This window comes from Parasteatoda tepidariorum, chromosome 11, assembly GCF_982258835.1.
Source record: "Parasteatoda tepidariorum strain Cologne lab strain chromosome 11, Ptep-v5.0, whole genome shotgun sequence".
In the NCBI taxonomy this organism is placed as follows: Eukaryota; Metazoa; Arthropoda; class Arachnida; order Araneae; family Theridiidae; genus Parasteatoda; species Parasteatoda tepidariorum.
The window spans coordinates 33,230,668-33,347,140 of NC_141765.1; the positions used below are offsets into that span (position 1 = coordinate 33,230,668).

Consider the following 116,473-nt stretch of genomic DNA (forward strand, 5'->3'; position numbering starts at 1 on the left):
AAGAAATATACCAGTTTCGACCTAAGACCAGAAAATAGTTATTCTGGTCTCTTATAACTTATAACATTTAATATCCACTGATCACGAAACTACTTTGGATAAATAACCTTTGACCTAAGACCAGAAAATAGGTATTCTGGTCTCTTATAACTTATAACATTTAATATCCACTGATCACAAAACTACTTTGGATAAATAATGATTTTATACTCGAGTTTAAATGAGTAAAATTGTACTTATTGGCTAGTAAGGAAACAAATGGTAAAACAAGAGAAATAATTCCTTTTCTCAAATTTAAATTAAATCTTAATTTTGAAAACGCATTGAGATTAAAACATAACTTCAATTCCTGATATAAAAAAAATTACCTTATTGTCTACTAGCTGATAGCAAACATTTTTTTTTATCAGAATGTTAGTCTTCGAAAATCTTCTGCAAGCATGGATGGAGGATATTCTTGATTTGTTTACTTCAATAAAAAGAAAATCTTCAAAAAATGCTTACGTAATATTTGAACAACCCCTTACAATCCAGTTTTATTTTTACTTTTCAAATTGTATGCGATTACTCAGGGGAAAGAGTGTTCACCTTACAATGAGGTGAACCGGGTTCAAATCCCAGCGATGGCTGGCCGATACGAATTCCGCATCCGGCTTGCAGCGACCACAGTGCTGACGCTAAATATCCTCAGTGGTAGACGGATTATGGGTAAGAGTCCCCTTGCCGTCAGGCAAACCGTGGGAGGTTCTTGTGATCTTTCTCTCCTTGTCCTAACGCAAATGCTGGTTAGTTCCATCCTAACGCAAATGCTGGTTAGTTCCATCAAAAAGTCCTCCACGAAGGCAAATTTCTCCCTATACTTGATCCAGGAGTCCTCTTGTCTTCTAGATTGGGTTCAAAATTACAAGGCTACGTAGTTGAACATTAGTAGTCGTAAACCCAAAAATTGGGTCGACTGTTCAGAGACGGTTATAAAAAATAAAGTAAAAAACTGTATGAAAGCACAAATTAATGTAATTTAAATATAGTAAATATTTTATTAAACTTTTTAACATGAAATGACAACTTAGGAAATACGTCTATCACCGTGAGTTCTTATGAGTATTCTGCGGATTCATCAAACATATTTAAAAATTAAGGTAAAATAAAAAAAATAAAAAAATAATATATTATTTTGTTGCTAAAACACAAAACCAGAGACAGGCTTTACAATTTTTCAATAACTGAAATTTTTCAAAAATAATAGTGTCTCATATAGCTCCGCTAATGCATGATTTTTTTCCCTATTCGTTGGGTACTATATTATTCATGGTACACTGAGAAAAAAAGAATGATCAAAACTACCAGAGTATAATAAAATTTACCGTGTTTCTAGATCTATGGAAACACTAAAATCTCAATAGTTTTTACCGAAACGCTTTGGTAAGGAGTTTAGTGAAATTAACAATAAAACATGGTTTCATAATTTGAGATAAAATGTGGTAAATGTGGTAAAAATTGGCAGTTGTATCATGATACCATGGAACATGGGGGGGGGAGGGAAATGTTTCATTCGGTTAAATTTAGTTTTCAGCTTTGCATTTTTTACTAAGTGTGTGGTAGTAAAAAAAAAATCCAGAATTTCTGGTAAACCATTGTCATATAAACTAAAAAATTGCCGAATAAATTACTTAAATGCCGTATTTTTTTTTTTTTTTTGAACTACAAGTGTCATTACTAAGGCCCGGATTTTGATGACATTTGCATTTTTTTGCATTTTTTGCATTTTTGGACATTTTTTGTCTTTTAGGGCATTTTTTTAGATTTATAGGGCATTTTTCTTTAAATTTTGGGCGTATTTTGCATTTTAATGCATTTTTTAAAGTTTTCTGTTAATTTCTTCCAATTTTTATTATTTTTTATCAATTTTCATTATTACACTGGCTTTCAAACAATGAAGAAAATCTATAGGATATTAACAGGTGAAGCAAAATCTTTTCAAATTGAAGAAGAATTGTCAGTAAGTGAGACCGTCTTTTTCAAGTACACACCTATAACATCAGTAGACGTTGAAAGAACCTTCTGCAGGAATGAAAATTTACTTTCAGACAAGAGACGCTCGTTTACATTTCAAATTATCAAAAAACATTTAATAATCCAATGCAATTCTGATATTTAGTAATATTATGTTACTAATATTTTGGTGTTATATCCATCAAAGTTTCTATACAAAAGAAAAATATTTTGGTGTCAATATATTTTCCTTTTTTTGTTATTTTAGGATATAAAACATATTTTTCAAACTTTAGTGAACGTAGAACAAGTATTGCATTGCTTTATATTTTTTAAATTAATCATAATAATTTTAAAGAGCAAAAACAATTTTTAATTCAATATTTTTACTTTATTTAAGGCATTTTTTGCGCAATTTTTGCATTTTTAAGGGCATTTTTTGCCCTTTTTAAAGGCATTTTTCGCACTTTTTAAGGGCATTAGTTGAGATTTTTTAGATCATCAAAATCCGGGCTCTAGTCATTACTATACAGTACGGAAATTTTAACAAAATTTTTTTCTGCGTCTATTTATTTTTAACACATATAAGACGTTTAATTTCTTTTACTTATAAAAAGACAGTTAAAAATACACAGGATACTACTTTTTTTTTTCATTTTAAATGAGATTCAACAGCTACAATTTTTAATTATTTCTTATATTACTTTAGCCCCTATTTATCTTACTTTAAAATTCAATGTATCAAGCAAATCAGATAAGAAAAATATTATTTCAAACTCCAGCTTGTTTAATAACAATAAAATATCACAAATATGCGCAAATTATCTTTAGTTTTTTTACCCCACAAATAATCTTTTACCATTATCAAATTACTCTCCAATGTCAAAGTATCTAAAATCACTTACGCTTCTTTTTATAAATAGACAACTTTCGCTTGTCACATTTTTTATCACCATACTTATTGGCATCCGGAATCTTTTCGTACAAACAGGGAAGAAGAGAGAAAAAATTTGACAAATAAATTATTACTCATCTATTGAGCTCTCTATTCTTTGCTGACACTGTTCAAAAACTTTTTCATATTTCTTCCTCATGCAAAAACGAAATAAACAAATGAAATTCATAGTAGACTTTTGGCTGCTAAATACTAGTCTCCCAATTAATATGGTTGTTCAATACAAGCAAAAATATACTGTATTGAAAATATTACTACACAAATCAAGCGTGCAATATATAAGCGGAAAATGCCGTTAGGAGAATATTTGATATATAATACATGTATTCTATTTGCTTTTATTATTTACTAAATACACAAACTATAGATCAGGTATTCTTTATTCTATTTATGTTCAAACGCATAATATATATTTGGTAGCTAAATACAAGTCTCACAAATAATAAGTTTTTTCAATATTCCGTTTATATCGAAAATACAACTGTACAAATCAAGTAGGCAAATATATAAGCGGAAAATGCAATTAGGAGAGAAATTGAAGCATAATTCGCGCAATCTATTTGCTTTTGTCCTTTACAAAATACACAAATTGAAGTTCGCGTATTCTCTTTGCTTAATTTTTATTTATACGCATTCATAGTAGATTTTCGGTTGCTAAATACAATTCTCACAATTAATATGCGTGTTTAATATTCCGTCTTTATAGAAAATGTAACTGTACAAATCAATCGAACAACTATATAAGCGAAAAATGCAGTTAGGAGAGTAACTGAACGGTAACTCGTGCAATTTATTTGCTTTTGTTGTTTACTAAATACACAAACTGAAGTTCACGTACTCTTGAAACTATTTTTTTAAATGCATTAATGTTTTATATCTTAAATCCGTCGTTGAACAGTAGACCCAATTTTGGGTTTACGACTACTAATGTTCAACTCCGTAGCCTTGTAATTTTGAACTAATCCAGAAAACAAAGAAACTCCTGGATCAGTACCCCCAGAGGTATTGATTTGTTATGGGAACATGGAGGATTTTGCAACTCGACAGATTTAACGTGCATCAGTCACCATTTACTACACGGGGAGTCTTCGGCCGGCAGGGATCGAACCCACGAACTCTTGAAATGCATTAATAGTAAATTTTTGATTTCTAAATACAATAGAGCCCTGATTATCCTCGGAATTAGGTGACAAGAGCAGCGTGGATAAGAAAAGTTGCGGCTAATCAGAAAAACTCACAATTTTTTTTTTAAATGTCCTCATACGTTTGTATATATTTTAAACATACAACCGAAAATTTTCCTCTTCGTCTAAATCACTAAAATAACGGCAGGTAAATAAATAATTAGTACATACGTACTTCATTTAAGTGCCATATACATAAAAATTCTTACATCAAAGGGTTCAGTTACACTTTTTCAAAATCAATCACGCGTAATATAATTTTCGATCATGTTGTGGAAATGGCGGATAACCTACTCCGTGGATAATTTACTCGCAGATAATCGGGTCTCAACTGAACATGACTTAAAATTAATATGTTAGTTAAACATCCCACGTGTATCGAAAACATAATAGTTCAAGTCAAATGGGCAATATAAAAACGGAAAATATAATTAGGGCAATAAATGAGCCATTATTCGTGCATTCTATTTGATTTGTTATTTACTAAATACCCGAATTGAAGCTTAAGCTCTTCATCAATTTTTCGATAAAGTGTATTTGTCGTAGATCTCTGCTTAATAAACACCAGACTTATAATTAATGCTAGCTAATTATCCCATTTGAATAAAAATCAAACGGTCGCTATATAAACAGAAAATTTAGTTAAGAGAATAAGTGGAACATAATTCATGTACTAAATAAATAAAAGAAAATACTTTTGAACAAATTATCGCTTCATTTTGTGGTAATTTCTTTTTTCTTATCTACAAATATACATCTTTAAGTATTTAATATGCAGTGATAAACTGATTGAGAAAAACCTCTGATTGTTCCTATACAGAAATAATTTAGACATAACTGTTAATTATGTCTAATTTGATAACCAAGCAATCATGCACAATTTTAGAAGCAATCTGTATTATTGTCTTATTCGTCACTTCTGTAAAAAAGTATTTTCTACCGACAATTGCTTCTCAAAGAAGACGTGATAAATTGGCAAATCAAGTTAGGCATGATAAATAGACTCTAGTCTCTGATTAATGTTAAGTATGTCTAATTTGATAAGCAATTAATCATGTCTGTCATGTAAAAGAAGTAAACAAAAACAAATTTGCCAAAATAACTCAGAAACAAATAGTAGTCGAATTTGAAATATCCATACATTTAAAACTGAAAGATGATATACCCATTCTTGAGCCATCATGCCCAAGAGAGTGTGGGTTCGATCCCCGTCGGCCGAAGACTGCCCGTGTAGTAAAATGGTGACTAATGCTCGTTAAATCTGTCGAGTCACAAAGTCCTCCATGTTCCCATACCAAATCATACCTCTGGGGGTACTGATCAAGGAGTTTCCTTGTCTTCTGGATTGGTTCAAAATTACAAGGCAACGGAGTTGAACGTTAGTAGTCGTAAACCCAAAATTGGGTCGGCTGTTCAACGACGGTTATAAAATAAAATAAAATGCACAGTCTCAAGTATGATGTGATGGGCAAAATGTGCGTGCTAGAGTTCATTGGCTAGATTCAGGATTTGAACCAAGAACCTTCAGGTTCGTAATAATATACTCTAACCACTATAGTTGTACACCCATGCCCATGATGAGTTAGGAAACTTTATATAGTGACCGCCACCACGACACATGTCATACATTACATTCGAGTTTTTAAAGTAAAGCGGAATAAAAAAAAGTGAAATTAAAATTGCAGATTTCCAGACTAAGTATTGGGACCATATTTTCCAAATTTCAACTCTCTGTACCATTGAAATAGGAAAATAATATGTCATGGTGATAATCATAACGCACTGTTAATCATAACGCTATAAATCATAATTAATTTAGTGTTTTTCGTGTAGGAGCAAAGGTTTCACCAGCTCCCTAAAAAGAAATATCAAAATACTGATTATATGCACTAGAACAGTTAATTTATTAAAATTATTTCCAAAATAAATGAAAATTCGTGTCAGGTTCAAAACTGAAAAAATATAACTATCTGAACCATCTAAAATATAAGTATAGTGTTAATTTTTTTTAAATACAGACTAATTATTAATTTTTTGTAGTTTGATTTAAGATTCAGTTTTTGATAATTTTTTATTGAAATCGGTCAATCAAAAGAAACTGTAAATCAATATACTAAACAATGAGATTACATAATTGATCAAAAATAATTAATTTAACAACTTGTTATAGAGAGAAATTGCTACCAATTCAGTAACATTGATAAGATTACTCTTAAAGAAGAGTTTATTACACTTTTCACTGCTGCATTAGCATAACAATTGTTTTGTGGTTGGTAAACTAACATTATTACAATAATAATTATTCATTAAGAACAAGGGAAGTAATATTTAATGCCTTTAGAATTTCAGAGATAAAATCATCTAGTCAGACAGGTCTCAATCGCTTTTTTTATTTATTTTTTATTATTATTATTATTTTTATTTTTTTATATGACGACTAAGCATTAAAAAAGTGGCAAATTCTCTTCCCAATCTGTAAGATAAGCTTTATAAGCAAGCTTAATCTAGAAAACACAACATAAGACAATCCAACGTAGCATGAAATTATACACTACGTCTGGTGCAGCTGCAACCGTGTAAGATTGCGTGGAAGACATGTACATGATTAATGGGACAAGAAATTGTCGCCTGTTACTCTTTAGTTTGATACCATCATTGCTTAACGGTCAATCTCCTTTTAAACTGACCTTCAAGTTTTGTAAGAGGCAGACGAAAAAGCAACAACTGAATAAATGGTATTTACGTTTTTTTTTATACCTCTCTTGAACACGTTATTGAATCTCGTTTACAAATCAACTTTCCAAGCTATCTCTCTGTTTCAGTCATTAAATATATCTTGTTGTCACCATTTAGTTGCAAAATCATACATGGGTACAGAAAGTTAACACTAGTCACAACGTGACTAGTATTACTTGACTTTTCCTACCCATGACTGTTACTGATACAGTGTTAAATTATGCTTTGAGAACAGTTTGACCATATTGTTATCTGACTTACCTAACGTGTTATAACATTAAATATTTTGTTTCATCATTTTGGAAAAGTGAAAAGCATTACTTGATTTTTTTAGCATTGTTTATCTTATGAAACGTTTAGCTATTTCAAAACCTAAAAAGTATTACCCGAACTTTTTTTTATTTTTTTACTTCCGTATGACAGCAATACCTTTCAAGAGCAGGTGAAATATTTAAAAAGCTATAAACATTATTTGACATTCTTCGCGTGTACTGTATATTAGCTGTTTTATTGAACGTTTGACCGTTTCGCAAAGACAAAACGATTGTTTGGCTTTTTTTTTTCTTTGGTATAACAACACTGAATATTTTATTTCATCATTTTGGAAAAGTGAAGAGTATTACTGGATTTTTTTTTAGTATTGTTTGTCTTATGAAACGTTTGACTGTATCATAACCTAAAAAGTATTACTTGATTTTTTTAGCATTATTGATCTTATGAAACGTTTGACTATTTCAAAACCTAAAAAGTATTACCAGAGCTTTTTTTTACTTCCATATGACAGCAATACCTTTCATGAGCAGCTCAAGTACTTCCAAAGCTATAAGCATTACTCGACCTTTGTGTGTTCTTATATTAGCTGTTTCAATGAACGTTTGGCCTTTTTGCAGAAGCAAAAGAATTGTTAGGATTGTTATTTATTTATTTTTTTTTTTGGGGGGGGGGGTATAACAACATTAAATATTTTGTTTCATCATTTTGGAAGAGTGAAAAATATTACTTGATTTTTTTTAACATTGTTTGTTTTATGAAACGTTTGGCTATTTCAAAACCTGAAAAGTATTACCAGAACTTTTTTTTCCTTACTTCCGTATGACAGCAATACCTTTCATTAGCAGCTCAAATGTTTTCAAAACTTTAAGTATTACTTGACCTTCTTTGCGTGTTCTGTATATTAACTGTTTCGTTGAACGTTTGACCGTTCAAGAAATCGGACCATCAAGAAATCAAGACTGTTTCGGCTTCTCAAAGACGAAAGCATTGCTTGAATTTCTTAGGGTATAACATTGTGAACAGTTCAACAGTTTCGCAAAGTATTACTTGACTTTTTTAAACTATTCTATTCTATTTATATTATGAACCATTTGGATATTTTGACGAGTAAAAGTATTACGAGACTTTAACACTTAATTATCATACATTTAGTACCATTTTTACCTAAAGCTATTTTGACTACTCAATTAAAAAAAATTTTCAATTATAAGTGATGTATGGAAAACAATTTAAAATATAATTATAATTTAAAATTATTTACGGAGGTTTTTATGTAAAAATATTTTTGTAAAAGCTATGATGTAACCATTTTCCAAGAAACAATAAGAAAACAAAATACCGGGCTAGCTCTGAAATTATTTATTTATTTAGTTACTAGCAGAGCACAGAAAACAGTTACAAATTACTAAAAAAGCATATTAACGAAACGAAACTCACATTACACTAAACGGAGAGATTATTTTGGAGATGTTTTCCAATCGGTTGCCGCAGTTCAACTCAAAAGTTTCGCCACAAGATGGCGTGGAGGTAATTCAGTTTTAAAGTTAGTATAGTTCTGTTACAATGATACATTTGAAATTTCTATAATAGAGTCTATTTTTTTACTAAAAGCCTCGTCAGAAATAGAAAATTAAGGAAAAATTTATTTTATATTTTATTAAAAAGTCCCTCCTCCTGCAATTTCTCAGGAGAAACACCAACATTAAAAGAATGAAATACTATTTAATTTAGAAAAAAAAGAAGGGTGATAACTTTTATGCACTATTTATAACAAAAGTTTTAAATACCATAAAAAAATAATATGTATTTATTACGTTGAAATGCCATTTACAAAGCGTAAAAGCTTATGAGAGGAGTGTTAAAGGCATAGAAGCAGAATTTTCATTAGTTCAAAAACATTCACAAAGATCAAGTCATTAATTTTAGATGTACTTATTAGAATAATCGGAATTTTAGCAGTTTATCGATTTATTATATACAATTAAAAATTTACCACAATTTCTTGAAAAAATAACAAAATTACAGATTGTTTAAAGGTGCAATTTAGATAATTTTAAAATAATGCATAGATTAGTTTTCGAAATGTATTAAAGCAAGACTCTATTATATATATATATATATATATTTAAAAATAAAAAAATTTCTGTTAAAATAACGATTTATTCTATAAGAAAAATAATATCATTATTTCAACTGAGCTTATATAATTCTGAAAATAGGATGAAATGTAAATGAAGTAATTTTTTTAAATGTATTCGCAATTACACTTCTCCTCCCCCCTCATTTCAAGTAGACCTAAGTTCTAGGATAGATATTATTTCTATGGATATTATTAACCATTTTTGTGGTAGGCAAAGAGTGAGAGTAATTAAAATAACTCAAATTTTAGAAGTACCATTAAAACGTTTTAAATGCCATAAGTGACTTCTGAAAGTAATTCTTTAAAACTCAAAAAATTAATGCAACACTTAATAACTACTATAATGACTTGTATTGGCTTAATTTAATTTACTTGGGTATAAAATTAAAACGAAGTATTTTTAAAATATTTTAAGGAATTTTTATGCTTTTCCTTATAGAAATTCCCGATCTTTAATTTTTGCATCTTCCAAAAAATTTATTTCGACTGGAGAAATTGAAATACTTTTTTTATATTTTATTAGATTATTTCACCAACTCTTTAACTGCACTTTTTTTTTTCGTCTTTCTTCTAATAATTTTTCTTTCTTTCTGAATACAGCTATTCATATCGTTTTTTAATTATTTCACCTACTCAAAGTTTGATGCTCGTATTCTTAAAACTAGTTTGCACCAAATAAAGTACATCCTATTACCGGACAAAGAGGATTTCCGACATACCAAATTCAAATGCCTAATTGTATCCATAGGACACTTTTTATGGATTGTTTTCCCATTAAAAAGATGTCTAAATTTAGAAAGAAGTGATATTCAGTAGGTATCAGTGGTTCTAGTGAGCATGTAGAAGAACTTCCAATTCCTGAAAGTTTTGACGTAGCCATTTGTGCAGTGTATGATTCGGCAACACTACTGTGCAATAAAACATGAGATTCATAAGCTCAACAGGATACAATAATAAGATCTGTTGATCAATCTAGGCTATTTTTCTTGTAAGTTTTGGCATCCTTTAGTCTAGTCAATTGCAGCTTATTTTTGTAGTGACCCATGAATCAGGTCTCATAAAATCATAATGGATCACACCTGCAATAGAGCACCATACACTCACAGCCTCACGGTCAGCTTTATTTATTTATTTACTGTAAATATTACGCTTTGAAGAATGCTTAGGTAATTCATCCTTGTTCAGCCAACATTTAAGCAAATTAACACTAAAGTCAATACACTTGTTTTATGTAAGCCATACGTAATGTTTCACGTGGTCTGCGATGCTGTAGTTAAACATAAGAACTCACACTTCATAAGAAAGAGTTCCCTTTTCAGTAAACTTAATTTTTTTTTTTTTTTTTTTTTAAATGCTTTTCGACAAAAGAAAAAAAAAATTTAAAATATTTAGCTGTGGTCAAAAAATAATAAGCTGTTAAAGGTGAAATATCCAACCTACAAATTTCATCCTTGATAATTTAATAAAGGTAAAAATTAACAAACACTATCTCACACTATAAAAGATTTTCGTTTTACGTGAGAGTCTTGACTTCAATAGTGAGTATTGAATGCACAGGAATATAGCGCCATCTATTATGATGTATTCTCAACAGATACAGACTTGTACTTTTATTTAATTATTGATTTATCACATTAAGACATTAAACTTTGCAATTAAACATTTACTTATTGCCACATTTATCTCTTGCTAAATAGTTTTCTGTTGATAAATTCAACTTCAATTTTTAATTTCAATTTATATTGAATAAATTTAATATTTAAAAAATTATGATAATTAAAAACTTTTAAATGCTTCATAGCGACTTAAATCATGATTGATAATTGAGGACAACGCGGTTTATTACCGGGATAAAATAATAAATAGAATACATAATAATCAATGAGTTAAAATAAATCTATGCGATTGCTGAAAATTAAGTTTTTTTAAAAAAAAGTTAAAACATTTCTCAACAGATAGCAGCACCAAACATATTTAGAATTTGAAATTTTGTGTTCTGATTTATAGATGGCAGCACTACAAATTACTAAAACAAATCAAGTTGTGCACTAATAAATGTAGGAAAATCATAAAATGAAATTATTATGAATTCAATGAAATTTTGAATAATATTGTTCAGAAACAAAACAGAAAAAAACATAAATCTTCCCATTTATAATAACGAGATAGAAAGAAAATTTGAAATAAAATAAGAACGTGCTAAAATAGTTATAATTAAAATAATTTTTAGATTAAAATAGTTCAATTTTTACAAATGCTTTTCTTTTTTTTAGATTATATTGATGTTATTTTTGCTGTATTTTACATATATATTTGCATTATTAAGTATTTGGAGAACAATATAATAGATAACTTCATTTATTTGAGTATTAAATTATTCGAGTTTCACTTCTTATATTACAATTGCACCTGGCTCCAAAGATATTCAAACTAATTAATCACGTTGCATAATTTTAGAATAAGGTTGGCATAATGTAAATAAACATCTTTGAAATAAGTAATATGGATACTGAAATCATAAATAATTTCTTTACATAACGGTTAAAACAGTTAGAACAATTTGGTTAAAACTGTTATCAAAAGTTCATACACAAACACAAAAGTTCACAGACATATTATGGTCTAAGAAGTTTCAGCTATACTATTGAAGGGAAAGATTTTTTAATTAACTGTTTTGTAGAGTAAAGTAAATTCAGGAGTTATTTTTATTTATTTTATTTTATTTATTTATTTACTTAGTTAATATTATATTTTCAACCTCTTTATGAATTAAAAAAATAAATAAATGTATAAACGGTTAATATTTTGACCAATATTTTGTATATAACATTTTAAAATTGATAAAAGGTATCTTTGCACCTGGGGCGTGAAAAGAGGGAATGAAGAAACCGAAGGCATCCAATCAAAAGGGACATCCAATTAATGACCAAAATACACTAAAACTTTAATTCTTATACAATATTACTAATATAATTTTATAATTTTATTATGAATGTTAATTTTTCAATCAAGTAACTACGCTCTTTAAACAAAATATTTTAAGAAGAATAGAATATAATTTTCTAAAAAATTAAAAAAAAAAATTTTTTGTCATTAAATTTCACTATCTTTTACATTTAAGGAAATGTAATTATATTTTGTTGAAAATAATGAATTGTTACAAAAGAATATTTTTGGCATGACATAAATGAATTAAAAATATAGATTTATATTTTATAACAGTCGTTTTGATGGACTGTGACAGTTGGTGAGATGTATACAAAGTAACTGCAATTTCCCTATGGATTACGGGATAGACAAAAACAATGCATGAAAATTAAGGAATTAAGTTCCACAATCACTATTTATATAATGGTTATTATATAAAACACAAATAGATATAATATGAAGACACTTATCCATTATCCTTATGAGTTTTATGCATAAACGTTGTTAAGGTACTATAATAGCTGTGATAAACTATCACTAAATGAGTAAACTTCTGTTAATTTTACTATTGCAAACCGTAAAACTAACAGACCTGATTATTTTCAGATCACTCAATGTCAGTTGCTGTAAACGCTGTAAACTGACATTTGCAACTTTTTTTTTAAGAATGACAAAATAAACCTGGTGAGCAAACTAATCTCAGTTGAAGGTAATAACAAAATAAAGCCTAGATAATCCTATTCGCGACTTTGTAATTTCCTTTATTAAAATATTTGTAAGTAACTTTTTGGTTCAAAATATCAGTTTTATGAAAAAATGAATGATTTTTTCCCGATTTTTATGCCTGTAAATGAATTGTGCCTCTTTGCACCTGATTTTAATACCGAATCATACTTTATTTCGGTGCTGATTCCTGACTGATTTTGATTCCAAATCGTGCCTAATTTTTATACCCGTAAATGAAGTGTGTAAGATTTCTATACCCATAAATGGATTGTGTCGGATTTCGGTATTCGGTTTAGTTGCGTCTGATATAAACTCTGATAGATGGATTATGTCCGATTTTGCTACCTATAAGTATATCGCGTCTAACTTTGTAATTTATTGTCTATTCCAGTCGACAAGCATACGTAAGAATTTCACCCTCAAGTCAAAGGTTACTTGAATAAACATTTAATTTACATTACTCTCTATAAAACGTAAATTTATTAAGGATCAGTCATTAAATTGAAATTGCCATTTACTTGAAATTTTGCACAAATATTCTCTACAGATAATGAATATTATGAGGAATATATAGACGTAAATATTATCTATATAGACTACACATAAACAGACCAAACTGTCATATGCTATTGCTATATTAAACCCCCCCAAAAATTGTATTTTTAACAGTTATTTTTGTCTAATGCATTAGGACATTAGTTGCAATAGATTCGAAAATTAATATTACGTCTAATGCACAATCTATTCCCAAAGTTTATTTATTTACAAACATTAAAGAAAATAAAACTAAGGATTATCAATTAATACCAAGTTAAAGACTTTTCAATGAGTTTTGACCACTTCCTTCCTCCTAGAATATGAAAAGTTTTTTAAAGTTTTCAGGTATACATGTGTTCGTATATAATACATACAAGTATCAAAATTAAAATCTTCTACAATTGAAGACATACAGGTACTTTAATGGAAAAAATATTGTAAACAACTTCCTGCAGTTTTTATACCTATACAAGATTCTATCGAAGTCATTAAAATGTGACTCACCTGATTCTTCCGGGTTACTAATGATAAATTCACATCATTTCTTATAATATAATGTATCATAAAACAAACCTGGAAAATTACTTTTAAAAATTCTTTCCTTGAAGTTTTTATTTGAAGAAAATTGAAAAATCAGTAAAATTTAATGACGCAATGCAAAAAGCCGAAAAGAAACCAAAATTTAAAATTGTGTATTATTCCAAGAAAAATAAGAAAATTTTACCATAAGTAAGTTACCGATTCATCATATATAGTTTTACTTGAAAACTTTTATTAAAATAAAATTATCTGTGAAAGAATTTTTTAAATACAATCATTAGATAATTTTTAATAAATGAAAATCCTATATATACAGCAGCATATTTGAAAAAAAAAGAGGAACTGCACTTTCACATTAACTTTTTACGAGAGAAGTTTTCACGTTAAATTTTGCAAGAGAAGTGAAAGAGAGTCTCTCACATTAACTTTTGCTTGAAGATTTTAGTATCATATTGATAATTAGTATCATAAAATTGTGTGATATCCCTATAAAAAGAAGTATTTTTTACAATAGGGAAATTACAGATTTTTTAAATTTAGTTTTGCTTGAAAACTTTCATTAAAATAAAATCATCCGTGAAAGAATTTTTTAAATTCAACCATTAGTTAATTTCAATAAAAAAATTAAAAATCTTTATGCGCGGAAGCAAACTTGAAAAACGGAGAATTGCGCGTTCCCGTTAACTTTTTGTTGGCAAGTCTTGCGACAAGTGAAAGAGAGCCTCTCTTATTCGTTTCTGCTTGAAGATTTAAGTATCATATCGAATTATAAATTGAATAATGTTATAGATGTTTTACTTTTCTCATTGCAAATTAACAACGCTAAGGCTTAAGCATTTTACTTTATCAATAGTTTATCTAAATATAAGGAGTAAGTCGTCTAAAACTGGTAGAAAAAGAGGGGATTATCTAGCATAGTCTCTTTTAAACTGAGCATATTGCACGACGGCAAATTCACCTAATTTGTTTCGATATGGCTTAAAAATGGATGCTGATAGTAATGTAAAATTCTTTTGGTTAATTAAAAGGTCAAAGTTCATGTTTCTTACGCCTCTTGGACAAGACAATCTCACCAGCCATTGGCCTCTAATTGAATCAAGAAGGAGCGCCTTTCATTTGACGAGAGAGGGTGAAAGTGCGACTTAGCTCAGAACCCCACAGATAGATGGCAGCACTTCTCATTCGTGAGGCCACTTCCACAATTTAGACACCGATCTGAAAGGGAATGAAACATTTTCCAGATCCCTGGACCCATGGTACAGATGAGCGATCGACCACAGTACTTTCGATTCCACAGATTTTGCAAGCTAGTATTATTGTATGTACTCGGTGGATCTTAGCGACTTCAAAGATCGAAGTCCGGCCTCTCAAGACCGAAGTTCAAGGCTCGAAACACTGAGGTACCAAAGGGCCAAAGAATTTGAAATAATTAAAAAATAACTGAAATAATTAGAGAAAATTAGTAAAATGTATAATAAAAACAAATAATAGTTGAGAATAGGTATTTCATAGTTTCGTTAATCTGATCTCAAGAACTGTCCTATAAACAATATTTGTTATAATGATGAAATAGATCATTCATAAACAATCGAAATATCTATGTAAAATAACTGAAGATATTAAAAAAAAGGAAGTATTAAGGAATCTTGCCGTAAAAACAAAGTAAAGGGATATTAATAAGCATCAGAGTCTTATCGAAAACGTTTATTAACATTAAGTGTATAATAATGCATGAATAATACTAATTAATGAATACTATGTCAATAATATTCCATTTTAATCAGGATAGAATGGAATATGGTTAGTTAGGAAACTTTAAAAATGTAATGCAGAGCTCAAATCAACAAGACTCAATATCGGCTGTAGTACTTCAAACTTAAACGGTACTACGCAATCAGAGTATGTAAATACCAGAAGTAGATAAATTATTAATTAATTGTTTTTATGTAAATATTTTCTTTAAACATAGAGGAAAATGTTAGTTAGGTTCAGAATAGAAAAAGTTAAGTCTGCAATGCCGAGCTCAATGCAATAAGACTCTATATCGACTGTAGTACACCTAACATAAACGGTACTACGCATTCAGAATACGTAAATACCCAAGGTAGGTAGATTATAAATTGATTTATCATATTGATATCGTCCTTAAACATGGAGGAAAATGTTATTTAGGTTTAGAATAGAAAAATTTAGGTCTGGAATGCAGAACTCAATGCAACAAGACTCAATATCGGCTGTAGTGAGCCCGATGTAAACGGTTCTACACAATCGCAATATGTAAATATCCGAAATAGATCGATTATCAATTAATTGTTTTCATATTGTCTTTAAACACAGAGAAAAATGCTAATGAGGTCTAGAGAAGAAAAAAATTGTAAAAAAAATATCAAATTGTTCTGGAAAAGTTTTTTCTAAATTTTAAAACGTTGGAGCTGAGTAATAATAAGTATTTTTAGTTGAAGTTTAACGTTAGTAACATATCTATTTTAAATTCGCTAAAAAAAAATTTACCAAATAATCGAAAACTGGAATAAAGATATAACTTTAAAAATAAACAATAAACAATCCACAAACATTCAATTATTGAAATTGTTTTAATTATTTATCAGTTATTCCGCCGCTTAACAAAACAAAACATATAGTTTATTTATTAAAGCAAGGATCTGATGAATGAATGAAAAAAAAAAATGCGATTGGCTTTCAACTCTGAAGAGAGCACCGTCTTAACTTATCTTATCATTAATCTTCCAAGAAAGATATAAGTTTTACGATTCGACCTATTGGCACGTGTCATCAACAACTGAGACTGTTCAGTCTCTCAGTGGAGTGAATAATATATTAATTTAACCTTGGATTAAATTTAAAAAAATGATTCTTGAACTCAATTTATTTTTATTTATATATCCTTGTGGACACAATCGTTTATTTTGAGCTCTCTTTCAGATGACGTTCCGAGAAAATATTTTGCTTCATATTTTTGTCTTTGAAATAAGATAAAGTTCGAACATAGAATTGATTGCTTATTAGATGCATCACATGTAGGGATGTAGGTTACAGCAATTATGTCTAACTCGATTTCCCACGATACGAACATTTACTGTTGATAATCACGTCACAGATTGTAAAAAAATTAAAAATAAATAAACAAAAAAACTGCAACATTTACATTTTATAAATTAGATATTACAAAATGCACCAGGGAGCTACGTAAATTGCTCTTGTAACATTTTTCTATCTTTGAAATAAGATCTATTTTAAACATAAAACTATTCATTTGTAATTCTGATCATTAGTTTACTGCTCCCAAAAACAAAGCAAAAAAATTATTTCAATCTGCATTTCATTCTCCTCATTTCCGAGTACGGTTCATTTCTCAAATTGTTATATCAATCACTTGGTTGCATTATTATATTTATTATTTATAACCAGATGTATGCATGTACACTTCTGAAAATGACTAACGAAAATAATCATGAAAATTTTTAAAGATTGCTTAAAACTTAAACATACTTTCTGAAAGTTAAGCAACTAACAAATTTTACTATAAAAGTTTTCTTTTAATTTTATTTATTTATTTTTTTATGGGAAGGAATACTACTACGAGAGAATTGATTTATTTCTGACATTAAGTGCAAGAAGATTTTCTTTTTCTAATTGGGATTTTAACATTTTATGTGCCTTCCTAGAAAAATAAATAAATTAATTAATTAATTAAAAAAAGAAGAAAAAAAGACACTGAACAATTTTTGATACATTGTCACGTACTAACACGCAACATATTTTGCTTTGCTGCTAGGAAATATTGTCAAATCCTCTGCTCATACCATATTTTCCATTACAGTGTGGAAAAAAAAGACATCAGCAAACCCACTGAGAGATATATATAAAATTCAAAAGTGCCTTTCTTCTGAAAGAAATAGAAATATATTTTGTTCCGACGGATTTGGTTTTCTGGAAATTATAGTATATATTTTAAACTGCAAATACCAAAATTCAACGAAATCAATTCAATCGAAACATAAAAATTTTAATTTATCTCATCTGATGCATAAAAATTTAGAAACGTGAATTTAATTTGCATTGCTCAGGAAATATTCAATCGATTTTGATCATACTTTTTGGAATTTAAAAATCCTCATGCACAGTTTAAGAATATATATATATATATATATATATATATATATATATATATATATATATATATATATATATATATATATATATATATATATATATATATATATATATATATATATATATATATATATATATATATATATATATATATATATGTCACGGCGAGACCGATATGTTGACTTTCACTGGTGAATGTCGACAAACACCAAATACGTCGGTGAAGGATCGAATATTTCATTACATTCTTGTACATTCGGACCCTCACCGGTGTATGTCGACAATCACAGATATGCTTTGGTGAATGTCCGAAATATTTATTACATTCGATTTGATATGAATTTATTCGTGGATATAATTACATTTATTCGATATTTTAACCCTACACTGATGTTTTTTAAGGTTAAGTGCCACTGCCCGGTATACATTTGCTCGGTATACCCTACACTGATGTTTTTTTAAGGTTAAATGCCACTGCCCGGTATACCCTTCACTGATGTTTTTTTAAGGTTAAGTGCCACTGCCCGGTATACCCTACACTGATGTTTTTTTAAGGTTAAGTGCCACTGCCCGGTATACATTTGCCCGGTATACCCTGCACTGATGTTTTTTCAAGGTTAAGTGCCACTGCCCGGTATACATTTGCCCGGTATATCCTGCAATGATGTTTTTTATGGTTAAGTGCCACTGCCCGGTATACATTTGCCCGGTATACCCTACACTGATGTTTTTTAAAGGTCAAGTGCCATTGCCCGGTATATATTTGCCCGATACTCCAAACACTGATGTTTCTTCTAATCTGTCGTCAGTAAGTATTAAAATATAGAATAAATGTAAATATATCAGATAAATATAATAATATTAACGAATAAATTAATATAAAATTGGATATAACAAATATTTCGGACTTTCACCAAAGCGACTATGTGATTGTTGACATTCACCGGTGAGAGTCAGAAATAAGGGTATTTAGCAAATATTTCGGACATACACCAAGCGACTACGTGAATGTTGACCTTCACCGGTGAATGTCGACATTCTCCAGATTTCGGTGTTTCGGTTCATACATATATATAGCGTTTATTTCATACTTTCTCCGTTTATTTGCAGTTGTAAACAGAATTCGGGTAATTATAAACTCAAGTATGAGGCAATGTTTTACGGTAGGTAAAAGTTTGTAAATCCTTCTCCCTTTTGTACGCACAAAAACTAAGTAATAAGTTAATTGATTTGATTTATCTAAATATCTATCCCATATATTATCATAACATTAATATAAAAAGAGCCCTTTAAACATTTCATGTAATTATATTAAAAGCAAGAATATAAAAAAGCAAAAGAGAACACTGAAATTGTAAGTTTTGCAGGTCCCTTATGATACAGATAACAGATATAATGTAATTTGTAATATTCTTCAATTTTTATTTGTAATTTAATCGCTTAATTATTCTAGAGTTACCGAAACTCGACCATTATCTAGAATACCGTGTAGCAAGAGGAGTAGTAAATACAAATCTACTTTTGGACTACGTAAGTTCGAGTAAATTTTCAAATTACTTTGAACTTCTAAGTTATTACTTATTCGTAATTTGTAAATTCATTTAACGCTTACTATCTTAGTCCATGAAACATTTTAGGCTTTTACTGAATTCAATTTTTAAACATTCTTAGAAATTCAGAAATTTGCACAGTTAATAAGATTTATTGCCCGTTAAATCTAGATGTTCAGATTTTGAAATTAAATACACAATATGTAGATTCAAATCTCTTCATAATTTGATAGAGGTAAAATTTATAAATTAATTTTATTTAAAATAAAATAAATACAAATTTTCGATCAACTTATTTTAACTAGAATATGCTTATACTCAAATTCCCATTATCTTATACTCAGACATCACTAGATTTTGTTGTAGTGAGATTCCCGATCAACTTATTTTGACTAGAATATGCTTATACTCAAACTCCCATTATCTTATACTCAGAAATAAATAGATTTTACTGTAGCGAGATTCTCGATCAACTTATTTTGACTAGAATATGCTTATACTCAAACTCCCATTATCTCATACTCAGAAATAAATAGATTTTACTGTAGCGAGATTCCCGATCAACTTATTTTGACTAGAATATGCTTATACTCAAACTCCCATTATCTTATACTCAGAGATCACTAGATTTTGTTGTAGCGAGATTCCTGTAAACAAGAACTTATCTACGGATTAAAGAAAAACAATGGCTTTACAATAGACTTAATTAAATGCTTTAAATTTTTAGATTTATGATTCGATGTAAGATTATGAGATAGGATCATTATATAATTGATTAGATAATATTAGATATAGATTAGTTTTTTGATTACGTTAGAAATATCATTTAATAGAATAATTAAATTCTCACTTTATTATTAAAATATCAGTGGGGAAAAGTTTTAAATTAGTTGATTCTTCATTAAGTGATAATAAGTTGATAAGTTAAGTTAAATAAGTTGATTCTTCATTCAGTATATCCTCACTGTGTAGAAAGCTTCTGGTAAATCTCGGTGCCATTAGTAACTATAGAATATGTGAATATTTGCAGTTCTTGGTTATAAATATAATTTTCATGTTTAATATTTAATTCAATATTTAATATTGCTTCAGTTACAAATATTTTATAAGCTCTATTTTCTTTAATAAAATATTTAAATTTAGTTTAAGAGGTGTTAATTGAACTTTTTATCTAAAGTTTTTAGCTCAAAATTTCAAATTTAAGAATAAAATATATTAATAGAACTAAAATACCAAATTAAAATGGAGTCAAATTTTATTTAGTGACAGCGCGTATAAAATGCTTTGTATTTAGCAATTTACTTATACTTGAGTTGTTTTAAGGCATGGTGACATTTAATATAAAAATATTCTATTTTTGTGTCTACAACTGAGATTCTTTTAAATGTGAAACTCTTTGAAAGTAAACTTTAGTTTTTGTAGCCTGTAAAATTGTTTTAGAACCTATTTAATTTATTTAGTTTGTTGTAAAAATCTAAATTGCATGATTTTACTGCATCTAAGTATTTACTCACTTCCATGTTTTTATGTAATTTTACTGAATTGTAAATTCTGAAATAAACTATGTATGCATTACTATATCTTGAATCGTAAAATAATTTAATAGCCCAGATGCAAAACCTTAACTGCGGCCTAAAAATAAGATTAAAAATATTTACAAACCAGATTTTTAATTGAATTTAACTAAATAGTATATAAGAAATGTTAAATACATTATCTTTAACTGCTTTTCATTATGACAGTTCCTAAGTTCTGCACCTGGACATTTGCAAATATAATATAAAGAAATAGTATTTTCCGTATAGTAATGTAACAGTGTTAGTTTATTTCAAGCAAATATTAAACTGTCTCGTGTATTTAATTCCCTCTGGATTGTTTTATTAAATGCCAAATGGCTTCTGTAAATGTATAAATTTATGCTTTTGATTAGTGAAATTCTAGTGTGTATTGCTCAATTAGTGTGAATTGCTAAATATTATAATTTCACAATAGCGGGTTTTTGTTCTTAGGGATAGTTGTTGTTGTTGTTGTTAATTTACGTCGCACTAGAGCTGCACAATGGGCTATTGGCGACGGTCTGGGAAGCACCCCGGAGGATGATCCGAAGACATGCCATCACAATTTTGATCCCCTGCGGAGGGGATGGCACCCCCCGCTTCGGTAGCCCGACGACCTGCGCGCGAAGTCGAGCACTTTACGGTAGCACAGTTTAACGAGGACCAATACCGCACACCCTCGGTCCCTACGCAGACTGATCCAAGTGGTCACCCACCCGCACACTGACCGCAGCCAGTGATGCTTGACTTCGGTGATCTGCTGGGAACAGTGTCTTAACGATCAGTCCACTACGGGACTCTTAGGGATAGCTTAAATATTACGTAAGCTTGTTTTAAGAAACTTATTTAAAAAATAGTCTCTAAAAACCTATTTTCATTAACTTTAGAACACTTCTGCAAAAAATAGGTTTAGTCTTATTTCAAATAAACGATCGATGCAAAAAAATTCTCTTATTTCATATTAATCTCTTGTTTACCTTCAGTGATTGAAACTCTTACCTCTTATCCTAGAAATTACGTCCTATTTCTTAACTTTTATATTAAAATTTTGGAGTTTTGCGAAGTGCAAATTTTTTCAGTTCTCAGCAAGGTTTTTTGAAATAAACCTTACTCACTCTTTTTCCTTGTCAGCAAAAATAATAATATCCCAATATAATATAGATGGTATATATAGAGAGAAATAGCTTTTCCATAATGTGATGTAACAATATGTGATATAACAATGCTAGTTTATTTTATGCAAATATTAAATTGTCTCGTGTATTTACTTAAATCTGTATTGTTTTATTAAATTCCAAACGGCTTCTGCAAATGTTTTGAATTAATTTCTACTTTTGAGAAGTAAAATTTTAGTGTGTATTGCTCAGTATTATAATCTAATAATAGCGGGTTTTTATTCTTGGGGATCGCTTAAATATCACGTAAGCTTGTTTTAAGAAATTTGGAACTCCCCCTCCCCTCTGGTCAGCAAAATAGCCCCGTCATGCTTAAGTTAAAAAAAGCCTATAAAAACCTATTTTCATTAACTTAAAATTGGAATACTTCATCAAAAATAGATGTATTCAAATAAACTGTGCAAAATTCTTACTTTATAAAACTAATTTAGTTTGTATTAATCTCGTGTTTACCTTCAGTGGTGAACTCTTACCTCTGATAACCCTAGAAATTTTGTCTTATTTTTTTAGTCTTTTAGAATTTTATATTTTAAGCCGATAGACTTGCTCTTTTTCTCAAATGGCGAAATGTGCATTTTGCCATTAATGTTTACTTAAAAAGAATCTTCGGAAAAAAAATGAAATCATAGAGAGAAATTTTAAAAGTCTCTCTACACTTATATATATTTACAATATATATATTAACATGGAGTCCCTTGATTAAAATAATGCTTTTGGTCCGTAAAATTACACTATGTAGCCAATAAAATGTAACTAATATTATAATTTAATAGGCATAACCATTTCGAAGTTTGTGCAAAACGGGGCATGATATCTTTAGATAGAATTTGTGGTTGCAAAAAATGTACTTTTAATTTTATTTGCAGCAGTACAGAAGAGAAAATTGAATTTAACATTTAAATGATTCAAAAGTATATTAGTTTTATAAAAATGCGCAATTTTAGACCATCATTCATTGTACCTATTTTATAATTACGTAAATCGTGTAATAGTCTGTGAGTACTATACACTCTAGAGTATAATTTCCTCCCTTCACAATTCTTGTGAAGTTCAATATTGCTCGACAATGAAGCGCAAACTAAATATTAAACTATTTCATGCTTTCCAAAATCTGAAAACATCGGGCAGAATATGCAAGTGTTGCATCTTTTGATTTTACAATTTTAATAATCCATCAGTATATAACCAAAACAGCAAACTATTTAAATCTGATTTGCAGGAAAATAACAGTTTTTACGATAAAATCGATCATAAAAATAACTCCAATCGCGAATTTTTTTCAGATTAATACTTGCCTAAAAGATATGACTTTGTCTATCCTAAGGAAATTGTATTTTCATTAAGGGTAGTAAATGCTAATCACAACTTCAAATTTGCAGCCTATTTTAATTTATCAATCCCTCACAATGAAGAGTATGGCAATTGATTTTTCAATAAATCTAGAACCGTCGAAAGCTGGTAGAATTATCCCACCAGGAAACTTCGAGAAACTCGGAAAAAAATTACTTTATAAATAATCATTATAATTGTTAATGATCAACATTATTATTACATAGTAAAACTAAGATTTCATTATTTGCTTAAAATTTAGTAAAATTTGAGGAAAAAAAAACATTAAATAAATTATAGTAATCACAATATAATGTAATAAATCCCAAGATTATATTTTTCACTCTGTTTAATATTTTTGCAAGATATTCATTTACATCAAATGCCACAGTAAAAAATTAGAACAGAAAAATTTTTTATTTCAACAAAAATGTCTAAAGATGCTAAAAATTTACATTACTAAATAACTAACATCATTACTTACATCAAATGTCATAGTAAAAAATTAGAACAGAAACATTTTTCATTTTTACAAAAATGCCTGAAAATGTTAAAAATTTGCATTATTAATTAACTAAATATCTAAGTCACATTAATTCACAGCAGTCCTAAAAATGGCATATTATTTCCTAAAAAGAGCTTTTTCATGTAACAACTATCTTCTAAAAACAACCTTTAAGAAAGTCTTGCAAATTTTATTTACTGTAATTTATGAATCTGATATAATACAGAAAGGAATAAAGCATTTGATTTTTACCACATACTCTTCTGGTGTTTTGAGAAACATAATAAGCATCATCAATTTTGTAAGTTATTTATTTATTTATTATTTATCTATAAGACATCTTAATGATCTATGCATTCCAAAACATCTGCATTTCAGAAATTTACTTTCAGAATTCGAAGCAAAAAATTATCGTTTTCAAACATTTCTGAAACCATGTTCTATAGTTATCTTTTCATCACCTCTGTGTCTTCTTAATGTTTTTTTTCGTCCTGGGGAGTTACATCTTGTGGTTAACAATGGCAAAATACTTCGCAATGATGAGTTTTGATACCCTACAGGGGATTCACAATTGCCAGCAAAATCAATATCATCACTTAATATACTATTCAACCAACGAATCCTGCAGTCACAGTGTATGGAATTTCCTATTCATAAAATGAATATTTTGTTAGATATCATTGCCCAATTAAAAAGTGGAAAGCGCGCGATAGCGTCAGAAAGTACTGTAGCGATAGCAGCCTCACACTGCAGGAGTCATAAATAGAAGGGGAAAAAGTGCACTACAGATTGCCCATTATTAATTAACCAGTTAACATACGAGCATTTAAAGTGAATGTAAAGTAATGCTAAGATGAAAGCATCCAGAATAGAACATTATGCAGTGGGTAAATTTTAAGTGGTATAAGGTGAGCGTAATTCAGATATATATATATACAAATGTTTGCTGTTTTTGGAAACACATTCTATAAGTCTAGAATAAATGACTGTAAAAAACGTTTTAATGAAGAGCTTCATCAGCACCTTCAAAGACCAAGGCAAGCAAATGATGCAATTTCTCGTGCATCTATTACTGCTGTTGATAAAGTGATTAAATGTAATCAAATTTCTCGATCAGTAACAATAACGCAGAACTTTATATTACATGAATAACACGTTGATGCAATCACCTTCTGCAAGTAAAAATTGTACTTCGTGTTGATCGGAAGTGGACATAACCTCTCACTTTAAATACTTACTTGTAGTCTCGTTAATCTATATTTCTTCTGTGATGCATTCCTTTTACCTTAATTTGTAACCTTGATAAGTGGAGCTGTTATGATAACGTTATTTGTGATACTACCGCACTTGTCCACTTTTCATTCAGGTAATCCATATATGTTCCAATAGAAGTCAAATTAATAGTAGTAACATTTTGAAACCAGAGTGATAAAACATCAAAAAATCTATATTTTTACATTTTTATTTCTTAAGAACTATTCGATTAATTTTATTCACATTGTTTTTGTGGGTCTGAAAATTAGTAAACCTGACAATTCAAAAAAATTTTAATTATTACTAAACGGAATAATAAAAAATTTTTAAAAATTATTTTTTAGGTGGAATTATTTTTGAATAAACGAATTTTATAATTAGTTACAAAAAAATTCGAATCACTTATCTCGAGGTATGTTAAAATACGCAAAAAATAACCATTGAGGGGCCCAGATTTTCGACCGCTCTCCTTATTAAATACAGTGAAACCTCCGTTAAGCGGACATTCATGGGACCAAAAAATTTGTCCGCTTATGAGAGTTGTCCGTTTACGGGAAGGGTACTCTAATAACAAAAATTAACACCATAAATTGTTTTTAGAATATTCTCAAAGATGTAGAAATAATTAAATAATATCTACAAAGGATACTGTAAATATCTACAAGAATATTTATTTAAACAATAAGAAAGATAAAAAAAGAATATATAAGGAAGTTTGATATAAATATATAATTCTGGATGCAGCTACAGATAAATAAATATAATTTTCCTATTAGCATAGATACTCAAGTTAGACATATGATACCAAATAGGAGCGTACTGTCCTCAGTCCGTTTCAATTATTAGGTTCACATCCCCTTACACCTACTTATCATTTGATAGGGAACATGGTTAATACCTTCTTGGAAAATAAACCTCCCATTATTCACAGAAAAAAAAGTAATGCATACCTGTAAGTCATGAGGACCTATGGAGATGATTATTCACTATTGATCAGCTATCAAGTGTCTGAAAAATGTTTCATTTATATAAACACCTCAAAGATTATACTTCTGTTCTCTTTTTTTTACCCCAGTTGTGTTAAATACAGTCTTCAAATTGATAAGAAAATTAAAGAAATTTTCAATGGGGAAGAAGAATTTAGAGAAGTCATTTCAACTTGAGGGGTCTCATAACCTGTGTGGTCCAGATGAAAAGATCAAAAGATGCCGATGTCAGAATTATTTCAGGAGTGCAGTACCATTTTCTCTCTTTTCTTTACAAAGATTAGGCAAGGTGACAGGAGAAAGATTGATTTTTCGGTGGTGAAATAGCTTAACAATATTTTTAGTTATGGATAAGGCAAAAAGTTTTATTTACATGCTTTAAAAATGGTGAAAAGTTGCATTTTTTTTAGCTTGCAATTTATTTAGAAAAAGTAGTGTCCAGTTTGTAGAGATAAAAAACAACGTTTCAGGACAAAAATGACTGTCCGCGTCCGGTTACGGGAGTGTCCGTTTTGCGGAGAATGTACGTAATGGTTTATTCATAGAAGATTCCCGGGGAATTAAAAATATGTCCGTATTGAGAGGCGTCCGTTTTGCAGGAGTGTCCATTACAGGAGGTTTCACTGTATATCCAGAGATCATATTCTTCAGATTGTAACTACCCCCTTCCACATTTTGATGGTGAAAAATCCAAATTCTTCGAAAAACTAAAGTTTTATTCAGAGAAACTTCGCTTTTCGTGTTTAATTTTGTAACTTATGTAATAATTTGCACAAACTGATTAGTGTATCAATAATCACCTCTTTGAACTATTCGGATTGGCACTTAATTTGTGAAGATATGATCATTAGAACAAAAGTTATTTATTTATTTATTTTGTCTTAAAGAACGCAATGAATTTTTCAACAATCCAGGGCATCCCTTTCTCTCTCTTGCTCTTGATGTCTTTGGAAAGAAATTTGCAGTGTCTGCTGCATTACTTCTAAACTAAAGTCAGTGGCGCGACAGCCCATAGAGGGCCAGGGCCTACTGTGCCCATCTCAGTTTTCTTAATCTTGGGATCTGAGGTGCAGGAGAAGATGTTCCGATCAGGTGGTCAGCCGAAAGTGGAATCCCCAGTGCTTAGTTCCCAAGCATGTTTGGTACTCATTTATCAACCGACTGAAGGGATGAAAGGCTGAGTCAACCTCGCTCAGTCCGGGGATCGAACCCAGGACCTCTGGCACGGGAGCGCGAAGCGAACCACTCAGCCATCGGACCTCACCATTACTTCTGCTTTAATAAATGATGGAGGTGAAAAGATTCAGTGTTTTTCATCATTCCTGATGTGTTGCCAGTGTCTACATTTTGTTCTAAAAACTCGGGTGTCGATTGGAACTTTTCTGAAACCATTAACAATACAGTCTTTAGAAACGTTTTTCCAGGCAAACGATATTAAGATTAAAGCTTCTAACGCGTTTATTTTTCTTTTTGTATAATTAAGTTGCACAAGACTACAACTCGTCGGTATTTCAGGGAATTTTTTACATTAATGATAAAGTAAAAAAGAACTTAACAAGCTAGAAAGACTCTGAAAGTTTGAAATTCGTATTTGCGGGTGACGTAAAATCCGAGTTCTACTGTAGTTGTTAAAATTTTTATAGTTATTTAAATAGGCTTAAGTAAATATGATTTTAAATAAAAACCTACCTTCAAAATCGACTTTTTTCAACCCCTTTGGAATTACATTCCATTTGACCATTGTTTTAATAAGATTGTATTTTATATTAAAAGTCTTCAAATTCCATAAATGAGTGAAGAAATCTGGCGATAGGCTTTGAATTGAATTCCAACTGTAATAAATAAGCATAAAAGTAAATTATTTAGATATTTAAGCATTCAATACCTGGTATGATCTAAAATCTATCGACATTTTTAGTCTTAGGGCTTTTTTCAAAGTTCTAAAAAATATCAGTGAACTGATTGATCTGTAACTTTTAGGTATGTGAAAATTATGCAATACTCTCTCTTTTCAGTAAAGATCTATTTACTAAGAGGTTTTGAGGACCCTGTCGTAATTATTATTTTCTTATTTAGTTGCGAGAAGGTTTAGAGGACCATTAAACAGCAATGGAAAAAATACATGTTTGAACACTAGATGCCGTAAAAATAGCAGCCAATACATGAATCTCCGTAACTTTTTCTCAGTATTTACAAATATGTTGCTAAAGTACATGGGATTTAGCAAACCTGAAAAACATGAGAAGAAAGGAAAAATATATAAATAATCCTTAATTTTTTTGTCATTTGTTTCTTAATTTTAGTTTAAAAATTATTCTAGCAAATTTAACGAAAAGTCATAAAGAAAGATCACATTAAAATTTGATTAAAATGTATACAAATTAAGGTGTATTTAAATGAAAAAGCAATACTTTGCGTGGACGACAAAAAAAATCAATCACTTGGAAGTCAAGCTTATTAGGTATCGTAAGAAAGAAAAAAAAATGGAATATCGTCAAAACTCAAAAAGTTTTTCAAAAATAAGAAAGCTTTAAAATTTTGAGTTTTATTTTTTTTACTTTTATTTCAAATTTTGCATCAGAAAACAAAGTACACTAAATTTATTTAAATGTAACATATGTTTTCATGTGATGCTTTCTGCTCAAGGTCGTCTCTCATCTTACTAAACTTGGCATATAAGACCCACATCTGCTTATAAGACCAACTCTGCATATAGACCCACATGTGATTGTTCTAAATTTTATAGGAATTTTATGAAATTTTGGATTGATAATCAAGTAAAGAAATTCTATGCTGCTCATTTTAATTTTTAACCTTTTATATGAATCCAAAATATTTTTAATGATAATATTATTATTTAAATTACCAAGCTTAAAAGTTTTTTAACTCCGTATTTAAAAGTCCAACATAGAATTTTTTACAGAACTCTGTTGAACTTACTATGTTGAACTTTTAAATACGAAGTTTAAAAAATTTTGAGCTTAGTAATTTAAATAATAATATTATCATAAAATTTTTTTTTACTTTGTATGAGAGATTAGAAATTAAAATTAGCAATTTCTTTACTTAATTATCAGTCAAAAGTTTCATAAAATTCCTATAAAATTTAGAACAATCACATGCGGGTCTAATACTTACTAAACTAAACCGGGCGCTATTTTCTCTAACTACTTAATTTATTAACAATATTATTAAAAGAGGTTTTTCTAGGATTATCACTGGTATGGGTATCAACCGATTTTAGAATTTATTAAGCAAAATAAAGTTAACTCGATTGCGACTTTTGATTTCCAGGATCAATAGCATTTCCCTTTCCAAACTAAAAAATGTTCTTTTGAGTTATTACTATGCTTTTAAAAATATCCGTAATTACGATTTTGATTGTTGGAAAATTCGAATTAATTCTTGTCACATAATTATCTTTACAATAAAAAATATATTCTTATTCAAATTGATAGAATATCACATGGATCTAATTTTTCATCTTAGCTAACTTATTTTTACACTTATATGAAAAAAACTGTACTCTTAATATTAAATTTATTTTTAGATTTATTGATGATTTAATTATCTTTAATTTTCATGATTATACAATTTTATTAAATAATATTCACCCTGAGGAATTAAACTTGCTTTGCAATCATGATGATAACATTATTTTTAATTTTTTGAATTTGGGTATTAAAAAAGAAAAAAATATCTGTTTTGTTGATTTATACGACAAAAGAAATTATTTCAATTTTAATATAAATAAACTTATTACTTGGAATTCTAAAATCATCCATATTTAAATACCACTTTTAATCAAAAGAATAGAATTAAAATAATATGTAGCAATGTTTATTTATCGAAAAGACGAATTCTTTAAAAATTTGATAAAAAACAATGGATACCAACTAAAGTAATTAAATTCGATGTAAATGCATTGAGTTAATTGTATATTATTAATAATTATTTACTAAAAACTTCTTTTCTAATTTATATTTTTACCATGTGCAAATCCAATTCGGGCAAATTCATTGCTAAAAATCTGGGCGATACGGACAAATCATGTTTCTCCCTCTCCCCATCCCCTCTCTCACTTAAATGTTGATTTTCTAAAATCATTAAAATTTTATAATTGAATATCAACCTTATTAATTATAAATTTCTCTTAATTTTTCAGTATAATATTATTACCTTGAGCACATCCATTTTTTTAGCCAATCCTCGGTAATCAACAAATCAAATGAGTTTCAGAACTGCAGTTAGAACGCGCCAAAAAACAAAATCCCTCTATTTACGCTTTTATCTAATTACGCTTACTTTTTTAATACTTCTATATACGCACTTCTGTTTTCATATTTTGTAATCTGGCAATCTTATTACGAATATATTTTAAATCATTCTTGAAAGATTCCGGTACATGTAAGTTTATTTCAATTAGCTACTTTTTTTTACAGATTTCGGTTTTTTGTTTTATCTATACATTTTATTTTCTGTTTTTCTGCGTGATACATTTTTTACTTAATAGATTCTACTTCGTTTCAATATTTTTGTGTGCTCCACTATTGATTGCTGACACTATTGTATTGATATATTTTGCTTTGGCTATATTGATACAATATTAGAAAGCACTCCTTTTTGTGGCTATAATCGTTTGAGCTAATGAAGAGATTATATCTTTTCATTTTTTTTGTTTTCGAGCTTTTTAATATATATATATATATATATATATATATATATATATATATTATTTTTCTTTAAATTTTTTTTAAATATTTTATTTTAATAATTTCTTTTCTTCTCTTTTCCTTAATGTTTATTATTTTACATGCTATATCTATATTTTTACCTTATTTTATTAGTTCTATATACTTACAGCTTATGCACAGTAAATAAAACTTATTAATTTTCTCAATTTTCTTCGTGTTTTTTTTCTTTTTATCCTTTTGACTTTATTGCGCTATATATCTATGTATAAATACATATATATAAATACACATATATAAATACATACATATATATATATATATATATATATATATATATATATATATATATATATATATATATATATATATATATATATATATATATATATATATATATTCTATACATATTCTAAAAAAATATAATTATTTCAGCTAAGCTTATACAATTCTGAAAATTGGATGATATGTAAATGAAGTAATTTTTTCAAATGCGTTCACAATTACACTCCTCCTCCCCCCTCATTTCAAGCTAGGCAATGGAGACGAAGGGTAGACCTAAGTTCTAGGATAGATATTATTTCTATGAGTATTATTAACCATTTTTGTGTAAGCAAAGAGTTAGAGTAATTAAAATAACTCAAATTTTAGAAGTAGGTACCTTTAAAACATTTTAAATATCATAAGTGACTTACTTATACCGTTCTGAAGGTAATCCTTTTAAACTTAAAAAATTAATGTAACATTTAATAACTACTATAATGACTTGTATTAGCTTAATTTAATTTACTTGGGTGTAAAATTAAAACGAAGTAATGTAATGCCATTTCGGTGCATTTGATGTTTGATATCAAGATTTTATTTTTAATCAATAATGTATTCACCCTCGTTAGCAACAACCTTTCAATGCCAGATATACACCGAAGAGCCATTACATTATGACCACCCTGCTAATAACATGTAGAACCACCTTTAGCCCTGAAAACTGCTAGCACCCGCCGTGGCATTGATTGCACAAGGTGCTGATAGGTAGTCTGAGGTATCTGGTACCAAGCGTTCACCAACTGGTCCTGCAATTCCCTCACATTGCGATGGGGTAGCGTGGCAGCACGAATTTGGTTTTCTAAGTAGGACCACAAATTCTCTATTGGATTAAGGTCAGGTGAATTTGGGGGCCAAGTCACTGGAATGTTCTGAAATGTTCTTGAAAGTCATTGGAATGTTCCTCGACGATTCGACCGTTATGACAAGGTGCATTATTCTGTGGATAAACACCATCCCCCGAAGGAGTATATATATATATATATATATATATATATATATATATATATATATATATATATATATATATACAGTGAAACCCCGATTTTACGTTTTCCGTCGGACTAGCGATAAAAAACGCTCGAAGCGGAATAACGTAAAATCGGGGTTAAGAAAAATCTATGCATATTTTTAAAAATTGACACCTACCAGTTAAATTAATGGAAAAAATGAGTAATCTTTACTTGCTTTTCGTTTCTAGCTACAATCTTGTATACAGCTTGTTCAATACTAACAATTCTTTGCAAATTTGCTTCTTGATTTACATTTGCAAGTAAAAATTGTTTTAGAGTTTTAATGCTTTGTATCGCTTGATCAGCTGTTGGCACCTCTTCTGTTATTTCATCATCAGCACTATCGTCGGAATCAGGCATTAAATCACTTATGAAAGGGATTTCTGAAGCAATGATATCTGTGTCACAGTCGATGTATGCATCATCGACTTCCGGAAGGTCCTCAACTTCAGTACTACCTTCTTCTTCTTCTAAAACAACAGCGCTCTCCCCCTCCGATATTGAAAATCCTGCTTTATTGAATCCAGTGATAATGCACTTTCGGTCGACACTGTCCCAAGCTGAAGATATCAAATTAAGAGCCTCAAGAACATTAATTTTTGCCTTAGAAGCATCCTGAAAGTCACCAGAATCAAGAAACATTAGTGGTTTTCTAACCAGTTGCTTCCGGCAACTCTCTTTAAATGATCGTATAATTCCTAAATCCAGTGGTTGAAGTTTGCTCGTACAGTTAACTGGAAAAAACTCTATTCGCACGTTTTTCGATTTAAGGTTTAAGTGAGCAGTGCATTGGTCTAGGAATAAAATTATGTTGCGCTTTTGAAAATTCATTTTCTTATCCAGTTTTCGAAGAAAATTTTTAAATAATGCTTGCGTCATCCTTGCTTTTTTGTTTGAAGTGTAATCGGTAGGAAAACTTTTGATATTTTTGAAACACCGTGGTTTCTCTGCTCTACCGATCACAAGAGGCGTTAACCTTTGGCTTCCATCGGCATTTGCACAGAGCAAAACAGTAAAGCGCATTTCTGAAAGCTTTCCTCCATGGCAATTTTCACCTTTAATTGTCAATGTCTTGTTTGGCAATAGGTTGAAAATCAATCCCGTTTCGTCCGCATTAAATATGTCTCTTGGATTATAGCCCTTTAATAAATTTGGCAGAGTTTCTTCTTTCCCCTGTTACACAATTGTCATATCCACACTATCGGATTCGCAACAGATAGATTTGAAGCATAAATTGTTCTTTTTTTTTTAATCGATCGATCCAGCCATTTGATGCACTGAAGCCTTGGAGTTTAAGCCTTTCAGCAATTTCAAGCACCTTTTCTCTCAGGATGGATCCATTTATAGGAATCTTTGCTGCTCTGGCTTCCTTGAACCAGTTAATTAAAATGTTTTCTAACTCATCATAGGGAGATGTTTTAAGGGTTTTTCTCTTCTTGGCATATTTTCCGAGTTTTTCAGCGTTTAGTTTTACTGAAGCTTCCGCTTTAAAATCATTTGCAAAGTTGAATAAGCAATATCCAAAGATTTAGCAAGATCAACTTTGGTGCCATGAAATTCTTTAGCTTTTTTGGTGATTTCAGCCTTTTCGACCAGAGAAAAGCCTTTTCGTTTCGACATCTTCTTTCGAGAAAAGAACACGATGACTAAGGTTTCGAAAATGAGAAAAAATGCTATATCGTTCAAACTCAAACAAAACCGACTGAAAATCTCATTTGGCATGCTAGCATGGAAAAATTAGTAAAACCATTTCGAATAGAATAAAAAAACTTTTTTTGATCTGTTTGTAGAAAAACGCATCAAGCGGGATTTTCATAAAAGGAGTAACGCAAAATCCGGTATTTTTTAACATTATCGGTATAGGCAATTTTCACGGATCAGCAGAAAATGACGTAAGAAGCGGGATAACGTACGACACGGACAACGTAAAATCGGGGTTCCACTGTATATATATATATATATATATATATATATATATATATATATATATATATATATATATATATATATATATATATATATATATATATATATATATATATATATATATATATATATATATATATATATATATATATATATATATATATATGCATAAAGAGAAAAATTCAATTAAAGAACATTACTTTTTACTCCAGAAAAAACATAATGAAAGCTTTATTACCTTAAATCGAGAAGCTCCAACCCTGTTTGTTCGGTAAATATTCCTTCTATGCTTGTAAGTGCATTGTGGGATAAATCAAGCTCTTCTAGGTTTGGAAAACTATTAAATACACTGCTATAAATCAGTCGTATTTCATTGTAACTAAAATTTAAGGTTATCAAATTTTCTACTTTTTTAGGAAAGAAGTTATTGTTGATTGAAGATAGCTTCCCATGAGTGAAATGAAATTCCTTTAACTGCTTAAGACAATATAGTCGAGAGGGTTCTGATGAAATTTCTTCTTCCCTGATTGGAATATTGCAAAGAAGACATATTTTGTTTGCGGAAGAACTATTTGTTATTTCAATCCTGTAAATAGAAAAATAGACAAATCTGTTCATTAATTCAAAAATATTATTTGAATAAATTGTCATACAGAGTTTTGTTTCATTATAATTAAAATAAATTTTATTTTATGCATTTCTTATTTGCTTATAATCTATCAGGCAAAAATAGACAGACAAGAAATTAACAAAAAATTAGGCACATTTGTTCGATAAAAACTGATTCGGACAACTTAAAAAATATATTATTTGTTTTCATTCGATTATTATCAACTGTTTATAATTCATGAATTTCAAAATTTAATGTTTGGAAATCTTTTTCCCATAACCTTAATATGGCAACTATTTTGTGGAGAACTTTCCTTGTGAAACAGATGGAGGATGAATTAATTATTAAGAGAGAGATGAAGGATTATGAAAGAGAGGAAGGATTAATGAAACATTTTTAATTGAAACTGGTTCTAATCCTCACCTGTATAAAATCAGCAAAAGTATCCCTATTTACTCATTCTGAGATTACTCTACAAAAAGGTGAAACAATTTACTAAATTTAAATAAACTTAACCCTAAGAAACACTAAGTCGCTTTCATCATGGCATTTATTTTATTTGTAATTTTTGAAAGCTGTTCAAATTTTATAAGTAAAAATATGTTAGGTTATAAATTTTAAGGTAACGATTTTACGTAATTATACTAAAAAAATCTTCTCGCTGAACTCTATATTATACCTATAATGTTACGTGACATAATATTGATGTATACTTTCAGAAAAAAAAAACTTAACGTTGAACCATAGTATCAGTAACTGGGACCATAATACTGAGAGTAAATTTGCTGCTACCTGAATGATGTGTGAAGCATAACCTTGTTTTCGTTCAAGTCTAACCACAGTGTTATGCACTTACTTTAATAAATACGATATTTAGGATCAATTTTGCACCATATTAAGGTAACAGCGAATTTAAACAACATTATGGTTAATATACACCAAAATTTTCAACAGTAAAGCAACAGCAAAGAGAAAACACAAAACTTAGAAAAAGGAACACTGGTCCTACTTTAATGTAGATATTATTAAACTTCGGAAAATTGCATATTTAAATTAATGCACCTTGATATTAAAATACAGTTAAACCTCTTTAAACAACCACCTCTAAACGATGGAAAATTCTGATGTTTATGTAGATGTATGCATGCATGTTTGGATAAACTACTGAAGAGCCATTTCCGAACAATGGCCATCAGTAACTAGCAAGAATTTTATTTCAGGGTGTATCTTCGAAGGGTGTATCTCTATTGATCGTGAATTTACGATAATTTCAATTGATCATTACTGTACTAGTCTAAATAAAGTGGTTCGTTAAAGTGCGGAATCAAGAGTTTTCGCAATTCACCTAGATAATGAGCTAAAAATAACGGTCTCCGAACCGTTAAGGCTTAAAAGTTTGTTTCCCTCATTCTATCAACTAATTTGTTGATTGTATTGACTTGATTCTTTAAATACCGAAATTTTTATAGCTTTATGTTTATTTCCTTAATTGTTATAATATTTTAAACCATATGATTCTTTGAATTATTTTTTTCAAACTGATTGAACATTGATTCCATCAACTAATGCATTGATTGTTTGATTGCAGCATTTTAGATAGCGAAAAATATATAAATTATGTTATGGTAATTTCAGCATACAGACACGTATTTTCACTTTAACGAGTGTTGGATAGGTAATGTACAGATTATCTGGGCAGATAGTAGATTATCTAAGTAATTTGAGTCATGAACCAATTTTTTTCACAAATGAACGACTCACCGTAGTTAATCTTCACACATTAAAGTATTTTCAATTGAATACGTTAATATGTGCAGATTAACAAGACATTTTTAACAATGCATTTTTCACTTTAACGAGCTCACAACGTATTTTCACTTTAACGAGTGTTTGACAAGCAATGTCAAATTTTCTATGTAGTTATTTTCGGCACTTTAACGGATTAACCTAGTTAATCGGCACACTAGCAAGATAATCTGTAGAATAACTCATTTCAACACTTGAACCTTAACTTATATGATATATTCCTCGCCGGCCATCACACTCGAGTCATTTTAAAAGAAACATTTTTAAGTATTCATAGAGAAACATTTGACAATTCCGCTATTGCAAGTCACCTACAACTTTCATGACTGGCCTGTGTTTGTAAATTTACTTAAAGGCTTTTTTTTTCTACGTAAAAATAAGAAAAATACACGAACTGATTGGAGACAAAAGTAGAGGTAAGAGATGGCTATATTGTAAAAGAAGAAGTCACTGAAATGAATGAAAATAAGAATAATTAGAGTAATAATGAAAAGAAAAAAAACGTATTCTAACTGCTGACGTTACAGAAAATTTTCGTGACACTCGGATTTTTGCTCTCAATAATAATGACGATGAACTGCGTCAAGAAATCATATCGTTATGACTATGGAGGAAAAAAGTATGATTTAAAAAGAAAAAAAACTAGGTGTAACGGATTTCTTCTAATGTAAATTGTAAGATAATGTATGGTGAGTAAGTTGATTATATTGTACATTAATGTCGTCTTGTTTATAACTACGCATCATTTTTGCTGATATTGTTGATGATTCATTCAGTTTTATTTTTTGAACAATGAATTTATTGATAACTACAAATAGCGTACGCTTTTTAACATTGATCAGAGTGGTAGCATTACTCACTATATAAATTAAATTTTAATAATTGTTGTTAAAGATCAAATTTTTTATGGTTTAATGTTGACAAATTTTAGTAGAACTTTTAAAGAATTTAAAATAGATTTTAACCTCATAAAACAAATTTTAAAATGATCATGAACATACTGATTTCTATCGAACTATTATTTTTTTTTTATACTTTGAGAAATTTAAAAATTATTTTTATGGAATAGTTGGGTGATTCTCACGAAATATGACAATTCACTGCTCTTGCTCCAAGATCTAATACTATAATATTAAAAGAACTTTTTTTCTTAAAAAATTAATAAATAGCATTGCTGTTAGCATTTTAAAATGACTTTGCACTAGCATTGACTGTTTTGTGTAGTTAAAAAAATTTATTGAACTTCAAAATTTCATGTTTCTGGCATGTCACAAGCAATGTTTCCAGTAATAACTAGCTTCAAAACTTCCCATAAATTTTCAATATCTAATTTTTTTTTATCTCAACCGGTGTAAGCATTTCAAGAATATACGCAGAGGGTATTATTTACAAAACTTTCGTTTAAAATATTTTTTCCGGCAATAATTTTTTTGTCCCAAGAAAATCTATCATTTTCCTGGCTACTTTTACTTTGTGGCTTATAACCAAAATAGATAGAGCCAGCAATTAATATCTTATGTTAATAGATTGATTAGATAGCCTCCTATATGAACATGTCTTGTTGCATGAATAACGAACGAATTTTCTGGTTCAAAATCTATTTCAAAAAATTTTTCAAGGTGAGTAGATTTTTGTGTTATCATTTTTCTGGCTTCTTGAAGTCATTAATAAGATAAGCTACATAGATTTATCTGAGTAATTTTAAAAAATACTGTTGTTTTTTGCAGTATATAAACGTATTAGGCCAAAATATTAAATTAAAGTAAAGTTATATGGTATAAAATGGCGAATTTGTCATTATCCTGGCTGTCATTTTCCTTGCTTATAAATGCCAGGACATTGAAGTGTTACCAGAAATTTTCTTTAACTGCTAATACAGTAAGGAGGGAAAACAAATATTAACCTAATACCAAGTTTATGCATGATTGTAATATGCTTGGATGCAATCAAAGTTATTTATTTATTTAATGATTGGTTATTAAACACAATTTTATACTGTACATATCAGCAACAAAAATTTTTTTATTCTCTCTGCAGTGGATAAAAAGAATTAATTTAAGCAATTTAAGGTCCATCAAACATAAAGGCTTAAGTTGAGTTACTTACAATTAACTTAAAATGACTGTTTCTTAAACATCTAAGCTAATATGTCATTTTCCTGGCTTTCAAGATTTGGTGAATTTCTATTTAATTCTTTTTCTTGAGCAAATGTCAATAAACTACACTGCTGTCTGTAAAATATTAATAAGTGTAACTAAAGAAGTATGCAAAAAAATTTTAGATTATTTTGAAGACTTTAAATTTGAAGAAATTATTTTGTCCGAATTGTCATATTTAAAAAGAATCACCCAGTTGCCAATTATATTTTAAATGAAAAGCTTTAAAAACGTAATGTACGAAAAAAAAGCTCTACCCCCTGAACCACCAAAGCTCTAACTATGGATAGTTGACAGTGAAAAACTAAGCACAGGTTGTGCTAGGGGTTAAAATTCGTCGTAAGATTTCCGGATTACTACTTCTGATTGATTTTAAGCCTTAGCTTGGAAAAACTCGCTATTCAATATTATTTTACTTGTAGTGCTCACAATATTAAGTGTTTTTTTTTTTCAATAGCTAGAGAAATTAGATGTCCAAACAAATAGCTAAATAGCTAGATAACAAATAGCAAAACAAATAGCTAGAGAAATTAGATGACCTCGCAAGCATGCCATGATTTTACCAGAAAAATAACTACCTGTGATATTTCACACAATTATAGCCAAATATGGGATAACACTCAAAACATGGTAAACCTTACACTTTATTTATGTTGTGGTATTAGTTTTCTTAAATTTGTTTTCGGCTCACAACGGGACAGAATTTATAAATTACAGAAAATCTTATAAATGGTAAAACTTCGCGTAAACTTGATAAAAAGTCAAAATAATAAAACTTCCTGGGATATTAAGCCTGTTCACACATCACTTCTTAAGCATAACATTTGCGGAGGGATACACCAGTAATTTCTTCCTGTTTTAGGAAGTTTGTTATTATTTAAATTCAGGCAACCATCCTACAATATATGTATTATACAATATATGAGTGCAATACATGTATTGTTGTTGACGTATGCCTGTTTAGGCAGAGGGGGCGCGATTGTTCTTGTTTTCCAGTAGCGCCATCTATGTGCAAGAATTCGACTTCTGCCACACCATACGTCGCACCCGTTTACAGGGGACCCATTTATACATCCATTCATTCATTCACAGATCGTAATTTTGACCTATATCAGAGAACGATCGATCTCCAATCCAGTACCCCCAGAGGTATTGATTTGTTATGGGAACATGGAAGACTTTTGCGACTAGACATATTTAACGTGCATCAGTCACTTTACTACACGGGGAGTCTTCGGCCGACGGGGTTCGAACCCACGAACTCTCGGACATGGGCCCAACGCCCTACCGACCAGGCTATCCCGGCCCAATACATGTATCATATGTGTATTATTTTTCGTCCCACTCAAATAATGGAAACCTGCGAAGCCCATGCTTTATATTTAACATTAGTAGACTGTTTCAATCAGCTTCGTAATCTGTTGTTCTAACCACATTGCAGTTTACCGTGAGTATTGGTGGCAGTCTAAATACAAATAAATAATTATAAATTATAATTAATTAAAAAATAGTTGCTATGCTGCTCTTCTGAAGGTAAATTCCAAGTATACCACGTTGACATTTTAAAATATCTTCATTTTCTTTAGGACTGTATGTAATCCGGTAGTGAACCAGTTAATTAACAATTCACTGGTTAACGAGAGAACGTAAACAATTGTTTGTACTTTGAGGTACACACAATTGTAATAAAAGCTTTATAGTTTATTCTTTTGCTTTTGCTAAAAAAACGTAGTTGTACAAAATTTTCCAAACAAATATATATGTTATATCTGTTAATTAGTCTTGGTAGTCACAAATATTTTACTCATGAAAATAAGCTTGAAGTGAAATGATTTTAATGACAATTTTTCTTATTTCCGTGTAACTCAGAGTCATTTTCATTTCGCTCACACTTCATTGGTAAATCATTAAAGAGGATGCCATACCACGGGAGAAGCTTTCTGTAGCAAATTCGCTTTTGCCTTCATAATTAATTTGAAGTATAGAAAAAGTGAGTTCAGGCGAACCTAGAGTGTGCCATGAAGTTTCAATTGCTGAAAAGAAATTTTCAAAATATCAATTATTTCCAATTATTTGCTCGAATTTTGATATTTTGAGTTTTTTTTCAGCTATTAAAACTTGTCTTACTCTAGGTTTGCCTGAACTTATCTTTTTTGCATTTTAAATTTTAAATTAGCTATGAAGGTGAAAGAGAATTTGCGACGAAAGGTTTCTCCCGAGGTATAGAGTCCTCTTATAACCTAGCACTATCAGATGTGCAAACTAAATAATTATCTTTTTGCTTCAACTTATAACTAAAGAGAAAAAGTGTAGAAATAGCTGATTTTTCTTGACACTGCCTTGAACTATCAATAAATAGAAATTATACTTACTTAGTTGTGAAGTGATTTCTACAGGGCATCTTCGCTTCACATCCAAAACACGAAGATAAATTTGAATCAATAATTTCCAGTTCTTTTATCCAAGTTAGAGTAAACCAATCAGAGGGGAGATTACTTTTACTTTGAGCCCCTTCTTTCAAACTGTTTTCCAATAAAAAAGAATCACTTATTACAAATTTATCTATTTCCATATTCATGAGCGTAGGATAAATTCTTTCTAAAGTGGTGACATCTTGTAATTTTTGACAACTAATGATGGTATGATAATCTTTATTGTCATTTTCTATATTGATACATCTGCACGGATATATTCGATTTCGTGGTGGGCATATTGAGCCCCCAAACACTCCTATTCCATAGGAAGTTATAAGAAATAAAGCAATCAACATTATTTGATATTAACCTGAAAATAAAATATACCATGACATGAGTAAAAGTAAAGAATCATTTATTTTAAACTTAAAAAGATTCTTTTTAAGGACGCCATACCTCGGGAAAAATGCTTCGTCGCAAATTCTCTTTCACCTCCATAACTAATTTAAAATTTTAAGTATAAAAAAAGTGAGTTCAGACAAATACAGAGTAAGCCATGAAATTCCAAATACTGAGAAGAAAATTTTAAAATATCAAAATGAAAATAAATTATGAGGAAATAACTTAGGATTACGCAATGGAGAAGTTTTCCTCAAAAAATTTGTAAGCATTTTTATATTTTGAATTCATTTTTTCAGCAATTGAAACTTCATGGTTTACTCTAAATTTGCCAAAACTCATTTTTTCTTTCTTTTAAGTATGAAATTAGTATTGGAGATGAAAAGAAAAATTGCGACAAAAAGTTTCTCCCATGATATGGCATCTTCCTAAGAAGAAATCCTTCATTGCAAATTCTCTTTGAATGACATTTGAGTCGCTCAGAAGCCAATGCGGTTAAGTCCAAAACACAAAAATTGAGAAAATTAATGTTTTTTGATACATTAGTTTCTAAAATTCTTGGTTTATTAATTTAATTGGAAAAGTGTATAAAGTCTTTTTTCGAGGTGTAAACTCTGCAAAAAAACAAGATATGTACAGGATGTGTAAATAAAAACGTAAGTATTTATTGAAATAATGACAGCATCTTAAAAATTTTAGGACTTATACCTTTTGGCAGCTAAAAAAGATAAGAAATTTATGCAAAAAATAATAAAATAACATTTATTGTCATAAGTTTTATGTTTAACGTAAAATCTACTTAATCAAAGTGCATAAGAAAGAATTTATATTATAGTCTATTAGTATAAACGAACTTTTGTTTTTCCCAATCATCACTAGATGCAGTGACTAATAGAAAATAAACTGTTGGATTATTTCAAAAATTGTTTTTTACTTCAAAACTAGAGTGGCACTTTTCGTTGTTTCAGGAAATAAAAATTAAATAAATTAAAAAAAAACCAAAAATACCACATTTTAAAAAAATGCTACCAAAAATAACATACCCCTTTTTTTTGGTGAAAAATACTACCGTATTATTAAAAATACTACGTCTGGCAGCCCTGAGTTACTACGAATTTCTTGTTTTTTAGTGTTGCCAACAAATATCGAAAGAAGAAGAAGAATTTAATTTTTATTTCAAAGTTTATGTAAAAAAATATTGATAAAAGGTGGACTTATTCACAATGGCTTCTGAAATTATTATACAATATATTCAGAAGCTATTAAAAAAATAGCTGTCTAACCTAGAAAAAAGTAACCAACGAGCAAATCCTTTAATAACTAAGAAGATTATTATTTATTTCATCAAAATTTCCAAAAATCAGAAAATATCAAAAAATGGACTTAACCGCATTGGCTTCTGAGCGGCTCATTTATAACTTAAAATTTAAAGATAGTGAAGGTGAATTCGGGTAAATCTAGAGTAAAATATGATTTTCCAAATACTGAAAATAATTTTCAAAGTAACAGCATGCGAACAAATTATGGCGGGATTGCTCAGTATTACGCTGTGGGGAAATAATTCTGCCATAATTTGTTTGCATGTTGATACTTTTAAAATTATTTTCAGCGTTTGAAGCTTTATGATTCACTCTAGGTTTGCTGAACTCACTTTTTTCGTACTTCAAATTACACCATATCAATGGACATGAAACAGAATTTGCCATGAAAAATTTTTCCCGTGGTATAGCATCTTCTTTACTTTTATTATACCTAGCGTTGCTTCTAAAGTATGCAACTTAGGTGTATTCTCTATGTCTTTTATTACTCACTTTCTTGTCTGTGAGAGTTGAATATTGCAATCAAAATTTCGACTACTTCCCTCACAGATCAATTTCATATGAAGTGCTCAGTTTCATATGAAGCTCTGTATCAGATGAATTCAAGCGTCTTGACCGCTAAAAGCAAAATTTATTGTTCTTTTATCAAAATTTATTGTCCTTTTATTGTATTTTTATTTTTTAACCTTATATAATTTATCCTTAACCGAAATTCTACTCACTTTTCGAACTTTCAGAATTACAGTACAAGTTTGTTTCATTTTCTAACTACTATAACCAAAATTTTTTACCTTATTATCTACAATTCAAATTTTTATCCTTTTTCGACTAGCTAGAGGGTTCGAATTTTAAATGAAGCTCTGCACCAAATACCAATATAAGTTGCATAAATGCATAAGTACTGTTGCATAAATGCTGTAAGCAATTTAATCATCAATCAAAAGAAATTTCGATCACTTTTGGCAGCGAACAAATTATCAGACACAAAACTAAAATTAAGAAATAATAGAACAAATTTTAAAAAAATTACTAAAGTGCATCATTCTTAAAAAATTAATAGGAGGAAAATATTTTTTTTTTCAGATTTGAAACGAAAAATACAAACCACTCAGACAATAAACTTCTATCACCACCGAATATCCCCCCCCCCCATCTGATTTTTCGAAAATGATGTGTCCTTATGTCAAATGTATAATACTTCTTTTCAATGTATTTCAATTATTATGACAATTATTATGACTTTTTCAATTATTATGACAAATATATAATTATTTTCTCCTTTTCCGTCTATTTGAAAAGCGTAGTCTTTGAAACTTTTATATCGTTATTAATTTAACGAATATTTTAGAAATATATTTTTTTTTCTATAAACTACAATTTTATCGTGTTTTTCACACTTATTTGCTAATAAACAAATCCTTCGGTGAAACATTGTAGTTTGTTAAGTAATAGTTGTAGTTTCTTATTTGGATATTAGCGAAGGGACACTTTTTTTTATCTTTTTATTTCTTTTCCTGCTACTTTTTCTGTAAATGCTTAAAAATAGACCCAATTTAAGACGGAATTCGTTTATTTTTGGAGAAGAAAAAGAGAACAGAAAATTATAAGAAAAATCTTCTGAAAAAAATTTCAAAAGCATATTCTTCAAAATTTTCGAGCTGTTCTTGACCAAAAATAATAGGAAAAGTAATGATAGCATTTTCTTTCCATTTCGAAAAAGAAATCTAATTTAAAAAATTGGTAAGAAGTAATACAATACAATGACACATATCACAGTGAAGCAAGCAAAGAAAAAAAAACAATTATCCGTTAATTAATTAAATTAACGAATGATTCATTAATTCGTTTATCTAATTAAATATCAATAATTGTAAAAATAATAAAAAGCTTTGAAATTACTGACCTTATATAATTCTTATAATGTGTCCCAAAAGACGCTTTGATCTCTTTCAGTTAGCTTAGTTTTGCTTCGAATGGCTCTTACAAAGAATTCAGTTGACTCTCTTGCTAACATCACTTAGGGAAAAAAAGATATTGAAAATTGATAAAAAGCTCTTCTGCATAAATATTTAGGAAAAAAATCGGCGACTTTTACAAACAGTCCTTTTATTTTTATCAAAAAGCGTACTTTTTTTCTGTTTTTTTGAAAGCTGTCGGATATCTTCAACCATTTTCGTTTTCCTTCAACTACAAAAGGTTCCTGTTTTCTTTATTTGAAGTACCAACTTTATTTTATTTCATATGTATTTTTTGGAGGGGGCGGAAGGGAGAAGTGAAACACACTTTTGACAGGCTGAAGTAAAACAATTTTCTTCAAATTATCTTCAATTAGAAGACGTATTATTAAAAATTTCGCAGAAAATAACTACTATTTTTGCTCTATTCGTGCATAACAATCATCTGTCAACATATTGCAAACGGATAAATATGCAAAAGTAAATAAAATTTCTTGTTTAATTCTAAAAATTGTAAGACATCTCATAACTATGACTCCAGCTAGTTATTCCATCTATTGTTATTTATTATGTAACAATACGATTACATACAAACTGAAGAAATAAATAAGATGACATAGATGAATTTTTTAACACTTCTAATTTTTTTTACACTTTATTTCTGAATCTATTTTAATAAGTGTAATGAAGCAATTTTTTCTGAAAAATTGATTATTTTTGAATATTTATGTTATAACCTTAATTTTCTTTTCTTTTTTCTTTTTTTTTTTTAATGGCGGGCTCTTGGGGTTTGTCCCATTGGCCACAAAAATGCAAGAACTGCTACTCTCTTCTCGTTACCCAGTGGGCACCCGTGGCGAAGCAAGGCGGTGGAGCAGCATCGTCCACGTCACACAACCACAAACCAACCACAAACCACATTCACACAAAGAGGAAAGGACATAGAACACAGAGAGAGAAAAAAACATCCATGCCCTGAGCAGGATTCGAACCTCGGCCAATGGCTCCGGAGTGAGAACCGCTAACCACTCGGCCACCTGGTCGGCTTGTAACCTTAATTATTTGCTCTAATTATACTAGGATCTAACTAACATCTCCTAGAAAAGAGAAGGCCTTCGCATAAATCACTGAATCATTCTTGCAGTCCGAAGGAACGAGCATTTACTGCGCAGTGGGAAAAAATGAGAAAAATATCACAAAGTTTGGCCAACAAAACTACGCATTGGGGAAAAACTAAAAAGATGTCTTCTAAAGACTACTTATTATTGGATCTCTAGTTCATATTAACCTATGTGTAGGCCTTCTCTCTTCTAGGAGGCGTTGGTCAAACGAAAAGCACTTAGCTTATGTTCCAGGGTTCGCTTAATCACACTTTTCGCTCTATCCTAAAAAATAAAAATAAAAATTTTAAAAAATTCCGATTTCTCGGAATTGTATTATCCGTATACAATCCATTCTTGGAAACTTTAAAACTCAGATCGTTGACCAAAAATGATCCCAAAAATAACCAGCATTAAATTTCAAATGGGAATGAGATTTTTTCTGTTATGGTCACCAAAGACGCGTTATACTATGGGATCTTTCCTTTTATGGTGGAAAGAAAGTCTTATCACGACAGATAATTGATTTGATTTGCTCTCATTTTTGAAATTATTTTTAAGGAAAATATAAATAATTAAACTTTTATTCCATTAGTTGACGTAGCAGAAAATACCCCATTACTGAGGAGGAAAATCAATGAAATTCGCTGACATTTAAATGTAAAGTATTATCTTTCAAAAAATCTCAAAGAGAAAATTTCTATAAATCAATATTTTTTCGACTTCACGACGATTAAAATATTAAATTGTCGTTAATATAGCAGCTAGTTTATAGCATCTATCGAAATTATGCATTAAAAAGAGTGATTATACATCTAAACATATTAATTTCTAAACGTCTGGCCTATTATGATTTTTCATCAATGAAAAAAAAAATACTTCATTTTTAGTGAATTCATTTTCTATAATTTTTCTAAACTTGTGCTCTTCAAAAATTTAAATAATATGACGTCTTTATAAAAATTTGAAAAAATCTCGGAATCCATTTTCCTAATGGGAAATGTTAAAGTAAAAGGTAGACAGACAATAAGGACAATGTTTTTCTTTATTGCATTTTCTGAAACTTTATAGTACATAAAATAATGTGTTAAATAATTCTCTATAAAATAAAATGATTAAATTACGTTTATCATTTCATTATTTCCATATACGAACTAAAAGTGGCTGTGAATATTTGTTTTTCCCCAAAATAGTTACTTTCAGCGTGAATACGAATGAAAACGTATGAAAATAAAGAGATAAATGCCTTGAGCCTTATCAGTTCACAACGGTTTCTTTTGTTTACTTATTTCCTTAGCCTGAATCCAACTTGGCAGAGCTTTTTATTCTGATTATCAGTAAAAATGTTTACAACTAACTACTCTTTTATTTTCTGGTAGAAATGTGATCAAATTCTATGTTATTTTGTCTTTAATAGCAATCTGGTCTATGTATGAATCTATTTCCTTTTTACTAACTAATAAAAGTAAAAGATCATAAAATTCTCCAATATTTTAAACTCATTTTATTCTAGATTCCATTATGCAATATTTTGTTATGTTTTACTCAAGTCTACAATGAAAACCGGTCGTATCAGATACTAAGTAAGAATTATTACAGATTATCTTATTCGTTAAAGCTTTAAGGATAAAACGACAAGCACCTTAATCACTTATCTAAATGCTGCTACGCATTTTTACCATGGAGGTGTACTACTATTTTTGCACTGTTGATTTGCTGTTATTTCTATTTGCAAGTAAGTTATGAGATTACTCATAATATTAATTATTGAAATAAATAACAGTGCCAGTTTTTGTATATTTTTTTAAGTTATAAATCTAAAACAAATGTAAATAAAATTAATTTAGCATGCATTTTTGATTAACTACAAACAACTTATTAAAAATTGTTTTTATCTTCATTAAAGCAAGAGTTATATATTGCCTTAAAGCTAAATTATAAAAATCATTTGTAAGTAACTTATGATTGCGGCATAAAAATTAATAAATTTATGTCATTTTGCATGCATCGTATTTTTACTCCTCAGTTTTATACATTTTATATGCATTTTTACTTTAGTTTCAGGTAAACAGTTTGTGCAAATTTATTCAGTACCATAATAAAAAAAATTTTACAGTGAATATTCCGTAATGACAAAATATTATTTTATTTTTATCAAATTATTAACTATAGCTCTTAACAACTAATGTTTGCTTAAACATGCCTACTTGTTTCCATTTATAATATTTTAAAGCATTTCAGAATTAAAAAAGTCTCTTTAGGAGTTATTATGTCAAAATGTATTGCATATGCTTATGAACCAATGGTCACAACCTCAAAATTTTCAATATCATGAAATATGGTAGAGAGGCTTATAAAACTGCTGAACTAAATTGTGCTAAATTTCAGATTAAGAAACTAAAAATTTCAGTTGTTATGGATAAAACTGATATGCGTAAACGAGTCAGGAAAAAAATGAATTCATATCCAAACTGGCATATCTTTGCTGCAAAAAAAAATTATTACAAGCCTTTGTGTTAAGTTCAAAAACAAGCAAATGTGCTATAAATATTCTAGAATATTTTAAAAACTTAACTTTAGGAACATTCTAACTTACATCAAAAAACCTCAACGAAAACTTTGCTTATTTTTGAAACTATACTCTGCGTAAATCTATTTGTTTTCATTAAATAGCGTTACACTCAGTTAATAGTAATATACTAAATTACAAATTTTCAGAAGGTTGCACTATAGAATACACCTTCCTGAAAATTTGTTACCTAAAATTGAACCAAACTTTTTTTATGTTCTTCGCTATTGAAATTAAATTGCGCTACTGAAAGTGATAATTTTATTTTTTATGTCTTAAACTGTTTAAAATTTACTTTTTCAAGTTTAAATATCTTTGTACTAAATTGCATATCAATATATTCAATATAGAATGACTCTACTAAATTTAATTTACAGTAACATACAATTAAGTGATATGTTCTCATACATTCTACATGTTCACAAAATGAAAACAAACCACTTCTACATTTTTTTTAAATAGGAAAACTGCTTTATAATGATACTGACACATTTATGCTGTTATACTAAACCTTATTACATATTAAAATATGCTGTATTATTTTTGGTAAATTGCATATACAGGGTATTCATTAGAGACTGCCCTTAATGTATATTTTTCGAATGATTCTAAAAAAATAAGACAAAAAAGCTATGTTTATTATAAAATTAATATTTAAGCTTAATATTAAGAAAAAAAAAGGACGCTGTCAATATCTGACCAATAACAATTAAGGAAAGCGAATGCACGGACAGAACATCAAAACCTGTGTGGTTATAGGTGAAATCTCGAAGGTGTTTCCAATAATCGTTTTTACCCAATCTAACAGATTTTGGAGTTTTGTACACCCGCTTTCCCGAACTGTGATTTGGCGGATTTTAATTTTTGTTTTAATCCTCGTTCCTTGCTTAAATCAGCGACACTTAATGTGTAAATTTGTTCTCTTCATTTTTGATAAAATTCTAAATATATACATTAATTGGTGTCCTTACAAACCACCCTATAATTTATAATAATGAAAAAAATTAAAACAGTTTTCTTAATTTGTAATATTAATTAGAAATTGACTTAAAATATCTGTGAAAATTGTATATATTTTTTCATGAATTTGCTTTATTCACGATAGCATTTCTTCACTTAAATGTTTTTGAAGAAATTAATTTCACATAACAGAATTAATTACTCCTTAACATTCTCGTGTTAATATGCGTAAACTTAAGTAAGAAATTAAAATAAAGCAGAGGAAATTAGTATAAGTAATGAGTGACTAAAAAATTAAAAGTATTTTTTTTATCATTCAGAACAGAAAACGCTTACTATTTTGATTGAATTATCAAATACTTTAAAATTATTTAATTTTTAATTGAGTGATTCATTTTAGAAGGTGATTCATGAGCCTGCATTTATCTAGATTTATCATGATCGATTCAGATCCAGATATCAACACAGTGCGATAACGATTCTTCCAACCAGGTAAATTTTTTGTATTTTCTTCAATGTATATATGATGTTTTGTAATGACCGCCCTTATTATGTTTGGGACAAAATTTGAACAAAAAAGTGAGCACATTAGGGGTCACAATTTAATATTAAAGTGAAAGAAAAAAGAAAGCGAAATAGTTATCAAACTTTGAAGAATCATTATCAAACTCAAAAATTCTCAAATTTAAATCTTATGTCTTAACCACAGATTTATCCAAGTTAAAAAATAAAAAAAATTTAAAAAATTTTTTAAAAAAATTATAAACGTATATAGATTTTTTTTTTCTTTTTTTTTCACCCAGAGTAATCTGTGAGTACCTTCGAGTCGTTCTAAGAAACGAGCGAAATACTGTATTAGATTATTTGTGCAATCCGTTCATATAACGTTACGAATCACCTTTCAAAACTAAAGATTTTAAACCCTTACTTATTCTAATTGAACTCGATAATGATTCTTCAGTTACCCTCAAGTTTTGTCAGAAACATAAGGAAGGTAAATACATGAATACTCATATTAAACAATATTAACCTGAGTATTCGCAATCCATGCAAAATAAAACTTGTAAATTAAACTTGTAAATAAACTCATAAATAAAACTTGCATATTGAAAATGCTGTTTTTACTTAAAAATAAGTAGCTTAGAAGAAAGTAAACTCATAAATGAGGTATTTTTTTTTTTAAATTTCCTTAATTATTTTGAAAATTATTTTTAAATATTGCATAAATATATGATAAATTTTAGTTTTTAGCATTTTTTGCACATTGTAAGATATTTTTTATAGTGTTAAACACAATAAAAACATTTACATATATAAAAATATTCACGTAGTGCTTGAGACTTTGGTCATGAAACGAAAATTTCTTGACTAAAGTAATAAGATATAAATGATAAAATTATCTAAAAGGTAACTCGAATCGAGTTTCTTGTCCTTCTTACGATTTTTCACTGTATTTAAAAATTCCGACCAACGAAGGTAAAACAAATTATATTTTTATATACAAAATCACTTTGTTAATGTATACAAACTGAAAAAAAAAAATTATATCAAATATTGTCTAATATATTGGGAACAGGTTCTTAAAAGGATATAAAAAGAAAATATTCATTTGTGCATAACAAGGTTTTTTTTTTATTGAAATAAAAAGAAAACCCATGCTGTGGCTTTGTGGCTAATTTTATATCGGTGCAATGGAATTTTTCCTTCTTCTTCTTTCCTTTTTTTTTTTTTTTTTTTTTTTTTTTTTTAAGTACATATTGTGCCATGTTATAGTGCTTTTATTTCCCAACAACCGATGATGTAAAAAAAAAAATTCTAAAACAATGTTCAAATTGGAACAAAACAGGGTAAAATATGTCCCACGCAGCATGAACCCTTTCTTTCTCAATGTAATTCCATACGAATTTAGGAGATCCAAATTCTCATACGTCGTGCAAAGCCATGACACATCTGCATACATTATAGTTTATAGTTACAGATTCATTATAGAGACCTTATAATTATCGATACATTATAGAGTTTTGATGCCGTAAGATTTTAGAAACTAAATATTGGTCGTTATTGGAAAGTTATAGTTAGAAAAATTCTTATTTATGTCTTACTTTTTATGATTTCATAAATTAAAAGAATATTTAAATTGTATTAATCTATAACTTCTATATTAAAGGACCCCTTACTTTTTATGTGGAATGGGGTACTAGCCGATTTGGTTGAAAATTTAATATGTTGTAGTTGAAATTCTTCTGGTCAAAAGCCCTCAGCAGTGGCGTATCTAGGGTATGGCAAGTATGGCGAATGCCATGGGCGCATTATTTCGAAAAGGCGCAAAATCAATCAACATCGACGATTATTTTTTATTGAAAATTTCAAATTTTTTTTTCAAGTTATGGCAGAATTTAAAAAAAAAAGCATACAACATTTAACCTTTCCTCGTGGGCTCGAAAAGAAGACATCGAGGTCTTTTGAGGAACTCTTTTTTGAAACTGGGGGAGTGAAGTATGAAAGGGAACCGCTAATAATAAGAACAAAGTAGGTAACGAGCGTTAAACAATTTTAGTCTCCCACTGTTTTAATTTTTTTCATAACTTCGTTTGAAAACTCATAGACCACCTCAGTTAGGGATAATAGGAGGGCCAAGGTTTCCAGCTCTTTTGCATAACTCGAAAAGCACGAGAAATCTCCTTCGGTTGTTATATTATATTCAACATTAAAAAAAATGGGGGAAATAAGAAGAAAAAAACATTCCACATACCAACTCTTTTTGAACGACTTGACGTCTGTGTGATAACAATTCATACACGTTTCTGCATTCATTCACTAGACACTTTTTCTTTCATTATACTTTCAAGTTAAGCAACAGAGGATTCGCAATAAATAAAAAATTTCAATGTCCATGAATACATTCACGATAAATACTAAAATAAATCAGTAATAAAAAGTAGCTTTTTCTTTTCTACTATTATATTTACGACGATTTCGGCAAAAGCCAAATTTTAATTATATCGTAATTTAAAGAATAATGCAGAGTTTTTAATAATTATAACTCTTACTCTCTTTACTAACTTTCTGATACACTCCAATAAAAATATTTTTAATATCAGATAATTTCCTAAGCAATTAACAATTAATATCCATCAAAATCCTTTGACAAAAAGACTTTTAACCCAGGTGTCTGTCCAGACATTTTGTGAAAGATCCGTTTTTCGTGAAATTGTGAAAAAATTACTCACATTCTTTCAACCAGGGTTCGCTTTTATGAATTTGTGCAAATAGGGTCCGTTATTGCAAAAAATAACTTTTTCAAGGAGTTTTTAAATTGTAAAGACATACAAGATTATGCTCAACAGTGTAAAATTATAATTAAAAAAAAATTAAATTAAAAAAAAGTAAACGGCAATTGCTGCTTCTAAATTAGAGATGCAACACACAAATATTTAGTATTTAGCCTATACTGCTGAACGCAGAATATTCATTTCGGACGAATAATGGGAGAATCGTCTGCCGAAGACAAAACTTAATTCGTTTACATCCATCTTTCTTGTTTTCTGCCCTGGAAAGGGTTTATTCGATTAATTAAATAATAATGAAGATAAACAAATTTGTGAAGGGTCCGATTAAAAGAAAAATCATTTCGTGAAGGGTCCGTTCTTAAGTTAAAATATTTTGTGAAGATATTTTGTGAAAATATTTTGTGTCGTTTTTATGAAAAGATATTTTGTGAAGGGTCCGTTAACGGACCCAAATTTCTTCTAAACAGACCCCCGTAACCCCATAGTTAATTTTATAACGGTCGTTGAACAGCCGACCCAATTCCGCAACCTTGTAGTTTTGAACCCAATCCAGAAGACAAGGGAACTTCTGTATCGAGTAATGGGAGAAATTTGCCTTCGTGGAGGGCTTTTTGGTGGAGCTAACCCGCATTAGCGTTACATGGAGAGGAAGACCACGAGAACCACCCGCGGTTAGCCTAACGGCAACGGGACTCTAACCCATGATCCGTCTACAATTGATGATATTTCACATCAGCACTGAGGTTGGTGCAAGCCGGATGCGGAATTCGTATCAACTGGGATTCGAACCCGGTTTGCCTCATTGGAAGGCGAACGCTCGCGGCTCCCATATTTAAATTAAAAGGAATTTAATTTTTTCCCCTCTAAAGTGTAGCTTCTCATTGCTTCACAATATGTCAAAGCTGTACTATAAAAAATTTAAGCTATCGCTGATAAAATGAAAAGACAAAATGTAAACTCATTATTCATTATAGTAAAAATTGCAGGGAATTTAATTTTTTTTCTTTTTTTTAGTGCATTATGAATTTCATTTTTTCTACTAAAAACGAAGAATAAAGCACAAACTTAATGTAAAATTTATTGAGTAAAACGAAAATAAAAATATTTTTTCCATGTATAAACGATGATAAAATAAACAGTTTAATAATGTTCATTCAAAAGGGTTATTCACGTGGAAGAGTTATAAATATTTAAGTTCCGAATCTTATAAACAAACAAGACTTTATTGAAACTGTAACTCACAGTCAAACTATAATATTGCATAAATGAAAAAAAAAAAAAACACTAAACTAGCCACAAAAAATCATGGTTATATATTAAAATAAAATAATTAACTAAATAACATAATTTAGATTACAAAAGTATAGATTATGTACTAGCATTAAGAATGTATATTGTAGAATTGTGTTGAATGTGTATTGTAGTACTATGTATGATGTTATAGCTCTTGAGTAGCAAATATATTGATATAAGTCACTGCCTTTTTCCTCGGCAATACATAACGTATTTATTTAAAATCGTGTCCTTTTTTATTGTTGTTGTAGTTCATTTACGTCGCACTAGAGCTGCACAATGGGCTATTGGTGACGGTCTGGGAAACATCCCGGAGGATGATCCGAAGACATGCCATCACAATTTTGATCCTCTGCGGAAGGGATGGCACCCCCGCTTCGGTAGCCCGACGACCTGCGCGCGAAGTCGAGCACTTTACGGTAGCACAGTTTAACGAGGACCAATACCGCACACCCTCGGTCCCTACGCAGACTGATCCAAGTGGTCACCCACCCGCACACTGACCGTAGCCAGTGATGCTTGACTTCGGTGATCTGCTGGGAACCGTGTCTTAACGATCAGTCCACTGCGGAACGTGTCCTTTTTTATAATAAGAACAGAAAACAAATCCTAAAAATAATATTTATTGATTTCGTTAATTTAAACTAGTTTACTTAGACATTCATTTAAATTTAAAATAATTTACTCGGAAAAAATGCTTTTCTACTTTGGTTATTTATGTATTTGAAAATACTATCTGTGAAATTAAATTATAGTGATATAAGCTGAATCTTTAAATTTAAAATATTTATCTATATGAAAAAAAATTAGTAGTACAACAGGCTAAAAAAATGAAAGGCGAACGAAAGAAACTTAAGAAGTTCTAAAGTTGGTGAGAAATGTAAAGAAATTATTCTCCCCTTATCTTAAGGAAAGTGAGACCTCCAGTTAAAAGAACAATTTTCCGGGGAGGAAATGGATAGAACCCCTTCAGGCAGAAAAACCAGATGGCCAGATGGTGATGACCAGAGGGATGACTTGAGAGATGTGAAAACCATGGGGTGTCCCAGTCCAGCTTAGACTAATTATTCAGTAGTGAAATGCTTGTAAATCTTCAATTTTATCAGGGGTTAAAATCTCTTTGAAAAACGTTTTCGGAATCTGCTGAGTAGATTTCAAATAGAACCCCTTCTATAAATTAGCGTAAATCCTTCCACAACAGGAGATTTTTGCCACCCATGGTGGGAATCACCTCCACTAAAGTGTGAAATACTGAAAATAGGAGGTTCCTCTGCCTCGCTCAACAAATAATTTAAACCAATGAAACGATTTAATAATGAATACACCCCACTATTTTGAAAAATAAAGGACGGGCGTTATAAGTAGCTGGCGCCCATACAAAAAATTCTGCTCGTTTTAGTTAATGTTTCAAAATTTAAGACAAGAAAATCAAATATTTGAAGTCTTTAGATTTTTATAATCTATTTTGATGCAGCTTCTGGGCTTTTATAGTTGATTCATTGATTTAAGTGAACAACGTGTACTACAAGGATTTTCTTTGATTGTAAGTAATCATTTCCTAAATATTTAAACCAATGCATTATACTTTCCCCTGTATCTTTTATTTTATTTCAGATTACAATTTTTTTCCTTTAAAAAAAATATTAAATAATTACTTTTTTTAAAATTTTATAAGTCTTTTACAATACATATCACTTACATTATATTTATATCACTACATATTATATTTCTTGAAAAAAACTGTTATACTGTTTTTAAAACAATGCAGTATTTTTCCTCGTAAAATTACCTTTTCTACAATATAGTATTTTTCCTTGTTAAATTACCTTTTTTTTTAAAATGATGTAAAGAATGTAAACCTTACAATTTAATTTTTTTACAATTATAAATAAAATAATAAATATTTACGAAAAGTTATTTTTTAACAAACGACCTTTATAATACTGGGAATTTTTTTTTTTTTAATTCTATTGAAAAGCTCTCGAGTTACTTTTCATATTGCGGCTACCCCCAATACTTAGGGGTACAGAAATCCGAATCAGTAGAAAAAATGGCATGTTCATTCAGAAAAAGTACGTTTTAGTATCTGATTTCGTAACTTGAATTATTGTCCCTGCATTTATTAATTAGCATATTTTAAGTCACCTCCTTGAACCATTGACATGAGAAGAACGTGAAGATCTGATTATTATATCAAAAGTTATCAGGGTAGTCCGTTTATTTATTTTATTTTTTTGCGCACTGAACGTCTAAAAATTTATAATTCAAATATGTTTAATTTTTTTTTCCGCTTTTTCTCCAATTTGTTCCATTCTGATGCGAAGAGAATTTTTCATAATTTGATTTTTTTTGGTCTATTTCTTAACTTTTTGCCTTTTTTTTCCCCAATTATTTCTAGATATTCTTAAACTAAGACGACAACTTCCCCTAATTTATTTCTCATTAAGGAATGTATTATTGTCGCTATTTTGTCTTGAGTTCTGTATTTAATTATATTTATATTTTTTCTTATTATCGGTTGTTATATAATGTTTGTACAACTTAATTATATTAAGAGCATCGGTTTTTTGTAAATAAAAAACTAACCAAATTATAAAATTTAAATTTGATTGTAGCTATTTTATTTGTAATTGTCATAACAAATCGCAATTATTTACACTGTGATTTTAATGAATTTATTATATCGCGATGATTTTATTGTTTTGGTATTAGCAAAGCATGATTATGTTTAAAAACAATCAATTTCATTCAGTTTAAATTTTGGAAATAATGGGTAATAATCCGGTTATGTTACAGTTCTTCTTTAACCCAGAGACATTTGTTGCGTATGAGTATTTTTGTTACCCAATAATATTTGTTGCTTAATCAAACAAATTGTTAGAATTTTTATTGACAGTTGAAGAAACGCAAGAGAATCTTCTTTAAATATGATAAAGGAGACTTTTTAATTCCTAACTAATGCTAATTTCGAACACACGTGAATGCATTACAATTAAAAAGAGATAATTTTATTGTTATAGTTAATTTTTATTTATTTATTAATCTATTAAAAAAATGCAATGCAATCTTTTTGGAAAATTTTATAACCGTTGTTGAACAGCCGATCGAATTGTTTGAATTTGCGACTGCTAATGTTCAACTCCGCAGCCTTGTAATTTTGAACCCAATTCAGAAGACAAGGGAACTCCTGTATCGAGCATTTTGGAGAAATTTGCCTTCGCGGAGGAATTTTTTTATTGAACTAATCCGCATTTGCGTTACATGGAGAGGAGGATCACAAAAGTTTCCTGCGCTTAGTCTGTGACGGTAAGGGTAACCAATGATCCGTCAAGGAGGATATTTTACGTCAGCACTATGGTAGGTGTAAGCCGGATACGGAAATCGTGTCGAGCAATTATTGCAGGGAATCGAACCCGGCTCACCTCGTTGGAAGGCGAATGCTCTATCCCCTGAGCCACTACGGCTCTTTTTGCAATATTGCCAAAAGGCTTAAATACTTCAAACAATGCTTTTATTTAAGAGATTATAAATATTTTAGGAAGGGCGCAAGTGCGAGATTGGCCATAGGCGCTTCTTTCCATAGATACGCCTCTGCTCATGGGCCCATTGCAAGAACAAAAAACATTTTTAAAAACGGAGTGTTAAACTTCCACGTCACGTAGGTTTTAAGAGTCATTTCTGTACGTATTCAAGCAAAAGATCAATCTTCACAACTCAGTATTTCAAAATTTGCTCCTTTTTTAACAGCGATCCCATAAAAACTTTCGATTTGGAGAATTTCAACTGCAACGTATCAAAATTTCAGCCAAATTGACTTTACCCGATTCCCACATAAATTATTCATAGTCACCACACCATCATCTAGCTGCTGGTAATTGATTTAGTTCTTATCACACTGGACTCCTTACCTCGCTCCCCAATCGTGCGGGAACTTATTCGGTTCTAAAACAGCTAAGAACATTTGAGTGAATTTCGCACCATTAAACACGATCGGAGAAAGTATAAGTTTGACCAGTCACCTAGCCCTTATCACGAGGATTCGAGCCCCGAGCAAGTTTTGTATAATGGTATGTAAGACCTAGGGTCCCGCAGTGGACTGATCGTTAAGACACGGTTCCCATCAGATCACCGAAGTCAAGCATCACTGGTTGCGGTCAGTGTGGGGGTGGGTGACCACTTGGATCAGTCTGCGTAGGGGCCGAGGGTGTGCGGTATTGGTCCTCGTTAAACTGTTCTACCGTAAAGTGCTCGACTTCGCGTGTAGGTTGTCGGGCTACTGAAGCGGGATGCCATCCCCTCTGCAGAGAATCAAAATTGTGATAGCATGTCTTCAGATCATCCTCAGGGATGTTTCCCAAACCGTCGCCAACAGCCCATTGTACAGCTGTAGTGCGACGTAAATGAACTACAACAACGACTCAGGATCATTCTCGTTGCAAGCGATTCTCCCTCACACGTGAGTGTTCAGACTGTTCGTGCATTGATTGGGAATATTCTTTGTCTGTTTTGTACTTTTAAAGTATTATTTAGTTTTCACAATTGAATTATTCTTTTTGTAACATTTTCATAAGCATACAAGTTGGCAATGGAGATCATTCAGTTGAAAAATACTCAGATTTAGTTCTCTATTCTTTCTAACTAATGGATATCCTGATAAATGAAAGTTGCATATTCTATGTTTTCAATAAAATAAAGCGAAAGCTAACCAAGTTCTTAAGGTACATTCTCATATACACGACGACGTGTTTGGTGTGCAATAATTGGCATGAGTGAAAATGTACCTTTATCCACTTGTTAGATATCTGTATTTTTCAACTAATTGATGGCATTAATAAAATAATAAACAGATGATTTTTTTTTAACCAATCATGAGCAAGGATTCAAGCATTTTGGAGAAAATTGTATTGCGTCACTATTTACCTAAATCAAATTAGTGTGCCAAATTTTCGTAATTTTTGTTTTCCACTTTGCTGCTTTCCAAAAACTGTATTAAAAAAACGAGCCACTTCGTCATGCCTTCTATTTTTCGTGCTGTTGGTCCTATCTCTAGAGTAAAAAATGAGGTAGTATTTCTTCTTTTTTTAATGCATCAATTGGAATACTTTAAGTTTCCGAATTCAATATGTTAAAATAATTTGCACCTATTTAGTTGTGTGTAGTTTAAACTTTAATGTTTTAGAATTTCATATAATCTTATTCGTCTAATATAATTTCCCCCTCAAAATTTCATTTGCAATTGGCGCGACAGATTTAAATACGGAAATATCACCCTACTAGTTTTACTTTTCAAGTTAGTTACTTTCTGTTTTGTTTTTTTCTTTTTTTTAGTCCCTCGCCAGTTGCTGCTCAGATATTGCTAAGACTTGGCGATTATTCTGCTGCAGATCATGATTTGAAAATCTTCCTCGTGAATGATGTGGAATTGGCTGAGAAATTTCTCAAAATGTTTGAGTCTGGGGTTTCATTAGAGTTATCAAATGGCTAATCCTAATATCAAATTTTGGTTATGATTAGTGAGAAGAATCTCTTAATTACGTTATGCTTCATTTATAATTAAAGGTTATGATTTTACTTAATTTATGAAAATAGACTCTTATCATATCAATGAATAGTCATTATCTGTAAGTGCTCAATTTTTGAGGTTAAGGTTCAAAACTTTCATAACCAACAGACGGGGGTAGCGAAAGAGGCAAGTCACCATAGCTATTCTTGGAGAGCAATGCACATCTAGATGCCTGTTTCACACATCAGATTCAAGTTTCAATCCTGTAAAATTTTACCTATAGTGAAAATACTCGTAAAACTTTTAAAGTTAATCTCTTCAAAATTCAATCTCAAAGTAATTCAGGGGTTGAACAAAATAATGGAAACACTTCTATACTAATGCATTTTTTGTAACTTAGTACTTAGAGAATCATTTTGTAAATTTGAAAATGTCAAACAAGTTTCTTTTACACCAATTTCATTTTGTACTATTAAAGGAGATTTATTAGAAATGACACCAGTATTGTTATGGATCATCTCACATAAAAAGTAGCTTTTCTTCGCTTGTTTTCTTTCCTTATTCAATCATATCTCTGTGTATGAATGTTGTGAGGTGTTATTATTTTTGATTAAATTTTGTCTTGTGATACATAATAATATATGAAGAAAACCCCTTATCATTTTTAACTTTCTTATAAAAAATACAAAAACTACTTGCCTGAAGCTTTTTAAATTTTTGGGATATTAAAATCTGATTTTTTTCATTAGTTGTTCTATACAAAATTATAAGAAAACATTAAATATGTTCTCTGCATAAGCATTATAAAAGAACTACTTTAATTGTATAATGCACTGTTTTTAAATAATTTTTTTACTACTAACCTCATCACAAAAAGGCGAGGATGGTTTGATAAGGAAACTTAAAATGAATCAAAATTATTTGCTATATCTGGCAAAGCTTATACCATCGGGTACTCTTGATACTGCAGATTGTCAAGGAAATCTTAGAAACAGTTTTACATCATTCAGCCCCTCCAATGTAATAAAAAATATCCCATATACAATGCGACGACGAACTGATTTTTGATTGAAGTTTCCTTGTGCAAACTTGGATATTAAACGAATTTTTCCTTCCAGTTGATGAGTCAACCTTGCCAAGTAATGAGGCTTTACTGTTGGTGTACGTTCGGTTTATGAAGGAAGGAAAAATTATTCAGGGGATGCTTTTTGCAACAAGCTTAATTGTAGATACCAAAGGCGAATCTATTTTTAACACTGTCAAAGATTATTTTAAAAAGAAACACATTCCTCTTGCAAATATTATGTCTGTTGCCACTGATGGAGTTCCTGCAATGGTGAGTCTACATTGTGGGTTTATTCAACACATCCTGGAAGAGAGAAAGCCTCAGTATGGATCAATTTAGCTCTCTGACGTATGGAGCATAAACTGTGCAGTGGAGGTTAATAAGAAATATTTCACTATGTTCGGGTTACTAAACTGCGCAATAGGGAGAAATACACGATATGTCATTGCGTTTGAACTACTAATAGATCAAATTTCTTGTTTATGGTAACCTATGCTGAGAAGGTTGAGAATCTATGATTGAGATGACCTTTCTACTTGTCTAGTAAAGGACTCTTTTTCGTGGTATTAATAAAAATGCAATATTGTCATGAGTTAGGGCATACTGTTAAACGGTGAAAACAAAAAATAGTGCATAAAAATGTATTTCATTCATAATTTTTTTTTTTTTTTTAAATCTTAAATCTAATTAACCAGAAAATTGGAGGTGGAAATAATGTTTTAATATTTTGTTGGTTAAATGTTCAAGTAATAATTCTAAAGTGTTGACAATTATAATATAATCTCTATTTTGAAAATTCACCTGTGTGGTTGGAAAAAGGAGAAAATTTACAAGACATGTTAAAAGACATAATAACAATATGTTGTCCGATATTAAAGATAAGAATTTTTTTGTTAATATGGATATTGTTACAAGCCAAAGATTTAAATTATTTGAAGTGAGCTTGTTTTTAATTACTTTGGTTAATCAATCTTTTAGTGCATTTTGAAAACTTATATCTGTAAACTTGAACTACAGTGCAGAACCTCTTATCCGGAAATCAGATAACCGGAATGAAATTCGGAACCGGAAAGTAATTTTCTTCCATTAAAAAAAATTTTTTTTCCCTGCAAGATTTTGAGCCCATTTTGTTATTTAGAGCGTACGGCATATCGAGTTGACGAAAGAACTGATTTAGAGGACGGATCAAAAGTCGTTTGTAGACGAATCTCACATAAGCACAAATAGCTTATAAAAGTTATTAATGTTAATAATAACATATATAAGCCTGTTATAATCTTTATTTCATAATTTCTTTCCTTATTTAAACTTAAGTCTATTATTATTTACAATTTTGTATTATTTCTAAGAACTATTTAAAAAAAATGTTAGTTTCGTTTTATAAAAATTAAAAAAACTGCTTTTTTTTTGCGATTTTAGAAAACCGGAAAAATCAGTTATCCGGAATCGCGATGGTCCCGATCGTTCCGGATAATCGGCTCTCTACTGTATTTATTTCATTTAGTGATATTTTTTCAACTCAATTAAGTACAATTTAATGATCTATTTTGAAAAGATTTGCACTAAAGTCTTCTTTTTTTTTCTTTTCAGATTTGCTTGTTGCGAAATTTGTATTCTTTAAAAACTGCTAAGAAATCCACATTTAAAGTAATAATCATTTTTTTTTAAATATACCAAATTTTTTAATCTATTTTTCATTAAATTTGCTTCAATCAAATTTATTAGGTACTTTGTCATTGATTTTCTATGAAACTTTTTTTTACAGCTGATGTTTAATAGACAGTGTCAAAAAAAAAAATAAACTAAGTTCCAGCTTTGCAACACACTTAATGTCCTTCCAACTTACTTACAAACATTTAAATCATGCTAGAAGTAATAAAACTTGATTCATAAATTCAGTGGAATTTTATTTGTTCTTCTCAAATACAGATTTGTTTTAAATTCTTTATAATGCTAAAAATTGCCTTAAAGTTTTATAAAATTATTTTAAAACTCATTAAAGTGATAATTACCTTTTCATAACAAAGCAGAATCCATTATTATCTTATTATTACTTAAATTTTATACTCAAATTTCCTTTTAAAAAATTAACAGTTTACCTTCCTAATGTGTGATGGTAACATTTTCTATTATGAAAGAACATTGCAATTTAAAAAAAATATTTCAAAATTTAGAGCTTTGTTTTAATGCAAGGCCCATGATAGACCTTTTTTAATAAGTGGTGGGGAAAAAAATTTAATTTTGTTATCTGTTTATTCTACTTTGTTTTCCTTTTACTGCCATAGATAATATTTCGCAGAATAATAAAAATACAGTAACTAACACATTAGAAAGGTAAACTATTAAAAAATATTTTTTATGTGAATGTGAATAGAAAATTGTAATGGTGACTATAATGGACCACATTTTGATGTATAAATTTGCAGGTGGAAAATTAGATTTCCATTAATTCATTTTTTCTTTTTTATCAAATATTGAGTTATTAAATTTTTATCACTATATAGCATAAAAATATCAGTATTTGTAATATTTTAATAAAACAAGTTGGATCCATATTGAACCACACTTCATATTTCTTTTGGACTTCGTTGTGTCAGAGTTAAATTTATAATGTAAGCCTTTTTAATAATGTAAGTTTCAAAATATTATGTTTTAGCAGGTATATGCTCTTAAAAATTAGTTCCTATGCAGAATAAAATAATCATGTTAACTACAATATATTAACTTTCAGCTTGATTTTTGTTTCTGAACTACTCCTTTACTACTATTTTACTTCTGAACTAAATTATTATATTGATTGATTTTTATTAATAATATTTTTGATTAAATTTTGGTATAGTTTATTACAACAGTCTCTCCTTGGCAAAAGAAATGTTTTACATATAATAAATTCTATCAATTTGTAGATTAACAGTGCGAAATTTAACATGTAGGTAGATGTCGACTTTCATAAGTAACTGAAAGCTAGATTTTTCAAAATCTTTTATATTTTCCCAAGTAAGGTTATAAAAAGAAATAACTAATTAGACTTACATAGTTTTTTTATTTCTTTTAATTAGTTTATAAACTGAGAACTTTGATTTTTTTTTTTTTAAAGTTTTAACAAGTTGTATCTTTAAGCATAAAATTAACTATTTAGCATAAACATGATTAATGTAGTGTAACAAAGTGTGAGTGATGCTTGATACCACCTGGAAGAAAACTAATGCACCATAATTGTTATTTTTTTATTAGATAATTTCAAAATTTAATGAAGTATATTAACTCTATAATGTTATGAAGTTGTTCTGATTATTTTTTCTAGTTTTCAGATTTACAAATTAACTATGTGGATGAAAAGAAAAAATCACCAAAACCTGATGAAAATAATCTACTTTTTGGAAAAGTATTTAGTGATCACATGTTAGAAATTGAATGGTCAGAAGAAAATGGCTGGGGTAAACCAATAATAGGACCAATTCATAACTTAAACCTTCATCCTGCTTGTAAAGTTTTTCACTATGCTCAAGAGGTAATTGCATGTCTGTCCTTCATTTAGGTTTCATTCTCTTGTAAACTTGCTCCTGTGTGTTTACAGACAGTGTGTCCCCTGATGAAGTGCTGCTCTGTAGACACACAACTTTATTTAATTTTCTTTTAATTATATTTATATATTTTTTTTGAGTAAATTTATATTATTACTTGTTTATAAGATTTGAATTTGGTTTTAGCTGCCTTGTGCGCTGTTCCAATTTGAATTTGAATTAATGTAGTTATGGTTATTTTGGTTACCTCCTGTTTTATTTATTTCAATTAAGATTTGAATTTATGCTTGCTTCAAGCTAGTTTCAATCTAGGACCATGTTTAGATCTAATCAGGGCTGATTGTGCTCTGGAAAAAATCCGGATTTCCGGAATTTTTGCTAACAGTGATCCGGAAGTTTCCTGAGTTCGAAGGTCCAGACGTTTCAAAAAATCATTGATCACAGAAGTTTCCGAAAATCAAATTTTCATAGGTGGAACTTAAAAACACAGTTTATTTTATTTGTTTGTAAGGGCGAGCTGGAAAGATACTTCATAAGTTTATATTCATGATTAATATTCGTTTTTTATCAGTAAATAGTTATAATCATAAACTCAAGAAAGAGGCATATTTGTAAATTTTAATTACTTCTCCAGATCATCATAGGTATGTGTAAATGATATAGGTATGTGTAAAATTTTAAATATATTTTAAGTAAACTAAGAAATATTGAGAAAAAGGAAAAAAACCTTGTTTAAATTTTTTTCTGATTTTTCAAATTAAACTTCTTTTTTTTTTAACTCAAGAAATTTTCCGGAATTTTGTCTTGGGCTCACAATTACCCCCTGTCTAATGATCTAAAATTTATTGTATTTATTTTTTTAAAATGGTTAAGTAAGCTGAAATCTTAAACGCAAGCATTTGGGCAATTACACGAAAAAGTAAAGGAAAATTTCAATCTTTAGCCGATTTGACATACTTTATGTAATTTTAAGGCTAACTTGATTTTGATTTGCCTTTAATTAGTTCTTCCATTCTCAACTGAAAACTCATGGTTCAATTTTTTCAAGATGTATGTGAAAATTTGGCCTTAATTATTCACTCGATTTTAATGTTAATGTCATCACTTGCATTTTTTCTGCTATGAGCTTTTATCTTTCCCTGAGTTGTATTGTTAGGTTTGAGTATTGTTAACCCATCAACTTAATTCTGGTAGTAACTAAACAACTTAAATAGTAGGTGAACATTTTTGTAGCTTATTTATCATTAATATTTTTATAATTAATGTTTATTAATTTAAGAATCTGCAAAATTTAATAAAATTAAGTTATGAAATGTTTTTTTTCTCTATTAAAACTTATTATTTATCATGTAATGGAAAATTAGATCATTGAAAACTGGTTGCTATTATTGTGGTATAAAAAAAAAGATATGCTGATTTACATTTAATTTTTCTGACTCTCTACATAATAGTTAAGTATCTACACCTCTTGGCTACCTACTGATGTCATTGCAAAAAAAATTGGCTTTGTTTATGTCTTTTTATATTTAAAATGGCTCCATAAATTTAAACTTTTGCTGTCTATAGAATATACTGTCTTCAAATTCTTAATACAAAAAATGTGAAAGTGACTGTAAATTAAAGACCATAAAATGTTGGGGAAAACAATATATGTAAAAATCAAGAAAATTCAAATATTTACTGATGACTGCTTGAAATATGAGAGTGGAAAAAGTAAACATCCTTTACCATCTATGCATTGAAGATCTGACAGTATTGAAGATAGGCTACTAAGTGTTCATGGAATTCATAATCTGGTTACAAATATCTTAATATTTAAGGAAATTATGTTGAAATGTAGATTGAACACAGTATGAAGAATTAGCTTCAACTTTGTTACTTATATCTATAAGTAATACAGATAAAATAAACTCGATGATTATATAAACTTACATGTTATTAATTTCAAAAAGCTGTTTGCTTAAAATCATACTTTGTAATTTATGACAAATTCTAAATCTATTTGAATTTAATGAATTATTCTAAATCTAAGTTTGTAAATTTTGTCAAGTTTATTTATTCGCATAATTTTGTGTTATAGATTCATGTTTCATGTGTATTATTTTTTATTCCAGTTATTTATTCTTTGCAGCTCTTTGAAGGATTGAAAGCATATCGAAGCAAAAATGATAAAATATTACTCTTCAGGCCTGATTTAAATATCAAACGATTGCTTACAACTGCTGAACGGGCTTCTTTCCCCGTAAGTGTCAGGAAATTTCTCTTTTCAGTATTTGTGCTAAGCATATGATTATGCAGTTGATTTTATGAAAGTGTTCATGAAATTCAGTTAATTTTAACTATTTTTTACGAACTTTTTGAACAGTAAATAAAATTTGTTGATACTTCAAAAAGTCCAATTTTATGTTGCTAAACTGCTTGACTGATATAGAAAAAACTCTCATCAAAAAATAAAATTCTGAAGCCCAAGTAATTTTTCTTAAATTTGTTGCTGATAACTTAATGTGAAGTCCATTTCTATAAAACAGCTATTCTGTTAAGTGTCAGGCAAAGTTCTATGTGAATTTTTGGTGCTGTTCAAGCATCAAAAATTTCTCGGACACTTTTAAGATCAAAGAATTACAACCCCTTTAAGCTGCTAATATTCAACAAGCCAAATGGCTTGATGATTTTGACAAAGGTTTGAAAACCTGAAGGGTGCTTAATTGGAAGAAACATGCATCTGATAGATTCTGATGAGGAGGAAACTTTTGGGATGGCCCTGGGCTGTAGGGATGAAATGATAATGTGTGAAACTGTATTATACTTCTGAAAATAATTTAAAATGTAACAGCCATTCAATATATATATATATGTACTATTAAGACTTTGTTGACAGGCTGTTTTACACAAAAACTGTCATTCATGTCACCTGCTATTTCGTTGCAGAATATGAAAGTAAATTAAAACATTCTAAATTATGACTATAGCTTTTGCAATAGTCTATTTCATCCTGGCTTTCATAAATTGAAATGAATATTGCAAGTGCAATGAGGAATTAATTTGTCAACGGCCAATAACGCTTGGACAATATAAGTTAACTCATCATCGTTCAACTATGTGTTAGGGAAAAAATGTGATTTTAATTTACAAAAATATTTTTTTAATTGATTTTCTTAAATTTAAGAATTTTGTACCATCTTGGTTTCTAAAGTGTATCAGTTGTAAATTCAGAGTTACATGTTCCTTATTTTTAGTTTTTGAAAATTTTTGTATTGGTCTCTAAAATATGTTCTGTATTATATTAAAACAGTTGCCCTATGTTAAAACAAACTACTTTTTTTAAGGTTTTTGATGAAAATGAATTTTTGAAATGCCTCAAGAAATTAGTTAGCATTGATAAAACATGGGTACCTCACAAAAAATTATCTTCTTTGTACATTAGGCCTACTTTTATTGGAATTGAAGTAAGTAATAAAAATACGGTACAGAACCTCATATCCGGAAACCAAAAAACCGGAACGAAATTCAATACATTTTCCCGCCATTTTTTTTAAAAACGTTTTTTTTTCCTCATAAGACTTTAGGATTTTTCTTTCTTTTTTAAAAGATGTTTACTTTACCATCATTTCAAGAATAATCATTAGTTCCCTAAACTGTCAAGAGAAGTAAGAGTGTTGTACTAAATATCATCAATCATTCCCTTCCTTACCCCCTACATACAGTTGTTTCTTATCAATCATAGCTCAGTGAAAAAGGGTGACTCATTGAACACCTGTTTTCTTATTTTCTGGCCTTTAAGCAGGGGGAGTCATCATGTCTGTTGATTGCTTAGTTAAGGAGAGTTAAAACAAATAATTTTATTTGTCTTCTTTGATTCTTAGAAATCTCTGAAAGTACTCCCTACAAGGACTGCAGAACTCCTATTATCTCTGTGGCCCTGCTTTTTCTCTTGTTATTTCCTACTTTTTCTTATTTTTTTAAAAATTATCTTTCATTTCTGCTATTCCCCCTTTGAACATAGTGACAGCCAAAGAAAGGGGAATAATGACTCAAGGTCAAGTACAGTATAGGACCCAAAATCCAGCATTCACGGGACCGACGAAATTCCGTATTGCAGATCTCTTCCAGTAGTTCCAATATGGCGCCGTCATATAACGATATTTCAATTATGCTGTTAATTTTAGAAAAATCAATAAATTTAGCAAAGTTTCAGTTGTAGATTCTGATGGGGTGAATTTAATACTGTCCCATCATAGGAAATTTCAATAATTAAAATAATAAATTTCCTTAATTAAAATAATCATCTATATAATATAATCAAGAAGAAATAGTCCGAAGAAGAAATAATTCTAGATGAAATAATCCGAATCCTCCTAAAAAGAAATAATCATACGGCGCGACGTTTCTTTCTTTTACATAACATTTTGTTTTAACAAAAAACACCTTGTTGAAAAAAATAAGCTAACAAGGAACTGCAAAAAAAAGAAACAATTAATGCTACGAAACTAACAATGAATAACTACAAAAAAGAAGCAAACAACTATACTGTAAACTAACGTGATTTCATTTACTTCATTTTCATAATGAAGTAAAAAATGGAGAGGATGGTTTTGTCCTGACACAGACAATGACGAAATAGAAAAAAGAGGCAGAAGATGGAGCCCATCTCCCCACCCCCTTTTTTTTTCTTCCAATTTACCTTTTTTGTTCATTTTATATTAAGCCTGTATACATTTTTATTTCATTATTTTTTTTCTCCTTTTTATCTTATTAAGCTTATGTGTATTTATCGTTTTCTCTTTCTTTTCTTTAATTTTTTTAGTAGGGTTTGACAATTAAATAAAGGGCGTTTTGTAGCGATTCGGAAAACCTGAAAAATCAGTTATCCGGAATAGCTATGGTCCCGATCGTTCCGGATAATAGGTTCTCTACTGTACTTCTTTTATAGTTAGTAAATTAAATACCTTAGTTTAATTTATTGCTTATACTCAATATCCTAAATTGGAATGTAGAAAAATAATAGTCATTTAGTGTATATTATTTAGTATAAGTAGGTATGTTAGAGTGCATATAGTTTATTTCAGAAATTCTTTTCTTTCTTTTTGAAAAGACGTCAACTGTAGAGATATTTTTTGGTCACGTTGGTCATTGTGCTTGAAATTTGCATTTAATTACTTTAATCAGAGAAAGGTTTTTTTTTTTTTTTGCAAAAGGAAATTTTAAAGATTACAGAAAAAGAAATAGTTAAAAAAAATATGAAATTTTAAAATTTATTCTAATTGAAAGATATTTACAACAAATAAGTCTAAGTAAAATATTATGTCTGTTGCTTATTTCTGAGAAATTGATCTATTTCCAGGTAATTAAAATTTAAATATACTAATTTTTAGTAAAATATAGTATTTAAGTAATTAAATCAATTTGTGGTGAGTGTTCTAGAACTCTTAGGTACCATATTGATTTTTTTCTATTTTAACTTTGTTATATTCTTAGCACTCTTTAGTTTTGAAATGTAACCTAGTATCGATGCATCTAGCTCTTAGGGCCATTAAACACTTGGTTCAATCTCATGTGTTTCTTTTTTTTTTTTACTCCACATTACTTCCCTGAAATAAGTCTGGATTTTCAATTCGTTTTATGTAGACTAAGCAAATGTGCTATACTTTTATTTTAATTGTAAATCTTTCTAACATATTATATAAAATTTTATAATTTGTTTAGTGATTTGATAAAAAAAACAACTTATGCTTAACTTCTTTGTTACCTTAGTCCACTTGTGGGCCTTCGCTTCTTAGCCTCTAAAAACACTTGATAAGAAAATTTATAGTTTTACTCTCATTTCCTCACTGAAACATTTGTAAACGTTTAAGCTTTCTGGGGATTCCAATAGATGCAGAAGATTTAAGTTATATGGGTAGAATAAAATAAACAGAAGTGGTTTTCAAAAAATGATGCTAAATCCATGCACACAAAAACACATATTTTTAAATATTATATAATTTAGTTATTCTAAAAATAATTATTTTTCTTTTGACTGAGTAGTTGTGTGATCTGTATGAAGCTTTTAAATTTATATTTACTTAATATTTGAAAATAATACAGTCAAGAATATGTAGGTCCACGTATGTGCCTTGGTACATATGGTGAAATTTATGACTAATATAATTATAGTCAAGTAAAATTTAATAGTATTATAAGTATTTAATTTTATATCAATTTAGATAATATTTTTATGTATATTTTAATTTATTGTTTTATATTAAGGTACATGCATACATTTAATAACTTTGAATTTTTGTGTTTTTTCCATAATTTTGAAATTTTACCCCCAAGAATTAAATATTTTTTTATAATTGATATTAGATTCTTTTCAATAGTTATTTATTGCTTTCTTTGCAGAATTAAAATATTTCTGAAATTGAGATTTAATGCAGCATTGCATTGTACTTTATATTAAACTTGGTATTTTAAATTTTTTTTTTCTACATTAATATTAAATTTATTCATTATTGTATTTAAATAGACCATAATACAGCGATATGTATGTTTATTCCTATTTTAGAATAGAAAAAAAAAAACTAATATTTTAATTTACTACTTGAAATATTTATATTCTTTTACTTAGTTAAAACCTGAGGTCCACAGATGTGTACCTAAAATTATTTGCCCCTGGCAGTATAATTTATATTTTATCTTATGACTTTGGCTGTAAAATATTTTTTGTTATACTCCTTTATACTTTAATAGAGAAGATGTTAAAGCATAATTGATGTTTTGTAATATGACTTTTTGTATTTAATTTTTGTCATTATGAATTATGCATTAGTATCTTTTACTCTAGCCCTCATTAGGAATTGGGTCTTCTAAAAAAGCATTACTTTTTGTCATTACTGGACCTGTTGGTTCATATTATGAAATAGGTGAAGAGAAACCAGTTTCTCTTTTGGCTGATCCAAGTTTTGTTAGAGCTTGGCCTGGAGGTGTTGGCAGTAAAAAAATGGGATGGTATGTAATTTTCCTTTACTATTAAATTTTGTCATCTAATAGTTCCTTTTGCTAAAATTGCTTTTCAGTGACTTTTAATTGGTTATTAAAATTAGCAAAAGCTGTTATATTTTTGCTGTTATAAATAAGGAAATTTGCGAAAATTAAGAAAAAAATAATGCAAGGAATTTAATTTAAATAATCAAAAAATTAGGGGGCTTGAATTAATTTCAGTTCTAAGTTTATTGAAATTCCAGATTTTTTTCCTAAAAAAATTGGTTTTGTAATTATTTTTTTTTTAAATTAATCCAAATCTAATAGCCAGTGTAATATTTTGTAATGCATTATATGTATAAGAACAAGGTGTGAATGAAAAATTAATAATAAATTCTATGTTAACAATTACAAAAGTCAGAGAAATTTTATAAAATTAGTGTGGAAAAGTCAAGAAATTTAAGTGTTTGTTGCCACCCTGGAGATAGTCCTTACAGGGAAATTCTTAAGTAAACAATGCATGATTTGCGCTCAATATGGATACATGAATCTTGTTCCTTCCCTCAAGGAGTGTTTTAATTTATTTGAAGTAAGATGTTTAGAAGGACAAACTTAAATATTATAATCTGAGCTGCAATGGCTCAGGGGATAGAACGTTCGCCTTCTAATGAAGTGAACCACGGATCGATCCCGGCGATGACTGGTCGATATGAATTCCGCATCCGTTTTCCACCGACCTCAGTTCTGACATGGAATATTCTCAGTGGTAGACGGATCATGGGGTTAATCCCATTACCGTCAGGCTAACCGTGGGAGGTTCTCGTGCTCTTCCTCTCCATGTGGAGCAGATTTGGGTTAGTTCCATCATAAAGTCTACCACAAGGGCAAATTTCTCCCAATACTTGATCCAGGAGTTCCCTGTCTTCTGGATTGGGTTCAAAATTACAAGGCTACGTAGTTGGAACATTAGTAGTCGTAAACCCAAAAATTGGGTCAGCTGTTTAATATAAAATATTATAATCTAGACAAGTGTGGTATTGTTTCTTGTATGTATATTTTTAGGTTAAATTGAATGACATTACATTCAAGTTGGTAGGACAAGTAGTTCAGAAGCTGTACAAAAATATGTTGATAGAAAGTATAAAAAAGTATAGAATTTGACTAAGCATACTTATGCATCTTAAATACTTTTTTAGGCAAATGAAACTTTAATTATGTATTTTTATGCTGAATTTATTTAAACAGAAATAAAGTTGATAAGACTAGTTCACTACTTAGTTTTTATGCATAAAAAATACAGTTTTGTACTTAAACATACTTACCCACATATCTGATATTACTACATAGAGGAAAAAAAAATCCTATATACTGTTTTACAGGGAATTGAATAAGACCAAAAATCAAGTCAATAGGACCAATAATATGAAATTTATGAGATTTTCAGATATTAAAATTATAATTCACTTATACTTTTTAATGAATAAATACTCTTATAACTTGAACTATCTATTTACTTTTGGCTCTTTGGACCTAGCTTTAAAATTTATGTGAGAAACAATGCTTCACTTAATGTTGATAGTAATGGGAAGCACATAAAGATGTTAAAGTACAAATGTTCTACTTTTTATTCATAAAACCCATAACTGTTGTGGCTTCTTAACTATTAGTTCTATCGACATGGTTTTGGTGGCATTCAATACTTAAAAAGCATATAGGATCCTATACATCATCTCTTATCTATCTAGCAATGTTAGAAGTGTAGATGGGTATGAGAACAAACCTGTCAAGGAATATGTAGCAAGAGGTTTCCTTCAGGCATTAGGTCATAAGTCTAACAGTAAGATTTGAATACTTGTATGTAATGTATTGCATATCAGGAGTGATTGTATTCTGGGTTTACCCCGGAATTCCGGGTTTTTCGTATCACCCCTCCTGGTCTAGAAACTAGAAGCAGTGCAAGTAATTTTATCTTGAATCTGCGTATCTCAAAACCATTGATTCACGGGCTTCTGCAAAGCAAAACTTATAATCCGACAAAATTTTTACTGTAATCAAAAATTTAAAGTAAGATTAAAGAGTTCTGCAATCTAAAATTTACATTTTGAAACTTTTGCTAAATCATGTTGAATCGTTTTCATACGTGATTCTTCCTCTAGTTGAATTTTTTGTTGTTGGATTTTCACTGTTATTTGAAACTACGTTAGAATCCGCTAATGTTGAGATTCATATTCATGCGATTTTAATATCAAACATCGATTTTCATATTTATCCGATTTAACCCTTTCGCACCAGACAGACATGTGCTGTCCCAGTCTGGAAAAATTTTGATATTATGCCTGGGACAACTTATGTCCCAGATACTGAAAAACATCTAGGACCGAAAATAACGTAACGCTGGGCCTCCAAACTGATTCTAAGGCTGTCTCAATCGTTCTGAGTTCATAAATTTCTCATCTTAATCGTACCCGATCTAATCAAGCGAACGACAACTCTTGAGGTTGCTCAGTTGATAATTCAAATTTTTTATGTCAATTTATTCATTTCGTTCTAACACTTGCCCCTTACATTTTTACACAAAATTTTTCAGATATTTCTCCCATTTTCTTTCCTTCTTCTGATGAAGAGTTGAAAGAGAATTTATATTGACAACAAGTTGAGACACCTCACTTATATTAGTGACTCTTCTGAAACTGAAAACTCCTCATTAGAGATTAGAGGAAAGCAGCGGGAGCTGAGTCTACATTACAGGTTTATTAACAAATACAGTGGTGGCCAAAAGTGTGGACACTTTTGAAAGTTTCATGTTTTTCAACTTTGTGTGCTTGTAGAATATATTAATTTTCACTTAAGTATAAACATTTATATATCAAATTGAAGGTAATTTAATGTAGAATTTAATAATAAATACAGCATTACAATATCTGCATTACAAAAAAAATTATGCAACTAATAGTAAGATCTATCTTAGATTTGCATTTTTTTAAAGTGATACTTACACAATCAATACTTAGTAGGATAACCATTATTTTTTAAGACAGCTTCACAGCGTCTTTTCATCGAGTGAACGAGTGTTTGGAGTTCATCTTTTATAATCACATGGTGCCAAGAATGAATTATAGCTTCACTTAGTTGTCTTTTATTGGATGGACGTTTTTTTCGTACAAGGATTTTAAAACGTCGCCACAAATTTTCAATTGGATTGAGATCAGGGCTGTTTCCTGGCCATGGTAATATATCTATGCCTTTATTTTGAAAGCATGCTTTGCATACTTTTGCTGTGTGGCATGGAGCTGAATCCTGCTGAAAAATAAATGGTGCGTTGTTGGGAAAGAGATGTCCCTGATGGAAGGTATCAATTTTGGTTTCAGGACAGTTCGAGTGCTACTATCAATAGGAAAAGTAAATGGCTAGGCCTTCAAGATAGAAAAATGTCATCAGATGCCATTAGATGTGAAATGAATGCAGCTGGTATTGCAGTAAGTTCAAGAACAATAAGAAGGTTATCAGGATTTGGACTACAAGCTAGAATTCCAAGGAAAATACCATATTTAAATCAAAAGCAACGCAAAAAACGAGTTAAGTTTGCAAAAGAGCACATTAAATGGTCAGAAAATTAATGGAAGTAATCTGGAGTGATGAGAGTAAAATATCGCTCTTTGGAAGTGATGGTAGAAAATACGTGAGACGTAGAGTAGGTGAAGCGCTTCATCCTGATTGCATTGAAGCAACTACTAAAAATCCAACAAATGTCATGATATGGGCATGTATGTCTGTAGATGGTGTGGGCCGAATTCAAGTGATTGATGGCATCCTGAATGCCAAAAAATACGTCGAAACTGCCCTGCTTTCGTAGAGAAAAACTCAGTAAGATAAGTTTCCAGAACAAGAGATAAAAAAAAATATTCCTTAATAACTTCAGTTAAAATTAATGAATTATTAAGGCACATTAAATATTGATAATTGATCATCTGAAAATTTATTTTAAAATAGCAAGCACTTATATTATCATTTACAAGAAAAAAATGGCATTTTTTCTCATTTTTTTAAAACTTTATATATTAATGAGTAGTAATTTTGTTGCAACTTTCAATTCACAACAGAAGAATTATTTAATGAATGTGATAAATTTGTCCCCCTTTTTATTTGTCTACAATTAGATCGAATTAATTTTTAATATATTGTAACGTGGAAGTTTCGAATTCTGCATTTCTGTAATCACTTTTCCACAAGCACTACCATAGTAAATCTGCATTTCATTTTTTTTGCAATTAATTTTCCATTTTCTTTTTTTGGCATATATTGCTGTTGATTTTGTCATGATTTTTTAAAATCACTATTTCATTATGATACGGAAAATTCAAATCACGCTCCAGAATATTCACTATTTAACAAATTTTTTTCAATCAAATTTTCGGCAGTATGAATGGTATATAAACTGATATCTTGTCATCGAGTGTTTGCATGTAAGATATTCAGGGTTTTTCACTTAGTGTCACAATCACCCCTGGTATATACAATAGATTGTATATATAATTCATGAAAAACAGAAAAAATTAAATTTAAAATAATTTGTAGTTTTTTAACTAAAGCTTTACTTATGCATTTACTTCTATGTTATACTTTACTTCTATAAACTAGGATCTAATTTTTGTATTTCTTTTTAAATCTAATAAATTATTTACTATTAGTTAATTGTGTGGATCCAATGATTGTATTTTTCCAACTTTAATTGATACACAACACTGATAATAAATAAAATAGCTTAGTTATATTACCTTATAGGTAATACTTAGTTAAGCTTTTATTTTTCTTAAATTCCTTTGCATTGTAAGTTTCTATACTTTATGTGAAACATAATTTCAATTCAAAGAGAAAATGTTTAAATATTAAAAATCATAAGTTTTTGTGCAAAAAATAAAAAAGATTTAAAAAATTACATAGTTGTTAACATTTTGTATGTGATATGTCCATTACTCACTTGTAAAATATCAAAGTAGTCTAATTGTTCCCAAAAATGCTCAGAGATAATGCTTGCAATTTCAACTAAAACTCTTGTATTCACTTAACTGTGGTAGGGAGATAAATAATTCTGGATCTTAAATTAAACCTGTAAAAATAAATAATATACAGATAATTTTAGTAATATTGAATGCAAGATCCATAATGAATTAAATTGAAAAAATTACTTTCAAAAAGTAATGTATTTAAGTTTAATCAAATACAAAGTATTTTTAGTTACTTTAAAGTTATTGTGTACAGAAAAGTTTCTATTTTAAGCTTAAAAAAAAAAAAAAAATTTTTTTTTAAATCTGAAACAAAAATTTGGTTCTGTGAAACTATTTAACTTAACATCCTGTAATATTGAATGTTAAAATAAGCTTTAAAATGTTTAGACTTGGAATAACTTGCATATATCACTGATTGTTGTTGATTAACTGTAACTTTTGATTTCAATTTTTTATAACTTTAAATTTTCACGACCTATGGTTAAGTTGCAACTATAATAGTTCATTTTTTGGCAGTAATTATGCACCTACTCTATATGTACAAAAAGTTGCCGAAAAACAAAATTTTCAACAAGTTCTTTGGCTGTTTGGTGAAGATCATCAACTGGCTGAAGTTGGAACTATGAATATATTTGTATACTTAATAAACTCAAATGGAGGTTAGTTTTATCATAGTTATTAAAAATATGAATATTCTGAAATGCTATGCATTATTATTATTTAGAATTTGTATTTTAAACATTGTTTAACAATAGATATAAATGCATACCTTCCAACATTTTGTGATCTTAGCATAGTAATTTTACCAACGGTAGAAAACAAAAGCAACTAAACTAAATTAGTCTTATGAAACTTTTACAAAAAATTAAATACAATGACATTTGGCAATCTAATCTTTCATGTTTAAATTTTTGTTAAAATTATTTGTATGTAGCGGTGAGCAAAATTCTTATAATTCTAATTTCAAATATTAATATGTAATATTAATATGTGAGGAAAATAAGCTGAAAATAGTGCTTTTGAACCCCTATGCCAAAAAATTTGCAATAAATTTTTAGCAATTACTTTGGGTATTATACATTATAATTGTTGTAAATTTTGTAAGCTTAGCTGAAATATTTATGGAAATATGGATATTTTTATAAAAAAAAAAACTTTTTTTTGTTATAACTTTAAAAATATTCAATAAAATTAAGCAAAATATTTGGAGAAATTTAAAATTAAATACTAAATTGCTTTAAAATGTGAGAAAAATTTGTTTAAAACTGCACAAGATAGGAGTAATTGAAGTAGTTATTTTATACTGCACAAGTGCAGGAAAATTTTTAATTTGTTTTTTTTCCTTCTTAATTTTGTAGTGAATAATATTTGGAAACTAATAAAAAATCTGATTTGAATATTTTGAAAATTTAAAGCCATTTTCTAAGTTTTCGTACTTTTTTTAAAAAAAAAAAAAAAAAAAAAAAAAGGTCAAAATGATAAGGAGTTTTCCACAAATTTTATTTTGTACTATTTAGCAAGATTTATTAAAAATGACACATGCATTATTGGGGATCATCCCATTTAAGTATGTTTTCTTTCCCCATACAATCATATTTTGGTGTATGAATGTTTATTGTAAAGTATTATAATTCGTTATGTAATCTGAACCTGATCAGCATGCCGCACCTTTATGCTTGATTGATAGCCAATGATGGGAGAGAAAATAAGGAGGAAATAAATTATAATAAGGAGGAAATAAATTTTTCTCCTCTACCTACCCACCTTAATGAATAATGGGAATTTCCCCTTCTTGCTTGAATTGTTCCAATTCAAAATGGGGGAGAGAGCAATTAATATTTTCAAAACTGTCAAATTTTTTTCTACATTTTAAGCAATATTTTTTTTTCTAATATTTTGTTTTTGATTTAATAGATTTTCTTAGTTTTCGTACTTCTTAAAAAAAAAAAGCTAATTTTAAGCAATATTTTTTTTTTCTAATATTTTGTTTTTGATTCATTAGATATCATTTGACTACTAAAATATTATCGCCTGAAAAAATTTTATTTATTTTTTGCTTCTTAGATTCAGATTATTTATTGGATCGTTTTAAGCTTTGTTTACCTTGGGGGTCTATTATACGGAAAAATCTAATATCCGGACTTCCGAAAGTCCCACGGATTCTGAATACGCGACTTTCCATTGTATATCATATAAAATTTTGGTGCTTATGTGACCAGGCATACTCCGTTGGCAACACTCTTTCAATTATTTGTCCTTTGTACTTTATTTCTATTTTTACTTACCATCTTGATGTTTACCTTGTAAATCCCTAAGCTATTTCATGGTTTTCCCTCCTTTTCTTTCAACTTTTATTTTTAAACATATTTAGTTTATAACACTTTGATTTGTGTCTTGAGTATGCAATATCATTTCAGTTTGCCAAAATATATCAAATTTTGGTGTCATTGAACTGTATTGCTTTCTTGCACATAAAACTAATTCCTATCATTTAATTGAAAAATCAAGAACGTTTTAGCATCAATTTGTTTAAGTACTATGGCGGATAAGGGTTTAAATGTATTTTTGCTAAAGCAAAAAACTTGAATAAAGTATAAATGAAAGTACTTAAATGGATGTAGTATAGTTTCAGTTCTATTAACAAGAATCTCCCTCAGTGGTGATTTTAATAGGAGAAAAACTATTAGTCGTTTTTTTCCCCTGTGAATAAGCTAAATTTCACCAATCTTAACGACCTTATTGCTGATAATAGTAGATGGCATATTTATCAAATTTTGTGTCAATGTGGTCCTCCGTATATAGGACAAACTAAATGTACCCTTGAACTTCATCTTTAAGAACATGAAAGATTCATCAAAAATCAGGACATTCACTGATGTTCTATTGCCCTACAATGTTGGAATATAAATCACAGTTTTGAGTTTTCTTTGACTAAAATCATTCAATATTACTCTTCACCTTCGGAATTTGATTTTTGGGATTCATTCTATATTTTGAAAAACTCTAATTTAGTTAATGATTTTTCTAGTATCTCGCCATTTCCCAATATTTGGAAGTCTATTTTAATTTTATCAGTTTCACCCTGGGGTTCTCGCCAAATTCCCTCTGACCTGTTTCTTATCTCCCCCTTTGTTATTTTCCTTGTTGAAACTTATCCCTCTATTCCTTTTGGTTAAACCACTTTACACATGTTTGTCTCTTGACTTCTCTACCTTCAACTGACATCAAAGACAAGGAGGAAAGTTCTTGTTTATAGGACTGAAACGATGGTATGTCCATTTATGTACTTTCATTTGTTCATTATTAATGTTTTTTGCTTTAGTCTATATAGCACAAAGTATACCCTATCCTTTGTTGGAAGTTTTACTGTTTGAAGCATGAGTGTCTAAATTTTTATCTCTTTTAGATCATGAACTTATTACACCTCCATTAGATGGTACGATTTTACCTGGAATAACACGGCAAAGTCTTTTGGATCTGGCCAATAAGTGGGTAAGCATTATTGATATCAAGGGTTCTAGACTGTGCTGATGTGCCAAATCAAAAGAGCTGATAGAAATTAATACAAATGTATTATTTTAGCCATTTTTGCACTAAAACACAAACTCGTTTTCCTGCTGAGAATTTCAAAAAATAGCTCTAATTTTTTTAATTAGATTGTCTTGCTTTTTTTTTTCAATACATGTGGTGTTATGATGCTTAGTTCACCACGTTTCTGCCAATTTGCGGAATTTTGTGAGCTGAAGAACATTGATTCAGGAACTTTTGAGAATCAAATGTTTATATTCCGGAACAATTTTCTCAGAGTTCCTCTAATCTAAAATTTTTAATTTTTTTTAAGTCCTTAAAAATATTTTTGCTGGAAAATTTGACCTGCTTCTTTTCAAAAATTTGTTGGTTAACAAACTTAGTGTAACTTATCTGTATTTTAGAAGTTTCAGTGTGTTTTTAAATCTTTTAAAGGATTAAGAATATAATAAAGGATAAAAGATTCAAGAAATACACTGGAGTACTGCAGTGGATAGTCCAAGTATCGACTCTGTGAAATTGTACATAATTTCAGCTGATGCACTTACTCATTAAATAACCTGGAGAGAAACCAGCTTTTGTTGCTTAAGCCCGGAACTCAGCTGGTTTAATTTCCCTTTTTGCTATCATTTTATTATGAAGACATTTAAGTTCTATTCATGTGTAAATTTTTTCGTTTAGATTTGTTTAAAAATTTGAGATTTGTTTTGTGTAAAATTTAATTTAAAAATAAGTCTTGTTGTGTTCTAATTCATTAAATCAATGTGTTTCTTAATTTTAGGGAGAGTTCAAAGTATCTGAGAGAAACATTACTATGAAAGAAATTATTCTGGCCAAAAGGGAAAACAGGGTAATATTTCTAGTTTTGCTGTTGAAAAAATTGTGTTTAAAAATTAACCTGGTGTCAGTTATCATAGTAACAAAGCTACTTCACAAGCTGTAACTCATCAAATTTAATGAATTTAATTTCAGATAGAGGATGGTAATTTTTAAAAATTTTAATTAAATATTACATAAAATGCTTATAAATTTCTTTACTTTTTAAATCAAAAACTGAATTTTTTTTTAAATAAATTATCAAAAACTAAAATTATAAAGCTTTTAAACATTTTTATTCAAAAGTACCCAATGTGGAGAGATACATTTCAATAAAAGAATACTTACTTTGAAATAGTACTTATTAAAAACTAAACAGTTAAAGATGCCTGTTTAATTTTTTTTTAATTCAAAATGTATGTATGTTTAAAGTTACTTATTATATAAAATAGCAAAATTAATAATGTTACGCAATTAAAGCCTATACCCATTGTTTTTTTTACTCCTACTTTTAATGATTAAATTCTGTGTCTTTAAAATGTATATTGTACATCTTTCATTAACAAATATCCATTAAGCATTATTTACATAGTCATTGTCTAAATACCAACCTTTTCTGATAATCTATTATTTATTGCAAATTTGACATTGGCTAATGATGAATATTGTCATTTGTCAATTAATGACTGGAGCAAAAATAATTGACTGAGAACAAAAAAAAAAATTTTTTTAACCCAAGATTGATTAATTATGGAGCTATGTTAAGAAATTATGAGGTAAAAAAGATATTTTTAAATGCATTTAAAAATCACAATTTTGAAGGGGATACTTATGTATACAATTGTTAAAAAAAATTTGTGAATAAACACTTTTTCCTAAATTTTAAAGCAATGTGCTACCTTTTGTGGAACATACACTTTTGCCCTATATGGAAAATATGTTTAAAAAAAAAAACAATTAATTAATGTATAAAATTTAGCCACTTAGATGTGGTGTATCTGTCTCTCGCCATGAAACTTCGTGTTCAATAGCCCTGATGTGCTCTAATGATCTGCCTTTTTTTTTCTTACTTGTTCACTTATCAGGGATCTGTCCAGACATTTTGTGAAAGGTCCTGTTTTTATAAAATTGTGGAAAAACTACTCATAATTTTTTAACCTAAAATTAACATTAATTCACATTCTTTCACTTTAGCATTAAGTCGCTTTATTTTTTGCATGGAATTATCTTTGATTAAACAAATTTTAGAATCGTGTACTGAAATTTTTCAATTAACTTAAAAAGTTCTAGAGATAATAGCGAAATAAGCTGGAAGTAGAATGAACATTAAGGGATCCAAACTTTGAAACGCTCTTTTGTCCAAACTATTGGGACCATATTTCCTAGATTGCGGCTACCCTTTACTTTTTATGGGGGAGAGATCCGAATCTGTCTGAAAAAAAGGTATGTGCATTCAGAGAAAGTGCATTTTTGTGTGTGAGTTTGTATTTTAAAATATCATCTGCACTTCTTAATTAGCATATTTAGGGTCACCCCTGCAAACCATTAAGATTGAGTCCTAGAAAGTAAAGATCCAATCATTAGAGCAAAAGTTATTCAGGGTGGTCCCTTATTTTTGCTGCACTGTTTAAATATGATGGTTGTAAAAGTAGTAATTCATGAGAATGCTGCATTTGGAATTTATAAATTTAATATTTGATTCCAAAGGGATTTAGCTACAAAATATAAATAAAATAAGATAATAGCAAGATCGATAAATTTACAAAATGAAGGAAATAAATAAAACCCATCATGAACAGCATTGCCTGTTCAGACTGATTTCTGTTCTGCTACATGTTAAGTCAGAGCGCTAATCACTGAAGTCATTGACTTCCGCCCAATCTAGAAGAAAAGAAAAGATGGCAGAGGAGGAAAATTTGTGGGCAGGTGTAGAGGAGGAGAGACAAAAGGAAGGGCATCAGCTAAGAATTTGCAAAAACTTTGCAATTCTTTTAGATTCGTCATGCTTTTTTTTTTTAGATTTTCGATTTACAAATCATTAATTATGAAGATAAACAACTTTGAGAACAGTGTGAAAAAAATATTTTGTGAAAGATCCGTTAATGGACCCAAATTTCATTGAAACAGACCACCTGACTTTTGTTTTTAAATCATAGTTTCTAGCACTGTTTGATTTTATTACTGTAATTATATTTTGCACGTATTTTTTCATCCTTGTTTGCCCCTGTATTGCCACATCTTGTGTCTTTGTACCTTGAATTCAATCTAACTCTATTATACCTTAGATACATAACTATTTATCTTTTTTTAGCTCTTTAAGGAACATTCTGAGAGGGGGCTTAAAGTATCAGTTCTCCATGCAATAGCAAGAGTTTGAATTTTATTATTATTAAAAATATCTAAATGACTTGAAAGGCAAATTTTTAATATTTTGCATTTTTAACAATAAGCATAGGAATCACCAATGCATATTTTGTTTAATAGTAAGTACTGTAATTTTTAGATAGTTCCTTAACAGCTTATAATTTATAATTCTACTAATTTATAACACAACCAATAATAATTGCTTTAATATTGTAGATTTCCTTTAAGGATCAGGGAATTTTTAAATATGCTTTTATATGAATATCTATTAACATAATAAATCTCCTGCATAAAATTTTTGTTTATTCGCTCTAGTTATTAGAAATGTTTGGATCAGGAACAGCTTGTGTTGTTTCTCCAGTAGGTTCGATTTCATATCTAGGCAACACCATTACAATTCCAACTATAGAATCTGCACATTCCTTGCACAGACGATTTTCAAATGAGCTTATAAACATACAGGTTAGTAAAAGTTAAAAACTCATTTTTCATCATATTTTTATTTACTATTAGCCTTTATAGAATCTTTTTTTTTTTTTTTTTTTTTTTTGAAGTCTATAATTAGTTGGAGAAAAAAGGCACATCTGTGGAGAGAAGCGCTTATGGCAAATCTCGCCCTGGCGCCTTTTCTAAAATATTTATATTATCTTTCATTTGTTTTACAATTTGAAATAACAACATTGAAGTATTTAACCCTTTTGGCAATATTGTAAAAAGATTGTGTTGTATTGAAGTAAAGATAGATTAATATATAAATAAAAATGAACTATATCAATAAAATTATCTCTTTTTACTTGAAATGCATACAAGTGTATTCATAATCCTCATTGATTAGAAACAAAAAGTCTGTTTTATCATGTTTATAGATGATTCTATTGCATTTTTTCAACTGTCAATAAAAATTCTGACAAATTGTTTAATCAAGCACAATTATATTTGGTAACAAAAATATGCATGCACAACAAATGTATTTCTGGTTTAAAGAAAAACTAGACCATAATCAAATGATTACCCAATATTTTTTAAATCAAAACTGAAGAAAATGATTTTTTTTTTAAATAATCATGCTTTGCTAACTCTTGACTAAATAGTGACAAAAATACATTCTTTAATGAGAAATAAATTAGAGGAAGTTGACGTTTTATACCTAGTTTTATAGAATACCTAGGATTAATTAATTTGTTAACAGTGAAAAAAAGGCAAAGAGGAAAGAAATAGATCAGAATACATACTATTTAATAAAATGAAATTATGAAAATTACTCTTTGTATCAGAATGGAATAAATTCGAAATAAAGCGAAAATATTAAGCATTAACTATTGCAATCTGATTTTATAATTCAATGATTTTATTTGTTGTGGTTACTGTAATAACAAAGTCTGAACTTTCTTAATTTTCATTATACTAATTATGTTTACAAATAAAAGAATGAAACCCATCCTGATCGTTATCATAGTGTAGATTAGTTTAATTAAGAGGCTCATTATTCTCTTACAAAGTTTCAAATGTATTTTTTGAAGTTTTTTTACTGTAAATATTCACTTTTCTATTTTTAGTATGGAAACATTAAGTCTGAGTGGTCAGTTCCTGTAGATTAGTTTTCTTACATACAGAAGATTTGGTTATAAACTTAGAATCTCATCTTTATTCTGATGTTTACTTAGTTGTTTTTTATTTTTGTATTTTAATATTTTTAAATAAATTTATTTTTGTTGTAATTCTGTGTTTTTAATGTGTGACTTTTTATTTTTCTGGGCAGCATGATAGCATATGTTATCAAATTATTTTTTATGGGGAAAGAATTTTTATATTACTACCTATGTATTTTTCATTACTTTTTAGGTAATTAAACCATTACTTTTTAGGTAATAAACTAAAAATACAACACTCTATTATTAGCCAAAAAGACCATTGAGGTTAAAGGCATCACAATTTCAAGACTAATGGAATGATGGGGCCACATTTATTTCCTAGATAAGCTGGTACCACAATACTGAGAACAGTCTACTACTTCTTTTTCCTACATATTGATGACTCAGTACCTGAACTACTGTACAATCGCAGCTTGAAAATTATGTAGCTAAATGAAACATTGCAACAATTTAACGAGTCCTACTAGTTGAAATTAATAAAATAAACTGAAAGGATGGCTCTAATTTAAAGACAAAAAATAACTATCAAAACAATACCTAAAATTTTTAAAAATTGTTAAAGAAATGTTTGGTATTTTAATTGAAATATATATATATCATAAACTTGTCTTTTCCCAAAACTTAAGCCAAAGCAAAAATATAGAAACATAATTTTCTGCAAATACTACACTTTTTATAATTAAAACTAGAGAATTTTTTCATAATTAAAGAAATCTTATTAAATAATTTTCTGTGTTTTAAAGACAAGTTAAGAGTAATTTACTGAGTTGAGTGATTGACTTCTGAATGAGAAATTTACTGATATAAGAAATTCTTGTTGAAATATAATTTTAGTGGAATTCAATTAAAATAGAGAATGACTTATTGAAGTATCAATGACAAGAAGAAATGTGCCAAAACTTTAATATTCTGGGTCACTTATCTGTCAGCTAAAAGTAAAAGTGCCACTAGTTTCCATCTGAAATCATTAGTTATATATGTTATAAACTTGTGTGTTATAGAGAAAATAAGAATTTTTTTTTCAAAAATTTTCTATATATATTAAGTTTTGTACAGTGCGCGAAATAAAAAGCGGATCCCCCTGAATAACTTTTGATCTAATGGTTTGATTCTCACGTCCTAAAACAATTGCTCAAGGGGGTGACCTCAAATATGCTGATTAATAAAGGCAGATGATATTTTAATATACAATATTAAACACATCAACGTACTTTCTCTGACTAAACATACTTTTTTTTTACAGACTCTGATTTCTAGCTCCAAAGTTTGAATCCCTAAATGTTAATTTTACCTATTGCGTATTTCGCTATATCTGGAGAATTTTTGAAGCGAAATGAAAATTTTTTACACACAATTATAAAATTCGTCTATCCGAAGATAATTCCAAGCAAAAAATAACTTTTAGTAAATATTTATTATTTTATTTAAGAATGGTCGAAAAATAGTTCCTGAAAAATGGAATTTCAAAAAAAATCAGATGCTTAAAATTCAATTTCTCTGGAAATAATCGACTGATTTTTGCTCAAATTTCGTATTTTGCTAAGTAAAATTGCATTCTTTAAAATTATGCAAAAAATTGTATACCTTACAATTTAAAATTTTTCCGACCATTCTTAAATAAAATAATAAATATTTACTAAAAGTTATTTTTTGCATGGAATTATCTTTGGATAAACGAAATTTATGATTGTATTTAAAAAAATTTCAATTCGCTTAATAAATTCTCGAGATATAGCGAAATACGCAAAAAATAAAATTAACATTAAGGGAACACTCATGACAGAACTATTGGTACCATATTTCCCAGATTGCAGCTTCCCCTTATATTTTAGAGGTCAGAAATCTGAATCAGAAAAAAAAAGGTATGTTTATTCTGAGAAAGTACGTTTTTTTGTCCGATTTCGTAACTTAAAATATCGTCTGCACTTATTAACTAGCATATTTGAGGTCACCCTCTCGACACGTTGACGACGACGTCTCGACAAATACTTAGCAAAATACGTCTCGACACGACGCCATTAACACGTTGACTTCCGCGTAAGTTTACAATGAAATCTCCTTCAGGCTACAAGTACCGCTATGCAAAGCATATTCTGCTATGTACTTCCTCCGATATTTTGATAATGCGAGTCTCTGACGGTCACAAGAATAATATCTCACTCCGTTTGTTTCCGTGGTATCATGTCTGTTTATTTGTGTCCGTTGCTTCGCCTCTGTTTCTCATCTCAGCTGATGAGTTTGAATCTTTGCCGATAGGAGTATAACTTAAAATCTTTACTCTAATTCATTGAATTCGCGCGCAGGTCGTCGGGCTACCGAAGCGGGGGTGCCATCCCCTCCGCAGAGGATCAAAAATGTGATGGCATGTCTTCGGATCATCCTCCGGGATGTTTCCCAGACCGTCGCCAATAGCCCATTGTGCAGCTCCAGTGCGACGTAAATTAACAACAACAACTAATTCATTGAAATTTTGAAACGAAAAATGGAAAACTTATTTCGTAGAAAGTCAAATAGTGAACAGAAAGCTTTTACGAGGCTCACAATTATTTTCTTAGTAAATTATTATTGTATTACTTTTATAACAATTCAATAGTTTTATTACTTCCTGTGAAATATCTTTTATACATACGAGTATCCTTCGCAAGTAGTCAAATAAGTGTCATCCCAATACGGGTAACGCAGCCGAATCAAAAACTTTGCTGTCACTCGAATATGAATGACGCGGCATTCAACGTGTTAAGATTGAGTTCTAGAACTTGAAAATTCAAACAGTTTTTGATTTGTTTATGAGTGTTAAACTCCATAACCTTGCAATTTTGAACTCCTGGATTAACTCATCCTAGGACGAACACTAGCCATTGTAGAAGAATTTTCGATCGAACTAGCCCGCATATGCGTTACATGAAGAGGAAAACCTCCCTTGGTTAGCTTGAAGGCACGGGGGTTCTTCCTCATGATCCGTCTGCCAATGAAGATATTTTACATCACTATAGTCGGTGCTAGCCAGGAACAGAATTCGTATCTACCACCTATTGCCGGGAGTCATATTCAGATCACACCATTGAGAGACTATCCTATTTTAACAATATTTTAAGTTATGTGCGGGTATTTTCAAAAAATATGACGAAAGTGTAAAAATTCACGAAAAGTCCACCCTTATATTTATGTTTTCAAAATATTTCCAATAAATATTTCAAGTTATGTAGAGAAATTTTCAGAAAACGTTACGTCCAAATTTTAATAATAAATTAGTTTAAACTTTATCCCTCATTATTAAAAATTCACAAAACGTTCAACTGCCCAACCTTACGTTTACGAACTTGTGCTGGACAAATTATAATTCTTTAAGAAATTTTCTATTCATATTTTAAGTCATACATAGGCATTTTCAGATAATTTTTCATACATATATTTTATTATGAAACTGGTCTCAAATAAGTCCTGTAATGCAAAAAATGATTTTAAAAAATCAGAGCGTATTTACTCATATGTTAAAGCTAAATATGTGTTTGAATTTACTTGTTTTTGGCAAAAAACGAATTGTTTGGAAAAATTTTTATAAATATTTCCAGTTATATATGGGCCTATGCCAGTTACACTAAAGAAATGTTTTAACAATTTTGAAAGTTTAGATATTTTTTAAAATTTATTTCTAATATGGAAAACTGAATTTTCTATTTGATACGTAAGATAGTTTGCATGGTTCTTTAACTCAGTAGCATTTTTTTAGCATTATTTAAACTAGAATGAATAAATTGTGAAAAAAACTCCTTACTTAAAAATTTCTTGTTTCAAATTTTTTCGTGTCTATAAACATATTTGGAGTTTATATTAAATTTTTTAAAAATAACATAATTTTTAATAAAACAATATAAATAATAGTAATAATTCTGGTAAAAATTAATTTTGGTTTTAATCTCAAGTAAGATATAAAATGGGTGACTGTTGTGACTTTTAATAAACTATTTTCATTTAAATTAAAATTTTTCTGCTCAAAATATTTCTTTTTTTTTTACTTAAATACTGCTATTTTACATGAGTGTTATGAAATATACTCGTTGAACCTTTGCTTAGCAAAATTTTGCTTTTTAGGAAATTTAATGTTAGGCAAATCATATTTCCAAATTTATTTTTTTTTCTTCATCAAAATGTAACTTTCGTTGCTTCTTGAATTAGAAGAAAAATATATTTCGAATTAAATATAGCAAAAATGTTAATTAGAATTTTATTGCTGAATTTTATTATTTTTTGTTTTGTTTTTTCTAAATTAATTTCAAGTAGTGTAAATTATTCTCATATTAACTATTGGAACTGAAAATTACAAAAGAAAGCGTCGTGGAATTAAAAAAATTTTTTTATGGCAATTAAATACGAAACTTATTAAGAAAAGGGAAAATATCGCAGTACATTCCTGTGCTTCCTGTACAACTAAGAATAGGGAGAGTGGCAAAAGGGTAATATCAAGACATGGAACCAGTCTTCTTCCCAGATGGCGTATCCAAGCGTTAATTGCTTATTTCTGTGCAGTAGAGATTCTTTGCAGTTCTCAAAGTAAGTGAAAAGCCAAATATTCTTTACGTTAAATATTAACGATTTGGTGTTTTGCCACTGGAATCACAACACTTTGTTCTTGTTGTTATTATGCTAATTTAGTTCTATCAGCTGGAGTTTTAAGATTTACAATTTTACTGGTCACTCATATAATTTTAATTGTGTCAATCATTAAGTTTATCATTGTTTATTATTTTTAATGGAAATTCTCTGTTGTAAATCGTAAAACAAAAAAGAAAAACGGCTGCTCATGTCATACAAACTAAACACATCAGATTTAAACGTGCCACGAAAGCGAATCAAGGAAAATTATTAGATAGCTATTTTGTTATGTTAATCTCCCTGTAAAAATATGAATCCGAGTGTATCAGGTGTGTAGCTTTTTTCAATCTGTAGAGAAAAAAAATCATAGTAATTTTATCTAATGATTAAAAAAAAATTATAATGAACTTAATTTTCAACATGTTATTCCTGAATTAATTGAACAAGAAGTTTCAACATTTTAACATCAACTTTAAAATTGCCATAAGTGTTTTGATGTTTCGTACCTTTTTGTCTTATTTATTTGTCTAATATTAGGTAAATTTTGCAACACTTCCTAATCCTTATAAAACATTTTTTAATGCAAAATTCTATAAGTGAAGCTTGTTCAGAAGAAATTAATATTTTCTTAATAGTAAAATTGCTATTTATTAAAAGCTTAGAGTTGTTAGGAGCAGAAAAATGGCAGGGGTAGGCTACTTTTGGCTCTCAATAGTTTTTAATGCATTTTGACTGGTCCAAACAGCCCAAAACGATTAAACACAACATGAAATTATATGGAAATATCCCCTTCTTGACAGATATATTCTCGACTGCTTTCAAATGTCACGGGGGAGGAAGTTGAAAAATTAATAGTTAAAATCATATTTTACATCAAAGAATTTTTCTGATAGATATTTTTGTTCAGGGGTTTGCCCCTTTATTTAATTATAACTGCTCTGATTTAAATATTGTGGTATATTAAATTATGAGCTATATCTATTCTAAAAACGTGCTTATTATCCAAACTACTTGTAATTTGTATATTATGGCCAAATCAGTTGTGAGTACAGATGCTCATCAGATAATGTGATATTTCTTTATCATTTTCTAATTGATTTGCTCTTTTTCAAATGAAGTTACTTAAAATCTAAGTTACACATAAGTTTTATGAGTTCAAAGAAGAAATTCATTGTGGGCCTCTGCTTAAAGAACACAAAAAGCCTAATTTTCATATTTTGTAAACTTTAGTAAAAAGCCTTATTCAAAATAATAGTTTCTATTTTTGCTATAGAAATATAAATTTTTATTAACATTTTAAATTATTAACTTCTAATTGTTTAGTTAGTTTTCATTTCTGTTGAGAATTTAATGTTTATTGAATTATATTATTATTTATTTTGTAAAATTTTCTAATAATAATGCAGTGTTTTCATCTCAGAAAAAAAATGGGTGAGAATTTCTCACCCTTTCTCAAAAACAGGGTGAGATTTCAAAAAGTCAAGTGAGACTTCAAAAATTAAAAAAAAAAAAAAAAAACACCGAGAGACTTGAAAAAAAAATTATTTCTTTAATCATAATGCATTTTTAATATCTTCTAATTTTTAAAGCATTGAATATTTTTGCAGCATCATCAAATGGAAAATGTTCTACATCTACTTTTTCATCAGCTATTCTCATCAGGTTGCTCAAATGCGTATTTGTTTCGTTTTTATCGTTTCTACCCACATTTGTTTCATTTTCATTTGTCCGTTTCGGAGTAGAAGATATTGGCTTTACAAGGTATTTGTCCATCTTACATTAACGAGCAAAAAATTTGAACATCTTACATGAAGAAACCTTACCTACGGTAAACACGTGGTTGCAGAGAAATGCGTTCTGAAAGAGGTTCCGTGGTTCGGAAGGATGGTGTACTGTTGTTCTTAAAGTTTCTGAACAATACTGGTAAATATGGAAGCTAGATAATGGGGCAGATTTTGAAAATAATAAAAGATCCAGGAAGAAAAGTGAAACGGATTTTATTCTAAATGGCGCAAATGAGAAATTTTTTTCAAAATGCGAGAAATTCGCGAATTTTGAAATAGGTTTATAGAATGCGCGAATTTCTCGCGGTTATCATTTTTTAATGCGAGAATATAAAAAAATATGCGAGATTCTCGCGTTCTCGCGCTGTAGTGAAAACACTGATAATGATACAATGAAGAAATTATGTGTGTTTTGTTTAAAATAAAACTTCAATTACTAAACATTATGTTTTTTGTAAAAAATTATGACCATGCTGTCAGCAACACCCACCTCCTACACAGCAATCTTTTCCCCTTCTTTTGAGTGCTACACAGCCTTACATTTTAATACAAATTTTCTTTTCTTCAGGAAGCTATTTTAAGTTTATTTGTAATAAGTTTTATTTACATAAGTTTTATTAAGTATCTTTTTGAATTTTACCTTTATAATTATATATTTGTTATACATTGTGTGAATATTATCAAATGTTTATTTATAGATTGTTCTTAAACTGATCCACCGGAAAGCTTTTTTTTGTTTAAAATTTTCTCTTCTTTAGGAAACTATCTTAAAATGATGTGTAATAAGCTTTATTAACATCATCTTTTAAAATTTTGCATTTATAATGAATGTAATTTTTATACATTTGGTAAATATTATCTAATGTTTTTCTATAGATCGTTCCTGGAATGATCCACCTGTGGTGAAGTATGAAATCACTAACACGGCAAAAAAACACCATCTGTTAAATAAACGGGTTGTTGAGAATGAAACAAAGCACCAAGCATCAGCATCAAGTTAGTAGTTCTTATTCCAAAATTCTTCATTTCATAATGCCAAAATCCAATAGGCTGCTGTATAGGGTTGGTAAAAAATTGTGAATATTTTTAAAATAACAGATTGTTTAATATTGAATCAGTTTTTTTATTATATTTATTTATTTACCAATCAAAACTCGAATTAGATACATTAATAATTCTTGAAATTATTTAACAGCAATACATTTTATACTTAATTAGAACTTTTGATATTATTGTAAAAAAAATTCCACGGATCTCTGATTTTAAATTTAATTAAAGAATTGTAACATATAATCAATCTAGCATCTTGGAACAGATTTATGCATTAAGTGCATTTCTACTAACTTGCATCACATTAACTGGTTATGAGGCAATGAAAGTTTTTTGTCTATATTTTTTTTTCTTCACTTTTATCAGATCATTCAAGTTTCTTAAATACAACAATGAGGAAAGGCTGATTAACTGCCCCTTCAGAGTGCTAAATGCTTGATTAGTTAAAAGTTAAATATATTGTGTATTTTACCTTGTTATATTGATTCTGCCTTTAAATTTTTTTTTTTTAAATGTCGTTTTTGCCATTTATGGTTTGTTAAAAATTATGTTTATTGTCAGTTTTCTTTTTAAGGCAATAAAATTGAGCTTTCTGACTCAGAATGCAAGAGTTATATCTCTGATATCTCTGAAAAGGAGTTTCCTGTAGCTTGTGAAGATAATGAGACATCAGAGAACTTAGTAAAAAGATCTGAAACTTTACCTTTAAGTGATGAAGAAACTTTGTCATATGTAGTTAGGACTTTACAGAAAATTTTGGATGAAACTGCAGATAAATCTGAAGTAACTAAGATCCATTTCTTACGTTAATTAAATTTGTAACTTGTTTGTTTGCTAACACAACTGTAAAAGACACTGAACTAAAAAAAGATACAACTACTGAAAGATACAAGTAAAACAAATTTTTCAAATGGGAAGGTATTTTTCAAATATACTCTGACTATTGAGTGAAAGCAACTGCATAAAAATTACTTAAATTTTGTCACTAGAAGTTTTATAAACAGAAAGTAGAGTTGTGTGAAACTTTATAGGCTAATTTGTTTAGATTGCATAAAATTACAAGAGGAAACTTCAAATTCATTAACTAAAGATTAATTTATTTAAAAAATATTTGAATTAAAATTATTCCTTCATTATTAAATAAGAAATAAAGTGTTATTCTAAAGACAATAAAAAGTAATATAATAAATAAGCTAGAATTTTTTTTTCAAAGAAAAAAGCTATTTTCAAAATAAAGAAATATTGCAAAAGCATGTGATATAGTAAAAATAAAGTTAAGTTGACAAATAACATTTTTAAGTTTTTACAAAAAAATTAAATAAAAAATTTGAAATGAAAGTGTTCATCAAATTATTATTTTTAAAATAGTGTCTGATCACATAAAAGGAAACTATAAAGCTGAAAACTATATGTTTTTCAATAAAAGAATAAATTGTTATTAAAAAATTTTAAATCTCATTAAAATACCTTCAACTAAAATTTTTATTGAATTATAAAATCATCATTCCTTTTACCTCTTCAGCTGGCAGGCAGCTAAAGCAAGAAGTGCTTTTCCATTTCCAGGCCCTGACACTTCAAGTTTATATGAACTAATAACTCAGCGGCGCGACAGCCCATAGAGGGCCAAGGCCTACTGTGCCTATCTCAGTTTTCTTGACCATGGGTTCTGGGGTGCAGGAGCAGATGTTCCGGTCCGGTGGTCAGCCGAACTCGGAACCCCCAGTGTTTAGTTCCCAAGCATACTTGGTACTCATTTATCGACCCACTGAAGGGATGAAAGGCTGAGTCAACCTTGCCCGGCCTGAGGATCGAACCCAGGACCTGGGAGCGCAAAGCGCTACCACTCAGCCACCGGGCGTCATATGAACTAATAGGAGATGTTATATAAGAGTACAGTATTGAGATCATATCTGAGTGATCTTGGACAGGTAGAGTCAGATAGGCTCATTTCATACATGATATTGAGGGCTGTGAAGGGAGAATCCTTCAATCAAATATATGTGATCACAGTACTGAAGGAGTAAAACAGTGTTGCGCTGTAAATATCCTCTAGTTATTTTAAAAAATATTACTATTTGTCTTATTAATATTTAAACCCTAAATTCTATATTTTCCTTTAAGTAATAAGCACAATCACTAATTCACAACTACAGCAATCGCCAGAAGTTTATTAAATATAAAACTTTTAGAAGCAAACATTTATGAAAAAGGTATTGTTGGTGGTTATTAGTGATGAATAAATTTCCATTCTCATTTTAAAACTGTTATTTACCTTTTTTTTTGAAAAACAAAAGAAAAATTGCTAGCACAATTGCTGGCTTTTTCTTAAAGACCATTTTGTAATACAAAACTTCTAATTTGTATCTGTATCATTTTAAAAATCTTAGTAGCTAATATAATAGTATACCCTCTTAATTTAATCTTGAATATACTACCACTCTTTCTGTAACAACACTTTTCACATCACTGCATTCTGTAACAGCACTTTTAATTCCCTAAGAAAGTTAGGGCCAATATTTGTTCAGTGTTAACTAACTTGATAATTAACTGGCTTTATAGCTAAAGTAAGACACTAATAAATAATTTATTGGAAAACATTATATTTAAAATATATTTTAAAAGGCAAACCCAATTTTTCAGCAAAAGAAAGTTTTCCTTTTTTTTCTTTCTACTTTTAAATTGTTACAAGTTCAATACAATTAATCAAATTGTTACAATTTAATATAGGTGAAATACTTTTTTAGCTCATTTAATGTTAGTTTGTAAAAGTTAAAAAATCTATTCAAACACTGTAAAATATTTCTCACTGAATCTGAATTCTCACAATTCTTTTGAATACTGCTTTGTAAAGGCAAAATTTTAAACAAGTGGGGATTTTTATAAAATTTAAATTTGATTGCTTTTTAAATTAAATCATACCCTTTGGTAATTTTAATAGCTTTTGTATTTAGTGCAGTCTGTATTAGTCTATTTGGCTTGGATACTAATATATTCTCTTTTTCATTTATTAATTTTTAGAAAACAACAAAAGATGTAAACAAGAGGATTGATATTATGAAAGATTTTTGGAATTCAAAGCTTAGTAAAGAAGTTAAGAATAAAATGTTTGAACTTGCTCAAGGTATGATATGAATTATTCCAATTAACTATTTATTTTTATTATTGCAAAAGTTCATGTTAGTTATTGTAAAGTGTGTGTTATTGTTAGTTATGTACCTAGTATTTATTAAAAATCCCACTGACAGCATCATCAAATTACAATAGTACGTAAATTTTACCCATGGAACGTTTTTTTTCTGCTTTGGGGGAATTAAATATAAATGTTTTTTTTTTTTTAAATATTGCACTTGGTATTTTTTACATGCTGTTTTGCTAAATTGCTGACCTGAAATGTATGCACTTTTCAGAGACAATATTTTTCTTTATTGATAGTAAAGTAACAATTGTAAAAAAAATTTTTACCACTAGAATATAAAAACTTTACGATATGTTTTTCAGTCTGTATATGTCTGCAGTTTACTACAATATTTTAATTCTGCTTTTTTTAAAAATATTATAAAAGAATTGAGTTGGTAGTTAAATTAATATAACTGCTTTTAATTATATTATACTTAATTTATTGTAGTTTGTGTATTATCAGATATTCATTATTTTAAAGATTTATGATGTATGCATTGAAATTTATTTATTTATTTTTTAATTTTTTTAAGTGAGTGTTTTTTATATGAAGGCAAAAGTAGCTTTGTTATCAATTTTGTTGTCAGTACGGTTTTCTTAAATGCATAAAAAGCATAATTTTGCTATGTTTTTATGAAACAGTGAAAACAAACTGTTTTTGCATTATAAATATATTGTAAAAAGCATATAAAATACAGCCTGCTGAACAGTCAACTTGCAGCATGTAAAAAACAGCCTGCTTAATAGTCAATTAAAGCTCATTAGAATTGGAATAATGGAACTGTTTCTAAAGAAAATATTGCACATTTAATTTGTTTTTTAATTTTATTGTACTGAAATTATAAAATTATTCATAAACTAAATTGCAATGTTTTTAATTTAATTTAAAAATATCAAAATTTCTGTAAAGTTATTTTAAATAAAACATTTTATTTTTGCTTTATGGAATTTTGAAAATTATTTTAATGAATTTTTAAATAAATGAAATATTTTGAAGAAAAAAAAAAGACATAGAAGCTATCTAAGTAAATTTATAAATTTTTGATAAAATTTAGATCAAAGTTTAATTTGAGAGTACCTAATCTTATAAAACATTTCACACAAATTTAAATTTTTTAATTTATTTTTTAAGAAATGTATAAATCTTTTATTTCTACTATCAATAAATGCTACCACTCTCTGGCCATCTCAAGATGAGCACTGGGTAGGTTAACTGAGCGTGCTCATTCTGTGGAACATTTGCAGGGTGGATCAGCTGCTGAAATTACTTCAAAATTAAAATTCTGTTTCAAGCTGCTATAAAATACTGTTTTTTTCTCAAAATTGCTCCAAGCTGTTCCAAAACTCTGTTATTCGTTGAGTAAAAAGTCCAAAAATAATACCTTAACCTTCAGCATACATGTGTTGTACTGATATTCTTTTTAAAATATCGGAATTGGAAAAAAACATGTGGAAGTGGCCAATAAATATAATTGTAAATTGTGTGATTAGGCAGGTCAAATAAATTGTTAAGGAATAGTTGTTACTCAAATGTGAAGTTCAGAAGTCTTAATAATGTTGTGTGTTACATGTTATTAAGAATGTGTATAAGCCTGTAGAAATGAATTCTAAAGGGATATTATTTTCACAAGAAACCCATTAAGTAAATTTTTTCAGTTATATATTTATTTAAGGAATGCATTGTTGTATATATATTAAATTTTTTTAATTATTTAATAATGCATTTTTTCCCAAGCTCTATCAAATATGATATAAAATGTTAAATTTATGTGCTCAAAAATCTGTCTTTTAATTTTTTAATGTACTGTGTATCATAGAACTTTGATCATTTTTCATGGGACCATTCATTGTGAACTATAGATACAGGAAAGTAACGAATGTGGGTCAACATAAAATAATGATTTGTAGAAGTATGAAAAGTGCTGAAGGAGTAATGGACTTGAAAATTATTAAAATTACAATAAGTTTAAAGGTTTTTAATTAAAGAAATTATGCGCTTACTGTGAAAATACTTGCAATGCAAAAGGGAGTTTAATAGACATTTTTTGTTTGAAAATTATAGAAATTTTGTTTTAAACACACTCTTTTTGTCTCAGCACAAACAAAAAATTCTTAACATTTGCAACAGATTACTGTTCTTTTTATTTAAATTTGTGTAAATATAGAAAGTTTTTAAAATTTTCAATGGTTTTGAGACCTTCTACAGATATAGGCCCTGGTGGTTGTTCTGTATCATCGATCCTATTTTGCACACCATTTTTCAACAGACAACACACAAGTTTAAATTTTTAATTAACTGAGGCATACACATCTAATGCAATGTTTAAGTTTTTTTTCAGCCCAAACTGTTATAAATCCTGTTACAAACTTTTTTTAATTAATTTTTAAATCAGCAAATTTTTAATTACTTAAGAAACTTTGGTATTGTGTACCTACATTAAAGTGTATGGTATTGTGTTTTTTATGTTGTGTGATGTATCTTCAGAAAAGTTTTTGTTGTCTTAATTTGGAAAGGTGTTTAACATGCCTGCTTTAGAGTTGTCATATTTGAAGAAAGTTAAGAAACAGAAAACTACCCATTTAATATCTGTTACATGTTTAAATTAATTTCAATCATAGAATTAGTAATTTTTTGTTGTTGTATTAAATTTTCTTAATTTGTAACAGCTCTTCAAGATTTTAAAATATTTATTTTTACCATTTATTCTTAACACTTGCTTTGTAAATGAGAGAGAATTAATATGAAATTCTTCTTGCAAAACTACTTATACTTCAAAGATCAGATGAGTCAGTCGAATGACCTTTTTTTCCCTTTTCATCTATGCTTTTGCTTAAATCTAAAAGTATATTTTATTTGTTAAACTTCATTACTTCACATCAAAATAAAGACAGGAGGAATAGAAGTAAAGTTGTTTATAAAATATAATTTAAATTGATTAGTCGTAAAAAAATGATTAATTATTTTAAGCAGCTTCATTTTTTTATTTATTGTGGATTAAGTATTTGACTGTCACAAAAATTACCTAAGTTGTTAATTTTTATTATTTATTTATTAATTTGAAGTAAATGTTTTTAAAGCTTTAAACTTATTTTGCTTGTTTATTTCAATTTGTTTAAATAAACTACTTTTTCAGAGCTAGAAAAGGGTAATATTGATGCAGCATTAAAAATACAATGGTCATTAATGATGGAAAATGTGAGAGAGGTAAATTTTTTTTTTCTCTGCAATTTTGTTTACAACCTGCAGTTGCAAAAATATTGTCTTTAAAATTTACCAAAACATTATTGTGATTCATTATGAGAAAGTAGAAATTGAAGTGAAATATTTTTATTAATTTTTTCTATAAGAAAGTGTTCAACATAATTCTTTCTTTCAACACCATTAAATCCTCTGAAAAGTTTTAAATCAAACTTTAACCAGCCATTTTTTAGAAAATTTGTACAACCATTTTGAAATGTACTTTATATTTGCTTGTATTTTATCCTAAGAGCTGTTTGCTTTAAGGTTCTTTAAAAACACAGAAAACCAACTGGATATTTAAAATTTAGCAGTTAATTTTAATTTCATAAATTTTTTAGAATTTAATATATCTTTTAGAGTAGTTAAAACTTGACCAAACAAATATGTTAGACATCATATATTAGTCTGTTAATATTTCATATTTTCTGTTCTTTCTTAACCTGAATTAAATATTTTTATATTATATTACTTTGTAGAGAGTTTATATTTAATTTTTATAAAAAACTTCAGATAAGAAAATTCTAAAAATTGAAAAACTTGGATATTCATTTAATTTTCTAATCCTTTTTTTTTAAATCTTTTTTTTTTTTTTTTTTTTGAGTAGGTGTCGAAAATAATAAAAAATAAACAAAAAAGGCTGTCAAATCTTGTTAATATGAATGAAATCAATAGTAAAAAATATATAATTATGTTTTCAAGGAAAACAGCAGGCCCTTAAAATAGAATTTAGTTATAATTTTTTCATTTGATCAAAAATTTTCTTTAATCCTTTTAAATAAGCACTGAGAGCATATTCAAATCATCAAATTCTATAGAAACATTAATTTTTTTTTATTCTGTATTCATTAAAAAAGATTTTTATATGATACTAGATTTCTTTTCTTAGAGAGTAATTCTTAGAGAGTAATTTTTTAATTATTTTAAACAAAGGGTATTGAAAAGAAGCTGTAAATTGCTGCAGTCTTTAAATTTAATAAAATATCAGAAAATATGTCTTAAGTGCAGTTATTACAAAATTCTATTTATATAAAGCTTATGTAATGTTAATGTTATCATATACGCATAGCCTTCAAATTTACTTTTTTTAAACTAACTTTAATTTGAAAAAAAAAAAGAAAACATATTACAGAACTACTTAGAAAAATTTATTATTTTTTTGTCATATAAAAAATTTTTTTTACCAGTAGGTATGAGTAGTCTCATACATATATCTGATCTGATGTGCATTAAACTTTTGATGTATAGTAAAAGCTTGATATAACAAATGTGGCATGTTTCATGAAGTTTGCCACTATTTCAACAAGTTTCCAAGTCAATTTCAAAATGCTAATATTAAAAATACATAAGTTAAATGTTTATAATGAGCTAAAAATTACTAGCCTTCTGTTATAGCAATTTTTTTAGGGAGAAACATTTGTTGCTGTTCAAATTAAAAATATTTTATGAAAAAAGAGCAAAATAGAAGATATTTTTATTCTTTTGTGTTATCTATACAGAACAGGGATAAACAGACTTCATTTCACCTATATGCTTATCCCTTTATATTTATAAAGCTATGAAAGGGCATCCACTGGCTATATCTTCCTCCTTAGAAATAATTTTTTTTTTATCTTCAAATTTTAAGAATCCTGACCTACACTTCAAAAAATTCGACTTTTGTTGACCACATTCCTAATCTATCCCTTTTTGACAGCTTATTGAAATCAGTATTCAGTGTTATCAATAATGTAAAAGCTATTGTTCTTCATTTAATATATTGCAAAAATGCTCAGTCCATTCAGGCAATTACAGTTTACTCTAGATATGTATTTAAATCCAATTACTAGTTGTTAATATTTTAAATCAAAATAATTGCAATAGGAAAATGTGTCTATTTCATCTTTTGGTCTTCAATTATTGCTGTTTTAACTTTAAATATGTGTATTTGCTCGTGAAAACCTCACTGTAACAGCAATTCTATCTGCTATTGTGAATTGTCTTTATAATAGGCTTTTATTGTTTATTGTTAATATATCTGATGATATTTTATGCCAATTAGATTATAGGCAAATATCAGGATTTTTATATAAATATCCTGATATTTGCAAATTTTGATTTTACTGTCTTATCTGATGTCTTATCTTTTGGCCAAGCATTCTTTTTGAAAAAATTTAACACACATTTTAAATTACATTAATAAAATCTGGTGGTAAGTCCAGATTATTATGTAAACAAAAATTTTATTTACTTTGACTATAGTTTCTGATGGATTTGATGTTTTATACATATATAATTGTTAAATAAAATAATGTGATAATCAGCATGCAATGTTCACATTTTTTTTAAAAAAAAGTTCTAAGCATTTAATTTATGTGCTTGCCTAAAAGATTAGCCATGCATGTCTCCCTCAAAATTTAATAACGATATAATTTTAAAAGAGTAATTTTTTGATGTTGAGTTTCAAAATTTTTGTTCTATCTTGTATGAATTTAAATTTGTATAAGCCCAAATTACTTTCCATTTTAATCGTTTTAGATCTACAGTTCTTCTTCTGCACTATAGTGTTTATATTTTTAAATATGCCAAAAATCTTAAAGGGGATTTGAAAAATAAGTAATGGAACACATCCTAGGAAACTTAATACTCTACTCCTTAAAGATAGCAGATTCCTGTTAGCAAAATTATAACCAAACTTTAAAAACAAATATGTGCAATTAATTTTCTTCTTAATTGCTGAGGAAGAAAATTAGAATTATTCTGAGTATCAAATTACAATATTGTGTTTTCTTGATGCAGGTGTTTGATCAATCTATATCAAAAGCATTGATAGCTCTATTCTGGTTTTGAAGTTCTTTATTTTGCCTATCAATAGATGAATCATTTTGAATGTACTTATTAATAGAGGAATAAAGATATAGAGAATTCATATTTTAAATATATATTTAAAATATGAATTACTTATAGTTAAAAGGGATCCAGTCTTAAGAACCAGTAATTTCAGAAGTCTATCAAAATAGTTGACCTATGTGATCTATGCTTTGGATTCTTAAGCAACATTCAGTATTGTCTCATGGCTCCTCATTCATTTAATATTTTTTGCAGTATACTATTTTTTAGTTACACACACACACACACACATATATATATATGTATTTTTCATGAGTGGGCTACGAATTAGAAACTTTGAAGTAAGTGAGGAAAATATTTTGTTGTTGAATTGTTCCATAACAAGTCTAGGAATCCAAGAATCTTCAAAAAATTTAATGCAAGATGAGGACTAGAGTTTGTTTCAATCAAGCACCTCACAGTTCAAAAGGTGACTCACGACTATAGAAAGAGTGGTACAGCTTCTGTAGATCTAAGATCCAGAGCACCAGAAGGCAAAATATAAACATAGTTAATGTAACTCATACATTAATACACCAAAGTAACTTAATTGTAATTAAGCAAGTAATTATGTATAATATCTTTATTAATTATCTAAGATAAGATGTAAACAAAGAAAAGTTATCTGCAATCAAAGGTTTTGGGAATTTATTTAGTGCAATTAATGAACTCGTTGTTCATCCCACAAATTTTCAAATCATGGGCTAAATTCGATCTAACTACTTCTTTTTTCTTCAATATTAATTTATGAATGATATTTGCACATAAGAAAAGTAACTGTTGAAAAATCAATTTCCTACAAAGGGAGTGAGAACTATCATAGCTTTTTTCAATTAAAACTAGATATTCATACCTTACATGTATTTATAATGCATAGAAATTTTTTCGAATAGCTGCTGATTACTATTAAATCAATGTAAGATTTGAAGTCATGCCAACCTTTTTCTCACTCCGCAGCACCCATTGTGTTATGGTACACGTTTAGAGAACACCTGACTTTTGTGAAATGTAAATTTTTATCTGGTCCTTAAAAATTTGTAAAAAGTAGTGAAAAGTTTTGTTTTGAAGAAAAAAATTAGAGCCCTGATATGAATTTATAAAAAAATACTTACCATTTTTTTTATAGGTGAAAAGTTGGATGGTTGGTGTAAAACATATAATTGAAATGAAAAAAGAAAAAACTGTTCCTGATAAACTTCAAAATATTGATTCTAGTTCATGTTTGTGACATCATTTTGCTTTACGGTGAATAAATTGTGTTTGTCATCAGTTTCTGAATCTTAAATTGTACAGTTATGTTAAGTCAGCCATTTATTTTTAAATAAATTGTTCTTCAATGCCTTTTTGATGTTATTATTTATTTTAAACAATCTTATATGATTTATTTATCTTTTAATATATCTTTTAATATATCTTTTAGAGTAGTTAAAACTTGACCAAACAAATATGTTAGACATCATATATTAGTCTGTTAATATTTCATATTTTCTGTTCTTTCTTAACCTGAATTAAATATTTTTATATTATATTACTTTGTAGAGAGTTTATATTTAATTTTTATAAAAAACTTCAGATAAGAAAATTCTAAAAATTGAAAAACTTGGATATTCATTTAATTTTCTAATCCTTTTTTTTTAAATCTTTTTTTTTTTTTTTTTTTGAGTAGGTGTCGAAAATAATAAAAAATAAACAAAAAAGGCTGTCAAATCTTGTTAATATGAATGAAATCAATAGTAAAAAATATATAATTATGTTTTCAAGGAAAACAGCAGGCCCTTAAAATAGAATTTAGTTATAATTTTTTCATTTGATCAAAAATTTTCTTTAATCCTTTTAAATAAGCACTGAGAGCATATTCAAATCATCAAATTCTATAGAAACATTAATTTTTTTTTATTCTGTATTCATTAAAAAAGATTTTTATATGATACTAGATTTCTTTTCTTAGAGAGTAATTCTTAGAGAGTAATTTTTTAATTATTTTAAACAAAGGGTATTGAAAAGAAGCTGTAAATTGCTGCAGTCTTTAAATTTAATAAAATATCAGAAAATATGTCTTAAGTGCAGTTATTACAAAATTCTATTTATATAAAGCTTATGTAATGTTAATGTTATCATATACGCATAGCCTTCAAATTTACTTTTTTTAAACTAACTTTAATTTGAAAAAAAAAAAGAAAACATATTACAGAACTACTTAGAAAAATTTATTATTTTTTTGTCATATAAAAAATTTTTTTTACCAGTAGGTATGAGTAGTCTCATACATATATCTGATCTGATGTGCATTAAACTTTTGATGTATAGTAAAAGCTTGATATAACAAATGTGGCATGTTTCATGAAGTTTGCCACTATTTCAACAAGTTTCCAAGTCAATTTCAAAATGCTAATATTAAAAATACATAAGTTAAATGTTTATAATGAGCTAAAAATTACTAGCCTTCTGTTATAGCAATTTTTTTAGGGAGAAACATTTGTTGCTGTTCAAATTAAAAATATTTTATGAAAAAAGAGCAAAATAGAAGATATTTTTATTCTTTTGTGTTATCTATACAGAACAGGGATAAACAGACTTCATTTCACCTATATGCTTATCCCTTTATATTTATAAAGCTATGAAAGGGCATCCACTGGCTATATCTTCCTCCTTAGAAATAATTTTTTTTTTATCTTCAAATTTTAAGAATCCTGACCTACACTTCAAAAAATTCGACTTTTGTTGACCACATTCCTAATCTATCCCTTTTTGACAGCTTATTGAAATCAGTATTCAGTGTTATCAATAATGTAAAAGCTATTGTTCTTCATTTAATATATTGCAAAAATGCTCAGTCCATTCAGGCAATTACAGTTTACTCTAGATATGTATTTAAATCCAATTACTAGTTGTTAATATTTTAAATCAAAATAATTGCAATAGGAAAATGTGTCTATTTCATCTTTTGGTCTTCAATTATTGCTGTTTTAACTTTAAATATGTGTATTTGCTCGTGAAAACCTCACTGTAACAGCAATTCTATCTGCTATTGTGAATTGTCTTTATAATAGGCTTTTATTGTTTATTGTTAATATATCTGATGATATTTTATGCCAATTAGATTATAGGCAAATATCAGGATTTTTATATAAATATCCTGATATTTGCAAATTTTGATTTTACTGTCTTATCTGATGTCTTATCTTTTGGCCAAGCATTCTTTTTGAAAAAATTTAACACACATTTTAAATTACATTAATAAAATCTGGTGGTAAGTCCAGATTATTATGTAAACAAAAATTTTATTTACTTTGACTATAGTTTCTGATGGATTTGATGTTTTATACATATATAATTGTTAAATAAAATAATGTGATAATCAGCATGCAATGTTCACATTTTTTTTAAAAAAAAGTTCTAAGCATTTAATTTATGTGCTTGCCTAAAAGATTAGCCATGCATGTCTCCCTCAAAATTTAATAACGATATAATTTTAAAAGAGTAATTTTTTGATGTTGAGTTTCAAAATTTTTGTTCTATCTTGTATGAATTTAAATTTGTATAAGCCCAAATTACTTTCCATTTTAATCGTTTTAGATCTACAGTTCTTCTTCTGCACTATAGTGTTTATATTTTTAAATATGCCAAAAATCTTAAAGGGGATTTGAAAAATAAGTAATGGAACACATCCTAGGAAACTTAATACTCTACTCCTTAAAGATAGCAGATTCCTGTTAGCAAAATTATAACCAAACTTTAAAAACAAATATGTGCAATTAATTTTCTTCTTAATTGCTGAGGAAGAAAATTAGAATTATTCTGAGTATCAAATTACAATATTGTGTTTTCTTGATGCAGGTGTTTGATCAATCTATATCAAAAGCATTGATAGCTCTATTCTGGTTTTGAAGTTCTTTATTTTGCCTATCAATAGATGAATCATTTTGAATGTACTTATTAATAGAGGAATAAAGATATAGAGAATTCATATTTTAAATATATATTTAAAATATGAATTACTTATAGTTAAAAGGGATCCAGTCTTAAGAACCAGTAATTTCAGAAGTCTATCAAAATAGTTGACCTATGTGATCTATGCTTTGGATTCTTAAGCAACATTCAGTATTGTCTCATGGCTCCTCATTCATTTAATATTTTTTGCAGTATACTATTTTTTAGTTACACACACACACACACACATATATATATATGTATTTTTCATGAGTGGGCTACGAATTAGAAACTTTGAAGTAAGTGAGGAAAATATTTTGTTGTTGAATTGTTCCATAACAAGTCTAGGAATCCAAGAATCTTCAAAAAATTTAATGCAAGATGAGGACTAGAGTTTGTTTCAATCAAGCACCTCACAGTTCAAAAGGTGACTCACGACTATAGAAAGAGTGGTACAGCTTCTGTAGATCTAAGATCCAGAGCACCAGAAGGCAAAATATAAACATAGTTAATGTAACTCATACATTAATACACCAAAGTAACTTAATTGTAATTAAGCAAGTAATTATGTATAATATCTTTATTAATTATCTAAGATAAGATGTAAACAAAGAAAAGTTATCTGCAATCAAAGGTTTTGGGAATTTATTTAGTGCAATTAATGAACTCGTTGTTCATCCCACAAATTTTCAAATCATGGGCTAAATTCGATCTAACTACTTCTTTTTTCTTCAATATTAATTTATGAATGATATTTGCACATAAGAAAAGTAACTGTTGAAAAATCAATTTCCTACAAAGGGAGTGAGAACTATCATAGCTTTTTTCAATTAAAACTAGATATTCATACCTTACATGTATTTATAATGCATAGAAATTTTTTCGAATAGCTGCTGATTACTATTAAATCAATGTAAGATTTGAAGTCATGCCAACCTTTTTCTCACTCCGCAGCACCCATTGTGTTATGGTACACGTTTAGAGAACACCTGACTTTTGTGAAATGTAAATTTTTATCTGGTCCTTAAAAATTTGTAAAAAGTAGTGAAAAGTTTTGTTTTGAAGAAAAAAATTAGAGCCCTGATATGAATTTATAAAAAAATACTTACCATTTTTTTTATAGGTGAAAAGTTGGATGGTTGGTGTAAAACATATAATTGAAATGAAAAAAGAAAAAACTGTTCCTGATAAACTTCAAAATATTGATTCTAGTTCATGTTTGTGACATCATTTTGCTTTACGGTGAATAAATTGTGTTTGTCATCAGTTTCTGAATCTTAAATTGTACAGTTATGTTAAGTCAGCCATTTATTTTTAAATAAATTGTTCTTCAATGCCTTTTTGATGTTATTATTTATTTTAAACAATCTTATATGATTTATTTAAAGTTAAAGAATTGACGGCATTATAAGCAGTGAAGTTTAATGTAAAACTCCAAATCTAGAAAATATTTGAGTTATCTGTAAATTGCCCCACACTTTTTTCAATATTTTTAAACCCCCTTTATTCTTTTACGAAGATTCTCATTTTATCATACCCTGCTATATTACATAAACATATAATAACAATTCAGTAACAACACACCATGTAATAAATCTTGTTTCAAATACTTTTATTTTTTCATGTTTTAATAATATTTGTAAGCAAAACAATAATAATGATATCTGTACTCATTTTGTATTTGTATGAAATAGGATAAAGGTATAAATGTTTAAATTTTAACAAAAATGTGGGGTCATACTTTTTACTATCCATCTTCCTTGATGCGATTTCACAAACCCCTCCAATAATTATATCATATTGGACAGCCCTTTAGTTCAACAAATATAGGAGCCATGTCTTAGCATGTTTTTCAGAGATATGTAAGATAGATTTCATGCAATATTTTTTGCTTGTACTATTAATGTGGCTTTTATTTCAAAGCTTTGTTGCACCCTCTTTATTTTTCTAAGTAATTTGCAGTATAAAATTTTATGCATAAATTTAATAAATATGCTAATTTAATAAGTAGAACGATGCCTCTTGTGATTAAATTGCAGTCTCACTAAATAATTTGTAACTTTTAATTTTTATAAATGATCCAAAAAAAGTTTGAATTGTAATATGTTCCAAATTTTTACATTATTTTAGCTTTTAATTTTATATTATTAAATATAAAATATAAACAAAATGGGTCAAATAGTTTTTGAGAACTGAAAGTTTAAATATGCAAGGTTTTTGGCATATTTTAAAATTTATGTATCTGAAATTATTCTACCAGTTTTGCTCAAATTTTGTATTTTGGCACCTTGCAATTTTTTTTTCTGACTATTAATAAATAGTTGAAAGTAGTTTCATGTATGAAATTGTTTTTGGAAAAGTGAGTTTTATATTTAAATGCAAAAACTTTTCCATTTGCTTAAATTGGTAATATGTAAAAAGTAAAACTAACTTTAAGGGAGCAAAACTTATGACAGCATTCTTGGTTAAACAACAATGTCCTCCAAAAGTTAAGGTACAACCTGTTCTCAGCGTATAAATTTAAAAATGAACCTAGAAACAAGAAAATTGGAGAAAATGTGCGCCAAACAGTTCTTCCTTGATTGCTGCATAGAATTTTACATTAATTCAGGTACAACCATGATTTTTAAAAAAGCGATCTTGACTGTAAATATCCTTTTTAGAAAAAAATTTACCACAGATTTATGTGGAAAATTGTTAAAATGTTGCAAAAAATGAGTTTTTGTCAGGAATATGCCCACTTCGCCTAACTGTAATTCATTGCTGACATCAACGTTCCAGTAGCGGCTTGTATGCCTAGGTGGCCTGAAACATTCTCTATTAGATTCTAGCCTAAAGTCCTGGATATGTAATTCTTCACATTCTGAAAATTCTTGGGCATGATGATGTTCATGTGACTGTGCATTGATGTCCATTAAAAGGAAATTGGAAACAACTCGGTCTCTATAAGAGCAAGAACTGTTCCTTGAATATTTTTCTGTAACCAAACCAGTGACTCTTTAAAACATATGAGGGGATGGGGTCATGTTGCTTTTTAACATGCTTGCTCGAAGCATCAAACTTTCGCTACCGTAATATTTGATTTCTTAGATATTAGAGAGTAAGTATAGGATGCCTGGCCATATGCTCTTTTCATATCAAAGTATCAATCAAGGTCACGTTACCTACCTTATATATATATTTTTTTGATTAAACTAAAGAGATTACCCCAAGCATATGCACGCCACCAGTTAAAAACCAATTTTAGTGATTTGAATGGTTGATTTCAAATATGCTAGTTAATTAGTGCTAACTATAAATTAAGCCAACTTAATTTTTCTTGAATTAACATTAAAATATTTTTTAAACAGATTTGAGTTTTTGATTAACAAAATATGGAGGGATTTTCCAGATTAAGATGCTATGAATCTGAATCCGCCATAAAAAAAAGGCATATTTATTCAGAGTAAAATTGTTTTGTGGTGTTCATTTTGTAACCACGATTTATACGATCTAATTGCATTAATTAATTAGCATTGTTGAAGATGATCCTTCAAATCTTTGAAATTGGCCCTTAGCATGTGAAAATCTGATCTTTAGAACAAAAGTTATTTAGGGTGACATTTCTCTTTTTCTTGTTTTGCTTCTTATTCTTACACACATCTTTAAGTATGTGGAAAGAATTTCTGTAATTCAAAATAGTGCTTTAAATCTGATAATTTGGCTCGTAGATTTCTCCACTCAGCTCCCATTCAAATAATTTCATCTGTAACTGTAAACTGCTTAAAGTAAAAATTAAAGTGGGACATAATGCGAAAATGTTTTAGGTACCGAAAGTGATAACTAAGAAGCGTAGTCATAAATATACTTTTTTTTTTCTTTTCTTCCAGACGTGGACACGTACCTAGGTTTGCAAAACCCTTAACCGTATAGTCCACGTCTGGACGACAGTCTAGCTCGCACAAAACGCGGCACATAAGTAAACCATTACAAAATTCATAACTGCACCACAATTGCACAATACAGATCACAATAATGCGTATCACATTAGTTAAATTTATAAATAAAGAAAAAATTGTATCAAAGAGAACAATAAATTAAGCGAATTTTGTTATATACATAATAATTGAAAAAAAAGAAGCAAAAAGAAAACAAATAAAGAAAATGTAAACGAGGACGAAATGTATAATGAAGGACAAAATCAAAAACTGTTAAACACTTTCAAGATTACTTAAAAAGTCAGGTTTAATTAAAATTTTAATAAGGAGTCGTTTTCTGCTAGAAAATTCATAACGTTAATTAATTTAGAGTTTAATGTTTTATTTGCAAGTAAGTTTTTTTGCCAAATATGTAAATTATTAATGTTTGAAAGCCGTGTATGCCATGATATTGTGTAAAGACAAGTTGATAAGTAATGCTCTGGTGTACCTGGTTGATCACAGGTACAAAGGTTTGTATCCGAGATATGAAGGTAATGAAAGAAAGAAGGAAAAGGGCCGTGACCTGTTAGGAACCAGATGACTTGTTTAATTGGAATTGAATTAAAGTAGTTGACATTATTGATGATGTTAAACAGACGTCTTCCTCTATCGGAATTATTCCATTGGCTTTGCCAATTACTAGATAAAGATTTTTTAAGAGATTGTTTTAGGTGTGAAACAGGGAGAGGAAAGGAATAATTTTTAATGTTTTGTGTTGCTTTTTTGGCCAATTCGTCCGCTCTTTTATTACCTTCTTTATTGTTATACGCTTTAATCCAAGAGATTTGAATCGCGGTGTCCATTAGTGCATGTTGAATGTCTTTGGTTATGAGGTTAGTTGATCCTGCGTCTTTAATTGATGTTATTGAGGCTTTAGAGTCTGACCAGATTATGTAATTTATTTGTCTGTTAAAGTTTGAGTTATTTTTGATGTGTTTTACACAGTGGCGTAGCGAGCTTAACTCGCGCCCGGGGCACAATACCTTTTTAGCGCCCCCCCCATTCAAAAACCATATAGTATTATATATAAAATATACTCCCGAATTATTAAATAAATAATGTAAAATAAATAAAGTCATAGGTTCAAGCTAGACTTTAAATTTGAGACAAAAAATGCAGTTGAGAAAACAAGACTAGATTCTGAATTGTATATGATCATCTAGAATTAGTTCAAAAGATACATATTATTTATTTTACATATTTATAAAGAAATATTTTAAAAACACGCAGTAATAAAACAATAAAAAAGTAAATATTTATTATCTCTAAAGGGATACATATATTTGATAATAATATGATTATAATAAATTAATAAAACTAATTACTATGTATAAATTTTCCTTGCTTTTGATGAAGCAAATTTATCAATAATATCATCAAAGTTGATAATTACAAATTTGTTTCTTTCCACACTTAATGTTAGGTCACTTAAACGATCTTGTTCCTTCGTAGATCGTAGATATGTCAAAATTAATTTTAATTTGTTGAATGAACGTTCGCAGCTAGCAGTTGATACTGAGATAGTCAGAAGTACCACTCTCAGATTTGGAAAAACATCTTCTCCATACGAAATTATGAAAGTACGGAGTTTTAGGTTCAATTTATTTTCTACTGCGGAGTAACATTTTACAGTCACATATTTCGATAAAAAGTTCTATTCCATTGAAATCTGTATTATAAAATTCGCCCAAATTTTTGCAATTTTTTTTCAAGGTCGTTATCAACATTATCCTCGTTTAATAAATTTTCAATGTCTAGTAGAAATCCAAATTTGAAATTAAGGTCACTTAATCGTGTAGGTACATATTTCTTGTTGCAGGCGATCAAGAACGCTTTTCGTAAAGCGAGAAATTTCACTTTCTGTGGAAAAAACAACATCTTTAGCCAATTCTGCGAGCATTTTGCGGCGTCTTCTTACACGTATTGTTGCATCAATATCCCATTTTTCACAAAGAGACTTCGCTTTTTCTATTGCCTCTTCACAGAGCTTGTCTCGAATTTCAGGTAGTTCAGTCGCTAATGATTCAAGATCATTGAACCCTTCTCTAAAATTCATTCTAGGATCTTGTAATCTGAGCTGCACACGATCAATCCTCCTTAAGATTTCATATTAGAAATGAACTAAAGTTATGAAACTAAAAGTTAGTATATTTTGAAACAGAATTGTAGCTTCACTTCTGGTGTCACTTGTAGTGGTAGTGTCCTCTGCTAATTTTTCAAATAGTTCTACTATATTCTTTAGCCCATTGATGATAACGCTAACAGCTTGCATTTTGCAGTTTTTGTTAAAGCATTTTTTAATAATTCCCATTGTAACGTTGAACGTGAGAAAAACAGGTGTATGTTTTCTGTGGTCTGCAGTTTGTTAAAGAAATTTCATCGGAATTAATTATTCTATAATTGTATTTTTGATCGAGGCTGCATCTTTAACATGTATTTCAATAACCCCCCCCCCCCAAAAAAAAAGATTTTTTGATGGAAAGTTTTTTATTCATAAAATCAACATCTACATACCTAACGACTTGGGACATTTGTTCTCGATGAGAGATGTCAGGAGTTGAATCAAACTAAAGTCCATAATATTTATTTCTTTTGATATCGTTTATTAGTTGATTTCGAACTGTAGATGCCAGAAGATGAATGAATTCATTTTGAATCTGTGTTGACAAATATGAGACAGTTTTTGGAGTTTCTGTGGCATGTTAAAGATGATTTGCTAATAGCGGATCAAACTGAGCTACAAGTTTAAGTAAAGATAATAGGTTTCCAACTTTTGTACCAACTTGAAGTGCTAGTTTTTTAACATGACTTCATTATTTGTTTCATTACTTACCAAGAATGCCTTGAATGCGCGAAATAACTTAAACGTTAATATTTCGAGTATTTCCCTAATTTGTTGCAGACTTCCACAACCTGTCGTAAGTATCAAAGATACGTACAGTCATGAAAAAAAGTATCCGGAAGGTAACAAATAAGGAATCATTTGTTTTTTTAATATAGATATTTCTCAGGCACACAACAAATACGGCGTTTGCGTTCTTTCCTAGAAACGGCAAAACGCTGTATTTGTAGTGTGTCTCCTTTCGATCCTTTAGTTGTTATTTTCCGGCTACTTTTTTCCGTGTACATATAAGTACATTAGAGTGTTATTGTTATCGTTTTAACAAGCGTAAGCTACATTGCGTTTATGGAAATAAAAATAAATATTGTTCTGAAAGAAAGAATGTTTGTACTTTGTAAACTTCAAATACATTGCGTTTATGGAAATAAAAATAAATATTGTTCTGAAAGAAAGAATGTTTGTACTTTGTGAACTTCAAATATTTTTTATAACATATTGTTTCATCAGAGAAATCAAGAAAGGAGATAATTTCTGTAACCACACAGCATTGATGCCATAAGCAAGTGCTTGTCGGACAGTCAGCCCTGCCAGTAGACAAGACGTGCCATTTCTATTATGAATATATTATTACACTTTAAATTAGACTATTAGTGTTCCTTTTTATTTATGAATTAACATTTATTATATTACACTGGCACTAAATTTAAAATATATTTTCCAGAAACCAATTATAAAAATAAAAATTATCCAGCAATTTTTTGTTTTGCGGACCATTTGGCGCCCCTTTGTGAGTAGCGCCCGGGGCATGATGACCCCCCTTGCCCACCCCTCACTACGCCACTGGTTTTACACATTCTAATATTGCCAATTGTTCGGCCTGAAAAATAGAGTTGTTAATATCCAATGTGAAGGTTTGTGAATGAGCATTGTTAAGAAATGCGAATGCAGTGCCTGTTTCAGTTTTGGAACCGTCTGTGAAGAAGTTGGTATCTTTTCTAAAGTCGTAGTTACCCTGCTCAATTAAAGAGATTTTGTTTTTTATATAATAAGATGGGTGATAAATTGGCACTTTTAATTTATTTTCATAGTCCTGATAATTATAACTTATCTGATGGAAGAATGCATTTTTTTAAATTTGAGTTAATGTTGTTGAGCATGACAAGAGCATAATCTGGTCTGGAAGGGGGGGGGGAATATTTGTTAAAACGTGAAGAGCTGCCGTGGGAGTAGAGTGGTATGCCCTGGTCATATTCAAAAGGAATTTGCGTTGAATCGAAATTAAGGTTCTAGATATCCGGGGTGAGATATTTTTTGCCCAAATATTGCAACATTGTTGCCAAATATTGTCAAATATTGTGTGCTAGAGAGGGGACTATTACTGTGTTATAAATGAGTTTTCTTGCTTTTTGATTTATTCCCCAAGATTTATTATTGATTTTGTAAAGAGAATTGAGAAGAGTGTTTGCCTTTTCTTTAAGGATATTGACATGAAGACCCCAATTCAATTTTTTATCGATTTTAACTCCAAGGTACCTAAAATGATTTGTTTGCTTAATTTTTTCGTTGTTAATTTTGAAGATTGCACCCCTGTTAGTGTTGTAGAAATGTATATAGGCTGTTTTATCAATTGGAAGAGTTAAAGAATTGTTGGTGATCCAATTGTGAATACGATTTAGAGTTAGATTCGATACTTGTTCTAACTGCCTCCTAGAGTTGGCATATGTAAGAATTATCAAGTCGTCTGCAAAGGCTTGTATTATGGAATTTTCAAACTGCATTTTCAAAAAGTTATTAATTACTAAACTCCACGCAGTCGGTCCTATGCAAGACCCTTGTGGGCAGCCTTTTTGAATTGCTTTTGTTACATATCCCCGATTTGTTGCTAAGATGGCTTGCCTGTTCGTATTGATGCTTTCTATTATAAAGCAAAGATTGGATGGGATTTGGTACATTGACAATTCTCTATTAATTAGATCATACTGGATATTGTCAAATGCCACTTTGATGTCGAGCGATATTGCGGCGACGTGTTTGTGATTATTTTTTAAAAGTGATAGGTTATCTTTGAAGTTTTCTAGTGCTATATTGACCGATTTACCAAATCTAAAACCGTATTGTAAATCAGACAGTGCGTTGAGTTTCTCTAAATGAAAATTTAGTCTCTTAACGATTAATTTCTCTAGGAATTTACCCAAACAAGGAAGTAGTGTTATAGGACGATATGAAGATAAAACATTGGGATTTTTGCCTCTTTTAAGAAAAAGTAAAACTTGCCCTTTTTTGAAATGGTCAGGGAAGACTTCCAGAGTGAGACATTTGTTGAAAAAATTTAGGATAAGTGGATCGAAAAACATGAATAAGTTTTTTACAATTATATAATCAATGCCATCTGTGCCTGGTGCTTTTTTGTTGTTTAGTATTCTAAGAAGACGTTGAAGTTCATTGTGGATGAAGGGAGGATCTGGATTTTTATTTTGATAGCTGTATTTGTTTTGCTGGATCACATTGTCATCCGGGAAAAGATTATGAAGAACATTCTTGGCCTCTTCTATTGGACAGTTAGTGTCATAAATCTGAGTTAAGATGGTCGGATAGGAGTTTGTTTTAAAGGATGACTTATAATGAGCTCCATGGGGATTTTTAATGCTTTCACAGAGATATTGCCAACTATTGTACTTTGCTTTGATAATTAGGTTTTTGTATTGTGCTCTTTTTTGCTTGTAAATAGCTTTATATTTTTTAATTTCTTCATCAAAATTTGATCTCTGAAAACGTCTTTTAATTGCTTGTAATTCTTTTTTTGTGGATTGAAAGTAGTGCTGTCCACCAAGAAGTGTTTGTAGCACGATTGAAAAGTTTAAGTTTGTAGGAGTTTTTGCAGCTTAGGAAAATTTTACTAATGAGATTATTTGTACAAATATTAAGATCCATAGGATTTTGTACGTTGTCTAGTTCAATGTTTAGATCTGGAATAAAGTTCGAGAAATGTTTTTTAAATTTATTATGATTTCCAAACTTAGTTTTAAACCTTGTGAAAGAGGAGAACGTATACTTGTTATTGATTTGTAATAAGATATATTTGTGGTCTGAATTACTTTCTATATCCAGAACATTCCAATTAGAAAAAGTTAAAATATCTATGTTATTTGTAAGAGTAAGATCTGGAAAAGATGAGGTTAAAGATGTTACGAAAGTCGGTAATGCTGGTCGTGAATTTAAAATTTTTAAGTTGTTGGATATGATAAAATCTAACAATACTTCTCCCCTTGCGTCGTTGTTTGAATAACCCCAGAAGCTGTGATGTGAATTGAAGTCTCCACAAATTATTGTTGGATAATTGAAGAAGTTTTTTTTACTGTAGTAAATTAGATCTTTCATTAGATTCAAGTCTGATAGAGAATTATAAAATGAGATTAGGATCAAGGGTGAATTATTTGAAGAGTTTATTGATATCGAAACAGAATCTTGAAGAGAATCTATCTGTAGGGGGCTTATTGATTTATTGGGTATAAAAATGCCGGATTTTCCGTTTACTGAAGAAAATAATTTCCAGGAACTCATAGGATACTCCAGGAATGGATAGTCATAAATATACTATATTACAACTGAACTGTAATTGCAAATATGTGAAGGACTTGGAGTGTTTTTTGTGTATAATACCGCAATTTATATGAACAGGGTGGCCACAGAACAGAGAGTTTAATTAAAATACTCAAAAAGTCAGGGAAAATTAATTGAGAAGACGCTATACCACAGAGAAACTTATCATGGCAAATTTTGTTTCATTTCCCTTCTTATTCCGAAATTCCCTTCTTATTCCGAAAAAGTAAAGAGAGTTCAGGTCAACCTAGAGTAAACGAAAAAGTTTCAAATGCTACAAATATATCAAAATGCAAATAATGCTTTCATTTTGATATTTAAAAAGAAAAAAAAAATTTTTAGCTCTTCGAAATTTTATGGTTTACTCTAGGTTCACCTTAACTTATTTTTTTTTATTCTTTAAATTTCTTATGTAAAGGAAACAGAATTGACATTGAAGGCTTTATCTTGCGGTGTAGCGTCCTCTTAGTTTGAGGTACCTAAAGACCTAATTATTTTTTTAGGAAAAGATTGTTTATTTTCAATTTTTATAAACAAGTATAAGTGTTTTGTATTATATTTTAGGCATAAGAATGAGGCCTAAATGAGAAATCAATAATAAAATTTATGCCACCGATTACAAAAATCAGAAAAATTCCATAAAATCAGCAAGAGAATATTTTTCTGAGTGCTTGTGGTCAAGCTTGTGTAG

At 28.9% G+C, this 116,473-nt stretch overlaps 3 protein-coding genes across 8 annotated transcripts; 2 read left to right on the forward strand and 1 right to left on the reverse strand.

Moving 5' to 3' along the window:
* Positions 1-24,153: 24,153 nt before the first annotated feature.
* On the reverse strand, positions 24,154-45,177 carry LOC107450110 (uncharacterized). Its single transcript, XM_016065846.5, has 5 exons — positions 45,059-45,177; positions 41,396-41,807; positions 34,690-35,037; positions 28,190-28,332; positions 24,154-24,907 (listed from the first exon to the last, which is right to left on the reverse strand). The coding sequence occupies exons 2-5, from the start codon at positions 41,791-41,793 to the stop codon at positions 24,678-24,680; spliced, it is 1,119 nt and encodes a 372-aa protein (XP_015921332.3). The 5' UTR covers positions 41,794-41,807; positions 45,059-45,177; the 3' UTR covers positions 24,154-24,677.
* A 2,344-nt stretch (positions 45,178-47,521) lies between these two features.
* Positions 47,522-84,807, forward strand: Bcat (Branched chain amino acid transaminase). Of its 5 annotated transcripts, none has more exons than XM_043042139.2 (12): positions 47,522-47,945; positions 50,140-50,231; positions 62,482-62,538; positions 64,196-64,402; positions 66,547-66,657; positions 67,742-67,861; positions 71,239-71,402; positions 76,898-77,040; positions 79,788-79,873; positions 80,691-80,759; positions 83,405-83,551; positions 84,646-84,807. In XM_043042139.2, the coding sequence occupies exons 4-12, from the start codon at positions 64,292-64,294 to the stop codon at positions 84,685-84,687; spliced, it is 993 nt and encodes a 330-aa protein (XP_042898073.1). In that variant the 5' UTR covers positions 47,522-47,945; positions 50,140-50,231; positions 62,482-62,538; positions 64,196-64,291; the 3' UTR covers positions 84,688-84,807. The 5 variants fall into 5 exon arrangements, with proteins under 5 accessions (XP_042898073.1, XP_071044060.1, XP_042898071.1 ...); XM_071187959.1 differs by having other exon boundaries at positions 47,603-47,793; XM_043042137.3 differs by lacking the exons at positions 47,522-47,945; positions 50,140-50,231 and adding an exon at positions 58,921-59,385.
* Positions 84,808-89,317: 4,510 nt separating this feature from the next.
* On the forward strand, positions 89,318-102,792 carry LOC107450109 (uncharacterized). 2 transcript variants are annotated; one of them, XM_016065845.3, is made up of 6 exons: positions 89,318-89,663; positions 91,995-92,114; positions 92,743-92,951; positions 95,187-95,289; positions 98,480-98,550; positions 102,578-102,792. In XM_016065845.3, exons 1-6 carry the CDS (start codon positions 89,645-89,647, stop codon positions 102,677-102,679), a joined length of 624 nt encoding a protein of 207 aa, XP_015921331.1. In that variant the 5' UTR covers positions 89,318-89,644; the 3' UTR covers positions 102,680-102,792. The 2 variants fall into 2 exon arrangements, with proteins under 2 accessions (XP_015921331.1, XP_087011622.1); XM_087155496.1 differs by lacking the exon at positions 98,480-98,550 and having other exon boundaries at positions 89,342-89,663.
* Positions 102,793-116,473: the final 13,681 nt, after the last annotated feature.

Excerpts from the sequence above, each read along its gene's own strand:
- LOC107450110 (XM_016065846.5), bottom strand. The coding sequence starts at position 41,793 with ATGTTGATTGCTTTATTTCTTATAACTTCCTATGGAATAGGAGTGTTT. Across the intron at positions 35,038-41,395 it reads AGAAATCACTTCACAACTAA|GATTGAAATAACAAATAGTT; the intron begins GTAAGTATAATT and ends TTCTATTTACAG. Across the intron at positions 24,908-28,189 it reads GAAAAAAGTCGATTTTGAAG|GAAATTCCATACACTGTGAC; the intron begins GTAGGTTTTTAT and ends TTTTATGAATAG.
- Bcat (XM_071187958.1), top strand. The coding sequence starts at position 61,027 with ATGCTTTTTGCAACAAGCTTAATTGTAGATACCAAAGGCGAATCTATT. Across the intron at positions 71,403-76,897 it reads GGCAGTAAAAAAATGGGATG|TAATTATGCACCTACTCTAT; the intron begins GTATGTAATTTT and ends ATTTTTTGGCAG. Across the intron at positions 79,874-80,690 it reads TGGATCTGGCCAATAAGTGG|GGAGAGTTCAAAGTATCTGA; the intron begins GTAAGCATTATT and ends TCTTAATTTTAG.
- LOC107450109 (XM_016065845.3), top strand. Across the intron at positions 92,115-92,742 it reads GCACCAAGCATCAGCATCAA|GCAATAAAATTGAGCTTTCT; the intron begins GTTAGTAGTTCT and ends TTTCTTTTTAAG. Across the intron at positions 95,290-98,479 it reads AATGTTTGAACTTGCTCAAG|AGCTAGAAAAGGGTAATATT; the intron begins GTATGATATGAA and ends CTACTTTTTCAG.